General features: G+C 37.9%; 5 protein-coding genes across 10 annotated transcripts in view; 1 reads left to right on the forward strand and 4 right to left on the reverse strand.

Moving 5' to 3' along the window:
• Positions 1 to 11,651: 11,651 nt before the first annotated feature.
• On the reverse strand, positions 11,652 to 16,601 carry rab38a (RAB38a, member RAS oncogene family). Its single transcript, XM_087796096.1, has 3 exons — positions 16,396 to 16,601; positions 13,490 to 13,770; positions 11,652 to 11,836 (listed from the first exon to the last, which is right to left on the reverse strand). Exons 1-3 carry the CDS (start codon positions 16,595 to 16,597, stop codon positions 11,681 to 11,683), a joined length of 639 nt encoding a protein of 212 aa, XP_087652222.1. The 5' UTR covers positions 16,598 to 16,601; the 3' UTR covers positions 11,652 to 11,680.
• A 1,148-nt stretch (positions 16,602 to 17,749) lies between these two features.
• On the reverse strand, positions 17,750 to 22,442 carry ctsc (cathepsin C). Its single transcript, XM_087796091.1, has 8 exons — positions 22,232 to 22,442; positions 21,743 to 21,888; positions 20,628 to 20,782; positions 20,412 to 20,567; positions 20,218 to 20,336; positions 19,200 to 19,331; positions 18,871 to 19,103; positions 17,750 to 18,363 (listed from the first exon to the last, which is right to left on the reverse strand). The coding sequence occupies exons 1-8, from the start codon at positions 22,389 to 22,391 to the stop codon at positions 18,097 to 18,099; spliced, it is 1,368 nt and encodes a 455-aa protein (XP_087652217.1). The 5' UTR covers positions 22,392 to 22,442; the 3' UTR covers positions 17,750 to 18,096.
• A 10,525-nt stretch (positions 22,443 to 32,967) lies between these two features.
• On the reverse strand, positions 32,968 to 97,375 carry grm5b (glutamate receptor, metabotropic 5b). 3 transcript variants are annotated; one of them, XM_087796088.1, is made up of 18 exons: positions 97,275 to 97,375; positions 84,859 to 85,182; positions 82,847 to 83,317; positions 81,319 to 81,433; positions 71,473 to 71,547; positions 71,176 to 71,350; positions 45,586 to 45,821; positions 43,901 to 44,022; positions 43,381 to 43,505; positions 43,134 to 43,302; positions 42,846 to 42,972; positions 39,617 to 39,734; positions 39,359 to 39,545; positions 39,131 to 39,289; positions 37,839 to 37,964; positions 37,593 to 37,775; positions 37,118 to 37,284; positions 32,968 to 35,062 (listed from the first exon to the last, which is right to left on the reverse strand). In XM_087796088.1, exons 2-18 carry the CDS (start codon positions 85,009 to 85,011, stop codon positions 33,970 to 33,972), a joined length of 3,801 nt encoding a protein of 1,266 aa, XP_087652214.1. In that variant the 5' UTR covers positions 85,012 to 85,182; positions 97,275 to 97,375; the 3' UTR covers positions 32,968 to 33,969. The 3 variants fall into 3 exon arrangements, with proteins under 3 accessions (XP_087652214.1, XP_087652216.1, XP_087652215.1); XM_087796090.1 differs by lacking the exon at positions 97,275 to 97,375 and adding an exon at positions 92,757 to 92,820; XM_087796089.1 differs by lacking the exon at positions 97,275 to 97,375 and adding an exon at positions 92,421 to 92,478.
• Positions 97,376 to 106,217: 8,842 nt separating this feature from the next.
• On the forward strand, positions 106,218 to 110,281 carry tyr (tyrosinase). The gene is made up of 5 exons (XM_087795160.1): positions 106,218 to 107,042; positions 107,317 to 107,533; positions 108,606 to 108,753; positions 109,791 to 109,972; positions 110,037 to 110,281. The coding sequence occupies exons 1-5, from the start codon at positions 106,218 to 106,220 to the stop codon at positions 110,279 to 110,281; spliced, it is 1,617 nt and encodes a 538-aa protein (XP_087651286.1).
• A 28,977-nt stretch (positions 110,282 to 139,258) lies between these two features.
• Positions 139,259 to 144,179, reverse strand: part of LOC148075813 (arfaptin-2-like) — an 18,321-nt gene continuing 13,400 nt past the window's right edge. For 2 of the 4 annotated variants that reach the window (XM_087796094.1, XM_087796093.1), the window contains 3 exons: positions 143,260 to 143,417; positions 143,015 to 143,189; positions 139,260 to 140,120 (listed from right to left, as the gene is read on the reverse strand). In XM_087796094.1, the coding sequence (XP_087652220.1) occupies positions 139,965 to 140,120; positions 143,015 to 143,189; positions 143,260 to 143,417 (489 nt within the window). In that variant the 3' untranslated portion in view covers positions 139,260 to 139,964. Of the gene's footprint in view, positions 140,121 to 143,014; positions 143,190 to 143,259; positions 143,418 to 144,179 lie in introns of all 4 variants that reach the window. The other 2 variants (XR_015711870.1, XM_087796092.1) reach the window with 2 other exon arrangements.

Raw genomic sequence — 144,179 nt, forward strand, 5'->3', positions numbered from 1 at the left:
TTTACTGTTTTAATTTGCACAGGGAACCTCAGAATGCATTTAAAGACACAAACGATATACAATTGTGTATTCCAAAAATGAATTGAACTTTTGTCTTTGTTTCAAACGCTCTCAAACTAACTGTAATCAAATGTCCTTTAATCAATTATGTCTGTAATGGGGATATTATATTTATTATATGAACATGATGTATGTTGAAGTTAATGTGTCAAGAACACATTGTGTCATCATGTATTTGTCATCTCAACATGCTATATGTAATGTGTATATGTGTCATGTGATCAATTGTTTATGTCACGTGACCATTATGTGTATCATGTGATTATTATTGTCATGTGACCATGTTGTTTAGAGGTCAGTAGGTGGCGCCATCAGTTTAAAAATTATGTGATGTTTCATTAGAACAGTTGTTCAAAACAAAGGAAAATAGTGCAGAGACTGCCATCTAGTGGATAATGACACTGCTTCATGAAGCTTCATCCGACAATCACTACTTTGTGTGTCATGTGATTATATCACGTGAGCAATGTGTGTCATGTGATCATTTATGTCATGTGAGCCTTATGCGTGTCATGGGATCATGTATGTCATGTGATGATTTATGCCATGTTAGCTATATGCATATCATGTGATAATTTATGTGATGTGAAATATATGCATGTCATGTGATTATTTATGTCATGTGAAATATATGCATGTCATGTGATGGTTTATGCCATGTGAGCTATATGCATGTCATGTGATCATTTATGCCATATGAGCTATATGCATGTCATGTGATCATTTATGTCATGTGAAATATATGTATGTCATGTGATCATTTATGTCATGTGAAATATATGTATGTCATGTGATCATTTATGTCATGTGAAATATATGTATGTCATGTGATTATTTATGTCATGTGAAATATATGCATGTCATGTGATTATTTATGTCATGTGAAATATATGCATGTCATGTGATTATGTCATGTGAAATATATGCATGTCATGTGATTATGTATGTCATGTGAAATGAATGCATGTCATGTGATCATTTATGTCATGTGAAATATATGCATGTCATGTGATCATTTATGTCATGTGAAATATATGTATGTCATGTGATTATTTATGTCATGTGAAATATATGCATGTCATGTGATTATTTATGTCATGTGAAATATATGCATGTCATGTGATTATGTCATGTGAAATATATGCATGTCATGTGATTATGTATGTCATGTGAAATGAATGCATGTCATGTGATCATTTATGTCATGTGAAATATATGCATGTCATGTGATCATTTATGTCATGTGAAATATATGTATGTCATGTGATTATTTATGTCATGTGAAATATATGCATGTCATGTGATTATTTATGTCATGTGAAATATATGCATGTCATGTGATTATGTCATGTGAAATATATGCATGTCATGTGATTATGTATGTCATGTGAAATGAATGCATGTCATGTGATCATTTATGTCATGTGAAATATATGCATGGCATGTGATTATGTATGTCATGTGAAATTAATGCATGTCATGTGATCATTTATGTCATGTGAAATATATGCATGTCATGTGATCATGTATGTCATGTGAAATGAATACATGTCATGTGATCATTTATGTCATGTGAAATATATGCATATCATGTGATCATTTATGTCATGTGAAATGAATGCATGTCATGTGATCATTTATGTCATGTGAAATATATGCATGTCATGTGATTATGTATGCCATGTGAAATATATGCATGTCAAGTGATGATTTATGTAATGTGAGCTATATGCATGTCATGTGATCATTTATGTCATGTGAGCTATATGCATGTCATGTGATTATTTATGTCATGTGAAATATATGCATGCCATGTGATGATTTATGTCATGTGAGCTATATGCATTTCATCTGATCATTTATGTCATATGAAATAGATGCATGTCATGTGATCATTTATGTGATGTGAAATAGATGCATGTCATGTGATCATTTATGTGATGTGAAATAGATGCATGTCATGTGATCATTTATGCCATGTGAGCTATATGCATGTCATGGGATCATTTATGTCATGTGAGCTATATGCATGTCATGTGATCATTTATTTCATGTGGGCAGTATGTGTGTAATTTATTTTTTGTGTAGGGTTCAATTTATTATTACTAATTTACACAAGTTAGTTGAAAGAAAACTCACCAGACGTATTATATTGTCAAATAAAAAAACAGCAAGGACAAGGTCGTACAAACATTAAAATTCTGTCCCAGAGTTGAACACATCCACTTGAGTGGAGGAAGTTGGCACAGAGCAGAAGGACATTTATGACAAATGACACAGCCTTTTGTCTGCCAAAGCAAAGACAGAGTGCAAACAGTGTCACCGCAGACATGATGCAGAGCAACACCATGAAACAGAGACAAAAGCCGTCCTAGACACTTCAAATGTCTGCTGTCAGAGAAGCAACATTTAAATATTTGTCAAGATGGAAGCGGTGAAAGTCTGACTTCTACCTGGTTAGATGTGGTTAAGAACATATTTTATGTTGCAAAGAGAGAGAATGATTTAAAGTCAAATCCCTATGAAATACTCTTAAAGTCAAACCAAAACATCATTTCTACAGCCGAGGGAAATCCACTTTCATTCGCACACGTGATGTTTTTCCTCATAAGAGAAGGTTGAAAAACACCTTCAGGCACTGCAGGTCTTAAACCAACAATGGACTCATGAGTGACCACCAGGATTAAGGGGAACAGCAAGTGGACGCTTCACTGGGTGCTGTCCAAGGTTCTGATTTAAGCCACACATGAGGGGCTGAGAAGGTAATCCTCGCTGTCTATGGTCTGGAGATTCATTCATATTTATGATTTGAGCCCTTTTATTTCACTTCCTTAACCAAGGAGCGTGTGTTTTTTTTTACACGTTAAATGTTGTTTTTGATGGTGTTCACTGCTGGTTTTTGTATGTAGCATGTATATGTTGTAAACTTTTCCCAGTTTTTTTGTTTCATTGTTGTCGTTATCAGGATGAAATAGAAAATAACAGCTTGAAGCAATGTTCAGCTTTTTGCATGTAGCATGATCAACCTGTCGAATAACCCTGTGTTAGCTTAGCATTAGCTTAGCATTCAGAAGTGAATAAAAATTAAATTTGAGCTACACTGACTTAATGATTGTCCAAAAATGTTGCTTTAGCGTCTTATCTAACCTGTTGTAGCATGATGTCTACACACTGATGGCATCAAAGCAAGACAAGCCTCACATTATTGTCCAAAACTAGGTGGTATTGTCGTCAGGATCTTAACCAGACTGTGAGTTTTCTTTACTTTTTTCACTCAGGGAAAGAGTTTGCCTTAAATGCATCAACATAGATCCACAAATTAAAGCCTCAAGCTTAAAAAAAAAAAAAGAAGAGAAAACTAGACCACTAGACCTAAAATAAGAGTAGATGTCAAGTTTTTTTCGTTGTGTCAAAAAGTCAGGGATGTTGTTAAAAAGAAAAAGATGAACAGAATGAATTGCCTGTCAAAAAGAGAGAAAGTTTGGAAAATGAGTTTTCCCTGCAGATGTCAGAGATGTGATGGACGGATATGATTTCTACACTGGGATGAGGTTAAATAAAGGATACAGCATGAAGATTCTCCACTTTTTAAAAAAACACCCCCAGTTAACTTTTCTTTTTTATTTCAAACCTTCTAGCAGACTATTGTTTCAACTGACAAAAATGTGGGTGGTTTAGAACATGCTTCATTTCACTCCAATAAACAAATAACAAAACTTGTGTCTCCTTAGATCAATCATCAATTGTCCCTCCATCAAGAATGTACTCCAGCTGTACTCTACATCCCGGCTACAGTTGAGGCCAAAATGATTTTTAGACAAAACTCTTAAATTTCTCTAAAGAAATGACCACTTACAAAGTCTTTATATTGCATTTGTTTCCAAAATACCAAAGACAACATTTCCACTAAGTTTGATTAGAATATTTTATTGATGGACTAAATTGAACCAAGAAAGGGCAAAAATTAAACGTCGAAAATGATTAGCCCCCTGGCCATTATTAGTCCGTGGTCTACCATTTCTGAGCCACAACTTACAACAACTTCTTAGAGTAGATCTTTTCTAGGATGGCACAGGTCTCCTGAGGGATTTTGGCCCATTCTTCCATTGTAAATTGTTCCAGCTTTTTTGGCAATGATGCAAAATACAGCAATTCTAGACACTATGAAACTCTTGGAAATAGCGGTCTAACCTTCCTCTTTCTCTTGAGCCTCCACTATCTTCTTTCTGAGCACAAGACTGATTTCCTTTATGCTCATTGAAGTCATGTGATTTAAGAAATAAGTAATCAAAATGTCATAGTAGATCGGACACATCAGCTTGTCGTCTAGGAAACCAAAAGATAAGATTCTAAAATAAAATCCTCTGTCTGTGTGTGTCTATGTGTGTCTGTGTGTGTCAAAGACAAAAACAGAACAGCAGAAAAAAATAAAGAAAAGGATGATGATATTTTCTGACAGACGTTTAAGTCATCTGTCTCTCAACTGTTCTTCCTCCTGGTTTCACACGTCTGAGTGCATGAACTTGTGCTTCTCAAAAGAAAACTAGAGTCAGTTCTCCACCAACACGCCTGTGTTCATCACTAAGCAAGGAGTTATTTTCAAGTGGATCACAATGAATTCAGAGAAATATTCAGCGTCAACATTGTGGTACATTTTGTCTTTTATTGCAGCTCATGAACCAGGAAGTGATGTAAATTCCATCCCAGTCGCTACATTGAAGAGTCACGTTTTATTCTGCTGTTCAGTCCACGGCCATGAGTATATAAGTGTGAACAAACTGACTGAATTAGAATCTTAATCTCACAGGAAGCCATCTTGGTTAGCGTGATTCTTTTGAACTGTTTAATCTCTGTATTTGTCCACCACTGAATGTTTTCCTGCAAAACACCAAAATCAATTAACTATATGTGTCACTAAAAAATAGTATGCACTATTAAATTTAATAATTTTTCCATATTAGACAAATGTACACTGCCAGTTTATTTTAGAAGTATTTTACTGAAAATAAATAGAAACATTTCATTTGGGATTTTTAAAATATTTTTTCAAGGATTCATGCCTTAACTTTATCTGTTTGTTTTGTTTTTTTTAAACTGTTTTTTTTATTAATATTTTCCTTTATAATTTGTCATATTGTTTATGTATTTTGTAATAATTTTAAAAGAAAAGTAACACTACAAAAATTGAATTATCAAACACAAATATTAATTAAAACCCGAAACTAATGAAATGTTAAAAATTGTTGACAGTTTGCGTTTTCCTTTTCTATTATGAGAAATAAACTGCACATTTTAATTCCAGGATTAGACAATTCTACTGATGCAGAGGTTAAAAACTAAAGGTTCACCTCTTGACAGTATAAATAAAAAAAATTATGTCTTAGAAGATTTTTGAACTTCCCAGCCACCGTAGCTTTCTTCTGACTTTTATTTTAGCGTTTATTGATTGTTTTAAATTAAATTTAAATGAGAATTTTTTGTTTTATAATATTCATCTTTTTTTGCTTATCCAGCAGCTTCATAATTCAATAATTCAGCATGGAAACCCAGACTTTCCCATCCGCGGCTGTATCATCGAGCGCTTTCCGGGGGCCCCTGAGGTGTTCCCGGGGCCAGCTGAGAGACATAGTCACTCCAGAATCTCCTGGGTCTTCCTTGAGGTCACCTATCATGTTATAATACTATTTTATGAATTTAATTCTGGATGGTTGTGAGTTTTTTTCCTGGCTATCTTTTGTGCCACACAGACACACAAGTCAGACACACACACACACACACACAGCTGGTGTGTGCAGTGACATTCGCTCCACTTCTGCTCAAAGATTCCATCTGAGAATCAGATACAATTACAATCAATTACACAACGACCTTCTGTGTCTAGTTCACGACCTCGGCTCTACACCATTAGGAGCCTCGCACCGCAGCCCGTGCGTCTGATGAAAAGAAAACCAACTCGCCGGCAAACGATGCTGAAAATGTTATCTCGGACGGTGATAATTAGCGAGTGTCAATCACAGGCCGGAGAATAGAGGCCCGGCGGACTGTGAAAAAGGACGGACCTTTAATTAACCTCATTTACGAGGCTTGTTTGTGAGCCCCATTGTTTTCTGTACAAATGTCACCAAACGCGTCTCCATGGTGGCGTCTTTGTTGTCCACTCTTTTCTGAGCGGGTGCAAAGATAACGACAGAAATTCATTTCAATCATTTTAAAATCTGTATGTTTGAGAAAATATGTGCCTAGTCATCGCTTCATGCAAGACTTCTGCTCCCTGCCTTTTCTGCACAAACCTTTCAACATCAAATGTGACCCAGGAGAAGGTTTTTGTTTGTTTTTCCTGCTTGTCTCAGAAATAACTTCCTTAAAAGTATTTTTGAATGCATTCATTAGCTTGGTGTTTAACACAATTTTAATTGTTTAAAATATATTCATGAATAGAACAGAAATATAACAAAAACAAAACAATGTTTTCTTTATTTATGTATTAATCTTAGTTTGATAAGAAAATATCTCACAATAGTCCAGGTTACGTCCAGGGAAGGCTGCTGGTCCTGATAAGGTGTCTGCTCGACTGCTAAAGACCTGCGCTGCTGAACTAGCTGAGCCACTCCAGCATGTCTTCAACCTCAGTCTACGGCTGGGGAAAGTACCAACTCTGTGGAAGACTTCCTTTATCGTTCCAGTCCCTAAAAAGACCCGACCGAGTGTGCTGAACGATTACAGACCGGTGGCACTGACTTCGCAGCTGATGAAGACACTGGAGCGGCTGGTCCTCAAACATCTCAGGCCACAAGTCCAGCACGCGCAAGACCCCCTGCAGTTTGCCTACCAGCCAGCAGTTGGTGTGGAAGATGCCATCCTTCACCTCCTGCATCGGACCTACTCCCACTTGGATAAAGGAAGCGGTTCAGTGAGAATCCTGTTCCTGGACTTTTCTAGTGCCTTCAACACTATCCAACCCACTCTGCTGCAGGACAAACTGACTAAGATGCATGTGGACCCTGGTCTGGTCTCCTGGATTACGGACTATCTTATTGATCGACCACAGTATGTCAGGCTGAAGGACATCAAGTCTGACACTGTGGTGTGCAGTACAGGAGCACCTCAGGGGACAGTACTGGCCCCTCTCCTCTTCACCATCTACACTTCAGACTCCTGCTACAACTCAGAGCCGAGTCTCGTCCAGAAGTATGCTGACGACACTGCCATTGTTGGATGCATCAGGGACAACAGCGAAGACGAGTACAGGAGTCTGATACGTGACTTTGTGGACTGGAGTGTGAGGAACCACTTGCAGCTGAACACCTCAAAGACCAAGGAGCTGGTCTTGGACTTCGGGAGGTCCAGGACAAAGCCACATCCAGTGTCCATCAGAGGCGACGAGGTGGAGATAGTGGACAACTATAAGTACCTCGGTGTGTGGATGGACAGTAAACTGGACTGGTCCTGCAACACAGACCATGTATATAAGAAGGTTCAGAGTAGACTGTACTTTCTGAGGAGGCTTCGATCATTTAACATCTGCAAGAAGCTCCTCTGCATGTTCTACCAGTCTGTGGTGGCCAGTGTCATGTTCTATGCTGTGGTGTGTTGGGGTGGAAATGTGTCCAAGAGGAGTGTCAACAGGTTGGACAGGTTGATCAGGAGGGCTGGCTCTGTGGTTGGAATGAAGCTGGACTCACTAGTGACAGTTGCTGAGAGGAGATCATTGAACAAACTACTGTCCATCATGGATGATGACAGTCATCCTCTGAACACTGTCATCAGTGAGCAGAGAAGCAGAATGAGTGCACGAATGCTCCTTCCCAGGTGCAAAACAAATAGACTCAGGGACTCATTCATCCCTCGGGCTATTAAATTGTACAATTCTGAGTTCGGGGGCAGGAGTACAGTGAGAGTATCTGGATGTTCTGTTCCATGTTAGTCTTTGTATCCTTTGTCTTTGTTGTTTTTCTTTCCTTGACCTATGTTCTTTGTCTTTGTCTTTAGACTTAGATTGTGTCATCTTGTTCTTTCTCTTTATGTTCTTCTTCTTATTTTATTTTTTATGTATTATTTTTATTGTTTATGAAAAATTGCTGGCTATTGGTAAAAAACAATTTCCCGAAGGAGACCTCCTGAGGGATCAATAAAGTTTTACCTTACCTTACCTTACCTTAGTCGAGGCTTTATGAAAATGAATATATATGGAATATTCATTTAACCTAATTTACACACTGTTGGAAATTAATCCATTATTTATGATGTTGCAAATTAAAACACATGAACTATTATTATATCATTTTTAACGTATTCTTGTCATTAATTTTAGATGTGAATTAAGTGAGATGTGGAATATAAATCAAAAATTAATCATTAAATGACTTTAATCATCGAGTAAAGTCAAGTTTTGTTTTGATGACATAGAAAAATCGAGCATTTGGAGCCACATTAAAGATATTTTTAATGATTGAATTTAATAAAACAGGAACCGAACAAGCCGACTGTAATGGAAGGAATTCAAACTGAAGGATTTCCTGGACTAAACCACTGCAAAAATGGAAAATTATGTCAAAATACGATCTGGAGCTTGTAATCCATGCGTTTGTGTCTTATCGTTTCGACTATTGTAACAGTTTATTTTCGTGTCTTAACAAGAAGGAGCTGTCTCATCTGCAGTTAATACAAAACTCTGTTGCGAGAATTCTGATTCGCTCCAGTAGAAGAACTCACATTTCTCCGATCCTTAAAACTCTGCATTGGCTGCCAGTTTCTTTCAGGATCAACTTTAAAATTCTCGTTCTTACTTAAGACCTTTTTACGGAGCCCCTAAGGGGACATGGAAATAAAAATAAATATTGCGTGATCTTGCAATGACACAGGAAGTACGTCCTGGCCCAACAACCAAAGGATTAAAGACTGGGAGACAACATCAGTAGGGAAGATTAATTGAATTTCATCTCTACTCAGACATACAGGAACAACATCGAGTGGTCGAATCGCCGTAATTTAAATTAGAAAGTTCTCTCTAAACCGTGCAATAAATTCCCCAAACGCCGTTAAGAAGAAGGTAATAAACTTCCGGCTTTCAAATTAAGAGCATCAGCACAACTGTCTTCATTATCACAGTGATTCTCTGAAATACAATGTTTTAAATGCACCTTTGTTAATCTTTTAATCATTCATTCGTTAATTCATTTTTCCCACATCTATTGATTGATTAAAACAATCTAAGAATGTCACCCAATAAATAGAATTTCAATTTTATTTTTTAAATGTGTATTTATTTGGATTGTTTAAGCGCTTTGTGACCCTGGTCTAGAAAGGCGCTTTGTTTACTTACTAATGTCACGTGTGCAAAGTCAAGAGTGTTTAACAAAGACTTACTAATCACTGTCCAACTTTGTTCTCTTGGATTCCTGTGGAGTTCTTTCGTCAGCGAGCGTTGCTTCCTGTTGGGTCAGGAGACTCACAGCTGCCTCCACGTCAGTGGTCGCACTAATAACACACTGGTGTGTGTGGACTCGTCACAACAAGAGAGAGAAGGAGGAGAAGAAGAAGAAGAAAAAAGAAAGAAGGAGAGAGAGAGAAGGAGGGAGAGAGAAGACGACACACGTCACACATGGTCACATGACACCTCGTGTCTCACTCAGAGCTGAACTTCACTGTGAAACTAGATTTTCAACCCATTAGTGCGGTTGACCAGAAACACACGCCTCAGACATGTTTAACCAGAATGTTAACTTTAACGCGCCTCAAAGTGAAATGATCGATGGAGTCAATCTGCTACTGATTATGATGTATTTTAACAATTACATTGGTTTTTTTTATGATGTTATTAGACATCAGAATATTTAATGGTTACATTTAACAGTTCAAATGTGAAAACCTTGTTGTTTTTCCCAATCATTTAATTAAAAAAGTTATTTTATTCATAGGTTGAATTGTTTTGTTTGTTGGGAAGTATAATGTATTTTGTTTCTAAGATTAACAATTTCTTAATTAAAAATGTGATCTTTTTCACCTCTTTTATCTTTTAATTCACTTTTTGCATTGTGAACATTTTTTTTTTGTATTATACGAACACAATTAAAATTGAATCGTGCTAAAAAAATGATTGGATGTCTTAATTTAAATAATTCAGAAATAGATTTTTATGAATTCAATATCTTTTATTGAAATAATGTAGACATAGGTAATAATTTCAACATTTTTATATTTAATGAAAAGGTCTACGACTTGGAAAAAAAAAACTTTAAAAATCCATTGTTGGAAATAAAATATAGAACTGTATATGTAAAACAAATCCATTCATTTTGAGAATTTTGGAATTTAATAAAATTCAATAAAACAATTTTAAACTTTGGATATAGATAATATTGAATTCAATTCAAAACAACAACAAAATAAATGCAAAATTTAACCTTTTTATATTCTAATGGCACTGATATATTTGAAATATATTTGATAGTAATAACTCACTTTTTTAACGTTTTTTTTCAAGCAGGCTTGACGTGAAAATGACTTTGAATGTTAAGTTGAAAGACATGAGTTTAAATTGATTTATTTGTATACCTTAATTCAATATTAACCTGGGAAATCAACTAATGTAAAAAAAAAAAATGCAGAGACATGTGAAATTCAGTATTTATTGTTGTCAACAGATATATCTTTGTGGAACAAGATGTTCTTCACAGTGAGTAACATTTTTCAACACAATTTTTTTTAACATTACAAGTGAGTCATTGGTCCACTGGAGAGCTCTTAGTGTTAGATATTTATTTAGGAACATATTAATTCATCCAGATGTTTGATCACATTAGTTCAAGACTTAAAACACAGAACACAAAAATTCACCATGTCAGCGTTTTTTTCTTGTGTGACGTGGAGGGTGAGTGAGAACATGAAGTGCAGACAAACTTATCTGGAGACCGCAGAGTTAGTGTTGCAAATGTGTGGCCTCTCAGTCGTGTTCTGCATTTGGACCTGAACAGGCAGTGGAGTGTGTGGAGGTAGGTCAGACACACTCTACACAAACATTAAACGAACAGTGCAGCGTTCTATCACAACATACCGATGTATAAAAAAAGGCTCCTTCGGCGATAAAAGTAGCCGCAATCACAAGTTTGTCATTAATGACCAGTTATGAAGGAAAAGTTCTCAGAAAATATCTTGAAATAAATTCTTCTATATGTCCTCTTATTTGGGATTAAAATGTCTAACATTAACAATCTGCTCTTACACTTTCGTCCTGCAGGTCCCATACTGCACTGCAACAGTTGACGTTACATTTAAGTTAAAATTATAATAATTTACAACTATATGATGTGTTTATTTATTCATTTTTACTTTAATTTACACAGAACCCTGTCCTTTCAATGCATATAAAATACATTTGTTTTCATTCATTGTAGTCAAATCATTTCCTTAATAATACATGTTCTGTAAAAACACGATAAAAACCAAAAATATGAAAAACGATGATGAGAAACATTGTTTAATCAGATCAAAATATTGGAGTCAACTCTCATAAACGTAACGCTTGTTCCTGCTCGTGTTTCTTCGGAGACGGAAGTGAGCAGCGCTCGCTCTGAACTGGTGAGATACAAAAACCAACAACATGTGATCGTACACCGGCGTGTTACTGGGACTTGAAGCAGGACGAACATGTCCCGCCTTTATCCTTCTCTAGCTGTGGCGTGACGGTGTCGGCGTCCTGTGACTGCAGCATGTCGCTCTCGCTGGCGATGATGTGTTTGACCAGGCAGTTGGCGGCCTCGTCGATGTTGATGTTTTCCTGAAGAAAAATACGTTATTAATAAGATAATTCAATGAGTTTGAGGAGAAATATTACCAATGCTAATGCTAGCGAGTGCTAACTACAAACCTAGCTAAGTAAACTAGCTAAGTTAGCGTACACCCCAAAATCAAGTTACTCTATGTAAACTAAAAACTAGATAATATAATTGAATGTTATAATTTATCCATATGAGATGATAATCACGTTATAAAATACATATTTTCATGATAATGAAATAAAGAAACATGTCAGATGGAATTTAAAAAATATTTTTTCATATATTATTTTAAATGGATTTCTGACTTTGAGCATTACCTGTTTTGTTTTTTTAAATATATAGGTTTATAAATACTAATATTTTCTCATGCATTTTGTAATGATTTAAAAAGAACAGTATCATTTAAAAATGGATTTATCCAACGCAAATACTAATTAAAACCTGAACAAACAATAAAATGTTAAAAAAAAAAGAAGTTATTTACAGTTAAAATTTTCTTTTTGTATTATAAGAGATAAACTATACAAACAACTAATACCAGAATTAAACAATTCTGCTGATGATGTTAAAAAATGAATGGTACAGTATAAATAAATTAAATCTGTGAAGTCCCATCATGCACTGCAACAGTGCTTTCAAGACTGAGTATGTTTGAATCCTGTTTGTTGACAGGAAAATTAATCCTGGGCTACATGATGTAACAAATAGCAGGATTAAGAATTGAATTGTCGATGAGTTCATTCAAACCACCATAGCATGTTCATAAACTTAAAAAGGAGACAAACAGAAAAAATTGTGTCATTTAAACATCAGCTGTGTGTGTGACTCCATTATGTGTTACCACCCGGCTGTGAGATTCCTGTTCCGACTCAACAGCTATATCTGGACCGCGTGCTGGTGGGTTAGTGTGAAAGTGGGCCACTAACCTCCCTTTCATTTTTTTTGGCCCCAAATATGGATCGTTCCTGTCGCCATTAATACTGTTATTATCTCAGAAGTGACATCATTATAAGTAATGCTGGTCTGATAAAGCTTCATGAAGCAGTGTCATTATTTTCAGAGTCCAAAAGATGGCGGTCTCTGCACTGTTTTCCTTTGTTTTGAACAACTGTTCTAACTCAACATCACATAATTTAAACTTATGGCACCACCTACTGACCTCTCAACACCATGACACTGCTTCATGAAGCTTCATCAGCTCATCATCTAATAAAAAATACCTACTCTAATGTGTTATTACCTCTGTCTATGTTGTTTATATCATGCGAGCTACTCACAGAATGCTCCAGTCAAAATAATATACAGTAGCAACAACAGAAAAGCAAAACATATATTGATATATTTATACATATATTAAGAATTATTTAGTGTCAATAAAGTAACTATTCTAACAGATTATAATAAAAAAGTCAGATGTCAACAGGCAAAAATCTAATATCTGAAAATAATAATGTGAATGAGTGAACTGATGACGTCAGTAAATGACGGTAGATGATACACATCTACTTTTGTAAGATCATGGGATCTAGCTTTGATAGACTGGTATTATACATTGATGTATTGACCTGGTTTGTGTGCCTTGATTTACATGTGTCACGTATGTTACGATAATTTGAATTTTAGTTATGTTTGTGCATCATCACCATCCTCACCTTTGCCGACGTCTCGAACCAGCCCACAAATCCGTTGTCCTGGCAGAACTGCTCCATCTTTATTCCGTTATTGGTCAGGACGTCGCGGCCCTGGTCGCATTTGTTAGCCAGCAGCACGGTGGCTATATTTTCCCCGTTGGCAAGAGTCAGTTTGGAATCCAAGTCCTCCTTCCATTTGGTGACGGCCTCGAACGAAGCGGGCCTGGTGACGTCGAAGACGATGAAGGCGCCCATGGCTTCGCGGTAGTACACGCGGGTCATGTTGCCAAATCTCTCCTGACCTGAGCAACACACGGGAAGGAAAGGAAATCATTTTTTTTCTGCCTCAAAAGTCTCCATTCTTTATCCCCATGTGAGTGCCCGGTTATGCTTGTAAAAATTCCTGAGGGTGAAAAATTAATTTGATAAGCCGTGTTGGAATGTTGTAGACGCACCGATTTTCCCATCCGTGAATTCACAGAAGGGAATGCGACTCACAGCAACAAGGTTGCTGGTTTGCTTCCAGCTTGACTTTTTATTTCCATGCATGTTTGCCAGTCAAATAACGTACTCGAGTGGATTAAGAACTTGTCAGTAGGTGTGAGTCTGTGTCTGTGAGCCTGTGAAAGACTGGTGACCTTTTCAGGGTTTCCCCCAGCCTTCATCCCGAGGTAGCTGGGATAGACTCCAAAAACCCTGCAGTCCGATAGAGGAATCAGTGGTAAAAAAGGAATGAATTGACAGTTCATTTAGACTGTGGTTCTTCAAAGATTTCAACCAAATTACTTCATGGTTTCTGGTGAACTTATTCTGACTTCCGTTCCCCCGAAGGCCAATTTCATTTTGAACCACAGAGAATGGTTTTTGGCCCAGGAAAATGTAAGTAGGCTGATCTCCTAAATAACAGTAAAAAATAAACCAACTTGTGTTTCAGTGATGATCAGTGTTGATGTTATTTTATCTTGGTTTTATCCTGGTCTATTGACGCTCCTGAGCCAAAGACTGGATTGGTATTTTCAGAGCACGCCTGTGTAACAGACCCCATGACCCTCAGGCCAAAAATAGAAGGTCTTGAGTTGTTTATTTGCTTAAATGGCAGACACTGAAGGTGATTTATCGCAGGGATGTCAGGAGAAAAGCTTCATCCTATGTTTGACATGAATGCAAACAAACGTCTAGCTTTTTTAATTACTGTTATGAAAACACTACGTTAACCATGGAGTTGACAACAGAAAATGTTTTGGTGACAAGACTTGGATTTCCCTAATTCCTAATGGTTTAACATGATCATCCCACCGCTAACACCATTTGTCACAGAGAGAAAATGGAGATAACTGGCAAACCTTAACACCTGATGAGAACCTTGTGTCTTTATTATTTTATCCTGTCAAAATAAATATATTTACAACTTTATTGACACTACGCAGTCGCAGGAACAATGTTTGTGAAGACAAAGTCAAGTTAAAGAAAATTAACCAAATGCGCAGCTTTCTTTCACATAAGGTCTGCCTATTGAGTCGAAGCACTTAATGATGTAATTGGATCAGCAAGCTGTTAATGGAAACAGCTGACTTGGTGTTTGCAAGATGGATGGATTAAACTCATTTAAAGTTGTGAAGAAGTGAAGCAAGACCTTCATCACAGAGGGATGTGTTGATGCAACTAACACAGATGCACCTGGACCCTGGCCTGGTCTCCTAGATCTCGGGGCTACCTCACAGACCGACCAAGGAACCTCAGGCTGAAGGACATCACACTGTGGGGTGCAGTACAGGAGCACCTCAGGGGACAGTCCTGGCCCCTCTCCTCTTCATCGTATACACTTCAGACTTCTGCGGACACTGACATTGTTGGACGCATCAGGGACAACAGCAAGGACGAGTACAGGGGTCCGATACGTGACTTTGTGGACTGGAGTGAGAGGAACACTTCAAATACCAAGGAGAGGGTCTTTGACTTTGGGAGGTCCAGGACAAAGCCACGTCCAGTGTCCATCAGAGGCGACGAGGTGGAGATAGTTGACAACTATAAGTACCTCGGTGTGTGGCTGGTCCCGCAACACAGACCATGTATATAAGAAAGTTCAGAGTAGACTGTACTTTCTGAGGAGGCTCCAATCATTTCATATCTGAAGGAAACTCCTCTGCAAGTTCTATCAGTCTGTGGTGACAGGTGTCCTGTTTTATGCTGTGGTGTGTTGGGGTGTGAAAGTGTCCAAATACTATCAGTGGTGCATAGCTCGTGCCTCTGCTTTTCGTGTGAGTCCTCAGATTTATTTGTATTAGTTCCATTTTCCAAGAGGCATTAAATAAAAGAGTGAGCGCTTTTTGTATGATTCCGAGAAAAGTTCTTCAGCTGTTTGATTTTGGATTGTGAACTGGGAAAACGGGAGATTAAATTCAAATTAAAAATCCGATTGTGTTTTCCTAGAAACTGTAATAATGATGAATCAAGAGCATTCACACCTCAACGCCGTCATAAACTTGTAACTAATGTCAAGGGTGGAGGGGGTGGTGGGGGGCACAATAAGATCTTTCTGTAAACAACAGATCAGGCCTCAAATCTCCCTCACATGAGCTGCAGACACATGACTGCTTACAGGAGAAGGAGCACAGGAGGGGCGAGAGCAGCAGGTCTTCAAAAAAAACCTCAGCAGACACTCATGTGAGAAGATGATGTCGCCTTAAGCTCTGGAATTTCACTTATGCCCTCAAAACATACATTGATATTTGAATGATTTAGAAAAAAGAGTTTAAAGCAACTGAAATACATATGAGAATAAAGTTCTGACCTAAATATTAGCCACACAAACTCAACTTATAACAGGGTTTTTTTTCAATGAAAATAAAATAAAATCCGTTTGGACAGAAGTAACTTTTACTTAAGTGAGTGAATTTAAAATAAAAATCTTAAAAAAAAAAGTTTACCTGCGATGTCCCACAGTTGGAGTCGAACCGTCTCCTGGTCCCAGTTGAGCACCTTGAGAGCGAAGTCCACGCCGATGGTGGCTCGGTAGTTGGGGCTGAAGTTGTGATGGACATACCGCTTGATGATGCTGGTCTTGCCGACCCCGAGGTCTCCGATCACCAGAATCTTATAGAGATGCTCCTTCGTGTGGTTGTTCTGCATGACGGCCGAGCGCTGAGCACGAATTCACCGGCATGGAGGAGAGGAGGGAGGAGAGGAAGAAAAGGACGGAGGTCGCGAGGAGAAGTGAAGCCAGGGCTGGGATGGACTGGGAGGGACTGGAGCGCCTGGCCCACACACGCCTGGACCTTGTGACCGACTCTGTCTGCAGCGGAAAGACCTCCAACTGGATCAGAGTCCTCTGACGTTAAAACGCATTTTTTTTGTATTTCTTAGATAATTTATTATTAAACATTGACCTTTTTTGACACGTGACGCACGAGAGTTTATGAAACATCACTTCGTAGACAAAGAGTTTATTTAATAAACTTTTGATCTGATAAAGTTTATTTAACCACTGAATTTATTTATTTTTTAAACCAGAAAACCATTTAAATTGAGTTATAATACCTATCAGTTTATTCTTAATTAGATGTGGAAAAAGTATTACATATCAAATTAATTTGATGGCATCAAGTTAAGGTACCGCATAAAACAGTTAAGATTAGATTGACCTTGTTTAATCTCTCTAAAGATCTCCTTCAGGACATTAGGTTTCAAGTTCACAGCAGATGAGTTTCATAAAAAGTACAAAGTTAAAATAAAAACAAATTGCAAATATAGAGTATAGATGAGAGAAAAACTTCAAAAAATCTGCACTCCAGCTTCTCTGTTCAATAAAGATAGTTTTTGGAGGATGACTGTCATCTATGAAGGACAGTTGTCCAAAGAGTTCCTCTCAACCGTCAAGTGAGTACAGCTAAATGTCAACCACAGAGCCAGCCCTCCTGGTCAACCTGTGGACACATCCCCACCCAACACAAAAGAAACTGGCCACCACAGACTGTGGTAGATGACAGGTAGAACGTGCAGAGGAGTGTCCTTCAGTTAAATGATCAGAGCCTCCTCAGAAAGTACAGTCTACTCTGGACTTCCTTATACACATGGTCTGTGTTGCAGGACCAGTCCAGTTTACTGTCCAGCCACACAGAGGCATCAACTATCTGCACCTTGTCACCTGTGATGGACACAGGATTACCTTCAAATTAAATTTATTTTAGGTCAAAAACCCTTAAATTTAGAGGAATTTGTCATTGAGATTTAGAGGTGGTGAGTGAAAAAAAACAAAAAAAAACAGGATGTTCCACACAAACATGTCATTCAAGTGTTTATTCTTGACAAATCAGTGCATGTGATCACAGAACCATTGAGACAAGCAAAACAAGGTTGTAGAATATCCCTTTTCAGACTGCAGAGAAATATGGTTGAGATCAACTGAAACCACCCACATCTCATACAAATCTCCCAACATCCCTTAAAAATGACCGCCTGATTCCAGCAGCCGTGACATCTTTGGTGGAATAATAAAATATTATTTTCCAAAAAGTCAGTAAAGGTGCATGACTTTAAAGCAACAGAATTTGGCAAACATTTGTGTACCAGCCATGATCAGATTGTTATCCCTTTTCAACTGCAGATCAGTCTGCACTCAAAAGTTCAGCCTACAATTTAGGGATGGGCTGTGCTGCTACAGCGATGCTCTCAATGGAACACTCGTCGCTTCCACGGCGGATCCTGAAGAAGCCATCTTCTCCCCACGTGGCTCCCCAGCTGTTCTTGACGATCCAATACTTCTGTCCAGTCATGTGACAGCGTCCGTAGCCAACCAGCAGCACGGCGTGGTTTGTCAACTCGAATGGATTGAAGGGGTCCATGAGGCCAGTGTGGTGGTAGATGCCCTCTTTGTAGTGCATGAAGTCAGGGTAAACCTGCAAGCAAGAATATAGGTAAACGTTCCTGTTTGACACAAGCAGGTCACATTAGATGTGATGATGAACTCATTTAAATAAAAACAAAACAACCATTAGAGGAAAGATTTAAGACTTAATTTCCTCTACAAATGTTGCAGCGTTACTGGACACCAAGACTGATTCATACTCTACTCATTTCTACCAGTCAGACACTTCTATTACTTCCTCCTCCAGGCAGCCACATAATAGGAACTTAGACATGTCATGGATTTAAAGAAGTGTGCCGATATACTTTCTTTTAATATACTCAGACAAAAATGAGGTTCTAATAGTTGGTCAATAACATCTTAAATCCAACTAATTATCTAGCTTTTCATAATCTACTTCCTGCTGCTAGAACCAAGGCGTTTTCCTTGCCATGTATGAGGCTCACTTGCTGCGATTGGACAAATCTCTAATCTTAATTTAAACCCAAAAACAAGTCAAGAAATCCAAGCAAGTGTTTCAGAAATTATACGTTTGTACCTCGAAGGCGACCGCTATTGGACCATTCTTGACCAGTTCCAACATCATGGCCGTCTCGCTGCAGCCGCCATAAAAGCCTCCAACATAGTTGTACTCTGCTGTGTAGACGCGACCGCAGCTCTTAGGAACGCCACACGGAGAGTCCTCGGCCATGTATGGGAAACACGACTCGTCCACCACTCCAAAGTCCTGGATGTACTTTCCTATCAGGTACGGGAAGCCGCCGTCACAACCTGCGGAGAAAAAAAACCAAAAAAAAAAAACCAAGCAAAGCTGGTTTAATAACATTGACCACACAACCATAAGCTCAGCAGCATTCAGACGTTTACCTTGAGAATACTCCGAGCAGGAGACCACCTGTTGGGGGCTGAGGATTGGGGTTTCACTGTTGTTTGTGAGGATACGGATGCGAGACTCCAGCATTCCCATTGAAGCAAACGAGTAGCAACTTCCACATGAAGCTAGAAGACAGATAAAAAGGTTAGCCCTCAGTCAATAAGGAAAAATTGTGGGTTAAAGAACAAATGTAGATACACTGGAATAAATAATCTACTATGAAGTGAAATTATACTGAACCGAGCCTACAAGTATGCTTTACAAGATCTTGCCAAGATCATCGTCCATAAATGGACATGAACCAAGACATTGAAGAGTTTCACTTCCTGTCATGAAGCTTTCCTGTTGATTAGTCATGAACGAATAGAACTCTTGCTGTCATTTTAATTATATTCTTAACTACACAACTTTGTCTGGACGACCCACCCAGAGGGTCGTGTGACCACCAGACTGCTTTACAGTAGTGGGTCAGACTATATACGGTGCAGACTTTAACTTCACAGAAGATAAAAACGAGAAACTGGACAAAAAAATATTTAAAAAAAAATTGAAGTTAGAATAAAGTATAATTAATTAGTTCTTGTACTTTTATGTTCTCATCTTTATGAATAATTGGACGCCAAACCCGGCAAGTCATAGCGACAGTTTCCACCAATTTAAAAGGGCACCGACAGGTTTCACGTGTCAAAAGAAACAAGTTCAATTTATTCTGTGCAATTAAACAAGGCCCACAAATCCACCTGCCTCACATGGTCACTAGAGAATATGGCCTCGACAGCACAGCGGCTTAGATTGAAGTGACACACTCCAGACCTTTATACACAACACCTCTCAAGACACTCGAGTGGCGCACACACATAATTCCTCCACACAAAGTGGGGTCAAGGAAAAAAAAAAGCAGGAAGACATTTGTGAGGGTCTCAGCTAAACTGGACATGCAATAGTTCAACTTATTGGACTTTGGATTGAAGTCAACCTTTAACAAATGGACGCAAAGATGAAGGTGATTACCTTGGTTCCTGACGGGGCTAAGGAAGTTGACTCCACCAACATTCCTCCAGTCCCAGTGCTCAGGAAGAGAAGCAGCCATCTTTGCCAAGTCAGCCGTTACAGGAAATGTGCCAACACGTCTGGAGAAAAAAAAAAAAAAAAAAAGGTTCCAATAATTTGCATGTTGAGTTTTTAAATGTATAGAATATACTCACCTAGGGATGCGAGAAGCTGGTCCTCCAGCTCTGTAAAGCAGTTCTTGCAAAGTGTACTTCTCGTGCTCTGCGTAGGAAACAGCCTTCCAGAGGTTCTGAGCAGCGTTGATGGAGTCGATGATCTCCAGGTTTTGCTTGTAAGGCATCTTGAGCAACCTGGTGAGAAGACAACGTTAAGTCAACTTGTGGAACACTTAAGCGAACAAAACATTATACCTTCTGTTGTATAATGGTTTGAAATCAACCTGAGGTGGCGTTGGCTTCAACTTCTTTCCAGAGAAACAGGCCCAGTTGTTCCCCAGGACGTCATGGACCCACCCTGGCAGGGTCTGGTCACAGTAGCTGGTCACTTTAGAGCCTTCTTCTGTGTACTGAACCGGTGAGGGGAGAAAAAAAAAAAAAAATCCCATGCAAAACATTAATGTAGATTAAAATTGAGGCATGAAAATAAAGTTTAAAAGAAAAAAGAAAGTAGTCAGCAGTAGACAGAGGGTGACAAACTGTCATGAGTGGAACAAGTCATGAGACCGCAGAACCACACAGGAAACATGCATCCGACATGTGAAAAAGGAAATGGACACCATACATTGCAAACAGTGCAAATACAGAGTGTTATACCCTGAACGCAAGAGTAGTTGGTCTAAAATACAGGGAAGATAGTTTTATCAAATATGAAGAAAATAAATAAAATATAAGGACATTTAAAATGTTCTTATATTCTATTGCCAACTCACAGCTTAAGGAAAGTTAAACATAACTTTTTAAATACCATCTGAAATTAAATGGAAAACCAATTCAAGTTAACAAAACTGAATAAAAAGATAAAACAAATTACAGGGGACAATTTTACCCATTTATTTTGACATAAAGCTGACTTTTTAGTCCAACGAAACTTTTCAGATCCTCCATGTAGATTTAAACTAGGTTTCATCTCATTGCCTGTTACTGCTTTCAACCATGAAGAAAAATGTTTAATTCACACTTGCCACATGCTACCAACCAAACATCTAATGTATGTTTGTTTGGATTTTTGTGGTCAAGTGTCCATCTGTAAATTATTAGTATGCCATTATTATGTAGACATTCTAAGATTTGAACATTAAACCCGACATTCATATTTTAAGACTTAAAAAACATGATTTAATACACATCAATGCCAATTATAAGCATATTCTTAGATTGATTAATTGAATGCCCTTTGAGCATTTCTAAAGATCCACAGGGACCATGTAACTATACAGAACTCATTACCTTTTTTTAAATGACTTTAAGTACTCAAGGTTTTTGCTTTGGATACGTTTCAAGTTTTTCTTGTGGTAGATATACTTTACCTTGAAGAAGCCAAACCACTTGTAGCCATTGATAACAACTTCGAAGCCCTGGTTGTAGATGAGAGTGAAGAAGCCGTTGTTTCCCAGCTCATCTGTAGCCACGGACAGCTTGTCCAGGTGCACCATCACAGCACTGCCATCTGTGGCTGGAGAGAGAAACAAGAAGTTGGAGAAGGTGAAACTGAAATAAAAATCTAGCCCTCTGACAAAAACTCACTTTTAAATGTACCTTGATCAATGAAATAGTCTCATAAAACCTGTGATAACCTTTATATTTAACTGTTCATAATACTTCATATTTATAATTCACAAAGTTTAAAATAATGTGTTAAATAACTTTTTAAACACCTGGTTGTTGCGCTTAAGGCTTAAGATTCACTAGAAATAATAAGAAATCTCAACTTTAAAATACAAATGCTCTACAAATACTATACAATACTATGCACAAGAAAAACAAATGAAGGATTTTAAAAAAGAGTCCTTAGTTACCTTGACCTGAGCAGTTAATGCTCTTGTCTTGTCCGCCTTTAGACACCTGGAACATCCATGTCCCGAGCAGGTCCTCGTAGGAACAGTTGGCTGGAGTATCGGCGCAGGACCGCTCGGTCCAAACCAGGATCAGAACCACAGCGACGACCCACGATCTCATGTTGACCCGGGACGAGTTGTTTGTCTGCAGCGTGTTCTTGTTTTTCTATTTATGCTAACCTAACTTTTACAAAGACCCCCGCGCCAAGATGCTGCCGGTCGACCTGGGTACAGCGGCTTCAGACAATGAGCTAACCGACTAGCGAATTAGCCTCATCGTTTGAGGGAATACATTAATGATATAACGCATATTTATGAGGCTTTACTCTCAATACAATAGCGTATTTTATATTTTTATAGGTTGTCAAATAATAAACAAACCCGCTATTTACTCAATAAAAGCATATTTAATATTGGATTGTTTAGCGAGCATGAAGCGAAACCGGAAACACTAAATGTTGTCATCTTGCTGTAGTCACTCTTTGTTGGACTCACGTGACATTTGCAGCTGCGCGACAAGGTGTTTTTCAACAACGGTAATTTGTAATTTAAACAAAATAAAAAATCGTTGTAGTTTTTTAAATACACATACAACAGACGTTTTATATTAATAAAGTGAGAAAAAACTCACACTTAAAATATTTTTAATCTAAGGCTTTTAATGGTCAAAAGGTCAGGAAATGTCCCAGCGACTTAGGGCAAGAGGCATGGAACGCCCTGAACAGGATCATCCTATTAGACGTAATGTCAGACTGTCACTCACATGTACTCAGAGGTTGGAGTAAAAATAATAATAATAATAATAATAATAATAGAAAATACTTTTTGAATCAATAATAACAAAATTAAATTGTTTTATTTGCTCACATTATGACTTTGTTTTCCCCAATTTCCCATCAATTAACCTGGGAACGCCCTTTGATCGAGGGAGGAAATCTGAGTGCCAGGAGGAAGTTTGGCGAGCGTGGATCAGACGCAACAGATCCACAGAATTTGCGAGCAGCCAGAAGGTCAGTGAGTCAACATCAGTGTGTTCATGTGTCATGTCTGTGTTCAAGTGTGGTGGAGGACAGAAGTGTTGTCGTCATATTTGAACCACAGATTAAAACCAATGATCCACAGACGTGTCTTAGTTTAGAGGAGCATTTATGACTTGCTATTGATGCATATGTGTGCACATGTGTGTGTGTGTGTGAGAGAGAGAGTGTGTGTTCTGTGAGACAGAGATACTGTGTGGTGTGTGTATGTAGTTTGTGAAAGAGAGTGTGTGTTGTGTATGTGCATTAGTGTGTGTGAAGGAGATTGTGTTATTTTAGTGTATAAGAGAGTGCGTTGTGTGTGAATGTTGTTTCTGTTTGTATGATGAGTGTGTATTGTATGTATGTATGTAAGAGAGAGAGTGTGTGTGTGTGTGTGTGTGTGTGTGTGTGTGTTAGAGAGAGAGAGAGATAGAGAGAGAGAGAGAGAGAGAGAGAGAGAGAGAGAGAGACAGTGTGGTGTGTGTATGTAGTTTGTGAAAGACTGCGCTTTGTGTATGTGCATATGTGTGTGTTTGAGAAATAGATTGTGTTCTTTTAGTGTAAAAGAGAGTGTGTGTTGTGTCTGTTTGTATAATGAGTGTGTGTGTGTGAGAGTGAGAGAGATAGAGTGATAAAGTGTGTGTGATAAAGAGAGTGGTGTGTGTGAGAGATGGAGTGTGTGTTGTGTTAGTGTCAGAGAGAGGGAGTGTGTGTTGTGTTAGTGTCAGAGAGAGAGAGAGAGTGTGTGTTGTGTGTAAAAAAAAGTGTGTTTGTACGTGTTGTCTGTTTGTATAAGAGCTGTATGTGTGTGTGTGTCTGTTGTGTGATATTTGTGAGAGATAGTGTGTGTGCGTTTGAGAGCGTGTGTTGTGTGTTGTGTGTGATAAACTGAAAGCTTTAATCTTAATATTGATCTCACTTCCACTAGCAACACGCTGCATTCAGTGAGTGTGTATTTGAATAGTTCACCACATTCAGCTTGTAGACGTGAACACGTTCCTTAGGAAACCTCCAAGTGATAAAAAATTACTTATCAAACCATCGAGTGCGGAAAACATCAGTGTGTTCGAGCTCGTGAAGGTGACAAATCTAAAGACTTTCTTAAATATTGATTTAACATTTGACTTTGGCGAGAGAAAAATAAAGTGAAGTAAATAAATAATTGTTTTTATTTAATTTAAAGTACTGTTGTATTTTTGAAAAAGGAACTAGTGAATAAAAAAATGATAAATAAATGCATCTATAGATTGTGTTTTCTTTCCTTTCTTTGTCCCTTTTTAATCTTCTCACACGGAATTAGTTCTTCATCCACTCTGTCTTCAATCTGTATCCATTTGAAAAATGCTAATTAAGAGACGACGGATGACGATTATTCATAATAAAAGTTCTAACTGCACCGACCTGTCGAGTCACTTCTTTGTGAAAATTGAATTTCAGCGTGAAATGTGTAATTGTGATGTAACGTCAAACACAGAATGAAAATCGGGAACAACTTAATTATTCTATAATTAATTGCTCGACGCTTGATCATCCTGCCGGCGCTCGTCTGACAAGGGTTTTTTATTTTGGGTGATTAGACACAGCTCGGATGGGTGGAATATTATTTCCTGGGATCAGTTGTAAATCACGCTGTCGTCTCAACTGCCTGGTCTTTCGCTCTAGCTTGAAGAAACCAATTATTTTGTTTCAAAAATTCATTCTTAATATAGGAAAATGATGTCACAACATGCTTGTAATACATGTGTTTGTGTCTTCTTGTTTAGACTATTGTAACAGTTTATTTAAGTGTATAAACAAGAATGAGTTAGCAGCAGTTGATACAAAACTCTGCAGCAAGACTTCTGAGTCGCTCTAGTAGAAGAACTCACATTTCCCTGATGCTTAAAACTCTTCACTGGCTGCCAGTTTCTTTTAGGATCAATTTTAAATTTTTCTGGTTCTTACTTTCAGATCTATTCATGGTCAGGCTCCTCCTTACATCAGTGATCTGATCCAGCCTTACACCCCAGCTCGGGCTCTGGGGTCTGTGGATCAGAATCTGCTGATGGTTCCTCGCACACGGTTCAGGACCAGAGGAGAGAAATCCTTCCAGACTGTTGCTCCTAAGCTTTGGAACAATCTTCCTCTCCCTCTGTGTTTGATGATCTACTGACTCCTTCAAGAAACATCTTAAGACATTTTTATTTGTGCAGACTTTTCGATGATTTTCTGGGACTCCTGTGTTTGTGTTTTAATTATTTAATTAATTAATTTGATTTACTTTTCTGTTGCCTGTACATTGTTTTTGATTTGAATTGGACTTTCGGATTTTGCTCCAAACCTAATAGTTTCTAAATTCTTGAATTGGATACAAACCCCTTCCAAGGAGGGTACAATGAAGATGACATTTCAATGTGTTTAACTACCAGTGGAATATATAAAGTATATACATATATATTGAAGGATTCGTCAGCTTTCTTCTTTAAATTGACCTTGTTGGCATCAATGATATTTCAAATGTTAAATTGAAGATCAGATTATTGTTTGTAGGTCAGTAATATTGGGTTAAAAGGGGGTCTGACTGAGGTCTGCTCTCTCTGAGTGTTTAAAAAAAATAAACTGTTAATAAAGGGGCCTATATTCAGTTACATTAATGGTTCTGAATGTAGCAACATTTAAAAACAATTCAATTCAAAACACGTGTTTGCATGGATTTACTCCATTTACTCCTAGAGTCAAAAACAAACAGGGGTTGAATATGAACTAGAAGTGTGAAAATATATATCAATAAACTTTATATATATTCGAGATGAGTTTTCACAATACTGCCTTGGTATTCAACAGCAGTGTATTACATTTTTCCTTTATTTTAAGGATTGAATCATATTTTTCATAGTTCTCTAATGGTTTATAATTTTAAATAAAGTGTGTGTAAAACAAAATCATTCGATTTTTAAAAATAAATAAAATTAACGTCCAAATATTAACGGTGTTATTTAATTTTTGAGTTTCAATGAAACCTCATTACATTCTCTGCATCTTATAAAATGGAAAATCTTGCGAAATCCCGACGATGACTGAGGACAAGAGGATGCAGTCGTCATATTTAGAAACAAATGAAAGCAGTGACGACTTCATCAAGAGTCATGTGGTCTGTATATTTTGTAAAGTCAGGGTCAAATACTCGGGCAATGCTAAAAATATATGCTTGTTCCTACAGTATCGTAATATATCGTATCGTTACCCTTGTGTAGTGATACGTGTCGCCAGATTTTTGACAATACACACCCCTATTAAGAACTCTAAGTTGGATGTATGTGTGTATATGAATGGTTGTGTTTCCTGTGACAGATTGGTGACTTGTTCAGGGTGTCCCTCGCCTCTCATCAAACTAATGAAAGTTATTTAATCTTATCTGGACGTTTCATCCACAAAGAGACAACGAAGTGATGTCACTGTCTGGACCAGAATGTCGAAGGTTAAATGAACAGAATGTATTCGGTGACTCATTGCAGCGTGAGAGAGGAGGAAGTGAGTCGTTCTCCATCTATCTTTGTCGTGTTAGCTCGTGACTCATAAGAGGGTTTATCTTGGGCATGATAGAGCTGTAGATGGTTACCAGTAAAAGCATACGAAAGAAATGGAACGTTATATGACGAACATGGAGAAGTCGACAAGCGTTTTGTTTCAGCTCCATAATAAAGAATCAGCAAAAACACTCCTCCTGATCATTTAAGAGCTGAAAGTGGCTCTTTACAAGCACCTGCAGGTTCAAGGTGTCTAGGATTGTGTGAGTGACACAGAGAAAAACAGAATGATGTGTATTTTAATGAACAGTTATTCAAAGTTACATGTGCACAATCATGTTTGAAGCCTGGACACTTACAAAAAATACAGAATTAAAGGTGTTTATTCCACCGTGATGTCGGGTTGTACGTCGACACAAGATTCTGACTTGCAAACATCTTGTTTTCTCCCACAGACTTTCAGATCTCATCAAGTCTTGTTTCTGCATTTTGTCACTCCCTCGCTTCCGACGTAACGAGCGAACTGGGCCAGTGGCGGGAGAGTCATCGGACATCATCAGACTTTTTAATCAGTCAAACTTGGGCAAATCTAACGTTTTCTTTTTTTTTTTTGGTTTCGTTACAAGCAACCTGCCCACGCTGGGCTCGCTCCGCCACCGACCACAAATCAGCCCGGAGAGATGCTTCGTGAGCCAGTTTGGACGGAGCTCAGAAAGATTCATTAATGTGGTTATTAGCAAAAACTCAGTGCAGCCAAATGAGCTCTGATGTGAGCTGCCAAGTCAGAATCTGAAGTCAATGTCATTCTCCGGGTCCTCGGACGAGATACAAATTCTGTGCGGAAGTCGTGCTCGTCACAGAGGAAACGAGGAGCTGAAGTGACACCATAAGTTTGTTTTGAATGCATTGAACTCAATTGTACTCTCAAAAATGTCTGTGACAAACCTGCCCTTGAACCATGATTGCATTTATTTAATAAGAAAAAAGTTGTACATTTGGACATAAATAAATAATTGATCCAAACTGCAGATATTTACCATCTGAGATACTTGGATAGAAAGGAAATTGAAACCAAAAAACTTTGGGACAGACCTACTTTTCTTTCTCTCCAGCTGCTTCTCTTTCGTCTCCACCTGTGCCACCACGTCTTCACTCTCCTCTTCACCTCCCTCTCTCCATCACTTTGGACAACCTTAACTTTTCTGTCTTCACTTCCTCTCCTTTTTTTCCTCTCATTTCTCCTTCTTCTGAGTGTACTATCACTGCTCCAGTTGATTGTAAATAAGTTATATGAACGGGCGCGCGGTAGCATAGTGGTTAGCTTGTGTTGTTTTACTCCGGGTACTCCAGTTTCGTTCCATAATCCAAAAACATAAGAAGGTAAATTGAGAACTCTAATTATATCTTTGGAAAAGTACACTATTTGTTTTATTTTTTATTATTAAATTCTATTGGTACATCATTTAATTCTACATTGACTTAATGAAAAAATAAATATATTATTAATAACAATCCATGATACTCAAATTAATTTTAATGTGTGTTTAATCACAGGTTGAACAAATTAAGTTAAGGGCTAGAAAAGTAGAAAATCTGAATAGCTGTTCTCAAAATGGCAAATCACTCCATGTTTCTTTAAATGAGTCAAAACATATAATCTATTTTTTCTCACATCACATTACATTCAGCTTATTGTTGAACATCAGGAAACATAAAACCAGCAAAAGTGAATGTTCCGGAGAAAATAGAGCAGGCAAAGATTTTGATCATTAAATTACTTTTTGTCTTTATTCACCACAGATGAATGAAAAGAAATACCACTTGATGCCAAACATTGTTCAGATGGCACTGAGAGGAAGAGCTCTACATGAAAAAAAAAAACACATCTAGTTTGGATGTTGATCAGCACTTATGTAGAAGTTCGCTCGATGTTTCAACTATTGGAGTTGAAAAAACATATTTTTATGAGTCACATTATTATAACCACTTCATTTTCCATTTGCAAAGAAATCTGAGGCCGTCGCTCCAATTTAAACGAGACTATCAGGGATTGGGATGTAAACATTTCCTCAAGTTAACATTCGTCTATTTTCATCACAAAAATAGAAGCTTTAGTCAAAAGTATTCATTTCTATGATATCATTTCAGCAAACATCATCAGGCATGTTTTTAAAACATATCTTAATGTAAGACACTCAACACACAATCACCAGCGTATTTGTTTTGTTTATTCTATAACTGAGATCTCTCTAAAGCATGGATGAAAAGACAATTTATATATTTATTTTTACTTAACTTCGTCAGCTCGACGAACCTGAACAAATAAACACAAGCTTTAAATCATACTGTGACCAGCTGAAGGACAGTTACATACTTTTTTTTAAATATAAAAACTGGCACAACTGATACAAAAAATCTTACATCATTCACATTTATATTTATATATTTCCATGTTTATTTCTTTTGTTCACTCCCACTGTGCCATTATTTCCATCAAACAAATGAAGCGGCAAAACTTGAGGACTTAAAATTTAAATTATTTGTCATAAACCAGAAAATAAAGATGGGTACAACAAAATTCATATAGCATGTAAAAGAGTTTACACAGTAAACATTTTTTTGCTTCATTCAAACAAGCAGACAATTTCCAAAATGAAAATGAAATTTTCCTTTCAGCTAAAAAAATGCTTGAAATAGATAATTCTATTTTCACAAAATGATTGGCAGGCTGGTTGGTTGTTTTTCAACCTTGTGTCATGTCAATAATCAGCCAAAAAAAAACATTCACACGATGTCTTTAGCTCATTATAGTAGTATCCGGTAAACTGAACAATACTAGGGGCAAAAATGATGAACACAATCCAGATAATGCCCAAACAACAATTTTGGAAAACTGCAAGCAATAGCAATGTCCCTTTTAATTATCTATGTATATATTTTCCCTCCAAATTCCCATAAGTCACATTATCCAAGCTGTAGTTTAATGTTGCTTAAATCGAATTTTGAGTCAACTTTACATTGTGAAAGCTCTTACAGACACAACAACTTGGAGAGATAGATTTGGCCCCTGGGTTTGACACAATAGTGGATGTTTACAATGATATTTAACTCTCTCCTTTAACTCAAAACAGGTTCTACAGTTTACATCTGGATTATGGTTGATTGTTGACAAGTCCATGGTCAAGAGAAATGTAGTTTAACATTTTATGTTTTCATGACTGGGAAGGGAGTTGATCTATAGTATGACTTCTGTTCTGCTGCTACAATAAGACTGTCAGAGACGCGAACACATGATCATCAGATGAAGAGAGGAATGATCAACCACAACACACAAGGCCACAATTCTTCTACTTGCACCCACCAAACATTTCACTCGACAAGAAGCTGCATACATCTAACGTCACATGACTTCAATCTGCGACGATCTGGGAGCTGGTACAGGACAAGACAGTCCAAGATGTGAGCACTGATTCCGCCGCTTTTTGCAAAGGCAAGCGCAACTGTCGAGACGCACCCGGGGGGGCGGGCTGATAACATGCCAGCGAAGTGCTGAAGCAGCTCCACCGTTTCTCCCTCAGCAAATTAAAAAAACACTCCTCAAATTGATTAACCAGATCCTGCCGGAGCATCTGTGGAATTTAGATGGCGACGACTTAAACAACCAACATTTCGTTTCACGTTGAACTTACTGAAGCTACGGCTAAAGAAAAACTATACCTGTCCTGTTTCACCACTTAAGGAAATAATGGCACTGAACGTCCTGTTATCTACGGCACGGCACAGTTGTGTCATTAATGTGGACTAGAAACCACGACTTCTTCTAAAATATGTATCAACACACACGTCCTCCAGACGATGACAGAGTTTAGAAAACGCTCAGATGTGCACCATAGTATTGCTCTCACGATGGTAAAAGTGGATCCACCATATAGAAAATATTCAAAAGCAATAAAAACGCTTCTATTCTTAATATCAAGTCTTTATATGAAACCACATAATAACCCACAAACTAGTCAGCAAGTCCCTCCCCGACCCATTTGGCACATTTCATAATTTACATTGTTGAGTTACAATACATTTGAAGTGGAATAGTCACTCACACATTCATAGTTACACAGTTTCTAAAGTACACACTTGTACAGTTGATATATTTCAAAACTTGTTTTTTTTTCTTTAAACTTTCTTCATATGTAAATAAATAATTTCTAAAATCAAAACAGAACGGTCTTGGCATGCCCTTGTTATATACAGAATCCCTCAGAGTTTGTTCTTGCTGGCTACTGTTGAGCAGGGATGCCACACAAGTGGGGGCACTGTTACGGCAGAGAGGATGAGGACGAGAAGAAAATTAAATAAGGCAACATTCAGAAGCCAAACATTTTTTTTTTTAAATGTCCTATACATGTGCCATAAAGGCGCAGTCGGCATGAAGTTCTGGGCATCTCACCGGGTCTAAAGATTGTAACCACTTACTGGCCTACTCTGCAAGGCCGGCGTGGTTAGAGGCTGCTTCATCATAGATAAGACATTTTTTTTAATCTTGCTTTCTGTACCTTTAGTTCCTAAGTCTCTTTTAGGTGCTTTCAAACAAACCCTGGAATTGTTTTCTTTTTCAACCCAACAGTGGCACTTAGTTCACATCCACGTAGACACTACCACCAAACTTTACACTTGATATTAGCCACTAACGTTGGTTTGTTCGGGTCATATGTTTTTGAATCAATCTGTCAATGTATTGAACTTGTTTGCAATATGTTACTTGCAACTTGAGGCAGGGGGCCAAAAAGAAATTCCTCTCACCTGCACCCATGATTGCAAACAAAAGCTGGATATTATAAATGTTTTCTTTATACAATAAATTTCAATTCCACCAAAGTCCCTTCATAATGACTTTATATATCTTGTATTGGCTATTTTTTGGGAACAGTTTTACATTTACATTCATGCATTAAACATAAATATAGATTTAATTTTGTGCAAAGCAACCAGGAAGAACCAAGGAGTAAAAAGATTCAAGAGAAGATAGGGAAGTACAAATAAGTGCTAGGAAAGGAAGGTGTTCCGTTAAGAGCTTCTCGAAAATAGGCAGGTACGTTCTCCTTCTAACGCCACATGATAGGTCGTTCCACCACCATTGGAGAGCACTTGAGAAGAGCCCGGTTTGTCTGGTACGAGGTGTTGGGACCGCCAGACAACACTCATGCCAAGCAAAGTGGTCTCAATATGAGGTGTCTCCAGAGCACTTAAGTAGGAAGGAGCAGACCCGTTAAGTACAGTGTAGGCCTTTCATCAGTGATGAATCTAGTGGTAGTGAGTTTTTGTTGGTTTTAACTGCCAAATCGCTTTGGCTATTTCGAAGACTTGGTGCTAGTTTTCACAAAGCTAAGAACCGCTTTTAATACTACTTCTCTATGATCACCCATTTTTTGACGGGCCGGTATGCTCCTACTGTACTTTGTAACGCTTAAGTGTCCATGTAGAAATGTATGCTTACATAAGGAAGTAGGAAAGATGTCCATAGACTCTCAATATTGGTGATGTCCACCTACTGTACCAAATAGAAGACAGTCAGAGCCTACTGACCCTACGAAAGGTTGACCCAAATCAGTGTTCATGAGTGTTTTATAAAGCAGAATTATGACATCACTTTGAGAGTTGCATGACATTTTTTAATAAGTAAAGTATCTTGGGCTGTGTCCCAAATCGCGCACTTCTGCACTTAATATTTTGAGTGCACAATTGCGTCTCAATATGTCTCAGGGTATCAAAATGTAGTGCGCCACCCTTAACGGCCGCCATCTTAGTGACGTAGATAACGCTAAACGGAAGCTACATCACTGACGACGCATCTTCGGAGCAGATACCGGCGTAAATGTCTTGAGAAAACACTTATTTTACCACAAAATAACAATAATAACACAATGAAACACAACTTAAAAACTTGTTTCAATTGGCGAGTTGTGGGCGATACGCTTCCAGCGGTTGCAATCAATGTTAAAAAGTAGTAGAAGAAGAAGCTGTAGAGTTGTTTCCGGTAGGTGCGTAGCGACAGTGTTTGATTTGAGATGGTACTATCTGTAGAAAATTTGCGCTCCATGCAAGTGCGTACACTATGTAAATTTGTAGTATAAACCAGTGCACTTGGAGAAGTGCGTGATTTGGGATACTGACACTGCGTTGGCCATCATATTAGGACGCCTACTAGACCCTCGCCGGGGAGGTGTTCAGGGAATGTCCCACTGGGAGGAGATCATGGTGGAGACCCAGGACCAATGGGGAGACTACAGTATAGAAGTAGGTTTGTATCAAAGCACCCTCAGAGAACGCGTCCGTGTTGTATCAGACGATGGAATAAAGTTGTTTCCTTCTGGTAAGTTTAATGTCTGACTCGCATGAATGCTTCTTGGCTTGATTAAACAAAATGAACAAAACTGTACAAGAATCTTCTCTTCCTTCTTTCTCGTGTCATAAATAGAGAGGTATCACGGTTTGGTCCCAAATGCGTCAGTAATCAAATACATACATTCAACCATATTAAAAACAACATAATGGAAGATATAAAATGAAAGAGCTAAAGAAAGAGAAACTATTCTTCTCTCTGCTTTGTTGACAAAATGTACTTCTGTCAGACATATCTTGGTTCTACCGAGGAATTAATCCCTTTTTTTATTTTTTTTATTTACACAGTTTTTCCCTTGTGTGTGTGTTTGTATGTGTGTGTGTCGAATTGTCTCTCACTTTGTCTCAGAGCTGTTCTACCTCTCCATTAGCTCTACTGCTCCGCACCAACAGCAACACACTCTGAACACACATCTACAATCGCTAATTAGTTGCTAGCCATGTTATCTTAAGGCCATTGCCCACCTTTACACCTTCAAGGACAAATCCTAGGCTCCACAACACCAAATTCAGAGGCCATTCCTGCAGGTCTACTCTTACCTTCAGAGGGTGAACCTATGACATTACGACGTGAGCGAGATTTCCACCGCAAACATGTAAACACAATGACAGCCTTCCCGTTGCCGGCTTGGTGTCTTCGCCAACTTCTGTCCTTTGACCCGTCGTAGAAACGAATGGATCCTATTCTCCGCCCCCTTCTCGTAGCATCGCCTGAACTTTGGGAGTTTTTTTGCTTCTCCGCTCTCGTGTGTTCCTAAACTTCACGCCCGCGGCCTCACAGTGAGGAGGAGCTCTGACTGTAGTTTCTAAGGATCAGTCTGCTGTACCTCGGGGACGGAGGGGATGGTGGGGGGTGGGAGGGCACCGGCGGAAGACAGAGTTCTGTCTCGGAAACAGGGGAGCTGCTGCCGGATGCCAAAGAGTCACGGAAGGGTGACGGGGGTGTCAGAGCGATCAGCTCTTCCTCCAGATCCACCCGTCTCAGCGGGGACTCGAGACAGGTGACCCGGCCTCCTCCCATCGGGGAGAGAGACGTGGACGACTGCGGGTGAGGCGGGGGCAGCGGGTAAGGTGACTGGTGGTGGGCAGGAAAAGAGTGGATGGGGCAGCCGCCGCGACCCCCTAAACTTGACTCTGCGAGATTGTGAGGCTGAACATCTGCGTAGGTGGTGAGGGTCTGGTGGACCTGCAGGTCGTGCGGCAACAGGTAGGGGTCGGTGGGGTGCTGGGGGGGGGACGCGTGCTTGTGCGACGGGGAGTTCAGGAGCATCATGCTGTTGAGCTCCGTGATGTTGGCGGTGAAGCGGTTCACCACGCAGCTGATCTGGTCCATCAGGGAGTTCGGCGGCCCGCCAGGGGGGCGTCCATCCACGACTATCAGGCGACCGTCGCTCGTGGTCACGCCCGAGCTGCTGCTGGGGGGTCCGCTGCTGCTGCTGCTGCTGCTGCTGCTGCTCCCGCCACTGCAGGTGCTGCCCGGGTACTTTGGGGGTCCGCTCATCTGAGACTCCTCCGCAAACCCTGCCGCCAGTCTCTGACTCACCGTGCTGATAGGGGAGGGGGTCTGAGGCCTGTACGTGATGGAGTACTGCTCGTCCACCTCGGAGAGGTCGTACAGAGTCTTGTCGGCGCCGCCGTCCATGTGGGAGGGCAGAGAGGACATGGAGGGGAGAGAGGGCAGGGGCATGTGTGAAGGGAGGTCTGATCCCCCACTGTAGCGCTCCTCCGAGGTTTTGGAGAAGGGCTTGATCACAGCCGTCTGGTTGTTCTCCTTCTTCTTGATGTGGAAGGAGAGCCGCTGCCACAGGTGGCTCCCCCGGGAGCCGGTGCGCTCCGTCTGAGCCCACGACACCGACTTCCCGTTCGAGCTAAACACCAGAAAGAAAACACACAAATTGAATTAACTTCACTGGGAAAGAAGCAGCACACAAGGGATGTTCAACAAATAATGGGATCTAACAGGTTCTTATTCCCAGTGATTCTGCAGGTTAAACATATGTTCCATTAACTAATCAATAATCTTAATAAACATTTAAGTGTCCTCATGAGGAGAGTTATATGAGTGATCACAAATATTTCTAAAGGCTGACAATTTAATAATATAATAATGATAATGATAATTTGAATTCTGAGATTCTTTTAAAAATTCCTTTCAAATTAAACTCAATACACATATTTTTGTCATCTTGACCCTGAAAAGAATTATAAATATATAAAATGTGAACCTTTTCCAAGTAATTCTGTTTATGTTTTACACAGTATATATAATTACATTTGTGTAAACACTGAAATATTGGACACTCAAATAGAAATGTCAACACATATTTATAGTTTTCTGTCCTTTTTTGAAAATTGATAATAGTTTGATTACAGTCGAAAAATGATGTGTTTTCTAAGATTATGAGTTATAGATTTAATCGGTAGATACAACAATTATTACTGCTGTTAGTTGAAACTGTTACACATGAGACATCAGTCATTAAAAACTTTTAAAAGATAGCTGTCTTTGGTTTAGTTTCTTTCTTTTTTTTACTTGGTTTCGACCAGACTCTTGGTCTGGTCGTACAATAATAGCTTCTCCTCCCACTGTACTGACCACCAATCGGCAGCTTTCACAGAGAGACTGTTGATGGGGGGAGGAGAGGAATAAAAGAGACCAAAGGCAGAAACACCCATGGTGTCTTTTATGAGAACATTCAAATCTCTGATGAAACCTGCCGACAGATGTATTCAGTTTTCGCTTTTCATGACATGAAAGTGACTATGCGTCATTTGAAATGGTCACTGCAGATGAATAGTAAATGTTTCCGGAGTAAAAGTCTCTTTTCCACATCCATCCTTAACCCCCATTTTATCGCTCTGTGAGATCCCCTCTCTTTTGTACTTTCTTTTTCATAATGCTGCGACTACCTGATTTTCCCCTCAGATTATTTTCCCTTCCTTCATTCTCTTCTTCCCTTCTTTCCTCTTTGCTGCGTCTCCATTAGATAATTGTGTTCAGTTCATGTTAAGGTCAGAACAGTGAGCCTGCTCAGGATTCAATCTCTGAGAAAGCTCACACACACACACACACACACACACACACACACACACACACACACACACACACACACACACACACACACACACACACACACACACACACACCCACACACACACACACACACACACACACACACACAAACCCACACACATGAACACACATACATAAACTCACTCACACACACACACACACACACACACACACACACACATACATAAACTCACACACACGCACAAGCATTGCACAAAATCACACGCACGCACTTAAATTCATACAAAAAAGTACACACAAACACACACGCTCAGATGCAAGAACGCATATGGACACACACTAGGCCACACAGAAAGAGACACACGCACATAAAATGCGCAACACACACAGGCATGCATGCACAAAGACACACGTAAACACTCACAGTCGCGCACCATACATACATAACAAAGCTCACACGCATACAAACTTACACGCATATACACAAGCACACAGACACGCTAAACCACACACAGATAGGCACACAGACTCAAACAGACATACATACACACAGACATATAAAAACAAATTAATACACACACAAGCAAAACAAAACACACATGCGCACCAACTTGCAGTCAACATACAAAGACACACACAAGCACACATTCACACACCCACACACCAACACGTGCACACACAAAAAATAATATAGAAAAACTCACAGATACATATACACAAGAGCATACACAAACACTTACAGGCAAGCAACACACAAAAAACAAGCAAGCACACAAAATCAAAAAAGTATAACACACACACACAACAAACTCCACTTGGGACACTATCTAAAGAGTTACCTGGTGTAACCTGAGCAGTTGCAAGCGTGCACACGCAGACACACATTTACCTGAGGGTCTCTGCAGTGGAGCCTCTACGCTTCCACAGGTTCACCAGACTGGACGATCGACTGGCAGCAGAGGAAGATTTTCCATCACCCACATGCATGCGCACCACTGTGCTGGTGGTGAAGGCACTTCGCACGTTGCGTTCAGGCTTAGCCAAAATAATGTAAACCTGTTTGAGAGAGAAAAAAAAAGAAACTTTGTCTCTTTATGTTGTTTTTTTCTGACATCTCTCATGAGTAACTTTCAGGCAACTCTGCACTCATTATCGCACAACTGTGTCAGATGATTGACAGACACACAAGTTGGTGTGATTCCAGAGGAGTTTCAGCAGTAAACAGATTATCATCAGTTTCAATTTCTTCCAGGAACACGTTGAACGTGTTGCCGTCTTTTTGTCGCTGATATTTGGGCTGTATTTGTGTTACAGACGGCATCATTGTGGGTCTTCAGCGCGTGGATGTGTGACTGTGGTCTCACCTTGGGTACGAACATGCAGCAGAGCGCCACGGTGGCACTGAGGCTGACACTGAAGCACATGGTGATGATCTTGTAGTTGGAGCCGAAGTAGATGGGCACGAAGGCCAGCCAGATGATGCAGGTGGTGTACATGGTGAAGGCGATGTACTTCGCCTCGTTAAAATTAGCAGGAACGTTGCGAGTCTTTGAAAGAAAAGGAGCAAAGGATTTATTTCCACCGTTTCCTGGAAAGGACGCTTGATTTACCTTGAAGGCATAAAAGGTGCAGCTCAGGATGAGCAGGCCGTTGTACCCCAGCGGGGCCACCACGCCCAGGTTGGTGGTGTTGCAGATCAGGTTGACCTGGCGGATACTGGGGTAGTCGTTGATCACCTGTGGGACCACCCGAGAGAAAAGAACATGTTTTTAATAAACTACAAGGCCTTTTTTTAAAAGCTACAAGATGTGGAAATGCATTGTTTGTTTGCACATTTGTATCTGTATGGGGTTGCATTTGTCCAAAAAATATACAAATATATATATTACGGGAGATAAAAAACTCTTCTGTTATATTGCCTCACAGAGTAATATTACAGAGCATAGTAGAGTAATACCACCCATCCTCATGGAGCTATCGCACAGAGCATAATGGGGTAGTATTTCTTATCCTTGTAAAGTATTACTACAAAGCCTCGCAGAGTATTATTTTGAAGCCTCATGAAGTAATAGTAGAGAGACAGTGCAGTTGAACAACGGAGCCCTGTGGAGTAATACTACTGGGCCTTGCGGATTAACACTTTGGAGTCTTACTTAATATTACGGACATTTACGGAGTAACGTACATAGCCTAGCGGAGTAATACCACTAATATGGAGCCTTGCTGGGTGTTATTTTGGAGCCTCATGGAGTACCACTACACAGCCTAGCCGAATATTACTATGGAGCTTGGCGGAGTATTATTATGAAGCCTTGTAAAGTTATACTTCGGAGTATTATTATGTAGCCTTGCGTAGTACTACAACAGAGCCTACCAAAATAGTACTATGGAGCCTGGTGGAGTACTATTATGAAGCCTTGCGGAGTACTACTACAAAGACTTGCAGAGTAATACGCCGCAGCCTGGCAGAGTATTATTATGGAGCCTCACAGGGAAATACTACGGACCCTAGTTAAATAATACTACAGAGCTCTGAAGAGTATTATTGAGCCTCATGGAGTAATACTACGTAGCCTTGCAGAGTATTATTATGGAGCCTCTTGGAGTAATACTATGGAGCGTTGGGGAGTGTATTATTACAGAGCCTTGCGGAAGATTATCATGGAGCCTCTTGGAATATTATTGCCAGCCTTGTAGTGTAATACTAGGATTTTAAGGGATCAATATTCTAGAGTTAAAGGATTCATGGTGCACCTTTTACTCTGAAATCCAGTTTTATTCACCAGGCGGTATTTTCTCAAAGCCGCGACTGCATTCGGTGTAAGTCTGTGGTCATCTTCTGATGTCTTCCTCCAGTTATTTTCTCGCTTCAATAAAAGCTAAATGTGCTTCACACACTCACCGCGGGATTCTCCATGAGAAACAGAGCCACGATGATCCCCAACTGCAGCAGGATGAGCAGGAAGGCGATGATGAGCTGAGCGCAGGCGGACATGAAGCGAGGCTTCTTGGTGCAGATCTTCTTCTTGCTGCCGGCCAGGATCCGCGCGATGCGATTGGTCTACGATCACAGAGAAAAAAAAAAAAAAACTTAATATTTATATAAACAACTTGAATTTTTTGTTCATACTTTAGTGACGAGTGCGGAGTAGCTCATGGCCGGAGACAGGCCGATCCCGAGTCTCTGAAGGTAGCAGAGAGCGACGTGAGGTTTGGCGATGAGGCTGAACGTACACAAGTAGCCCAGACAGATCCCTGCTAGGATAATGTAGCAGAGCTCCCGACTGGAAGACTTCACCACGGGTGTGTCCCGGAACCTTAAGAGACCAGGATGAGTTGTGCAGGGAAACCCATGGAGTGTGTCATTTCTATATGAAGGTGTATCTACCTGATGAAAACCGCTGTGACGAAAAACGTAGCCATTAAACCAAGGCAGGCAAAAACCACAGCAGCGATGGGCTCGGGGTCTCCCCACCGCAGGTACTCCACAGGGATTGGATCACAGCCTGAGGGAAGTCGGAATATTTACTGTTATATATGCCTGTTGCTTCCAGTTTCAACAACACATCTTTGTTCCTGCTGATGTGTTCAAGACAGGATTGTGTAGTTATTTTCTCACACCTCAGTCCTCTTTTCTCTCCTGCATCGTTAGAGAGAGAAGAGCTCTTCAGAGCACTGGGCTTGTTGTATCAACCCACAACAAGAGGGGATTACAATTTTACTCATCAGCAAGTACACAACTGCAAGTTAGTGCTTTTAATGACTCGACATAAGAGGACGACAATAAGCACCATTTCCAATTGATTACTTGTGTTCGCAAGCTGCAGCTGTTTGATTGTGAATTAGAGAGACAAGTGTGTGTTCGTGTGTGTTTGAGGTTATGTAAAGTATATCTCTGTGTGTGTGTTCATATGTATGTTTGAGTTTATGTAAAGTATATCTGTGTGTGTGTGTGTGTGTGTGTGTGTGTTCATTTGTATGTTTGAGTTCATATAAGGTATATCTCTGTGTGTGTGCGCATACTGTGTTTGTGTTTGTGCATATGTGCATATGTTTGTGTGTTTGCACGCAAATGTGTGTGTTCTTATTTTCATATGTGTGTGTTTGCATGTGTATATGTGTGAATATGTGTATGTGTTTCCATGTGTGAATACGTTTGTGTGTGTGTGTGTGTGTGTGTGTGTGTTTGTCTGTGTACAAAAACAAACGGTCGTCGATGAAATAAAAAATACGGCTTTATAACACATCAACAATCATTTTCACATTTTTTTCATTTGAAACTCTCACTGAAGTCATGCTTGTTTTTTTTAGAAGTGACTCCTGTGTGGCTTCGGAACAGAAACATTTGTGAATCGATCAGTTAGTCGTCTTGCCCTCACTAACGGTCAAGAGCTCTGATTCAGCCAGAAATGGATGTTGTCCTCCGTGGAGCTCCACTTGCAAAGCGCAGACTACATTTGTCATTTAAAAACTCAATTAACCCACAGAACCTGCTGGAAATTGTGCGGGCTCCGACCCAGAGCAGCAGTTTGACGGCTCAGTGCGTATAAAGTTTCGAGGCAAACTACTTCAAACACACTCAAAGAGTGGATCTTCCCGACCAGTGAAGAGGCTCAAATCCCAAACCTAATCCTTCACTTCCCTTTCTCCATCCTGGCTTCTTCTGACAGACCCTCTATTCATCTCAATCCCTCTTTCCTTATTCTTTTTTATTATGATTTCTCAGTCTCTTTTATCCATTTTCTCACTGCTCTTTGCACCAAAACATTTAGCACTTTCAGCAGCCGTCTGGTCTCCCTCCCCCGATATGACTATTCACTCAAAACTAGCGCTGAATGCTCATTAGATGACTTTCCACACAGCAACAATGAAAATCAATCGTTTATGTCCGACTTTCCCACCGATAGCTACTGCTACCGTCTCTGGCCCGATGCGCATTTTGAATTTTCAGCAGCACCGCGTTCATGTTTTAATCATCACGCTTGCTGAGGAGCTGAATAATGAGCCCTGTGGAAGCACAACTAGACAATATTGGGCTGTGGTGAGCGCGGTGGAGGGAAACACACGCTCAATGCTGCTGAAATCTATTTGCATTGTAAGATGCTGTTGATGCAGAATAATTAAAACATAGGTGAGTGCGTTGGTAACAAATTGAGGCGATGAAAGCAAAGGGGGGGAGGAGGAGGAGGAGGTGGGGCGGAGAGAACAGATATTATCTCTCAGTCACGATATGATTGGGGATTTACAATAATGGGATCTTTAGGCTCGTGATAGCAGCACGGTCATTATCTAATTCTGCTGAGCCTCATTTCTTCACCGACCATGCACCGAAGAAGAGGTGAGGCTACGATAAAGGGACCTGCTAGGAGGCTTTAAAATGGTTATTGCATCCCAGAAAGTTTCTTCTCAGCCTACATTTCAAAAGTTTAACCGAAGACCTAAAGATGTTACCTTAGAGCAATGAGCCTGCACACGTAACATTATTCTTCTAGGGTAGAACCTTTTTGTCTGTGGATCTTTGACTTTGATTATTTATTCTGTTAATATTTAATATTAAAACTTTATTGACACTACACGGTCACAGAAAATTGTTTGTGAAGGTCAAGCTGGTTGGACTAGCTTCTACACAAGTTAGAAAATGGACCAATGAGCAACTTTTGTTTGTTACAAGCTCCGCCTATCGGTCAATGTTCTAACAGATTTCATTGTAGGAGTCTGCAGACAATTAATACAGCTGATTTGGTGTTTGGTAGATGGATGAATGAAACTAATTCAACTTAGAAGTGAAGCGAGAGCGTTATCTGTGGCAAAATAAGCAAATCACTTTTGGTGTGAGTCCAGGGTTACCCCTTAAACAACGCCAGACTTCTCTCTTCTAGTAAACCTCAATGTTGAACTTACATTTAACCATTCGCTAACTGTGGTTGGTTTGTATCCCTTTAAGAAGTTTGTAGAAAAGATTAGGGAAGCCAGACTTATAAAATAAGTAAGTAATTCTTATTGGTATGGCGATAAATAAACAGCTAAATAAAGAATAGAAAAAATTGAGGCGTGTCTAGTTTAAGGAAGCTAAAGGAGGCTAAAAATAGGCTAAAAAACGATAATTATACTGAATCCAGAACATTTATAATTCACTATAGTACCAATACTACAGCGCACTCTGCAGAAGGTGTGTGTATTCGCAGCAATCTGGCTATATGATAAGTATAAAAATACAGGAGCAACAGTGTGCTATATTGCGATCTACCAAACTGTAGGAACAACTATATATTTGTAGTATTGTCCGAGTACTTGACTCTGGAGTTACAGCTTTTACAGACCACATGACTGCACAACTGCTTTGATCAAGCTTTAAAAGGCTGCTATAGTCCACTGTGTCCTCTTGTCCTCAGTCGTTACTTGGATCTGAGGGGGGACGTAATGACTGTTGCCATATAGATGCTGAAAGTTTAATTGCAACACAAAAATTGTGAATAATTGCATGTTAAACATATAAAGAAAAGAAATAGATACAGTGCCTGGGCGGGAGGTAGACTCAACAATAATAATAAAATTAATAATTATATTATAAGAAGAGTTATTTTCCGCCAAAGACAACCAATAAAGCAAACACTAACCTGTGAGATCATCAGTTGGCCATGAACCTAACTCGCAGGCGCGACAGGTGTACTCGTCAAACACAAACTCGTTTTCTTTACACGGAGTGCAGGTCCAGCAGCAGCTCACCTCGCCTTTCCGGATCACCTGCAGGAGAGTCGTTAATATAAAAATCATGAACTGAAATGATGCCAGAATTAAGCATGATAAGGTTTATAAGAAAGTAAATATGCTGCTTATTTAGAGTAAAGATAATACATTTTTAATGCTCTTATCATCTTAAGTATGTCCTGATATGACGGCATCACCTTGATCTGTCCTTTAGCACACGGTTCACTGCACACAGATTTGATAAAAGCTTCTTTGTTGGGCCAGATTTCATCATCATCGATCTTCAGGCCTCTGTTGTCCCAGCTGCCAACGTTGATGTAGTCATAGTAGTCCTTCCCCATCTTCTTAAAGTTCATGATTTCATACCTGCACGTTTGAGAATAAAAACACGTTCCTGCCTCTTGCTTTTTTATTTCTTTAGGGCCAGTGTGTTCCATTGTTTACCTTCCAGGTGAGTCTCCATTTACGTCGAAAAGGATCCCCTCCCCCGAGACTCCAGTGAAGTTGGTTTTCATGAGGAAGTCCAGCAGAGTAGCGCCATCTATAGGTCGCATGGCATCACAAAGACCCTTTAAGAAAACAGACACATTGCGTCAGCAATAAAAAATAAGAACATGTTAAACTAAAATAATACTATAATATAAATCAAATATAAAATAAATATAACAAATATAATAAATATAATATAATATAATATAACAGTTTGTATGTTCTCCCTGTGTTGCATGGGTTACTCCAGGCACTCCGGTTTTCCTTCAGCCCCCCCCCACGACTCCCATAAGGGATTAAGTGGTAAAGAAAAATGAATAAATGATAAGAAAAAAATATATAAATAATGATAATATCCAACAATATGTAAACTTTATGAATAATGCAAATAAATATATCTATCCATCTAAATGAATAAATGCGGCTCAATGAATGTTGGTTGTCATACTAGGTCATAGGTGACAAACATGGCTACCTGGTATCCTGGGCACAGCGAGCGTTGCATGTTGTGAAGACCATATGCCATGGAGTAGATAGCGTTAATGACGAAGCCCATCTTGGTGTCCTGCGCGTACTGCTGTCGAAGTGACTCTCGCTCTGCAGAGGCGGCGCAGGAGTCGAAAGGTTGGAGAACATTTTCAAGGGGGAGAAGAGAAAGTGAAAGGTCAGAACACATGAATACAAATGACTCCTATTCATAGATGAAAGAGCTTTATTCTCATTTCTAATCAACTCACGCCTCCTCGTTTAATTTAATAATCCTGTTCTTTGTGTATTTCACACCCATCTTCCCCTGAAAACATCTTTCATGTCGTCCTCTCATTCATGTCCCTTTAGAGTGAAAATAGACGATGAAAAATATTGAACAAACTTTTACCTGAATTTTGTATGAACGTCTGTGTGGATGAGCTGTTTAAATGTTTAATGCAAGTGAAGACCAAAGGTACTTATTAACGTCTAGAACACTGCAGCAGGATAACATTAAGAATTCAGACCCGTGTGTGCAGTGAGTCAAGCAGACGCAGTGAGTTCATGACATTGTTGTTTTGTGTGCAAAATTGACAAGTCATCACTTTTTCTTTTCTTTTTTTATATACAAGTTGTAACAATTCTTTGTTTGGGGATTTGAGATGATCCTGTGTATATTTTCCTTTTTTAGACATTATTTAGTCATTAAAAGTGGAAAATATATATAAAGATATATTTTTTTAAACGTTAGAATTTAATATATGATATAACGATATAATACATGTTATATAAATACATATACACAAAATGGTCTTGCTTATTGTCTCCTTCATTCTTTACTTGAAACCAGGGTAACTATTTCAATCATAACAAGCACATTTTTTTGGTTTTAGGAAGAAGTTCTATAGCCATTATTTCTGGACTAAAAGCCGCTAGAGAACAAGAAAACACAAGAGCAAATAGAAGAAGTAATGTCTCAAGGCAGACGATCAGCGAAGAAGGACATACAGTAGAAATGCTGCACATTAGCTTAGCATCAATTAAGATGTTGGAGACTGCAGCGTAAAAAATGGACTAGAAGCAAAAAGACAAAAAATGCATTCAAAAGTAACAAAAATACTTAGTCCTATTAGTCCTTCAGTACTCCTAATATATGACTATTGGTATTATGTGTATCCTTCATACCGCTCGTTTTAGTTTGATCTGGAGCAGGTGCCTTAATGGAGCCAATGAGTGCAAAACATGTTTAGCCCTTTCAGTTGAAAAAAGCTATATTTTCAAGAGTACTTCGAATGTGTTTCCATTGTAACATAAATTGTGTTCATTTCTATGTGTGAGGGTAAGATTTTAAGGGGATTTTCCAAATGTAACCCTTGTCAAGCTGACCCAAATGCCTGACAACAAATGTGTTTGTGGAAATGATTTTGGGAAATGAACAGAAAATGAAATGAGTTGTTCACTAATGTCCCGCATCTCTATTTGGGTGTAAATATAACATGTAGTTAAACACGAGCTCGAGGACAAGATAAAACGATCTTGAATAACTTCACAGTGAAGACTTCATACATCGTCATGAGCCATTACACGAAACAAACTCATCCTCCACTAAAACAAAAACAGAGAAGTGGCTGACTCATCTTGAATAACAGTGTGTACTGTTGACATTTACACCCAAGAATAATGTGTACTCACTGCCACAGGTGCGGTTGTACTTCATGTTCTCCTGCGGGTAGCCCTTCAATCGGCAGTGGAAGCGATGCTGCCAGAACTCGATGAACCAGGGGTTCCTGTGGTTGTTCTCGGGACGGAGTTTAAGGTAGTAGTCATCGAACCATTTGACATCGGCGGATTGGAGTTTGATGGTGATTCCACCTGCGGCTTCTCTTACGTAGCCGTCCGTCACGTCGTAGCGGTCGGCCCATCCATCACTGTGGGAGCGAACCAACAACGGTTAGCTAGAAAACAATATCAACGGATGCTGCTCAGGACATGTCCACTCCTTTAGGAATGTCATTTTTGAAAGTTCCACTCCAGTAGTTTCCCATCTTTTGCGTATTACTTTCCCCTTTTTGGGGGAAATTGAATTTGAGAAGCAATTAATGTAAATTCCTGTCGGTATCTTTTGCTTTAGAGGAATTTCCACCGAGTAGAGCGGGCGGTTATCAGTGCACGAGTCGCATGTGAGTGTTTGCAGCGACTCCCAAAGTTTAATTAGCTGTGTGGAGGTTTGGACGAGGGCCAGCAGCCGCCACAGGACTTAATACCTTCATAATATAATCAACTTGATAATGTGTGCACTGTGAATTAAATGATGATGTGCAGAGATGAACGGAGCGTGTTTCTGAATCCCATTAGAGCGCTTCTGCTGGACTGTAAGAGAGAATCGAATGCTTTTCAACTTGTGTTTCAGTATTTAATTCAACTCAACTCTGTCTCTCTTGCACCTCTATTCTAAACTCTTTTTATTGAACTATTTACATTAGAAAATGTGCTTAAGCCCCGCCCACTGAAACCACTTGGTTTTTCTGGAGATGAAATCTCCTTTACCATAACCATACCCACTCTGCTGTGATTTGTCAAACATCAAGGTTTGGCACCACTTGTAATCAATCGTAATTTGTAATTTCCACCTTAAAGGGACTCGTTTTATTAAAAAAAGTGGGGTGTAATTACAGATGGCTGGAGGAGTGAAGACCATTATTATGTCATAATGGACTCTCTCTCATAACCTCTTGTTCACCAAGATTTCAGACTATAAAGTAATAAGTTCAAAACATGGTCATGGTGAGGGAGTTACTGCATCATTGAGAGAAAGACTTTAGACATTAGAAACATGTGAGTGAGGAGTGTTGGGTTTTGACATTAAATGCCTTTAAAAATAAACAAAAAAAGCAAGTAAAACGGCTCCTGAGACAAGATGGTTGTCTCCAAAAAAAGAAAAGACATGAAGAGGAAGATTAACAAAGGGCCCTGTTCGAGTATACTAGTTAGTCCCGACTTTGTCACAGAAGGCTAATCCGAAGATTGCAGGTCATTAATTGGGAAAGCATTAATTAAAAAGTTTGTTTTAGAGCAAAGAAGTTTAATAAAAGCAGGTTCAATGAATTCAGCACAACAACAACACAGCAATTAGAATCTGTGCCACGCATGAGGAAAACTGTTTATTTCAGCCTTTTTCACCGAACCAAAAATGCATTTTAATTTGTCTTTTTGCTTTATTAGTTAGAGTCTGTAAATGACAATTTGCTGACTTTTTCAATGTTTGGTCTGTTGGTCACAATATTAGTTTAAACTGAGCTGCTTGGCAGAGGTCTGTAGTTAAAGTGTAATGACATAGTAAGGGTTTAAAGCTTTTGTGGACAACATGACTGACAAAGAGATCGTTCAAGTGCTTCAATACCCACACCAGAGATTGTTCAGCACTCACTCCGCCTCCATTTTGTATTTACTTGTTGCGCCCATCACTCCAAACCTAACACATTTACTGGACCTTACAAACTATTGATCAGGACCAAACATACATTTATTTTATTTTTTGTTTTCCATGATGGTGGTGCACGTTAGTTAGATGCCTTCTTCAGCTCCAGGGTTGACAACAAATAACAGCATGATTATGAAATATTGTTATCCATCTAATTTGTCACTTGATATAGACTGTGTGTTTTTTTTGCTTCGACTAAATGTGTTTGAACTACAGATTCAGAGATAATTTAGCTATATAGTATCCTACAATACAAGTCAAAAATATTTTTTGCCTCAACAGAACAAAGCTGTTCAACTTGATGAAAAATGATGAGCGTTCCGGATGACTGAAGCAACATCAAGTGTTTATGTAAAATCACTGACAAACAGCACATTGTTGGCACAGACGTTTCAAAGGAGTCTGGTGACTGCGGCCCAGACACACAGCAGGACTGATATTGTCACCACACGACACACTCTGAGTGACGCACACGCACACACTCACACTCGTGCTGCTACAATATATCGCTACATTTTGCATTTTCGTGAAGATTTGGGGCTGCTGCTCACAGATGGCCTGGCGGTTGTTAGAGCGAGAGAAGAAAGGAGGAGACGGAATGAATGAGAAAAGTACTATTTCTCGCTGTACTGACGCCAATATGGCCTCCAGACGGACGAGGATACTCTTCATTTCCCTGAAATCTTCCATTAGAATCATTTCATTTGTTTGTCTCCTGGACTTTTTGCTCAACGTTCCGAGAGAAATATCTCGCTCTGCGATCTGAATGACTCCCCCGGAGTGTTTGTGTGCCTGTCAGTGTGTGTGCGTCAGTTCTTTTGAGCGCGGAGCAGAAGATGAAAAATCAAATTAAAAAGGAAAAAGTTCCCTTGTGATTTAAAACCAGTCAGTAAAGAGTTAAAAATATCTAATATTATAGATATTCCGATCCTGAGGTGACAATCAATCAGCATTGATCGATAGATTTCTTCTTCTTTTTCCACCCGAGCTGCCTCCTCTCCTCGTCCATCTCTTTGTCCTCCTAATTGAAAAGCCTCAGTGTTCCCATGAGTCCATTTCCACTTTTCATTCTTCTAATTTCACATGGTTGTAGGTCAATATGACATCTTCTCTGCTTTCATGGGTCTCTCTCCCAGCCCTGGATTCCTGAGCTCCATGTTTTCGTCTTGACTATTGGTTCGACACACTTTTTTGTATTTTGTAATTCTTCTAATTCATAACTGAATGTTTAATATCATTTTTAAAAAATGTGACTAAATATTAAAATGTCAAAATAAATAAATGGCTTCTTATTATATCTTCAAACATTTTTTTTAATTTGTACATTTATTCATGTATTTATACATTTAGCTTTTTGTAAATTTCCTTTTCTACTTTTTTTTTACAAATTAACTTCCATCCAAACTCTCTTTATTTTATTCTTCCCTCCTCTTTTCAGCAAAGACATAATTGGAGATCATCATTAGTATAGTTCTCTTTACTTTCTAAGTGTGTACATAATCTTCAGAAAACATTGTATCAAAACTTCTATTTTACCTTCTTAGTCAGAACAGATATACAAGACAAGGCGACATGACATTTTCTCTATAGGTCCATGGGATTCTTTTTTTCTCCTCGCAACACGATGAAAAGACATTTATAAGTAGACCTATAAGTTGCCATATACAGTCTTTGTGCACCTGTGTGGGAGGAAATGCTGCAGGAAGAGTCAGGGTCGTGTGTGGAAGTTGATGGTTGTATGAATCCACCTTCTTCCACACAAGAATGACTGTGATTGAAAGAACATGTTTTTAAAAAGGTGCAACACTCCAATATGTTTCTATAGTAGCTTGTGTAGCTTTCCTACTCATAGTCTTGTGTGGGAAAATCGTCAGAGATGTCATCTATTCAGGCTTACAAACAACAAAGTGAACTAAAATAAAAGGGCAAAATATAATCTCTTGACTTTAGTAAAAAACATGAATTTAAGCTCTATTGCAGATGTCCAAAACCTGTTGTTTTGCACGGTGAACCATATTTAAGTCGATATTATATTCACAAACCGACCTTCAGGGAATAACAATAAAAAATAAATGTTTTTTTTTAATAATTTTTACTAGTTTAAAGGTTGTTTTTTTTATAGTGAACTTGACTGAAAAGACATCTTGACATTTCAGAGAGTCACAGACTAAAGTTACCTCAGAGAAAGACAGAATAATGGTCAATAGAAAATTGTGCAGCCAGGTAACAAATGCATCATGTAATGGTACCGGTCCCTGAATCCCACTTAAGGGTACTTTCCATAATTTACTGACGGTCCAAGCAGCAACATCAGATCTGAACGGTAAGTTATGCATTCAAGGACAATTTAAAAAAATAAAAAAGAGACAATAAAAACGATGAAAAACCTATTTGCAGTGTAGATGAAGCCTCTGTTAGACTTGCAAGCCAGTAAAGTGTGTTTTCATATACGCCTCATCTTCTGTTCTTGACCATGAATATCTCGAGTGGACGTTGCTTCACACAGTGGTGTTAGATTGCCTCACAGCTGCTGACATGCTTGTTTTGGTGCAATTGCATCTCCTCTACTCAACAAAATGGACGCTGGTGGATCACAACGGTCATCACCGTGAGCTGAGGTCACACTACGCAAAAGTTCCGCACCTCATTCCAGCTTCCTCGATGGCAACTGTGACACAAACAAGGCGCCGAGACGCTGTGATGAAACATCCCATAAAAGAGCTGTCAGGTGTAAGTCTTTAGTTGATGAAATTGGACGTCCTCGACAACCATCACGTTTCATGTGATCGCTCGCTCGCCATCTTTTCATATCAAGGCCGTCGCCATGGTTTCCAGCCCACGCTCAACCTGCCGTCTGCACTTTTTGTCTCGTTAGTGCTCGCTGGAATTTAAGTGCACATGTACACACCAGCGTACTCCATTTTTTTTTTTATTCAACCTCAATTCAATTAACAGGAGCCTGCATGTCTGCCATTAGTGTGATTTGCATAACTGTGGAGTCAGCCGGAGTCGTGCTCCAGAAAAGCATGTTAAAATGACTTAAGTGGGAAAGTGCCTTCATGACCTCCCTCTTGCTTGAGACCCTGAGCTATGATGGGTTCATGAATTATCCACTTTTATTTACTGAAATATTCCTGAGATAAAATATTTGAACAACGTTAACTGTTCCTTAAGTCGAGTAATTAAAGTAACATTTAACAGTTCATTTCTTCTACTAAGGAATGCTATCTGGCTTAATGGAGTCCAGGCGAGCTGGTCAGAGTATAAATCTGTCATATTGTCGAAACACTAGCTCAAGGAAGGGTTGCTGGTTCATGGGTATTGTTGGGAGTAACATGTTATCAAGTAATGCATTACAGTAACCTCCTTTTGAGGTAACTTGTACTGTAACGAATTATGTTCCTTAGTAACTTCAGTCCACTGAATTTATATTTTTAACAAGATGCCTATGCATTTATACACGCTGATATATAGTTTGAACTTTAGTTTATTACTCCTTTAAAATAAAATAACAATAGATACAGGGATTAGTTGAACTGGTAGAAACTTTCGCTGCACCTCTTGGTCAAAGGTGAATGGTGCATTCAATGGCAATGTGATTTATATGGTGCCTTCAAGAACATATTACATTTTCAAAACTAACGCAAAACACAATATACTTTCTGTATAGACTTTTAAAAAATTGGCTACCTGTATCGCCCTCAAAAATGACAATAGGTGCAGCACTAATTTATTTATTTGTTTTTTGAATTGAATTTATTGTTATTATTTATTTATTTACTTTTTTCCTGGATGTATTTGATCACGGCATCCAAACTTACACTGGCCCATATACACTCTGCAAATTTGCCTTCATACCTCTTTTACAAAAAAATACTTACCTTATTAACTAGTTACTTAAAGTAACTGAGTTACTTATGAAATAACTAGTGACTGTAACTAAGTTACTATTTTAAAGTACTCAACACTGTTCATGGGCGCCTCCTGACAACAACCTTTAAACTACCCTTTCCGTTTATTTAATCACAGGTTCAGTGGTTGTGAATAAATAAAACCAAAACTTGTTTGATATTGACTTAATGAAGGTTTCATTAGTGGATTTAAAAACAGTTTACCTCAAACACTCGCTTTTTTTTCATCAGAATTGAAACAAGGTCAGTCTAAGTCCTTGATATCTGATACCTACTCGAGATATCTCAATATATTTTATCTTTTAAATAAAATTATATTTTTACTTGGACTGCATTTAAATGTCTTAATAAGTAAGTATTATATTTCAGAACATGTTGTAACGATAGTTCCTCATCAGTCAAGTCTTTCGGATACACTGTCGTAACAACCCAGTGGTCTTTGGATACAAAATAAAGGCTAAAGAATCACAAAGTGGGTGAATACCTCAGTAGAGCAGAGCTTTTAAACATAACTGTATAATTCACGGCATACAGCCAAATTCAAAGTACTTCCACAAGGAATGTGTTAGTTTACAGTAAAAACGAAGTTCCTTCACTAGAAATCTAACATGCAATGGCTTGGTGACCGCGATTTAATGGCTATACAACCAGATGAAGACCTCCCAACAAAACATGCAAAACAACACAATTTGCCACTACAGTAAGATGAAGATAAATAGATAGATGGATGGGTAGATAAACTTTATTGATCCCTCTGGAGATCTCCTTCAGGAAATTGTTTTTCCAGCACACATTTACACAGCAATATATAATTTTTTTTATAGTATATTGTAGCTGTTTGTTTTTTTACTTTGTTCCAATTAACTTAGATTTTTACCTTAAAAAACCCACCTAAGGTTTTGATTACTGGCCACTCATTTATCAGTTAACAACTTCACAACACAGTGTCATCATCTTTAGAGCTTAGTAGGTGGTGCTCTTAGTTAAACAATGGTGTGAGGATTGTCTTAGTTAGTGGTTCTGTTAGTGGTCCTTGGCTGATAAGGACACTGTTTCGTGGATACTCATCAACTGGTTCATAAAACCTCATCAACCGTTTCTTGGAACCTCATCAGCTGTTTCTTGAAACCTAATCCGCTGTTTTATGAAACTTAATCAGCTGTCTCATGATACAACATCAGTTGTTCTATGAAACCCCATCAATTGTGTCATGAAACCCCATTAACTGTTTCAAGAAATCTAATCAGCTGTTTCATGAAACCTCATCAGCCGTTTTATGAAACTTAATCAGCTGTCTCATGATACCTCATCAGTTGTTCCCTGAAACCAATTTAACTGTTACAAGATACCTAATCAGCTGTTAGATGAAACCTCATCTGCTGTTTAATGAAACCTAATCAGCTGTTAGATGAAACCTCATCAGCTGTTTAATGAAACATAATCAGCTGTTTCATGAAACCTCATCAGCTGTTTCATGAGACATCATTAGCTGTTTAATGAAACCTCATCAGCCGTTTCATGAAACCTCATCCGCTGTTTCATGAATCCTCATCAGCTGTTTCATGAAACCTCATCAGCTGTTTCATGGAACCTTATCAGCTGTTACATGAGACATCATTAAGCTGTCTAATGAAAACTCGATGGTTTCATGAAACCTCATGAGCTGTTTCATGAAACCAGATGAGCTGTTTCATGAAACCTCATCAGCTGTTTCATGAGACATCATCAGCTGTTTAATGAAACCTCATCAGCTGTTTCATGGAACCTTATCAGCTGTTTAATGAAACCTCATCAGCTGTTTAATGAAACATCATCAGCTGTTTAATGGAACCTTATCAGCTGTCTCATGAAAACTAAATGGTTTCATGAAACCTCACCAGCTGTTTCATGGAACCTTATCAGCTGTTTCATGAGACATCATTAGTTGTTTAATGACACCTCATCAGCTGTTTCCTGAAACCTCATCAGCTGTTTCATGGAACCTCATCAGCTGTTACATGAGACATCATTAAGCTGTCTAATGAAAACTCTATGGTTTCATGAAACCTCATCAGCTGTTTCATGAGACATCATCAGCTGTTTAATGAAACCTCATCAGCTGTTTCATGGAACCTTATCAGCTGTTTAATGAAACCTCATCAGCTGTTTAATGAAACATCATCAGCTGTTTAATGGAACCTTATCAGCTGTCTCATGAAAACTAAATGGTTTCATGAAACCTCACCAGCTGTTTCATGGAACCTTATCAGCTGTTTCATGAGACATCATTAGTTGTTTAATGACACCTCATCAGCTGTTTCCTGAAACCTCATCAGCTGTTTCATGGAACCTTATCAGCTGTTACATGAGACATCATTAAGCTGTCTAATGAAAACTCTATGGTTTCATGAAACCTCATCAGCTGTTTCATGAGACATCATCAGCTGTTTAATGAAACCTCATCAGCTGTTTCATGGAACCTTATCAGCTGTTTAATGACACCTCATCAGCTGTTTAATTAAACCTCATCAGCTATTTAATGGAACCTTATCAGCTGTCTCATGAAAACTAAATGGTTTCATGAAACCTCGTCAGCTGTTTCGCAAGACATCACCAGCTGTTTCCTAAAACCTAATCAGCTGTTCTATGAAACCTCACAAGTTGTTTCATGAAACCTCATCAATTGCTTCATGAATCCTCATCCACACACCACTAGACAACAGTTTCCCATTATGAAGTTGCATCCAGAGCAACAGAAACAGATCAAACATATTGTGTGGGGGAGTTGAACGATAATAATTCATGCCTTGAATCACAAATGGAGCTACTGAGGCTAATCAAGGACAGTCTTGTCAAATAATTCATGTAGGATTGCTGCCAACGAGGAAGAAGATTTGGGGATGCGCAGCCCGGGTCTGTGTCTGACATCATCAATGCTGATTGCTGTGACAACGTTGTCGGACATTTGTGTGGGCGAACCCAAACAACTTCAGTGATGTTTATTTGCTAAATATGGGGATCTCTCACCCGACGGCTCCACCCATAGGTCAGATGAGTGATTAATATTTGACTCCAATAACAACAAGACCCCAACCCCAACCCACCGGCCTCTCGCTGCTATGGAAACCTGGCAGCCATTCGGGAAGAGCATCTGCTGCTCACAACCAAACATACACCCACATGCACACACACACACAAGTTCTTCAGCAAGAAGCTGAAGCATTCATTAGTCGCAGTATGAGAGAGTTCATGCAGGAAGTTTCATTTACAGGCAAAGGAAGCGAACGTCACTCCAAATTGTTAGTTAGCATGCTAATTGCGTCATAATGAGGGATACAAGTCGATCCAAGATCCCACACACAGACAGATGTTCCACACACACACACACACACACACACACACACACACACACGACACAACCAGCAGACGAAAGCATAAAATCATTCTCACATCAACCGACATTCAGGAAGAATCACTCCAGTTTGAGGAAAACATACAAAGAGGTCTTTCTGAGGCACAGCTGTGAAGAGTCATAAAAGGAGATGGCGATAAAAGGAAGCCATCTCTGACGAGAGCGAAAAGACACACCAAAACAATGATGGGATTGGAAAGGTATAGAGTCGTTAAAGTCACCGATGAACATCAGAAAAAAGATGAAGTTTGTCTTTTATGGAATGGAATGGCTTATCGGTGGAGAGTTAATCCTGGGGGCCAAATGGGGCCCATTAATTGAATTTCTACATATTCAAGTAGAACAGAGGTCCCTAAACATTTTTCCTGTGAGGGCCACTTCACTCTGATAGGGGGCCGGGGTTCGTTTGTAACAGAAAAGAGCCTCACCAAATCACCTTTTCTGGGTTCTTACAGAAAAAGTGTCAGGAATTACAATTTGATGACCTAAAACACTGGTATCTTTCAAACCCGACCTTCTTGGACAGCAAAACAATGTGTGTAGGTTTAGAATATGATTTGTGTGTATCATTGTGTTTAGTGATGTCTTTTGCATCTTTAACAGTTTCCTCTACAAGTCCTCATTTAATACATCCAGGAACAAGTGATGGTCTGATGGAGTTTCATGAAGCAGTGTCATGTTGTTTAGAGGTCAGTAGGTGGCGCCATCAGTTTAATAAACCATATTTTTCATTAGAACGCATTTGTTTTCTTCTTCGTTGAGATGGTGTCTCCACTACTTGTCTCTCCTTTTCACAAATATGTCACTCTGTCTCTTCTAACCCTGGACTCACAACAAACATTGTCACATTTTTTTATGCCTGGATAACAGAACTAAAGCAAATCCACTAGAAAAGACGGGGGTGTTGTTTTTTTGAGATCCCCTAAAATAGGATTTGTTTCCACTTTATCTGTGTCACAAACATTCCAAATAACAAAACCACTAGATCAGCGATCACCAACGCAGTGCTCGCAGACATCCAAGGAGTCGCCCACAATGGGCCTGTTCAAATACATTTTTTTTTAGCCAATAACCACCTTCATTTTGACTTTGGGTTTTCTTCCTTCTTGCCCAGATAGTAGCTAGTTCAAGAATCAACGTGATTGTTGTATTAGAGGAATATCTTTCATTATCGATAATATTGTTAGTTATTAGTGTAACGCTCTAATTAAGAGAAATACCGTTTTTTTTCAATTTGTTTTTGTTTTTTAATATTCTTGCGGTAACAAGTTGAAAATTGTTTTTATTTTACACCAGCATCATTTAGTTTGTCAAAACAGTTGTCACATTTTGAAAACTCTAAACACAATTAGCACAGCGTCGGTCTTTTGTGGCTGAACCATTCACAGATTTCATGTCGTTTTCACACAATATGCAGTCAGTGAACACATTTCCACAATGCTTACATTTTCTAAACAGACAAGCTAAACCTCCCAACAAAACTATGGATTGTTTTTTCATTACTTATTATTTTGTTAATACACAACATCCCACCATAGCAAAGACAATATTCCAAACCTTAGATACTGTATAAAAACCTCTAAAGTATGGGTAAGCGTAATGCCAAAGACACTTCAAGGTAAAAGAGTGGTATATTTCTAAATAATTTAAATATGCATATGATGTCGACAGAAAAATGAAGTTATTGAAGCTAAACATCCATTATCCATGGTGAGGTCACGTAGGTCACAGACTTTTCTTTACTCAGAAACCAACTTGTCCGAGGGAGCACAGGGGGTTTCCTGGGTTTTGCCAAAATCTAATCCCAGTCCGACACAAAGAGAGGCGTCCTGCACTAGTGCCTCCTCGACCACCAAGACATTCAAATTGTGTGAATAATTCCCGGGAAGATCAGAGAGTCAAAGTTAAGGATCCTTTATAACTGGTCAAAAAATGTCCTAACACAACATCAGGAAGGTCAAGGTCAATCAAGAAGACTTCAGGAGGACAAAGGTATCGGCGTCTGGCTACACATCTTGTTTGGAAGAGGAGAGAAGGAGGAGGTCTTGATGATGTCAGGGGCCAAGATTGAACAAAAGAGACTGTAACCAAACGGTCGGTGCGTCTGATTCTCCGGGTTCAGCCTCATCTCCTTTTATAGCTTCTCACATAAAAGTGTCAGCTCTTAAATGCAGCACAGACATTGTTATATCACCTGCTGAGGTAATACGCCACCCATGTACGACTCCTCTGGCTCCCGGCTCCTCTTATTTCTTCTTTATCTTCATCGACACCTCAGCCTTTTGCTCCCTCACTCCCTGAGCTCCTTCATTTCTGCTTTTACTAGCCTCTGCACTTTCTTCTCCTCCTCCAGCCACAGCACTTTTTTATTTGATTGGCTCACAGAGACCCCAAACTTTTTTGTAAACAGTGAGAGAACAGTTATTAGTCAAACAAAATTATGAACAGTGTGACGTTTTTGTATGGAACACGATGACAGTGGGAAAAAACCCAATATAAAAATAAAATAGGAAGCATACAAAGGTTTGACCAAATAACCTTTTAAACACAGTAATACAAATCACAGTTAAACACACACTTATTTTATATTTAAACTGTCTTATGACATCATATCTCACACATCCATCATATATTCAAAATCAATTATAAAAACAATAAGTAGCGGTCCACTACAGCCGGGATCAGTTTGTAATAGGAAAAGTGTGATGATCGTAGAGGTGCCTAAACATTAATATGTATTGTTTTCCAGAAAGCCACACATAATGAAATAACTATTTTGGGGTCAGTAAATAAATAATAACACTATTAATTCAATTAATTAATTAATCTAATGACCCGCTCTAAGTAAGGTAACAACATTTTTTATTGATTTTTATTTAACTTCTAAAAAATAATTTACCCCCAAAAAATGTGTGCTCCTATATTTTGTCAAACACTTTATTTGGAAAATAAAATAAATCAAAACGGTTAAATCTGGTATTGTTCACGGGTCCGGGCCAAATGCGATATGGGAATAAGAAATAAATTGCCGATTCAAATAATATTTTATGCTTCAAAACATATTTTATAAAATGTAACTTTATATAATGTTTTTTTTAGTAATATGATCAATTAGGGGAAAAACTACTTCTAAACACCCAATCAGCTGTTTTAATTGACAACTGGCTGATCCAATGAAATATTAAGTCTCAATGGGCAAAGCTTATGAGAAAGAAAGAACCCCATTGGTTCATTTTCTAACATGTGGGGGTGCTGGACCAATCAGATGGGCTTTTACAAACATTGCTTTAAGTGACCATGTAGTGTTAAAGAAGTTGTAAATGCACTTATATGAACAAAAAGACGGACAAGAACAATGTGACTGACAGTCTCATCGCTCTCTGGACAGAAAACATCTTGTGCTAAGAGTCCGGGGTTAGTGTCAGACAAAGTCAGATGTCATCTGACTGGCTGCCCCGTTTGTCAATCAAGTGACAGTCCATTTCTTATCACAACATCAGGACGAAAGCCGAGGCGCTCATTGGATTATTCCAGGTGTCAATTCACTGCCCGAGACAAACATTTGAACGTCTTCTTTGTTCAGATGGAAACACGAAGCCATTAATGGAAGATCTTGTGTAACCTAATGATGGGGCCAGTCGCCTAGAAGCAGCAGTCAGGATGGCAGTAATTATACGGGTGGTAGCCGCACACACACACACACACACACACACACACACACACACCACAAGCCTGTCTGTCTGACAGCGGGGATTAGAGCGAAGAGGTGCAGCTAATGCCCAGTAACAAGACATCCTGCTTATCGCCCACGGAATCGTGTGTGTGTCAGAAGAAAGTAGCAGACGGATCTACACCAAATTAGCTGCATGTTATTTTGGACTTTAATGACTTTTCCTTGCATGTCGTCAGACCACAGGGCTTTGAGGAGAATCTCTCTCTGTTCCGAAATACTAGAATTCTTCACACAAATCTATAGATATTTACGTGGAATATCATGACTGGAAACAGAAGAGAATGTCAGAATATTGTTGATCGCCTTGTTCTGTATTTTGTGTAAATATATACAGTATGTAAAATACAAATGATTTTTCTTGTGTCAATGTTTGATATAATGTGATTTCTACTCTTATTATATATGCCTTTGAAAGAAACTGTATTAACTAAAAGTTGCCAACTGTCTTAAAATGGCAGGAAACCATTAAAAAGTTATTTCTAATTAAATATATATAAATCATGATAGAGAAAAGAAATGCATAAAAAAACGACATGAACAATAATAGATGATTTAAACCCACTTCTATTTTTAAGTGTTTTGGAGATTTTATTGAAAATAATTTAAACAAATTCATTCTAAATATGAAGCAAGTCACCCTAAATTACTTAACTGTTCCTTTGAATTTCAAAATGTGTGTAAATAAATGAGATCCTGGATGTGAGAGTGAGTATGAGAGGATAGATGCTAAATTTGTATACAATAATTCAATAAATAATACATTTACTTTTGTGTGTATCTTTGTTCCATCCATCATTTTTTCATCCATATTATTGCTTAAACGTATGTGATACAGTATTACTTTGTAAATAAAAATAGAAATATAATGCATAAATATATGATTAAAACATACAAGTAGATTTAAGATGATCATTTGAAGGTGAAATCATGATACATGAAGAAAAGGCATGAGAAGAAAGTGACAGTTAAAAGGCAGTTTATGTTCACACCTTCACATGTATTTCATGAATAACAGATCCGTGGCGGTAACGATCTGCCGTGTGCAGGTAGAAAAACGGTAGTTTTAATCTGCGTGAGTGTGAAAGAGTCTATTTTCTTTCACACTGAAGGGATGGGGATGCTTTAGCAGTCTCACTAATTATTTATAATTAAAAGACATTTTCATCTAGTGCGCTCTGTTCTTCTCTCTTCCATGACACCTCTCTCTCTTCTCGCTTGACTCCAGTGCAAAGTTTCAAAAGCTTCTTTAGGGTTCTAAGAAGCAACATGCTGCTTATTTTACACACACCGACGAGAACACACCCCGTGATTTAATCTCACCAGAGCGAAAAAATGAATTAGCATATTCTTCATGAAAGCCATGAAGTTGGCTGTAATAAATGGAGAAACATGTGACCATCGATCCATCATCTCTTAACTTTCACCCTCAATCTTTCTATTTCCATCATTTCCTCACTCTGTCTCCAGTGTTGCCATGGTAACAAGCTGTGCGGGGGCTGCGAAGCAGACCTCACGGAGCTCAGCGAAAGAGAGAACACGAGAGAGACGCAGAATAAATAGCTGACAGAGATCCATGTGTGGGTTTTTTTTTTTTTTTGGGAAGGAAATCCTCGACCATCCGAAGTCATTGAAAATTCATGGCTTGAGTTTCGTTGCCTGAGCGTTTTAAGAGATCGACGACAGGATTCAAATCTCACCACATGTTCAACTGACAAAAGAGAATTTTGTTGCTGACAATGACAATGGCTAACTTGACTAGCATCTAGGTTTGACTTGAAAAGTCCCTCATGTGTCTGTTTATTTCATCATTTTCAGCCTAAATCTGCCTGATTAAAAAGAAAATGTAGTTTTACCACTGTTGGTATGACTTGTCTAGTTGGGCATTTAACCATCATCTTCCACCCGACCACCTTCTCTCTTGGGTTTACATGAACTATGTGTCGTCTATACTGGTTCTCCATCTGTCTTGGTTGGATAAAATGGTGTTGAATGCTTTGGAAGTGAAACAGTTCCATCAAAATATAGAAGGGTTCAAATTGACATTTTAAATATAATTCTATTATTGAATTTGCTTTTGTTCTTTTAATGTTTTTTTGAATAATTTAATTCAATAATTAGAATATTGAATGGTTGCATTCAAAGTTTGAATATATAACATTATTATACTACATTTTCAAAAACAATACACAGAGTACAATATTCAAATTCCAATAATCCAGAAAATAAAAAGTTTAATTCAATATTTTTTTATTTATTGCCTTTTAAACTGCCACCAGACAATACCAATGGAGTATCGATTGAGTTAATTGAACTGTTAACCAATCATTTGAAGTTTTTCAATTGAATTTGAAAGATGAATAAATAATAGTTAAATTAAAAAAATTTTTTTTATTGAAATAGCAAAATATCAAACTTTATGTGTAAAAAAAACACGATAATATTCAACATTTGAGGTGTTGAATACATCCATTAAATATTATCTCTGATATACTTTCTGAGCATCTATGTTTCATGAGGACGTCCTTGAGGATTGTCTTACACACACATATAAAGCTCTATCTCAGAACCTTCAAACAAACCAGTATTATCCGTCCAGGTCAGAGTGCTAACTCATTCAAAAGTACTAAAGCTGTGGACGATTTACATCATCGTCAATAATGTGTGAGGTGATTAGATCGTCCGTCTTCGGCTGTAACTACGAGCGCCACAGAGCAGCTCATTTGACAGACGTACTCTTTATTGACGCCTCTTTTGTGTGTGAAGGTTTAAAACTCAACACCCAGTGGGCGTGTTTATTGTCATGCGTGGGAGCGGGCGAGGCAGAAGTGAAGTGGCTATTGGCAGAGATATAAATCTGCATCAAATCACTGGAATCGTATCGAGCACCTGGAAGATGATTGATGTTTATCTGCGAAATCTCACTCTCGTCTTTCTCACTGTCCTGGTGTTATTGATTTAAAGTCCAGCCTTGGGTTTGCACGGACGGTCCTTTGAAAATATCACGTTCAGATGCTTCGAAGATGTCACAAGACTATCAATTATGGTAGTGGATTGACTAGAATATGATACATATCACGTACATACAGGGGCAACAATACAATATATTGTGATACTGTAGAAACAAGGATATATTTGTAGTATTGTTTGAGTACACATCTCTATTGTTTCACAATTTACACACCACATGAACGTTTTCATTTGGTTTGAAACCAAATATGTTCGACACATTAGCTTTAAAGCTGCTGTAGTCGACTGTATCCTCTCGTCCTCAGTCATCTCCGTAATCTTGCAGGATTTCCTTATTCTTCTTTCTATCGGCCCTAAGTTTAATTGCAACATTAAAAAATAAAAAATTGAATATTCGTATTGTTTAATAATATATATATATATAAACAAAGTCAAAATTATTATATTTTAGAACTTTAGGAATAAAGAAATATTGAAAACACAAAATAACTTAAAATAGGATTTAAAAGCCACAAAAAATTCTTTGAACTTTTTCTTTTAATCGATACAGTGCTGCAACTAAAACCCAACTTTCATAACTAACTAGCTGCATCTCAAGAGGAAGACTTCAACATTTAAAACAAGCAAGTCCCTCAACAATGATTTTAAGTAATTACTTTATAAAGTTGTCCCGCATCTGAAATCTCGGCAAAAAAGCCATCTGTAATCAGGCCCCGCTTTGTTTATACAAGAAGTTCCATAGAGGTTTAGACTTCTGGGATTGATGACGCACTACGACAAACGCTGATGTTTGACCAATCACAGCAGAGGTGGGGACTTAATTTTCTAATGTAAATATTTAAATGAAAAGAGAGTTTTACTACTGATGAGTAAAATAGAGGTCCAAGATCTATCTAAGAAACGTACATCTATCGATATATTTTTTTACACCCTTCCATCAACATCTACAAGGAGCCTTACTTTAATTTCCTCCCTTAATGATCAAAAAACTTTGGCAAAATAGCAAATATTAACTAGACTCATATTTTATGTTAACAAGCACAAGAGTGAAAGTTTACTTCACAATCTTCTCATGTGTTGCTCTCTACTGTGTAACTCCTGCCTTTGTTTCTATTGGAGTGCTGTAAGCCGATGAGACTTTTCCCTGAGAGAGCAATAAGAGGATGAACATATACAGTACGTGTGCCTTATCTCTGCTTCTGTGAGTGTGTGTGAGTGTGTGTGAGGCCAGAACATCACATGATCAGCTCAAGTAAAAATTTGTGTACACTGACTGCATCAACGTGTTTGCACATGTCGGCTACAGACCAGTGTCCCTGTGACTGTCTTATTGAAGGAATAACTCAGAACGCTGTCAAGACCATCTGCCCTTCCTTCTTTTGTCCTTGAAGTTTCATATCCGTTTAGCCATTTCTGTCGCGCCGCAACCGCTGGCAGGCTTTATCATGGACGTGTCGCAGATAGACGGGACGTGGTGCAGTCGGCCCGCAGAACTATTGGAATATTGAGAGAAATAAGTCGACGTGCAAATGTTCGTTTGTAGTCAACTTCTGATGTCAGACCCAGCACCACGCCATTTCTGTTCTATTGATTATTACTCTCGGCAAAGCGTTTTATTTTGAAAAAATATTTTTCTTGGAGTAACATTAGTTTGTGCCTCTTGACGTTAAGAAGTTTACTCAAAAAATAAACTATTATATACTAGTGAACTAGTGAAAATGAGTGAAACACAAACAACAATAACATGATAATATCATTTATTTTTACCGTTTTTATCTAAAGGCCAGTCTGTGAATATAATGCCAACATTAAACAGGTCATAGGTTCAAGAAAGGTTGGGGATCCTTGTACTACACCACTGTGCACTCTATTCTATTTTAGTGTTTGAGTATTTAAGTCTTAAAATCCAGCTACAGTGAGTGACCTTGACAGAGTCCAACTTTGCTACAACACAACTCCACAAAAACACCAAACTGATAGATATTTGGATGTTCCGTTCTCAGCATTAAACCTGTAAGTGAAGCTGCAAAATGATTGTTTTACATCAACTGGACTTTCTTTTTGTTGTGCATAAATTGCTTTTGTAATTAAACTGACGCTTCTAAAATGTAAAGACACTCTCAATGATAAATCTAGGCAAATGTGGCTCAGTAGGTTACATGTTACAGCACTTGTTTAATCTGTTAAACGCTTCCGCAAAGGATTGTTCTAGGGGATGAAACTTTTTTTTTTTTTTAAACTTCACCGGAAATAACCTTGTTACACAAGCAAACATGTGGGATTACTAATCCCTTACATTCCCATGACACAGATAGAGTGCACATTACACTTAAAATTAGCACCTGACATTAATAAATGATCATGACATACATAATGGTCACATAAATAAAAAGGACATGTTTTAGGACAGCATTATGTAACAATATTATTATTATTATTAATAATAATAATAATATGTTTTATTAATATTGCACTTTATATTTGAACACAAATCTCAAAGTTCTACACAGTAGAACAAGATTAATTCATAAATAATTCATATTAACCTTTCTTTTTTTAAATCAAACAAACAAAATAACATTCAAATTGTTTGATTAAAGTTGAAATTGGTTGATTTTGGTTGAAAATAGTTTGATTAAAGTTGAAATTGATTTAATTTTGCTAAAAAATTGGTTGATTTTACTTTTTTAAAAATGGATTACGGTTAAAAATTGTTCGACTACAGTTCAGACTTTTTCAGGTTGTAATTTGTTTAACTGCAGTTTAAGGTAATTGGAGTAAAATCATTCCACTGTATGTGACTTAAGTATGCAAAACAAATATATGTATGCCTCGAAGGTGTACGATTGTTTTAAAGGTGAGATTAAAACAATCAAGATGTCATCACATTTCCACACACAATGAGGGGATGTAGACTTGAGGCAGCCAGGGGAATTGAATTCTATCTCTGGATTTTTAGCTGACTACGCCACATTAATTTTATTGATCGTAGGTGTACTTCCATCCTACTTTCTAGCATCAAGATCAGATCCTGAGATGTTTCATTGAATCAAAAAATGATACGTTTTTAATATTTTGAACTATAATGTTATGGCGAAGCACTTCAGAAGTAAACAAGGCCGGACATGCGTCATGAAGATCAACATCAAGACGTAAAACACAACTTTGATTTGTTTTTGACTCATGACACCGATTCAATTATATCAGAGATAATCCCGTGAGGAATGAATCCAACATCTGAGGTTTTTATAAGGTATAAACTGTGAAGAATGTCACACAAAACAGACCAGGCAGATGCCAAAGATGGATCACAACGACCCTGTTAAGATGATCTTTTGACCCTCTGAGATGTTCCCATGTGCAACACACACCTTCACACTGTGGAGTCTCTGAGGACACACACACTGAAGCTGAAGTGATTTAATTAACCTCTACTTTTGTTTAATCACACATCGTTCTCACTGATGCGATGAGCTAAAAACATACCACTGCAGCTCTGAGACTGGGACGGCACTGAAAAAGCGCATACCTCAGCCAAGGAGCAGAATTTCATGGTTGAAGGGCAGGGGTGTTAATCACACAAGGAGGCCAAAATCTTTTACTAAACTTGGTCGCAGGTAGAAAACATTTTTTTATATACAAAAGCCTTCTTCAGCACAATTAACTTTTTCTGACCTGGAAATCGAGCCAGGGACTCTGGTGAAGTAACTGCAGTATTTCTGAGTTTCTAAAATGGTGAAAAATTACAAACACAAAAGGTTATATTCCATCAAGTTTTCCCTTTTTTCTGAAGCAGCAGCACTAGTACTAGTAGTCAGTAGGTGGTGCCATCAATTTAAAAATAATGTGATGTTTTATTAGAACAGGTGTTCAAAATAAAGGAAAATAGTGCAGAGACCGCCATCTAGAGGACTCTGACAATAATGACACTGCTTCATGAAGCTTCATCAGACCCATAATAAATACATAAATAAATACAGTGTTAAAATAACATTAGCTTGCAGTTCATGTCAAAGAATTCATTAACATCCCTTCTATCTGTGAAAGCCAAATCACGCAGTTTGTATTTATGAATGCACTGAATTTTGTTCATTGAATCAAATAAATAAAACCACAGAGCCCAGTAAGAAATGAAGACATTGAGGAAAATAAAGAAAAAGATCACTCTGGGGCTCTCATGTCATCATCAGCCTCCTCTCCATCATCAGAGATTGACTTTTTTTTTTGCTGAAGTCTCAAGAGTTGTTATTACGAGCAATCCAAGTTGACACAGTCATAAAAGTGATGAATTCATTTGCATTATTCCTCCAATTAAATGACAAGCAAACGACAGGCTCTTGCTTCAATCAACATCAAATTAAAACCATGCAAGGGGAAAATTAAGACGCCGACACTTTGACTCCCAAATGGAGACTTTGAGAGTCAAAGAAATTAATAAGTGTCAACACAACACAAAGGATGAGTTTGAAAATTAGATGAATGAAAAATTCTTGTTAAAACATGCTAAGACTCTTGAGAAGTATCGCTGACTGCAGGTATCAATTTGGAAATAACATAAGTAACAATATATATTCAAAGATTGGTCGAAAGGGAAAAAATTGCTAAATCATCAAATAGGTAATTAAATACAGTATATAATAACAAGGCCCAGGGGGCAAATCCTGCCCACTGGGTCACTCTATGTGGCCCTCTGGATGGTTGAGCAGTTTGATGGAAAACATGAAACACAAATATTAATTATTTTGGACCTTTTGTGATTGAGTGAACATACTGTTCACATGGCACTTATAAATGAACAAATAATATATAAAATGTTGTTTGATTTCAGTTGAAAATTGTTTTACATTTTCTTAAATTTTGATTCCATTTGAAAATTGTTTGATTACAGATGAAAATTGTTTTTTTACGGATGAAAATGGTTTGATTACAGATGAAAATGGTTTGATATTATTTGAAAATTGTTTGATTACAGATGAAAATTGTTAGTTTACAGATGACAATGGTTTGATTCCATTTGAAAATTGTTTGATTACAGATGAAAATGGTTTGATATTATTTGAAAATTGTTTGATTACAGACGAAAATGGTTTCATTACAGATGAAAATTGTTAGTTTACAGATGAAAATGGTTGGATTCCATTTGAAAATTGTTTGATTACAGATGAACATTGGTTGATTCCAGATAACAATTGTGTGATTACGGTTGTACATTTTCTGGTTTGTAGTTTGAATGTATGTATATAAAGAAAAAAAGGGTTTGAGTCCAGGATCAAATGTTCAATCATCACATCACTGAGGCTGTGTGGCTATAAAAGACGTGCAGTAAAATACTGGTAGATCACATGTTAGTTCAACTTTATCCTGGATGTTTAACAAAACCATTTTCTGTTAACCAGCTGCCCTCAATTTTGTCACTCCTCTCCTCTTTTATCTCCATGCTCTCCCCGCATCCTAGCTCGCCTCCCCCCCCGCTCAACCACATCTTTCATCTCCTCTCAGAAGACGGAAATGTCCCTACTAGACAGAGCGGCCGCTTTGAGACAGATTTTGATGGAGTTTGACCTCTACATTTCTAATGGATCTCCATTTCAAACCACTGCAGGATGTGTGATAACGACACACTGTGGTGCTCCGTGTGTGTCCACACTTTCTTCTGTGACACATTTGACGTTTGTGAGCAGATGTTCTTAAGTATTCGCTGGTTGATAATAGAGGTCATGACTATTTGAATAAGATCGATAAAGTTGTGGTCAGGGTTAGCAGTAAAAGCAGTCACCCGACCTTCGCTACCTTAACAAGACTGCAAATATCATCTCACAACGCGAGCATTCCCTACATGACTGCCAAATTAAAATGCGAGGAGCTGCCCACGCATGCACGTATGAGCGCACGTAAACACATGAGCATGCTCCTCATTTCAACCCAGCTGGTATCCTCCAAATATGGCTGCAGATATCGCCATGGCAACAGCAGACAGAAGGGGTGCAGACTAGTGTGGGGTTTGATTTGGAGTCTTTTTTTTTTCAGACATTTGATTCAGAATATTTAGTTCATTCAAATGTTAATCCATTCTTCTAACATGCTGGGAGTTTCTGCTAGTGGGAAAAAAAATTAACATCAAGAATGATAAATAGTGGCTGTGAAAACACATTTGTATTTCACTGTCACAGGAATAAAGTGGAATGTTTATTCATGTCAAAAGAAACTTTAATAACAGTTAAATGTTCAGGACATTTAGAGAAAAATCCCCCAATCTATTCAAAATAATATTATTTTAACAATCAATGGTGTATGACAGACCTAAGCAAAGTGAGGCCCAAGGACCACATGTGGCCCTTTGACTATGTTTATGTGGCCCAAATGAGGTCAAATATGACATGAAAACAAATAAATGTATTTTTTCTAGTCTCTAAACACGATCTGGTTTTTGATTCAGGACTTTTGTCATTTGTGTATTTATTACTTCTCAAAAAAATGTAAGTGAACATAAAAAAGTGCTTCTATGTGATATTTTAAATTTTAACAAATTATATAAAACATGACACAATTAGAATTTTAGCATATTTAGCCTGATTTTATTAATTAATTTTATTCTTTCCTCTCCTTTTTTTGTTGATGGCCCTCACAACAGCTATTGTAAAAAAAATGTGGCCTTTTGAGGAAATTTAATCTGACACCCCTGGGGTATAATAACTCACTGCACATTAAAAGAACACATGTTTGTCTATTTGTACAGGAAACATTTTTCTTACTCCCTCCCAGAAGGTCAAAGCAGTGTCTGGTTCTGCTCGAGGTTTCTGTCTGTTAAAACAAAGGGTTTACTAGCTCATTGTGATTGGCTGGGACCTGTTTTTCTATTATTTAGTAAAGTGTTATTTAAACTATAAATTGTCTTGAGAAAACTCTGTTATGATTTTATACTTTAAATAATAATATGTTGACCAAACTGACTTGCAGGGGAAGCTAAATGCTAGCAGAGATGCGAACACAAATCCTGGCAAACATCTGCGCTCTCAACAAGAAAGCTGCTTTAACAAAAACATGCTGGACTCTTTCTTCCTGATCGATGGTCCACATCACTTTTATAGCAACTAATGCCTACTTCAGGACTTGCTGCATGATGTTTCTCATGTTTGGTTTCCATTGAGGTAATGTTGTATTTGCCATCATTTCCCGACCTTTCAACATGAACATTTATTTCTATTGAAAGAAAAGACGATAAGATTATTCGAATCTTTATGGTAGAGAAATTGCTTTTATGTCGAGAGCCTACTCCATCCAATCCCTCTCAAAAACATTCTCGCTGCTTCGTTCTCTCGTCTCTTGCTTCACAATGACCGCTGAAGGTCTTAGAAAATACAACTTACAAAGGCAGTGCAGATACCTGCAAGAATTCTGTATTGCCTCAAAGTTCTTCAACATTTTTCGTCTATTTGAATAGTCTAGTCTCATTAACTGCACTATTCATTTCTTGGCACGGACAAGGAACAAACATACGATGTAAAAACTAACAATTTGACTTTGTTTTATTTCTTTTATAAATATATATATATTTTTTAATTATACTGTTTTTTTATGTGTGTATTTATTGCCATGCAAATCTCAATATCCACAAATATTGAGATTTAAAATAAAAAAAAGGCTAAATAAAATGGAATACAATATATTTTTTTGCATATTTAGCTTGATTTAATTACTTATCCCTCATTTATTTTTGCTTAATGGCCCCTTACAACAGCCACGGTATAAAACGTGGCCCCTGAGGAAATGTAACTCCTCGCCTCTGGTCAAACTAATCATATATAATGTCAATTTTGGCTTCAACTAAGAACAGCTCCATCACAAGGAATATTAGGCTAGATTCTCACAGTCGGAATCAGAAGTGTTTTTATCCACCACCAGAAAATCAGCTCCGACTGAAGAAGTATGACTGATGGCCGAAGGAGAGAAAATAATGGGCTTATTAAAACTGCCAATAGAACGGCTGAATGTCAAAATCTGGGTCAAAGTGGAAAACATTTACGAGAGCGTGAGCGACGTCTGTAGCGTAATTGTTCCGGTGTTAGTCATCTGCTAATGACTATGAAGTAGCTTCTTTCTTCGGGAAGAAAACTGTGAACCATTTTCAGTTCACGCCTACAAAAGGCTTTTCAACTCGGAGGCTGAATAAAAAAGGCTAAATTTCTTATTATTAGCAGCCCGAGAGAAACTGAAGTCAACAAGAAGGCTGCTTCGCTTCAAGGTTGAGACACAGCAGCCTGTATGTTCTCCTTATGTTGCGAGGGTTTACATCGGTTACTCTGGTTTCCTCCCACAGTCCAAAAACATACAGAGGTTGATTGAAAACTCTAACTTGTCAAGCAGCTTCGATGGTTCGACCCCAATAAGGGATTCAACATAGAACAGAAATGAATTTACAACCAATATGACAGATTTACTCTTCTCTTTACCTGAGTTTTAATGATGGTGATGAAGATGCTGACGACGATGATGATGATAAAGATGAAGAAGATGATGATGATGATGATGATGTGGGCAGCATGACAACAAGCATCAAGGTGGCTGCAACAACAAAAACAGTGATTTGGTAACACAGGACCGACACTGTGGGAGGAGAAGAACTAAAATAATCGTGTTGGCAGACGTCATATGTATACAATTAGTCTAAGTAAATAGTTCTGTGATGATGAGTGTGTGATTGGGAGATGATGAATGACAAGTCGTCATTAATATCGGTGCCTTAAATCATTATCATTAAACACAAAAAGACAGAATTGTCTTAATGTAAGGAAATTACATTAATTTCGGATACAGTTATGTTAAAAAGTAAATGGTCAAATTAAGGGTGTTTATTGGCAATCATTTGGTGATAGATGCGTATCACGATATAAGGCCAAAGATACGATATACTGCAATATTGTAGAAACAAGGACATATTTTTAGAATTTTCCGATAACTTGATTCTGGCGTCGCAGAATTTACACGCACGACTCTCAAAACTTTTCAACATTAACCTTACAATCTGCTGGAGTCAACTGTATCCTCTAATCCTTAGTCATTGCTGGGATGTCGCAGGATTTAATCGTTTACACACTTTATTCACATATAATTTATAAAGAACTACAATAAAATAAAATGGATTCAAAGCCAAAGATAGATAAATGGACAAAATAAAATGTAATATAAAGAAAGAAATAAAACGTTGGATATTCATACGGTATTGTTAAAAAAAATATTGCAGTATTTGAGTGTATCTATATTTTCTTACACCCCTGGATACAATATTTAAATTCCAACTGTTTTGGGGAAAATTTCATCTGCCAGTTATTTCTGACTTTGTAAAGCACAGCATGCTCGCCAGGTTTCTTTAATTCCCTGCTGAAATGTCGAAAGAAACGTCTCCTTCAGCACCTGAGGACGTTTAAACAACAACACAGGAGAGAACAGGCAGCAGGACTGGACAAATAAAAGTACGTTGAAGGTGCTTTTGAGCCACCGGAGGAGTATTGTGTGCAAAGAAAGTGGATGTGGAATATTTTGGCTCACAGAAATAGCTGTGGGTTTATAATCATCAAAGGCTGCTATAAGAGGGTTATTTTAGAAGAGAGCAGTGAGACACAGCTTTGCTTCTCCATCTGCCCCCCAAATCTTCCAGTGACTACAATCCCTACACAGAAGAATATCTCTCCTGGCTTTACAACTTTTCCACGTACTCACACGCGCTTTGGGTTCTGAGAAAAATCCTATGGAATCTGTCACAGAGTCGCAGTCAAAGACAAAACAAAATTTTTCCTCTGACCTGCCGATGAGAAGGAACTCCCCGACAAGTCCCTGGCGCCTCATTGCCATGAGAATATTCCGAACGGTCATGCCTTCGCAGAAACACGCCACCACCCTGGCTTTGGGCAGGTGAGCCCTCAGTCTCTCCAGCAGTCGGTCGAAGCTCTGTTCACCGGCGTTGCTCCAGATTTTACCTGAGAAGAACATTGAAGATTAAGAAACATGTCATGACAATTTTATTTTTTATGGCACAAATGTGTTTGATTCAGTTCTTTATCTTGACTTTACTCTTATATTAGAAACAAAAGTGTTTTACCAGAGTGTGCGATACAGATTCCCTCCTTGCCAGCCATGTCTTTGAATGCCTCCATTCCACTTTCACCATAGTTGCCTAGGAAACCACAGGGTTAAATGGAAAATGTCAAAGAATTAGATTATTGAAAAAAAGGAAACATTAATAAATCATCATGATGAAGATGTTTGCGTATTTAAAATTATTCTATTTCGAAGCACCTCGTGACAATAAGCCGCTGCTTTTTTCTCACAAACTATACATTCTTAAATAATCTCTGGATTTTTACTGGATTAGCGACCCCTGGGAGGTGCAGTAGCAGGAAGCACAAGGGTGAGAGAGAAAAGTGGAAGCGAAAATGCGGTAAAAAAAAAGAGGTAATATACATACACCAGAACCTGTTGGCAGTTAAACAAGAAGAAAAAAAAAAACGGTTAGTTTGATTTTCTTTTGATAAGTTTATTGATGCAAACACAGATGGAGACGGCAGCGTAAAGATCAGACTCAATGCAAAAAGACGACAAAATCTTTCAGATGTATAAACACGAAAAATGAAATAAATTATTCTTCTCTATGTTGTAAATATATAACATGTTATAATTCTACTACACCTGAGGCTTATAGACAGGTGAGGCCTATATGTGAACACATTATTTATTTATTTAATTATTTGGAACGGCCAGTACTCAATGTTGAACGTGAGTGTTTGTAAAGTAGTTTAAATACATTTTCAGCATAAAAATAAATATAATTTCATGTCATTAAGTCCCTGCAAGAAATATTAGTCAAAGCTTTAAATAAACTAAGTACATGTTTCATTAAAAATCCTGGTTATGATTTCTAAACCGTTTCTCCTTCTAAGACACAGCAGCTCGTGCTCTAGTCAGATCGAGAATCTCCCACTGTGGCAACCATTTTCTTGCCAGAGAAAGTGGGTGACCTGGAATTTATGCTAATGACGCGCATCGAATGTGATAGGAATCCCCTTTTAAATGGCACCATTCTTCCATCTTTACCTAATTTGTGCTCCTTGGAAGCGTCACTATTTCTAATCCCAGTCAATCACAGAGACGCTTTCTATACAGTACATAAGAAATCTTCAGAGCATTTTGGTCGTCGGTGCCCTACGGAGGAAGCTCGGTGTACATTACTTGTAATGTCTGTATGGAACATCAGGATGTAACGTTGATGTGAACCGTGACATTAAAATGATCTAAGGGTGCGCAGCTGCTTTCTAGTCGTGGAGCCGAGACCTTAACTCTCCCGGGCATAGCCAAGAAAAGCAGTGACCAGTGAAATGATAGAAACTTGACCGCTCGTGTGTGTCGTCTTGATGAGCATGTGTGCCGTCCTGTAATAAATGTCCCACATGGAGAGAGACAGATGGTTCAGACAGTCTTAGGTAGACACACTCCAACACTCTCACCATCATCAAGATCGATAAAGCTTGTAACCTACTTCACTCCGGTCCCAGCTGGGATTTCTTTGCGAGACATCTCTCTCTCTCCCTCGCTCTTTGTTCTCCATCTCGGCTCTGCCGTTTCCATTTGTCTCCATCTCTCACCTCTCGCGTCCGAACCTCTCCTACACATTCGACTCACTTCATTCTAGCCTGTATTAAAAGCACTTACTCACAAATAAAAGTGTTCTCCTAAACCGACCAGGAAAAGAAAAAACTCTCCCACTCACACACTCATTCACTATTTGGAAGACCTCAGGCTATAACCGAGTACTAACCGAGTACATCAGTCTGTCCCGTTTCCCTCAACCACAAGTGAACTTTTTTTTTTACAGAAGAAAGTGCATATTTTAGGAGAGTGAAGCTCTAGGTCCAACTTAACCAGCAATGATTTTCATCTGTATCTTTTATTGATTCATCCATTTGTATTATTTGAGAGATGAAAGTATTATCGACGAAGCACATACTTCTCTCCATCCATCAAGAAGGAATTCAAGGAGTTGAGGATCATCATCATCACAAAGACAACTTCTTAATGTATCCAATGAGTATTCAGCTGGAATGATTTTCTTTCTGGACGTTTTTTTTTTTTTTTTAAGATCTAGTGGAACTCAACATGAATAACTAATGAAAATTGACATTGACCAGGTTATTCTTAAAAAATTCATTCAAACAGGAGGTGAAAGGGAATTCCATCAACTACATCAAAGGAGAACAAATGTGGAAAACTCAACTCACTGAAATGAAGACCATAAACATTGTGAAGGTTTTCAAATACATTTACTTGACACTAAAAGTTCAAGAATAATCCAGAGAAGTATAAATGACACAGATTAGTTAAACAATTTAGCTGAAGCATCAAATGAATAATAAAATGGATCAAATTAATCAAGTAACATTTGAAAACAATACATGCTGCCCATTAATGATCACATGACACACATAAATGATCAAATGACACACGTAAATGATCGCATGACAAACATGCATGACCCCATGACACACATACATGATCCCATGACACATATAAATTATCGCATGACACACATAATGAGCCCATGACACACATTTATGACCTCATGACACACATTAATGACCAGATGACACACATTTATGACCCCATGACACACATACATGACCCCATAACATACACAAATGATCACATGACACAAATACATGATCCCATGACACACATTAATGTCCACATGACACACATAATGAGCCCTTGAAACACATTTATGACCCCATGACAAACATACATGACCCCATGACACACAAAAATGATCACATTACACACATACATGATCACATGACACACATACTGTACATGACCCTATGACACACATTTATGATCCCATGACACACATAATGACCCCATGATACACATACATGATCACAAGACACACATTAAAGATTCCATGGCACACATAAATGATCACATGACAAACATACATGATCCCATGGCACACATCAATTATCACATGACACACATGTATGACCCCATGACACACATTTATGACCCCATGACACACATTCATGACTCCATGACACACATAAATGATCACATGACACACATACATGATCACATGACACACATACATGACCCCATGATACACATACATGATCACAAGACACATATTAATGATCGCATGACACACATAAATGATCACATGACAAACATACATGATCCCATGGCACACATAAATGATCACATGAAACACATAAATGATCACATGACACAGAATGTTCAAATGACCTTACTAAATAATGATTTGAAGAATTGTATAATAAGACATAGACAAAGTCAGAATTGTGTAATATTAATAACAAAAACGCGAAAATAACATGTATACAAGTATATAGAAAATAGTTTGCTTAGTGAAATTTTAAAAAGTTTGGATTAAAGGAGGAAATACTTTGACTTTAGTTTAAAATGTGGTTGATTACAATAAAAAAAATATGATTGTAGATGAAAATTCTACAATTCTATGCAAGTTATTTTTATAAAACAAAAATGTGTTTGACTCCAAGAATACCATTGTATTAAAACATCAAATTGATTAAGAATGATATAATGAGCGATATTAGATTGAGAAACAAATTTAACTACAATTTAAAAATAGGGTTAGGGTTAGTTTATTAAGTGTAAGACAATTTCTCATCTTAATCAGGACATTCTGGGAAATGTATTCTAAATGAAATGGCGAGAAAACCCAAATAAACTGACAAAATATACTACTTTTTTTGCATCAAAACTTTTGTATTTACTACTCCCAACATAACATGTTTAGTCAGTGAAAAAGAAGTAATGATGCCAGGTGACCTCTGCCAATGTTACATCGGTGTAGCATGTTCCTGACAAGTGGCTTCGGAGTCTACCCTTCCCCCTCCCTCCATCCATCCCTCCATCCATCCATCTCAATCACTATCCGCTCGTCACTCTAATCACAGGTCGAACACATGCTATTACATGTTGCCACACATTTTCCTCCGGCTAGTATTTTCCTGTTTTTCCGATCCACATCCTTCCTGTTAACACGTCACCATGGCAAGACAGCACACTTGTAAGTGAACCGACGGCTGCTCCGGCTCTCCCTCACAATATGTGACATCTTCACACGACCATAATAGAAATACAACTACTATGAAAAAGTGTTTGAGAGTTTTTTTTTTAATCAATGATGCTTGTGTATCGAGCTAAAGAACACATTTACCATCTGCTTTTATTTTTGTTTTTTCAGTCTGTCAACATCATTAGTCCTTCATTCAAGGATACACCTGCAGATGTGATGGATATAAATCCCATCATCACAGTCGATACCAATCTCACAAATGTCAGTTCACTGCCTCTCATTCATTTAGGCCTTTTTTTGCCAAGATCTCCACATGTATAAATGACTTAATGTACTATTCTGAAAGTGTTTGGATTGTATTTGCTAGTGATGATGATGCAATAAAACCAGATACAACCAATCCTGCTGATTCTTCTACCCAATTCCTGCTAAAACATAAATAGCAACCCCCAAAAGTTTAGTTTTACTAGAAGATATCGGAGAGGAGCTGAATGACTCTTGAGAACGCCATGGCCAAAACAGTTCAATTTTTTTCTCTTCTAAAAACTCCTCCCTCTTGACATGTTTGAGCCGAATGTCTTAAGCTTGATAGTTCCCATAATTAAATTACATTCCGTTTTCTCAATGTTTTCAAAATACTCAATTGGACCTCGCCTCAGCACCAACATACCTGAAGATTTATTTCATCTTATTGCCATCAACCCTTTTGACGACAAATGCATGAAAGATCCATCCCCTTCCAACAAAATGGTCCCATTTAGAGTTTACTCATTTTCACTAATTTACAGGGTTTTTTTGTGAGTAAATGTGAATAAAACAAGCGTCTTGAAGTGATTTTTTCTTTTTTGTAAATAAGAAATCACCGGCCCAGGGGGAGGAACTGATAAAAAGGTTTTTAGTACGTGTGATACGAGTAGGTATTGTCAAGGACCATAAGATCAATACGTGTCACAACTTTACCCTAAGATTTTAATTTTTGTGATATATTGCAACATTTTACCCAGTCAATGAAAAAATAAAATAATCTGACAATATTACTCAAAAATGTAACGAACAAATGAAGTCAAAGCTATTTGATAGTATATTTTTGACAGCTTGTTTTTTCTTTACATCTGCTTATATTGTGAGGCTGTTTTCTTGTTGTCAAAGTTACCCGTTCACTTTAACTGAACACTCTCACCAACTCTACCGGAAATGTCACTCTTTGTTGCCATTTGCAGTTGTGGACGTGCTCTGATGCTACTTTCTATTCCGTAAAAAACAGTAAAAGATATACAAAACGATATTGTTTAAGGGCGCAATGTATTGTGTTATATATTTCCATATATATATATATATATATATATATATATATTTGTCCCCCACTGTAATCAAAACCATGTCAAGGCTGGTATTTAACCTTCAATTTTAAAATTTCCTATCAGGGGTTCATTCCAACATCATCTCAGTCACAGCCGTTCTCTTCGTGTCTTAATTTACAACAAACGTTCACCCTTTTCATCCTCCTACCTTGTACCTTCATCTCCAATATTCTTTTTCAACACTGTCTAAATGACTGGTCTGTCCACACCACACAAGGGCTGCCCCCTTTGATCTATTCTTTCCTGGAAAATCAGTCTCTCCGTGTCTCCATTCATCATCCTACTGTCCTGTAAGGCTCCCCTTTCACTCCGCCTGATGCTCCTCTGTCACAGATCGACCGTCAGTTGTCCACACTTCCTGTGCACCGTTCCTCACCTACTGTCCATTACTCTGGATGATTGATCCCAAATGCTTGGACTCATCACTCACATGCTTCTGCATCTTCCCTCTCCTCCTGCCTCCCTCTCTTTCACTCGCACATATTCTGTCTTTCTTCGACTGACTCTCCTTCTCTCTCCCTTCACATGCGTTTTCTTTATACACTTATGTCATCAACAAACATCAACGTCCACCCGACCTCTTTCCTGATCTTGTTTGTCAGACTGTTTACAACCATTATCTAACAACCATTTTAACATGAAAAAACATTGGTTGTTGATGCTGCTGGTATCCGTCTTGGGTTGGAATGGGCCGTGGGCCTCCTCCAGCTAGTGAGAGGTGGTTGACACCCTGAGCAGGTCGCAATCTTTTTATTATTGATACTCTATCGATACATTTATTTTAAAAATTGACTTTAAAATATATATCCAATTATATTTTATTTTGATCATAGTTTTTTTGTTTGTTTTATATTTCAAAAAAGTGTGTAAAATTAAATAATATGATTTGATAATATTCTATTTACAATTAACATGCAAATATTCACAATGTTTGTTTATTTCTGTGTTGCAAATAAACGTCCGGTCACTAGATGGCGGCAATCATAACTGCCTCCACAGTTTACAATAACAATAAAATCCCACAGGATTCCGGAGGACAAGAGGATACAGTCGACTCCTGAAGCTTTTAAAGTTGATGTTTGGACATAATTTGGTTTCAAAACAAATTGAAGTAGTAACCACTTCATTATCGCCGGAGTAAAGTTCTCGGAAAATACTACGAATATATCCTTGTTCCTTTAGGGCACAATAAACCCACTTAATAGTTCAAGATCCTGCTGACAAGCAACATTGTGAGAGGAAGAATTAATGTTGATGGTTCTTGCCGAGCAATGCTCAGCGGGTTGTTTTTTAACACCGTTGAAAAGAGTCTACAGGCTCATTTGAAAGTAATCAATGATTCTCTGGTGTTTACCTCACTTAATGATCCTCTCTGATCTGGCCTGCACTTCACCTCCACTTTAAAATCAGCTGCAGTCGACCCCAGATCATTGCACCAGCAACACTTCTGCTTAGCAGCTGATTACACCATCAATAACTTGCTCTTCATAAATCCATTTTCGACTTGGATGTGTCCTTGCATTTGATGAAAAATCGGAGAAAACAAAGACCTTGTTTTCGGTCGAAAATACATTATCAGAGTGAACAAAGCGTGTTTGCTACAGTAAGAATAATGTTGAACTTTATAATCTATTACAACAAAATCTGGACTAATTTTATTTTAAATGAAATAAAGCTGATTCCCTCCATCCCTCCAATAAATGCATTCATAGTTCTGTTCTTTTTTGTTTTTTATAGTGATTCACCTTCAGGTTACCAATTGTATTTTCTTTTGACAGAGGTTGGTGTGACCAGCTGTAGGCTATTCCAAATTCAGCTCTAAAGTCGGAGGCGTCCAAGAACACACCAGAGATAAGTGACCTGGTGACGTCCATTTGTTATTCTCCTGCTTCCGATCCTTCAGGATTACTTGTCCTTTTATTCACTGAAAAACATTTCTGGATTTGCAAGCTCTTTTCTTTTGTAAGTTTCTCGTGTTTTTATTCCGATTTTATCTGCTCTTCCTGACATTGCCTGCAACTCTCTTCTGTTTCTGTTGGTTTCCGTTCGAGCTTTGGATTCATACCTATGGATAAACGATGCTTTAAAGTTTACAGTTTGAGTTATATTGTATGAATTATTATTTATAAAATAACTTTCTGAAGCAAACTCTTCCTCTTTATGCGTTTGGGACCATTGCTTCTAAACTTGTCAAAATACACACATTCATAACAGATATTTACATATCAAAGATAAAAAACAACTGCCCATTTATATTTTTAACTCGAGGAAATAGACCTAAAAACATTTTTATTTAACTTGATTTATATTACTTTTATATTGAAATAACATTAAATATGTTTTTTGCATTCAGTAATATCATGATTTATATCCATCCGGAATTTTCTTTTTAAATGTTAACACTTAATATGTTATAGCAATTACAGAAACACAGTTTTTTAAGGAGCATCACATGCAACAGATGACCTCACTCAAACATATACAGGAGCCAAAGTCTCAAGCTATTAAGTTCCCATTTATTAGCCCTCTTTGGTAGTAAGCTAAAATGTAAATAAAATTATTTTAACTGTAATGTGAGAACATTTTAACCCCTTTTGTTATCTCAAGGGTCAAGGTGACCAGAAGGCCCGAAAAACAAATGTGCTTGTAGTATACCTTGTGTTGTTACTTGGTCACCTTGACCCAGAGATAACTCGAGGGTTAAAAAGGACATACAAATATCACATCCATATTTTTAGAATAAGGATTAAGGATACTATTATGGCAAGAACACACTAAATGACTGAAAATAAATATGTTATAATTAAAAGAACGTGCATTTCTTTAGCCATCTGTTTTCATCATCTCTTTAAAAATACAGATACTAACAGGATTGTGTGCAAAAATGGAAAGATTATATCACATGTATTTTTGTAAATGTCTGAAAAGACTTCCTTCAGAAGAAAAGTGAAAATTAAATGCTTGACTAGGAACACAATAAAATGTTTTGCTCCATTAGTGGCCACATATACATTAAACCCAATGCTAATGAGCATATAGCATCAATAACTAGTGTGCAGATGCTGCATAGATTAAATGTCATTAGCACATTTCATACATCATTACTAGAGCTGGTCTAACACCTTCAGGCTCTGCCAGCAGACACACCACGGAGAGGCGAGCACTGACGTGTGCGTGGGCGTGTGTGTTCATCCCTTCTGATCGCAGACAAAGCTGTTCCCGAGCAGACACATGTACAAATACACTCTTATTGTCCTCGTTATCTGTGGCGTCCACACCGACCAGCCGCTGGACACTGCAGTGTCCTCCATCGTCTCACTGAACCAGAGCTCATCACAGCCGCTTTCCATCTTAAGAACACGTTGAAACGACTTTTTTAAAACCTCTTTACCTATACATGACCGCTTAGAGAATTTAAAATATAGAAAGAAGAAAAGCTCTCAGTACACAAAGAAGAATCCAACACTGATCAATTACTCATCCTGAACCACACAGCTATGATAGTAGCAGCTCCAAGAAAATTTTAACTTCTTACAAGCATTTTATTTGCAATTGTCATCAACAAAAATGATCATGTGACATAATGAACACATAGATAAAGACATCATTGTGTAACATTAAAATAGAAAAATATGAATAAGTTGCAGAAATAATAAAAACGGTTCTTCGCTCTAAAATATCTAAAATATATATAACTAAATATGTTTGATTTCAGTTGAGAATTGTTTGATTCCAGTTGAGAATTGTTGGATTTCAGTTGAAAATAGTTGGATTACTGTTGAAATTGAATGATTCCAGTTGAAATTTGTTCGTTTACTGTTGAAAATTGTTCAAATAATTGTTTGATACATTTTTTAATTGTTTAATTTCAGTAGAAAATTGTTTTTAATACAGTTGAAACTTACAGAAACTGATGTTAAAATGAGATTAAAACAAATAAACAGATCAAACAGTTTCCCAAAAACTTCCTGGATAGGTGTTGTTCATTTTTTAAATAGAATGCTTCCTCAGACTCTTTGCAAGTGTGAAATAAAATGCACAGAATAATCTCAGAAGAGATAAAGAGGTGTTTGTTTTTCTTTGATTATTGATGATCAATTCTACAATCGATTCTCACCTAGGTTGCAGAAAGTACCCACAATCCTTCACTCAAAGCAGAGTAACATCCGCTGACATGGCAGATTGTGAGCTGTGCGTCACATTGATGGCTATAAAATCAGAACACTGCAGTAACCATGAGAGTTCTACTAGATCTATTAGTTCAATATCCATTAAAGCAGTGAGACTTCCTCATTTATTCCGCCACTGATTCCAATCGGACAAATAAAGCCATTTCAGCCTCATTTACCCTCGGATAATCAAACATATCCTTAAAGATCAAAAGTTCTAAGTTGAACAGATTCTCACTCTCTGCTTCTAAACTCTGCTGAACATGTGATCTATGATCCAGATGATTGTCAGAAGCTCAAAACCTCACCTTCAGTGTGTATGGCAGACACGTAGCTCCAGTTGTACCTCTTGACAATATCAACCATGGCTCTGGCCTGCTGCGCGTCTGAAGGCACCACCCGCATGAAGTACTTGTAGAGGCTCTGAATGGTGAGAGAGCAAAGAATAAATGTTTGATTGATGAAGGAAGTTCTCTGAGCTGATAACTTTCATCGTGTGCCTTTGAAATATCACCAAACTTCTTAATATCTTTCACTTTGGCTCCATCTGTATTTACTTTATGTTTATCTGGGTGATAAACCATGAATACAATATTTACACGATGGATATTAAATGCCAGCAAAGATGATGCTTTAATACTGAGTGCAGAAACCATCCATTATGTTTATGATGTGGCACGTATAAGTCAAAATTATATTCTTACAATTGATTCATTTGTTTGGTTTTTATCACAAGTGCCAGACTGACTCTATAATCCTTGTAAAAAAAATTAATTAAGAGGAGAAAAGTAAAAACTTGACAAAATGTAAATCATGTTAATTAATCTATTTTATACTTTTAATTAAGGTTTTTGAGGATAATATGAACCATATTGGAGTTGTGATCTTAATGGAATGTTTAAGACAAGGGTTTCAAACGATGTGATTAATCACAATTAATTAATAACAGTCATAATCAATGTTTGTTTATTCAAATCGCATTAATCTAAGTTGAAAATGAACAGTTAAACAATATGTACTAGGCCTTTAAAAAAACATAAATTCATTAAAAAATGACATGTTTGAAGGAGTTGTTAAAAGAAGATAACAGTATAAATTTAAATATTGTGGTATCTTTTTTTTAATGACATTGTATCGATAATCAACGTAAAGATAATATGGGAAAAAAATAGCATCAAATGTATTTTTTGCTTGGCTTTCAATTTACATTACATTTTTATCATATTAAGTTATGATTTTTATAACAATAAAGTGTGTATACAATTAAAGTTATAGATATAGATATAGATATTCACAATTAAAATGCAAATATTTGCAGCATTTGAACATTTTTGTTTTAAAATTAAACTTCTGGCCGCTAGGAGGCAGCAGTCATTACGTCGGATAAAGAACAATACAAATCCTGCAAAACCCTGGCGATGACTGAGGACAAGAGGATACAGTCGACGCTAGCAGATCTGTAAATTCTGCGACAACAGAGTCAAGAACTCTGAGAAAACTATAAATATATATTTGTCCCTACAGTATGGCAGTACATTATCCATGTGCCCCTGTATCATGATACACAACACTGTGTTATTACCTAATAACAAGTTATAACACTTGATAAACTTAACCCTGCAAGAGTGTTAAGCGTTGAGTTATACTTCAGCACTAAGATGTTGGAGGAGAGAGAAGGGTTGGAGCACAAGGCAGAAGTAAGTGGACTCGAGAAGAGCACTTGTGCACATTTCTACTCGAGCACAAAAGATGGGATGTTCAGCCACACAAGAGTTTTTGTATCACAGGATTGATCTGCAGCATTATTGCAACAGGAAGCAAAGGTAAGCGTCTCACCTTGTCGCTGAGGTCCATACTGGTGGCAGAATAGGCAATCTGTGGTATGTTGAACAGCTGCAGCAGGTTCTGGACCTGAATGGCCACTGAACTTGATCCCGGCCCAATTAAACCCACGATGGGTTTCTTTCCCCGCATGGGAGTGGCAGACGGGTCAGAACACTTCATGGTCGGTGTGCCACCTCCTCCTCCTCCTCCGCCACCTCCTCCCCCGCCGCCTCCACCTCCCCAAGCCCCCCCTCCACCCCACTCCTCCGCCTCGTCGGACGACACCAGCGAGTCCCGGATGAACTCGATGCTCTGCTCCAGCGCCACGGCCGAGTGCCAGCAGGAGTCCCGAATCTCACATCCCAGGGAGATGTTGGGGAGGATGTAGGGGTCGGCGTTGATGCGGTCCAGCGTGTGCATCATGGCCTCCACTCGCTGGATGCCGTACTGCTCTCGCACGGCACCACATTTGCGCTCGTGCACCTGCGAGGGAGGAGGTTTTAAAATCAGGCTCAAGGGGTTCAGGTTGTGTCTGTGTTGCGTAACTGTTGGTCTTGTTTGTCTCTGTGAAGTAATTACACCTAACGAGCTGAGAAAGTGTAAATGTCAGCGAGCAGCGAGGACGCTGTTAAGGTTTGATATTCAAAGACCTTCACAGAAATGCCAATCTCAGGAAACCATTGGGATCTTTGGCTCTTTGTCGACACATGCCATCGTCAAAATATCGACACATATTAGACCTTGCTATGGAGGTACATTAGCAACACTAGAACATAGGATGGTGGACAAGTATTGTTCTGATTGTTTAAGCGCTTTGTGACCCTGGTCTGGAAAAGCGCTATACGAATAAAAATGACTTACTTACTTACTTACTTACTTACTTTAACATTTTTAATGTTTGTTTGTTTAATTGTTGATGGTATTAAGCATTTAATTATTTAGTTTTAATCATTTAATTGACTCTTTTCTCTATTGAAAGGTTGAATTGGTAAAAAATAAATGTAATTCTAAAAATATATTGAAAGGTTGATTAGTTTTCATTGAATAATTACGTTTCATATTTATGTATTCAAAGTTTAATTCATTTTTTTTAATATAAATTAATTTGATGATTTGTATATACATGGGGGGCTGGGGGCCCAGTTTTTCCGGGGCGTTAGGCAGGGGACACCCTAGAAAGGAGGCCAGAGGTTAGGGCAGACAAAGACAGACAACCATTCACACACACACTTGTACCTCCGGACAATTTTATTTTTTAAGTTCCCAATCAACCTCTGTATGATTTTGGACTGTGGGAGGAAACTGGAGCGCCCAGAGTAAACCCTCACAACACAGGGAGAACATGCAAACCCCACCTGAGCGAACTGGCAACCTTCTGGCTGTGAGGTGACCCGCTGACCACTGCACAACTGTGCCTCCTGAATTAGATATTATTTTTAAAGAATTGAATATAGGAAAATCGAACATTTTTAATTGAATATTATATTTAAATAATATTTTTTACACAGAGTTTCATATTATAACTCCAACATTTTTTAAGACTCAATATTTTTTCATTTGTTGACCTTTAAAATTCAACGTCAAAGTGTTTGTATAATAGTGCCACGAGACAGTATCTGATATGTGCCAGTGCTACTAAGGTCACATGACCGTATGCATGTCAAATGATTGGCTGACCGTCTGATCAAGTAGGTCTTTTGGTATTTTCTGGTGGCCCTATTATACCAACATGTATATTTACTTCAAAAGACTACAAATTTTTAAATATTTAATTTAGAAAATGTATTTTTTAATTATCAGAATATCAAGTTCAATTAATAAAAAGATTACAACTATTTAATATACAAATTATTAAATGTAATTATTCAATAAAAACGAATTAACCTTTCAATATAGAAATGATTGAATTCAATTATAAAAAAAAAGAAAAGAATACTAGAAAAAAACAACTACATTTCATAAAAAATTCAAAGTATGGACATTCAATATTGCGATGGCACTGATATAGCTTCATAAAAACAAACCTTGTCTGCCGGAGGTTGGTGATGCACTGAGAACAGCGCTCCAATGATGATGTCTCCAGGAATGTGGGCTACGACGCGTCGCTCATTGGACTGAGCGGCACGAGTTGGATCGAGGTCGACCCAGATGGATAGGAAGAACAGCGTCCAAAACATGGTCCTGGCCTGGTAGCAGAAGCCTTCGTTGAAGTTAATGTCTGGAAGAACTTCTTGTTTCCAGAAGACTTTTCCAGGCCATGGTCAGAGTGAGTCCGGTTTCTTGATTATTTAGGGGATAATTTCTTTCTTTGCTTCTACTGGGATCAGCTGATCGAAGACGCGACACAACTGCAGGAGACAAAAGAACAATTGACAGATATTACAGTTTGATCGCCCAGAATCATTTTAAGGTGTGTTCATACAGCCAAGGGCGGCCATATTGTTATGATACTGACAAGCAGACGCCACATAAACACATTTAAATGGACTTCACTTGTACAGACTCTTTTTTTCTTACAGGTTTTGGACCAAAACATCAGTTAATCATCAATTTCCTGAAAAGACCTCCGAGCTGACCAAAAATATGGCCTAGGGGCCAGAAGAGGCCCTTAAACTGCATTATAGTGGCCGGTGCCTGAATTTTGTTTTTTATTCATTTCTGCTTTCTCCTTTTTTCCATTGAAACAACATTTGAGATGATGTTTTTTTTAAAAAGTCTATGAAAACACATGACATACAACAAAATAAGCTTATTTTATAAGAGCTTTAAAAATTGCATTTGTTTCAATCCTATAGGTTTTTCCACGTCATTGTTGTTTAATTTGTTGTTGTATTATAATAATCAGGGTATCGTTTTTTTCTATTTTCTCTGGTAACTTGGCTTGATCAAAAATAATCTCTGGGTTGAGGGCCCCTCCCAACAGTCCCAGTAAATAATTGATGGCCCTTGAGTATACCCCCTTTTTGGCCGCTACTTCTGTTATAAACGTTTATACTAATAAATGTTGTATTTGTCAAGGAGTGGTAAAATATACAACTTTTTCAATGTCACAGGACAATGTCTCAAATGAACAAACCACAAAGTGTTGATGCAAATTTATGAATAATGAAAACATTTCTTCTGGTATGAGGGCCCCTGCTCTTTCTCACACCCTCGTGTGGCCAAACAAAAAGTTTGGACTGTTTGAGCTGAACAATCAGGTGTTCAAAGACAGAGAGAAAAAGTATACAAAAGTAGCTTTTCAACAGACATCTTATTATGTTGAAGCGCGGGTGAGATCAATAATTGCTCCCAACTCTAATCTGACTTGTCTTTGCCAATCTGGACATTTTAAATTAGATTTTCAGACACTTTAATATAAGGGTCTGGAACAGGTTTATCTATCTAGACTGCAGCGATGCAACATAAATGGGAAGAGTCCAAATTCATTTGGCTTTTTGGTTGCACACATGATTGCTGTTGTCAGCAGCCACCAGGGCCACTCAGGAAGACAAAAAGCAACAGAATGGAAAAGTGACGTGAGTTAAAAGGAGAATTTAAAGCAGAGGATGCAATCATGTAACCACGGGCGCTGGTGAAAAACTGGCAGAGGCAATTCTTGTGACAACAACTTAAATGTGCTGTGTCACCAGAGAAGAAGAATATGTTTAGTGTGACCATGCAAGTAATGTTACTGTAAGACCAGAATTAGATTGAGGTGACCAGATGCATTTCATGAGCTACTAAAATTAGTGATGGTCTGATGAAGAAGAAGAACATTTGGTCAAAACAAAGAAAAATAGTGCCGCCATCTACTGGACTCTGACAATAATGATACTGCGTCATAAAGCTTCATCAGACCATTACTACTAAAAATACATTGACATTTTTTTCAATAGAATATTTTTCATGACTGAGAGATGTTAAATCCCTCATGAACCCAACTTATATATTTTCTTATTCTCAATTTAAAATGATTTTCATTCTTAAAAAGTATTCCATTGATTATACACTTTTGTGTTTGAAACTATAATTATTCATAACACAGTTTTATTAAACCAAATATTCAAGGATTTTTTGTGTTGCAATTAAACTCCTGGCAGCTAAATGGCAGCAATCATTAAATGTTCCGCAGCTAAAAGAACTATGAAATCCTGTAAGATCCCAGGGATTACTGGGGACGAGAGGATACATTTGACTCTAGCAGCTCTTAAAAGGTGTAGTTACGATATATTTTGGTTTAAAAACCAATGGAAGCAGTCACAACTTTGTTGAGACTTGTGCGATCGGTAAATTCTGCAACACCAGAGTCAAGTACTTGCACAATACTACAAATATTTACTTGTTCCCACAGTATCGCAATGAATCGCAATACATCTTATCATTGCCCCTGTAACATGATCAAGTATCACAAAGCCAGATTCATACACACCCCTATTTAACAATTCAATTGTATTAGTTATCTCAAGTCACTTTATATTTTAAGTAAGACTATATTGAGGGAAAAGAAAAAACGGATCCCAGCGGATTGAGCATGAGTGAATCACAGCGTGACAGAAGCGAGGAAAAACTTCCTTTTAGAAGGCAGAAAATTCATGCACAACCAGACTCAGTATTGGGGGCCTCCTGCTGTGTCGGCTTGGGGGGTAGACAGATGGATGTAGAAAAGAGTAAGGGAGGATACAGTGAGAGAAAAAGAAGAGAATCTTGGCTTTTTTTAAGAAAAAAGAACTCCACTGAACAGATATGTAAAAATGTAACAAAGTATACCTATATTAAAAAGTACATACTGTAAGTGTCTTATGTGACTTGATGATTTCAAATGTGTCCAGCATTACAAGAGTTAAGAGTTTTCTCTGGGTCGCAGCGTAATCATTGGAAGTGTTGTCATGACAGCCATGGAGGAATATATCCTGAGGCTATAAATGAGTATCAGGGAGCGTTGTGTATTCTTTTGTCGAGTGTAGATACCTAGTTATTATAAATTATAGAGTGCAGCCATTTAATCGAGTGCAAACAGAGGTGATGTAACGGCAAATTATCCTCTTTTGAAAATTGCACCGCGAGTCCGAGTGAAAGATTGTAACAGGAGGCGTCTAATTAAAGGAAACACATCAAGCATTTTGTTAATCGGACGCACAATTGCATTAGTTTCCCGAGAGGATTCTGAACTTGCATTTCCTCTGCATCCCTGTGCTACCGTCCACTTAACCCTGACGACATGCGGAGCAACCACTGTGGCCCTCAGCCAGTTCAGAGAGGAACATGTGGCATCACCGCAGATGCAAAGGTGAATCAAGGTCGTGAGTGGGGGAAGGGGCCACACATGGATGAGGAAATAAATAGTAAAGGTGAGAAAGGTGAGAAAACCAAAACAAGAGTGTCAGGTAGTTGCAAGGCCAACACTTGGAACTAGTTTTATTGAATGTTATTAATGTTATGCTGTTGAGATGCAAACAGACAAGTAACAAACGTTCAATTGAAGTACATTAGTACCATCAGCATATGATGAATGATTAAACATTTATATTATTAAACTTTCATTTATTTACTTTATAATTTAAAAAACGTCTTGTTGTTTTAAGTGTGGTATTTATTTATTTTCTATTAATTTAATAATTTAGTTAAAAAAAGTGCTATTTTGTTTTACCCACATTGAGTTTTATATTCTTATTCCAAATATTCAAAAATATATTTTTCTAAATTAAATATTCTATCATTCGTACCCTTTAATATTATATTTAATATAGAATGGCACTATTGTACTTTTCTATATTGATTTTAAAAGTCTATGAATAAAAAATATATATTGAATTTAGTTAGATTATATAAATATTAGATTAAAAACGATTTCTTTATTTTAATTTAGTAATTTAAAAAAACAAATTCAATCCTTAACATAAAATTATTGAATACAATTGTTAAAAACAATGATATGCTTTATAAAAACAACATCATTTCACACTGATATACTTTCATTGTCCACTGAAACAACATCCATGTTACACAATCACGCCACTCTCCAAAAGAACACTAGCGTTCCATTTGCAATCCCTTCACACGGTCACACACACACCGATGCTCGGCGTCGCTCTACCTTCTACTCTCTCTGTTGCTGCAACTTCAGCTGAAAGCAAATCAAATGGCCAGAATCTAAACAAACATCTCAGTGCAGTTAGGATTCCTAACTGTGCACACGGGCATCGTAAACTAGTCCCAGTCAACTCAGGAGGCGACAGAACAATAAATTAGGAGCTGAAAAGACCCTCAGCTGAGAGCTCCGACTTAATCCTCTATGTTAAATAACGGGTTTGAATCAGCCGGCCTGATCTGGTAACAGCAGCTAAAACACATCATCAAACGCAAGGCCCTCGGCTCCAATGAAACCCATCAAGAACTATTTATGTGGCCCAGAAGAGAGTTGAATCACTGGAGTCTCAATTTTACCAGAGAAAAATGAATTATTTGACAATCCTAAAGAATAAATAATTTTGTCCCAGAATGATCAGACAAAAGCTTTACATTTAATTTAGAAAAAACGGAAATCCTTGTAATATAAGTTTTTAATTATTCTAAGAGAGGACAGACATGTCTACATCATTAGATGGGGTGTGAGAAAATATCGATAAACCGATATGTACCATTTTTTTTCTTCACAATACTGTATCAAAATTCAATAGCACATATCGTTGTTTTTTTCATTGATAGTTTGGCTTTCGAATCATATTTTATTTTTATTATAGTCCTTTCATGGTTTATATTTCAATATGGTTTGTGTAAAATAATTATTTCATTTTGTATATTAAGAAGAACATTTTCACAGTGTTTGTTGATTTTTGTTTTGCAATGAATTTCCCAGCCACTAGATGGCAGAAATCATAACATCTTCCACAGCTAAAGAAACAATGAAATCCTGCAAGACTTAGCACGACTCAAGCATATTTTCATGTTTCTCAGACAATACTACAAATATATCCTTCTTCCTACAGTATCGCCATATATCGCAATATATCTTATCTTATCGTTATCGTTGATCTGCATCGTTATATGTAATATATTCACCAGTTACTTGCCGACACACAGCCCTAAACATTAGCACTTGGAATAATCTCCTCACAAGTGAATGTGTGAATTATTCTGACAGTTCTCTACGGTTCAGCAGCAATATAACGACCACTCAGGTGTGTGAAACTCACCGCATAAACACGGCTAATTTTGCGTAGCAACAGCCGTTTGCTCACAATGTCAACATTCACCGAAGCAGTAGTTTTCCCGCATCTTCACTTGCTCCACTCAGGCTTCCTCTTTATCTTAACACACATCTCTCGGTCCCTTCACACCTCTTAAACTTTGATTGACGACCACTCCACTTCTGAAACCATTTGACACAAATAAAGACCCAAGGGAAGAAGCATGAATGAGCAGAAACTACAACAACAGCCATACATAGAATAAATATTATTATTTTTAGAGGTGATGACAACTTATCCTCGGATTAAAACCGGAATTTCTTTCTCAAACTAATTTGTATGATTTTACAGAAACTGTATATATTTGCACCTTAAAATACAAACTGTAATTTAGCTTTATTAAATTATAAAACAAAACGTAAATGTTCAATAGAAGACAACACATGTTTTAGTGGGAGGTTATGTTGCATTGAATGGCCCATTATTTATTCTTTATAATCATCACTAAACACAACCATTTAAATAATAGCGAAGCAATGGTGGGTGAAGGTTGTCGATTACGCGTCGAGTACATTCATTGTATTCAAGAGTCATGAACCTTGGAATATTAAATTGGCCGTTAAATGCAAACATGCAGCGAAACATACCCACACAAACATAAGGGGGCTTTCAATTATAGATTTATGATTGACATACATTTAAAGCCATCGAAGTGTTTAACAATCACAACGTATCATGTTAAATACACAAAGAACGGCTCATAAACGCTGCCCACTTGTCAATCATCAGGAGCCATTCATAATGTAAACAAGCTTAGAATGGCGTAGATTGATGATATGTTCGGGAATACAAGGAGATTCATTGTATGAATAAATAAAAAGTAAAGAAATGCACCTTTGATCACATATGATGAACATATAGTCAATTTAATGATACAAGAGCACAATGTTTTTTAATGTATTTAGGATTCAATTCCAAGGCCATTTACATCTTCCTTCAAACTGGAGAAAATAAAAAGACGACCCCAGATAAAGGATGGAAACATGTAGATGTGTTTATGTTTGTGACTGAAGGCCAAAGTACAAAATATAATAAAAACGGTTTAAAAAAAAATTTATATATGTAATTCCACAATGTACCATGTTGGCAATGTTTTCTTAGCTAAATTACCTTTTTATTCTGTCAATGTGTGAAAGAAACCTCTGACCACTCTGGTTTCCTCCTATGGTATAGGATAAACTATAGTAGGTGCAAGATGTGTGATGAAAAGTCTAGGCTGGACTGGAGACTGGTCCAAGGTGTCCTCTGCCTCTTGCCCTGATTAGCTGGGAAAATATACTTAATTACTTAATTATTATCATTGTATAGCTTGCTGGATATCAACAGTGGTCAATCAGCGCGTTTCATGTTTGATCACACGATGTAATAGCACTGTATTACCAGTTCAACTGCATTTGTGTTGTTTTCGTCACCACTTTACAACAATACTGGTGACGTAAACATGTCCTAGTTTATAAAGTATATTGACATATTTTCAGAAAGACAAAGTACACGTGCCCAACAAATCCTCTCCCACGTTTTCACTCGACCAAACTCCTTCGCAAATCATTTAAGGCAAGTGAAACATTCATTGTAATCCCTATAATATTACAAGTTATATATTTATATGCGAGTACCTTTTTTTAATTATCGATTAACCCATTGTTATTTTGTACTCGCTGATTTCCTGGTTGCTATTAATCTGACTCAAGTAGAGCCCGACCAGCCATTTTTACCGAAACTTCCGCTTATTTAATAAAAAAAAGGTTTTAAATATACTATAACTGCTATTAATTAGTTTTTTCTCTGCATATTTTGAGAGTCAAATTTTGCAACTTTACGAAAATGTATTGATTTTAAAATAACTACTCCACTATAACATTATGAATTTGGATTTACCAAAAAGGTAACACCTAATTTATTGATCAACTATTATTGATTGATCCCTATTGACTTAGGTTGACCAGAAACCAGTCTTAATAATTCAGAACTTTCTTAATAATTATCACAGGAATATTATACTTATATCACCGGACCGGTCTCATAAAAATACTGGTTTCACAGAAATTCATCTTTAGAGATACCTATATTTTTGAGCAGTGGGTTACATTTCGTGGACAGAACCAATTGTGAGAGACGTTTGGAGAAAGATGCTCAGAATTGAACGCGTTCTTCAATGACATTGAGTGTCTCCTCCTGCAGAATCTCATCTCTCACCTGGAAATGTAAATAACACATGTGTGTGACACGAGTGTGAATCTCAACTTGCTGCAGCGTCAAGGTGTGACTGAAGCACCGCGATGACCTTAAATCACTTCAGGATCTTTCAACAGGAGACAGATTGTTTACAGGTGAAAGCAGAAGAACGTGTTACTCACGGTGATCCTCAGAGGACACGCGCCGCGTCCTCATCGGAATCGAACACGGGGTTCAGTCGTCGCAAATGGACGCAAAACCATGACAGAGACACCGAGTGAAATGAGCTCGACAACAACATAGACGCTCTAAAAACGCAGAAAACGATCCTCCTGTGAGTGAAAAGCCCAGCTGTGGCTCCACTGGCTGCCCTCGAGCGAACCTTCGTCCTCTAACAGAAGCTCCATTGAGAAACCGCTCATGACAAGTCTCTCCACTGGCGCCACACTCTCTTCTTTCACTCTTTCACATGCGCCCCGTTTCTTCTCCTTCACCCGCCGAATTGTAGCAGCACTCACCGTGTACGCGCCCGTGTGTGAGGCTGCTGTCCGCGCACTCGCCTGGACGCGGACGCGGGCAAGTTAGGATGGCAGCCGAACCAGAGCAGGACGGTAGAGAGGAGTTCAATGTCAGAGCAGGAGGAAGAAGATCCTGAGCAAGAAGCTTCCTAAGGTTTCAAGTCACGCACACCTGAGCGTCTCTCCAAACACCCCTCTGTTCCACAACACAACCCCCTTCCTCACACACACACACGCACTCTCTTTCGCACACAGACACACACCTGAACACACACATACATGAACACTGACACACAATACCCACTCATACATATACACGCAAACGCACACACACACAAGCATACACACATTAACAAACTCATACCCACACACAAATGTATACACACACAGACACTCACACACGTACACACACAGACTCACACACGGACACACACTTACATACACACTCTCTTTTTCACACAGACACACACCTGAACACACACATTCATGAACACTGACACACAAAACCCACTCATACATATACACTAATACACAAAAACATATATGCAAACGCACAGACACACAAGCATACACACACTAACAAACACATACCCACACACAAATGTATACAGACACTCACACACGTACACACAGACTCACACACAGACACACACTTACCTACACACACTCTCTTTCTCACACAGACACACACCTGAACACACACATACATGAACCCTGACACACAAAACCCACTCATACATATACACGAATACACAAAAACATACATGCAAACGCACAGACACACAAGCATACACACACTAACAAACACATACCCACACACAAATGTATACAGACACTCACACACATACACACAGACTCACACACGGACACACACTTACCTACACACACTCTCTTTCTCACACAGACACACACCTGAACACACACATACATGAACACTGACACACAAAACCCACTCATACATATACACAAATACACAAAAACATACATGCAAACGCACAGACACACAAGCATACACACACTAACAAACACATACCCACACACAAATGTATACAGACACTCACACACGTACACACAGACTCACACACGGACACACACTTACCTACACACTCTCTTTTTCACACAGACACACACCTGAACACACACTAACAAACACATACCCACACACAAATGTATACACACTCACACACGTACACACACAGACTCACGCACGTACACACACTTACATACACACACTCTCTTTCTCACACAGACACACACCTGAACACACACATACATTAACACTGACACACAATACCCATTCATACATACTGTATACACAGATACACAAACAACATACATGCAAACGCACACACACACACTAGCATACAAAAACACATACACACATATAAATATACACATAACCACACACAAATATATATATACACACAGACACTCACAAACACACACACTCGGACACACACACTCTCTTTCTCACACAGACACACAACCGAAAACAAACATACATGAAAACTGACACACAAACCCATTCATACATATACACAGATACACAAAAAGCATACACGAAAAACGCACACACACACACTAGCATATAAAAACATATACACACATATACATATACACATACCCACACACAAATATATATACACACAGACACTCACAAACACACACACACACACACAGACATACACTGACAAACACTTTCATTCACGTGATCACAACCCACCTAGACACCGACACGCATACACACACATAGACACAGACTCACAAACATACAGACACACACTCACAATGCGCGCACTGAAACACAGATACACATAGACAAACATAAAAACACATTCATGTACACCATTTTACAACTTCTCTACTCTAATTCACTAGTAATTACAGAGGAAGTTCCGGGTTAGCATACATTAGCTAACGTTATGCTAAAAAGCCAAGCAAACCATCCACGATTATTATCTTTGAACACAATCTTCTCTGATAAATTATTATAGAAAAGGTCATAAAAAGCCAGTTTTTGAAAACAAATTAAGTCAACTTACTAATGGTGGGACGGACAACACGTTTGAGTAGACAAATGTCAAACAATTATTTAAAATGTTGTGTTAGCAATTGTTTGTTGGTGTCTTCACACGTCGACATTTGTCATAGCGACTCACGTCAATCTCAACGTCGGTGGGAAAAGTTATGCACATAATAAAATGACAAATGGCCTCATGTGACATCAAATGATGTAACATAATGGTGGGCAGTCTTAGAAAGCACAAATATTATGGCGGTTTTGGCGTCTATGCAGATAAAAAGCTGTTTCATCAGAGTAAACTATTAAAATGTACAGAGACTGATCAGATTAAAAACAAATGCAAAGCACAACCGCCATCACGCAAAATACATAAAAAATAAACACAATGTTTTAAAAGAAGCTCAAATGTTTGAGCTCGGCTAAAGTCTTCTAAGACAAACAGAAGTTGGCGAAATGGAGGTTGATATACCCAACAACATTTTCAAAACAATGTTTTCTGTATGCTTTTTTGTTTTGTTTTTCAAATAAGATCTGAGGAATATTTGATTTGCTAAATTTAAACAATTTCAACAAAAAAAATTCTACTTCCAAAGTCCAAGAATATCCACATAAATGAGTGAAATCCACTAGACTCCCACTCACTATTTTCTCCTGTTAGTGCTGGTTTGAAAGGCGAGACCACTGGATCTCAGAGTAGGTTCAGACCCCCGCTGAACAAAACCAGTCAAAGCTAAACTAGCAAAGAACCACTTAAGGTCAGGTGAGAAGTAAGACATTCACACTGAAGCTTCTTTAACAAGCGTAACTAAGGATGTGCATAAATATAGATAAACTTAAATACAGAGAGATTTATTTAACAAATGTATCAATATTCAACACCTTTTTTTATCGTAGTTCTCTTTTGCTGATTATTTCAAGGACGTGTGTATAAAATGAAAAACTATTTAATATTAATATCATTGTCATTATCATTATTATTATTATTATTATTAACGTGCATATATGTACTGCGTTTGTTCATTTTTGTGTTGCAATGAAACGTGCAGCCACTAGATGGCAGCAGTCGGCATGTCCTTCTCAGACAAAAGAAAAAATAAATTCTGCAAGTTCCCTGCCATGACTAAGGACGAGAGGATACAGTGACTCCAGCAGCTTTTAAAAACAGTTGTTTGGACATAGCTTGATTTCAAAACAGGTAAAAGCAGCTATGACTTTGTCAAGATTCACACTTAAAGTCAAGTAATCTACAAATATGCATTTTCCTACAGTATCAATATATCACAATATATTGTATTACTGCCCCTGTTTCATGATATGTATCGTATCTTGCCAATATACACTCCTAGGTCTAACAGAGGGAAACAATGAAAACTGTCTTAGTTCAAAATTAAAGATGGAATCTCAGTAATCCACTTCCTTTTCAGGACCTCAAAAGAGACCCACTAAGGTGACTTCCTTAGTAGACTTCCAGCTAAAAGGAATCAGAGATATGTATTTATGTTTTTTTATCCTCGTATGGAAGTAAATCCATGCAATCAGAGTATTGTATAGTGGAATTTCACAGTTTTTTCATGTTAAGGTAAAATTGGTATTTTCTTTTTTCATGGGTTTTTTAATAAAATTGAATGTAAAAATTATGAGTTTAAGTTTGTTATATTATAATTATAATAATTAAAATAATATTTTTTAATAATTTGTAGACTTTTAAATTCAATTTAAAAATGCCTTCAACATTTTTCTATAGAAAATAGTAAAGGCAATGAATAAAAATAATTTATATATTGCAACAATGATTGACACAATTTTTTTTAATAATTGTAAAAAAGATTGTAATATATTTTTAAAAATAATCACAGTTGCAATATAATAATTACTGAATTCAATTTTTTTTTAAACTAATTTAACATTTGAAAAAACTCAAAAGTTTTGGATTTTAAATTCAACTATTAAATATTCTAATTTCACTCATACTTCCCACCTTTAAATACTACTAATAGTTCAAATAGTATGTAGCTTTTAGTTAGGTAAACCCTTTTTAATCAACTAAGTGTTAACATTTATTTTATAAATAAATAAAGTTTATAAAAATGACAAGGAAGTTTAGATCAAAACCAAAAAATAAAAACTATAAGACACAACGATTTAACCAATCAAATTGTATTTACTCTTATATCCGTATAAACCGGTTTCATGCCACACATTTGTAACACCCTCTGTTCAGTGACGTTCACATCATCTTAAGAACAGCATCGATCAGCCACAGGAGAGGCTCCGGTCTGCCCCGGGATCTGAGAGACGGCAGCGGAAAACCGTTAACCTCAACAAAAGCGACTCTCTTCCCCCGCGTCACTCGCGCCGACAACACTATTGTCGTGCACGACTTGATCCTGAATCGGTTAAACTTGTCATCTCAAAAAGAGAAACACAATGGCGGGGGAATGACACACGAGGTTCCGTGACGACATCCACATGAGGCGTAAGAAAAGTTCACATACCTCTGCACGCCGGAGAGATTTGGAGAAACACAGCATCCCTCACACGTCCATCAGAGCATCATGCTCGCGGTGGTTAATCTACTTTTTCACTATGGCAACAAATGAACCCCCCTCTCCTCTCCTCTCCTCCCTCTCTCTCTCTCTCTCTCTCTCTCTCGCCGAGCGCTCCAATAAGAGCGCTTGTTTCGCGTCACAGGTCACCCACCAGTTCTCGCTCGTCTCTCTTGATATCACACCTACCTCCACGATACCATCTGGAGATGGGTGGTGATAGAGAGAGCAAGCCTGCAAGGAAGAGGGAGTGCTAGAGAGAGAGAGAGAGACAGGGAGAGGGTAATATACGGGATAGAAGTGGGATTTCAGAGCTTGACAAGGCTTGGATTAATTTGCCAGCCAAATGCATTTGGGATTAGTCGACCATTAAAAGAGCATAGACACACACGGAGGGACACACATGCACACACGAGGACAGCTTCACACACCATGATGTCAGGCTGGACGCAGCTTTAGATGATGGAGCGATAGCCTCACTCACCCTGACCTCCATTGCTTTCATCTCTGCTGGTTGGGATCAGAGAAGACACAATACTGTTGACAACTTTTGTTGTTGTACTCTTGTAAACTGTCATTTATTATTGGTTTGATCAGATCGTATTCTTATATTATCCTGTTTTTAAGTATATAGATGAAGAAAATATTTGAAGATATTCTGTGTCCACCATTTCCCTTGCACTTTGTTCTTTTGTTTGAACTTTGTTCCTGTTCTTTTTTTTTTAATGAAACTTGCAGCAACGAACTGTAAACCCAATTTCCCCGAAGGAGATCTCCAGAGGGATTAATAAAGTCTATCTATCCATCTGGACTGAACAAAATATGGACGTACAGTATCTGTATAGAATAATATCAGTGCCAATTTTTTTGAACAATATTTTATTGATATGTTTTTGTTTTATAAATGATTTAATAGTTGTTGTATTTTTTAAATAATGAAATTCACTAATTAGTATATTGATAGATTTCATTTTTTATTTATTAATTTCATTAAATTATTCCTATATTAAAGTGTTCTATTTGTTTAGGTGTTTCTTTTAATTTAAAAATTGAATATTTTTTTAAAGAGTACATTGTTTTACATAGTTTGCTATTATAATTCCAGCAAAAAAACGTTCTTAATTCAATATTTTTGATTAATTGCACTATTATGACAAAATTCATATTGATCGAATCATGGAAATGTATTTATTAGATTTGAAACTTTATGTGTAGAAAAAAATGCATTTACTTAAAAATATTCAATTGCGTAAATTCACTCACTAAACAAAAAGTATGTATGTTATATAATTTAATATAATTATTATATAATTACCAATTTAAAACAAAAACATTTCAATAAAACTAATTGTACACTTAAACTTTTGAATTCAACCATTCAATATTGTAATGGCACTGACACACCTCCATATATCTCTGACGTCACCTGTCCGTCACTGAATAACAATTCTTAAGCCAATCCATGGACCATCTTGGAAAGTTTATAGTTGGTCGATCAAACCACTGTCCATTTATCTCTTGTCAGTTAACACTTTTTTCACATACCAGGATGTAGAACCTTTTGTGTTCCCCGACGTATCTCCACAAGAGACTCTAACCATCAATTAAAGATTATAAATGCATTTGGTCGAAGTTATTTAGCTTTCTACAATGTTTACCAGATTTTACTAGAATTCTAAGATTGACATCTGGATCTACCTCTCTTTTTGAAGGATCATTCACTCTGTCCAGAGAGCTTTCTTCCTCATCAATGTGCGAGCAAAGTTCTGGAGCAGTACTGACCTCTGCTGTCTGATCATTCTCTTTTAAATACTACTCTTCATGATACCAATGAGAATTTAAATGCTGAAAAAACACCTTATTGTATGGATCAAAGCTGGGGTCGCAAATTGCTTTTGCACGGCAGACCAGTTTAATGCTTGCAAAATATATAGTTTCACTCATTTCCAATATTAACCTGTTTTTTTTTACGTGTCAAGATTCAAAGGCTAGTGTTACTTCAGTTTTAAAAAAACACCTTTCAGACAGTAATAATCAATGGAATGTAATCCTATTTTTCTTTCTGTGCATCTCGATAATAAATGTTTCATGGACCAGCAGAGGTCCCCGGACGGGTTAGAAACCTATGGATTAAATGAAAATCACAATATGGGTGGGGGTGGGTACTGAAACTACATTTCAGAACATCCCTGTTTTAGTTGTGTAACAGATGTGTAGTATTCAACTGTACACATATGTAGTGATGCTAATATAGCATCATTATACTGGTGGTCTAATGAAACTATATACACTAAGTATACGAAATTTGTTTCTAAAATTAAAAGTCTGGATACAACACAAGTGTCTAACATCAAAGAAGTTGCTGGTTCATTTCCATCTAGAGGCAACATGCTGTGCAGTGTTTGTACAGGGAATCAACAGTAGAAAGAGAACAAATGAGCTCCAGTGGTCACAAATGAAGTCCTAAGTGAGTTTCCGAATGATTTTCTTCTTTTTCTTAACGTATATTATGGACCTCGTTGATCTTCTGGTACTTATTCGGAATGAATCTGATCAATATTCCTGCAGACACGCTGTCAATGTTCCAGATAATGCCAGGCGCTGATCATTGAGTGATGGCCTCATGAACACAAATTGGGTAGAGAAGTGGTGCCGTCACGCATCGACAGCCCCAGAGTGGATCAAGATAAACGACGCACTATAACAGTATTGATTCGTCATTCGGAAAAAAAGAGGCTACATTTCTCCTTTGTCTGGACCTGATGTGAGGACGATTGGAATAATTGTGTTTCACCAGTGACTGTCTGAAACATACAGATGCTCAAGACTGATCTGGATGCTGTCACTTCTCATCGTGTCTTTTTTGTTTTTCTAAATATATCTGTTGAGACCAGACGAGACACCAGAATGATCCGGGGCGACATTTCCATGACAACTCCTTCGCCGTGGAAATCAACAGTTTTCGGCTGATGTGACTCCGTCTTGTTGCCGAAACATTGGAATAGATTTCCGTCAGCGCGAGGATTGATCAAAACTCCTGATCCGGTTGTTGACATCCACGGAGTTAAGCCGTGCGTGGGCGTCCTATAGCAACAGTTGCCTCTCTCCAGCATCATCCATGAGTCCGTCACATACGTGCGTGTGTGTTGCATTGTTGTGTACATCTATAGTGTGGAGAATCTTGCTTCAACACACTCCTCCGCACATCACAAGCACAACAGAGTCGGTGTCACAGTCGGCAAATCAATTATTCAACGGCATTTCATATTAACGGTAGATCCCATGGTTGCCATAGACACATTGCAGATTTTTTGGCTTGTCACAGTTTCTGACAGTCCGACTCTAAGTAGGGCAGGAAAGTGAAAGGCAGGAAAATGACTCCAGTTACATAACATTCGCTTGAACATGTTTATTTTCTATGTGTGAATACTTTTTCTTTTTACACCTGAAAGGATCACATGGCGCTAAAAAATGATCCGATGAAATACATTATTATCACATTAGACATAGGTCATGTCAGCACAACGTAACATCACTAATAAATAAACAAAATAGTGTGAATAAAATACAAACAAAGTCTTTTTTCTCTCTTTTCAGTCTCTAAAAGATATTGTTCGATTAAAGTTGAAAATGGTTTGATTACAGTTGACATTTTTTTGATTACAGTTAAAAATTGTTTGAATACAGTCGAAAATTGTTTGATTACAATTGAAAAGAGTTTAATTAAAGTTGACAGTTGTTCGATTACAGCCGAAAATTGTTCAATTACGGTTGAAAATAGTTTGATTACAGTTGAAAATTGTTTGAATACAGTTGAAAATTGTTCGATTACAGCTCAAAATCTTTCAATTACAGTTGAAAATTGTTCGGTTACAGTTGAAAATTGTTCGATAACAGTTGAAAATTGTTTGAATACAGTTGAAAATTGTTCGATAACAGTTGAAAATTGTTTGATTACAGTTGAAAATTGTTTGAATACAGTTGAAAATTGTTCGATTACAGTTGAAAATTGTTTGATTACAGTTGAAAATTGTTTGATTACAGTGGAAAATTGTTCAATAACAGTTGAAAATTGTTTGATTACAGTTGAAAATTGTTCGATTACAGTTGAAAATTGTTAAATTACAGCTGAAAATTGTTTGATTACAGTTGAAAATTGTTAAATTACAGTTGAAAATTGTTCGATAACAGTTGAAAATTGTTTGAATACAGTTGAAAATTGTTCGATTACAGTTGAAAATTGTTAAATTACAGCTGAAAATTGTTTGATTACAGTTGAAAATTGTTCAATTACAGTTGAAAATTGTTTGATTACAATTGAAAATTGTTTGATTACAGTTGAAAATTGTTTGATTACAGTTGAAAATTGTTTGATTACAGTTGAAAATTGTTTAATTTTAGTTGAAAATTGTTCAATTACAATTGAAAATTGTTTGATTACAGTTGAAAATTGTTCAATTACAGTTGAAAATTGTTCAATTACAATTGAAAATTGTTTGATTACAGTTGAAAATTGTTTGATTGCAGTTGAAAATTGTTCAATTACAATTGAAAATTGTTTGATTACAGTTGAAAATTGTTTGATTGCAGTTGAAAATTGTTCAATTACAATTGAAAATTGTTCAATTACAATTGAAAATTGTTTGATTACAGTTGAAAATTGTTTGATTGCAGTTGAAAATTGTTCAATTACAATTGAAAATTGTTTGATTACAGTTGAAAATTGTTTGATTGCAGTTGAAAATTGTTCAATTACAATTGAAAATTGTTTGATTACAGTTGAAAATTGTTTGATTGCAGTTGAAAATTGTTCGATTACAGCTGAAAATTGTTCAATTACAGTTGAAAATTGTTTAATTATAGTTGAAAATTGTTCGATTACAGCTGGAAATTGTTCAATTACAGTTGAACATTGTTGGAATACAGTTGAAAATTGTTTGAATACAGTTGAAAATTGTTAGATTACAAAGTACGTAAGTAAGTAAGTAAGTAAGTAATATTTATTTATATAGCGCTTTTCCAGAGCTAATCAATGCAGCGTGTATAGGAGCATAGCTGAGTGTGTGTGAAATCAATTAAAGAAACCGGGTCTTCCAGATTTTCAGTCTGGGCGGAAAAGGGAATTATGTCTTTTAAAGATTTATTTTAAGATGGCTTATTCCGCACCTTCGCAGATTTGTCTAATGAGATGCAGCTTCCTTCCTCTCACCTCTTTCCTTACTTTCAGTTAAGACAAGAACAAGATTATGAGCTGGATCATTTTTGGAAAATCAATCCTGGACAAAATATGAAACTTGAAACACATATCGAACACATAGAATGACTCATAAGAGACTTGACTGCTGAAGTGCATTGTGGGAATTGTATCACCTTTATGGGTGTGAACTAGAGAACGGCAAAGAAAGAGCTTGTGACTCATGAATCAATAGACGTATGGAGGGATGGACAGACAGGGTAAAAATGCGTATCATGATGGATGGATGGAGAGACTGACCGGTAAAAGGAGTGATGTAGGGAAAGAAACAAGGAAAGGAGGCAGCAAAATCATAAGGTTAAACGTGGAGTGGTGGATAAAATGTGGATGCAGACCCATAGTCAGCGACTTCTGCTGCTCTCTTGGTCATTTCAAGCGAGAAGTCTCTGTTGCCATGTTAACTGTCAGCTCCGCTTGACGAGCTGTCATCGTGTCTTTGACTTCCTGGATGATTGACACCTCCACGCCAGCTGTGCCTCTCTGCGTACCTCATTATGTATTCAAGGACGTCTTTTCTTCGTCCACGTCAATAAAAATGATGTTCAATTATGGAATCATTTAGGATGAGTTTTTATAGAAGGAAAGTGAGGTCTGTGGGCCAGATGTGGCCGCTTTCCTGTAATGGTCCGGTCCACATGATGTCATCATGAGAATACTCATGAATAAATGTTTCATACTATTTTATGTTATCACAGAATTAGTTTTCATTTAGATTTTTTTGTTGTTGCTGAAAATGATTTCATTTTATTCACTTTTTCCTCATATTTGTTCAATGTTTACCTTAGAAATTTAAATTTTTTTTTAAATTTGATTTTCTTGTAAAATGTACTTTTTCCGTTTAAAACAAATTACTCATGTTTATAATTGACATTGACTATATACATATATTCAATTCAAACAATAACGTTTCTTTTAAGATTTTGTTCATTAAGATTCTATATTATAAATAAAAGTAACATCTATAAAGAACGGTCACGTGTTGACAGCATGAAGAACCTGCAGGCGCCTGATGTTCAGTCTCCACACATTTGAGAAGTCAATTCATCTTCATGACCCTGTAAACAAAACGCAGAAACAAGTTATTGTGGACCTTTGGTGGCTGTATCAGTGACATCATCATGATGGACGAACAGTGTAGCAATAAATACAGTCACATGACAGGAGGGACGCCTCGTTAGCTGTGCACTCACAAACACACACTCACTCACAAAAACACACACACACTCACAAACACACACTCACTCACAAAAACACACACACACACTCACAAACACACACTCAGTCACAAAAACACACACACACTCACTCACAAAAACACACACACTCACAAACACACACTCACTCACAAAAACACTCACAAACACACACTCACTCACAAAAACACAAACACAAAAAATATACACTTGAGAAATTAAATCACACCAACACAAAAACAAATACACACTTAAAAACCAAAACTCCTAAAATCCCAAATCCAGACACTTACAAACACACACGCACATAAACACTCAAAAACCCACACACTCCTAAGAGCACTCATACGAACACAAGCAAAAACCCACAATCACGCAAAAAATACAGACCCACAAGTACACTTACAGAAACCCATGCACAGTCACAAAAAACCTGTGCACACTTACGCACACACACTCACAAAAGCACACTCATACACTTACTTACACTCATACACTCATACACTTACACTTAGTTTGCACACACAAACACACTCATACAATCACTAACTCAGACGCACTCATAAACCTACACACCCACAGAAATACACGCAGACTCATAAACACACTAAGATAAACAGACACAAACACACACACAATAACAAACACGCACACTAACACAAGCACACATACTCACAACGACACACACAAAGGCACGACAAAACCTACTCACAAAAATACACTCAAACACACACTAAATCACATCCTCATAGACACACACTAACTCAAACACATTCACAAACACACTTACACAAGCACACGCCCTAAACTGTACTTTAACGCAGCTGACAGCGCCCTCTTGTGTTTCACAGTGACGGGGATCAGGATCAGGCGTCATTTAAACTTCCAGACCTTCTCTCATGTGACTCTCTAACCACATCCAGGGGGTGAGATATGCTGGCAGGAAAAGGTGAAATTCCTGTGTGTGTGTGTGTGGAGAGAGGGGGAGAAAAGACCCCGCGGACAGCTCCGTCCTGTGATGTGCGTCCATGTGCGCTCCTGCAGCGGGATAAGCTGCATCTCGTGCCCGCCTGCATGAGCATGTGATCGGCCTGTGATCCGCGGATGGCGCGGATGACTTTCTCAGAGCAACTGTACAATGAAACTTTCTTTCTGTTCTCCTTCTCTCATTGAGATAATTGTGTGTAAGTAAAGCAAAAAAAATAAGAATTTAACTTAATAAACTCACCGAAAAAGGCCATTAATACATATAGTACATTTGTAATTTGTAACATGTAATAAAATAATACATTACACTTTAATTAACCATCCTATTACAAAATCTGGAATGATATGAAAAACTTGTTTTTTAGGTCTGTTTTAATAGATGGCGTCTTTCAAAGTAACAAATAAAATGATCATCAGTTAAGTAACTTGGTGACTTGCCTAAAACTTTGAGTGACCTTTTATTTCAAGTTGTATAAGTAGGTTTTCCTTGATTTTCTGGAACTCTTGTTGTGTTATCAGTTTTATCTTGACCTTTAAAGTATATTCTTTATTGAATATTGTTTTGATTGTTTAAGCGCTTTGTGACCCTGGTCTGGAAAAGCGTAAATGTAAATAAAAATTACTTACTAACTTACTAACTTATATATATATACATTTCAACAAGTTGAAAGAGTTTCACTTCAATTCAGAGTAAATAATTATCTAATGTTAGTGGAAATAAAATATTAATCATTGACGAAAATTCTGTAAAATTAAAAGAAGGACTTTGGGAAATTGAAATTGTTTTCCTTTTCTTCCCTTCACCCACAAAAACACAAGATCACACTTACATTCCTGACTGGTCCAGGCAGAGGGAGGGGGGAACACACACACACACACACACACAAAGCCTCGTCAAAAATACTTTTACAGATTACACAACTAAGCGATAACATTCGATTAACTATTTTTTTTTAGTATTTTCCCCAAAAATACGATTCATGAAATTAAAGGTTAAGTGTTTATAGATCTTAAATGTCCCCTGTGTGGAAAGAATAAAGGAATTTTATTATCTCAGCCTCACAAAGACACAAGACAAGCTCACACACACACTTGCTTGCCTGAGGTGCAGTGAGGCGGAGATCAGCTGGTCTCGGGAATAAATGAAAGGGGAATCAGGAATATTATCCTGAGCATGTGATGAGTGAGTGAACATGCTTAATTTTGTGTGTGTGTGTGTGTGGGGGGGTGTGAGGTCACAATGCATTCACAGACTCGTTCAAAGGACTGCCTCCTAAGAGTCTAATGAGTAGAACAGTTGAGGAGACTTGTTGCTGGCAGAGGCAGCGGAGGAAGAAGGGTTCACGAGAGACAGAGGAGTGAGTTCAGGTAAGATACCACAGAAGATCCTCGTCTAGCTGTATCTCTGTCCTCTTTCTGATTCTGGTTGCTTGTCCACCTCTCACCAGGACCGGCACCATGAGGCAACTTTGCGTGTTAATGATCTTGCAGCTTCTAGGGACTAGTTTAGGCCAGTTCCCTCGCCCTTGTGCCAACTCCGAGGGTCTTCGGACAAAAGAGTGTTGCCCCGCGTGGGACGGCGATGGGTCGGCTTGTGGTGCTCTGTCGGGTCGTGGGTTCTGCACCGAGGTGGAGATCCGGGACGAGCCATACGGCCCACAGTACCCTCACCGGGGCATCGACGACAGAGAGCAGTGGCCCCTAGCGTTCTTCAACAGGACGTGTCGATGTGCCGGGAACTACGGCGGCTTTAACTGTGGAGAATGTAGGTTTGGGTACTCGGGCGGGAACTGTGCCGAATACCGGGAATCAGTGCGGAGGAACGTCCTGACACTGTCACCAGCCGAGCAACAAAAGTTTATCTCCTACCTCAACCTGGCCAAGAACACGGTGAGCCGGGACTATGTCATCTCCACGGCCACTCGAGCGGAGATGGGAGAAAATGGTGAGAACCCAATGTTCTCTGACATCAACACCTACGATCTGTTCGTCTGGATGCACTACTACGTATCCAGGGACGCCTTCCTGGGAGGCGGAGGGAACGTTTGGACGGATATCGACTTTGCCCATGAGTCTGCGGCGTTCCTGCCCTGGCACAGAGTCTACCTTCTTCACTGGGAGAATGAGATCCGGAAGCTGACGGGAGACTTCAACTTCACCATCCCTTACTGGGATTGGAGGAATGCCGAGAGTTGTGAGGTGTGCACTGACCGTCTGATGGGGGCCAGGAGCCCGCTCAGCCCGAACCTCATCAGCCCTGCATCAGTCTTCTCCTCATGGAAGGTAAGAACTTTGTCTGGTGTCATGGCTCAGCAATATTTGGAAGTGAAAGTCGTACTTTGTCGGTGGTTTGGTCACAAAAGAAGTCATCATTTTGTCACCTCCTGACACTGGTATTGACTTATGTTATGGGTTAAATTCCAGTGTAAGGATATACCCAAAGAAATTATTTGCAGGGATTTATTGAGTTATGTCTATCTATCAATCTAAATACTTTTAGTCAAAAACTGTGGCCCCTCTGTCTCTTTACCACACAAACAATCCGTTTTGTACACAGGTGATCTGCACCCAGCCAGAGGAATACAACAGTCGAGAGGCTTTGTGCAACGCCACCAGCGAGGGCCCACTGTTGCGTAACCCTGGCACTCATGATACCAACCGGGTTCAGCGTCTCCCCACGACAGCAGACGTGGATTTCACCGTCAACCTACAACAGTATGAGACCGGAGCCATGGACCGGTCCTCCAACATGAGCTTCAGAAACGTGCTTGAAGGTTTGAACTTTGTTTTTTTTTTCTGTGAACAAATCAAGAAAGAAAATGTTTCCAACAATGAGCTAAAAAACATCTATTTAAAGATGGAAATGTCATCCTTCATGACTCATGAGAGACAGTCGTTCACAGAAATATAAAATTGTTATGGTTTGTCTAGAACAGGGGGTTCAAACCTGTGGCCCACAGGCCATTTGTGGCTCGTGACATGACATTCTCCGGCTCTTCATTTATTGTTTTTATGAGTGAAGGCAGATTAAGACTCAACGTCAACATCAGATGGTAAAAGAATGAAGATCATTACATGAAATTTTATCATTTATATCGATTATATAGTTACGATGGAACCGATTCATGACACAAATTGAGAGTGAAACAACAGATAAATCCAATAAACATTCACCAATATAAATGTATCAAAGACATTCAGGAATAACTGCTGAAAGAACCTCCTGTCTGCAGCCCAGTCTCCATAACAATTGACATCTGTTGGCCCCCCGGTCAGTTGAGTCTGAAACCCCCTGGTCAGTCAGAATGGCCAATGTCAGGCCCAAGGGTCATTTCTAGGGTCCTTCAGTGGATTTAATGTGGGCAAGAAAATTGTAAAAATAAAACTATTTAATTAAATCAGAATAAAACCTTTAAAAAAAAGGTATTTTTGTCAAGATCATCCAAAAACTAAAAAAGGGCTAGATGCTAACTGTCGATGCTAATTTATAAATTCTGAAAAACATTCTCTAAATGAATACTAGTGTGCCTTTTATATTTTAAACTTCTGCATGAGGTTCCATCTATATAACCGCGGTTCTAAGAACATGGCTCTGCCTTGTCAGGTAACCCATAGCGACAGCCTGTGGAGGGAGTTGCACGCATGAAGTAGAATTTTCAGTCTAATGTCCCGGTTCAGATTTGGACGCTACTCGTTCCCAACTCATCAAATGTGGATCTAAAGATATTTCTGCTAAATGTTAACATATTGACATAAATGTATATTTTTCGCGCTTGCTGTGTAAAAGCTTGAAATGATTTTATTCATTCTGGACAATTGATTCCATCAATCTTTTCGTCGGTGCAGGTTTCGCCAGCCCAGAGACGGGGATGGCGATAAGTGGCCAGAGCACCATGCATAACGCCCTGCACGTCTTCATGAACGGCACCATGTCATCCGTGCAGGGTTCTGCCAACGACCCCATATTCCTGCTGCACCACGCCTTTATAGACAGGTAGAGACACACAACAAAGCTCTACAAGCTACACATCAGTTGGTGTACGGCGTAAATCTGAGGATCCACTAGCAGCTCGAGGCAGGCAATCATAGAGGGTCGTGACCAGCTGCAGGGGAAGTCCGATAAAGAAAACATTGAAACAGAAACAGGCTGTAACAACTGCTCACAGGAAAGGTCAGGCGTGTCCGGCGATCATCGACCAACATGTGAGCGGTTCGATCGGACGGACGGAAGTGTGGCTGCTGGTCCGGAGAGACGAGCGAGTAACGAACGGCTATACTAAGAAAAGTCATTGATCGAATGCAGGTCGAATGTTTGTCTCTCCACTGGAACACGACTCCTACCTTCACCGAGTTAAATCAGTATTATGGGATGTGAACAAGACGAACGAGGGTTCAGTCGACAAATATCTGAGGTTTTTATCAATAAACTTGTTGAACATGACGTTCTAAGATTTTATCTAATGGACTAGAAATAAAACAGAGTCTCGAAAAGATCCCAAACATTAAAGTGAAAGGATTTTTATTTTAAGAACGTTTTAATTTTTTATCATTTTTTTTATTTTTGCACATTTTTCATTAACTTAATATTTTTCCTTTATATGTTTGTTTTGTTTTGTTTTTTTCACATCATGGCACATATTTCACATGTTTCCTCCCTCAGTAAAAGTAAAAAAGTTTCCACTTTATGTACTTTTAAAACAAATTTTGTTTCATTAAATTTCATAATATACTTTTTTCTATTGTATTTCAATTTGTTTCTTTCATTTGTTTTATTGTGGCTCATCTATTCCAAAATTCCACATGCAGTTTTCTTTGGTGACATTTTCCTAACTCCATTAACATTTTCTTACTTTATTTAAAAAGCTAATATTTCTGTGTTTTGTTAAGATGTTTCCTTGGATTTATTTGTTCTCAAAAAGTAAACGATTGCTTTTCCAGCTTTTTTGTGTGGCCCCAAGGGGAAATGAATGGCCCCAAACCTTCATAAGATGTTGATATTGATCTAATTGTTGTCTTTCTTCTTCTCAAAAGCATCTTTGAGCGTTGGCTGAGGCTACACGCACCTCCTCGCTCCATCTATCCTCTTGCCAACGCACCGATCGGCCACAACGACGGCTACTACATGGTCCCGTTCATGCCTCTGTTCCGAAATGGAGATTATTTCCTGTCCAACAAAGACCTTGGCTACGAGTACGCCTATCTTCTGGAGCCTGGTGAGTGAAAGAAGTCACTCCAATGTTGTCTATTAAAAACACTGAGTTGTGGTGGTGTGTGCAGGTCAAAGATTTGTGCAGGAGTTCCTCACACCTTACCTGGAGACGGCGCAGCAGATCTGGCAGTGGCTGCTGGCCGCCGGGCTCCTAGGGGCCGTGGTCGCCGCCATCACGGCTGTGGTTGCCGTGGCCGCGAGAAGGAAGTGGAAGAGAAACCAACGCAGGAAGCGATTGTCCAGTTACGGAGAGCGACAGCCGCTTCTTCACAGCAGCTCGGAGGAAGGATCCTCGTACCAAACTACTCTGTAACACCACCTGGCTTTGGACACAGAATTCACTTTTTCCTGGAACTGGAAAACTAAACACAGAATCTTCTTTATCTTCAGAAGAAATCACACTAAAACCTTCTTACCTTCATAACTTTTTGACTAAATATGGAAGAATATCAGTGCCATCAAAGATTTGAGTCGTTGAATATACATTTCAAATAGTTCAATAAGATTGTATTGAAACGTTTTTAGTTTAGAATCAAACATTTTTATTATTTAATTCAACACATTCTATGTATTAAGGGTTGAAATCATATTTAAATAAAAATAATTACATTTAAATAATCGAATTTTGAAAATTGAATTATTGTTATACTAATATTTCTAAAATGCTACAATTAAAAATATTTAATTTAGAATTTGGATTTTTTTTTAAATTGTATTTAGTAGTGATGGTCTGTTGAAGCTTCATGAAGCAGTGTCATTATTTTCAGAGCCCACTAGATGGCGGTCTCTGCACGATTTTCATTTGTTTTGAACAACTTTTGTAATGAAACATCACGTCATTTTTAAACTGATGGCGCCACCTACTGACCTCTAAACAACATGTATATACAACGCTTTGTTTTAGAAAGATTTTGAAAATGAACACAATTCAATTGTTTAAAATGGAAACCTAACCTCAATATTGTAATTATTTACTGACATTATTCAATAAAAAAATTATGAAATAAATTATTTTTAAAAATCTAATTCAACGCTTAAAATACTAAAACCCCTAACAAACAAAACATTTCAATACAAAAATTCAACATTTAAACGTTTTAATTCAAGCCTTCAATATTCTGATGACACTGATAGTTTCATATCTAAAATTGAATGTCAGTTTAAATAAATAGAAAATAAAAACTACGACCTCTTCAGCTGCAGCTACATTCATTCTATTTATTTTGAATATTTTAGCCCCACGCTAACACTTAAAGTCAAAGTATGCTATGTACCATTTTGATTGGGAAAGGTGAAAATAAATCTTTATGAGAATGCTAAGATGTTGCCTAATTATTTTGCCAGAGAAAGCATCAATCATTGAGTACACAACAAATAACTTGTAAAGACACGAGAACTGTTGGACCATTAGTAGTTTATAGCACTTCTGTCACTCATTCTTGTGGCCGTGTTCACACTTTTAAAGCTGTTACTGAACGATAGCAACATTCCAAATCCAACACTCGACCTCGATCGATATCTAGTCTAAAGTCAAAGTAATAACCCGTCGGTGCTGCTGCTGTGAGTCTTGTAAACACCACATGGATAAATCTGCTCTGACATTTCAGTTCCAGTCACCTGGATGATGGATTTCTTCTCAGTAATGCTGAAATTGAACGGTTTTGTTGTGCCATAAAAAAGAAGTCCGTGTTGTCCTTGACTTGCCACGGATTACTTCCATGAATGATGCTCGCTAAATGACGGGCCAGAGTGACACCTGCTGCTGTGAGAGTCGAGTCAGAACACGAGGGGGTGGAATCTTAACTGGTGTAGAACACGTGTGACGGTAATGAAGCGTGAGAGAGAGAGATCAAGGCCACACGGAGACAGGAAACTGAGACCACCTCGACCTTTATGATTGTTCATATAGAAGTGAGAAGGTTCACATTTACGTGAATTATTTATCTCTCTTTTAGGTAATGTGTGAAATGAAGTGTTAAATAAAACACACACACACACACACACACACACTCACGCACGCACTGAATTTCAATCTTTTCTAAGTGGATGTAACGGAAATAAAAGATAATTGAATCCCTAAATCACGCAAAATCACAAAAAACAGTGTTCTTTTTTTTCTGATGTCAATATTGAAAAGAAAAATAAGCGCAGACCTCAGTCATAAATTATGCTCATTCACCAACATATTTAATGTTTTATACAATATATTTTTACTGTTTTTTATTTTTCCAATTCTATACATTATTTTTATCATACTTGATCACAAGAAATCAATAATTAGTGATATTGAAAATGAGCACATGACAAAATCAGTATTCAGTCATATTTTTTAGCATTTGAAATACTGTGAGTAGTAAAATACTTCGTGGGACAGCAGGGCGGCAGTAGTGTAACAGGAACTTCAATGCACAGCACATATAAGAGCATTAGTGATGGTCTGATGAAGCTTCATGAAGCAGTGTCGTGTTGTTTAGAGGTCAATAGGTGGCGCCAAAAGTTATATAGGACGTTTCGTTAGAACAGTTGTTCAAAACAAAGATAAATCGTGCAGAGACCGGCATCTAGTGGACTCTGAAAATAATGACACTGCTTCATGAAGTTTCATCAGATCATTCCTAAAAAACAGAAGCTAAAGATCTTGTACCATTATGAATGACAAGGGATGCCAAGCCTACAAACTTTCAGTGGATCCAGATGGTAATCCAGAACTAGCCCTTCATCATCTTTCCCTCGTTTTTAATTTTTCTTTGAAATTTTTAAAATCTGTTTTTGACTTATTTCATGAGCAGAAAGACAGATAAACAGTGACAACAGCATAATCTCTTTGATAGGTGTAATGTATTCTTTATTTTAAATTAATTATATGAATGAAATGAATATTTTTTCATGTTTAAATGAACAACTATTATCTGATGAACGCGTTGTCTTCATTGTCCATGATGCTTATCCCAGGTGAAGAATATATTGTGACAATTGTTCTCTTCACATATGTCATGTCAAGTGTTCATAACACAACCAAGAGATCTTCTGCAGAAATATGTGCATTTTTATTCTATTACTCTTTGTGCGTCGATGACGTCACACAAAAACTCGCTGTGTTGGGAAGTGACAAGTTATTGTGTTACTGTTTTCCAAGAATTTGCATTAAAGTATTTCTAGTGAGTATGCGCGATGTGTTTAGTCATGAAGTCGTATTTCTAAGTAAACTTTGTTTTATAGATGAGTTGTACAAATAATACACATCCTGGTTAGCTTAGCTTAGTTTATTTCCAGTTTTTTAAATATGAAACATTATCCGCGATGATATTTGTTTATGCAATTCTGATTTGAGCCAGTAGATGGAGACACATTAAATGTTTTTACATTAGCTAGAAAATACATGTTGACCACCAGTGTTTGTTTTAATTTTTTTAATCTAAGTTAAGTTTAAATCTTTATAGATTCATTTTGGGGTCAGATACCGTTTCTATAATAGTCTCTTTTTTTTTAAATGAATCCATAAATCTAATATTAGAACATATTATCATGAGGTCTCCTCCCACGTCGGCATCATCATGACAAACACCACAATAGGAGAACTGTGTTTATTAGACTCCATCATCCTGGCAAACACATCTGGGAAGGCGAGTATCAGGCATATCCTTGTGTATATATCATTGATGGTGACGTAAATGAATCAGGAGTAGGTTCACGACATGGAAGCCTCTGTTGACACGTGTGTGTCAGGTAGACAGTTACATGGAAGGAAACATCCAGCAGACTTGGATGAGAACTTGAAACAAACACAAGTGTGTTATGATTAAGGCTCACCACAGATGTGGTGCAGGATCTGCTGATGAATGTTATCATACCTGTAAACATCTGGAGGAATAGTTGAAGCTGCATTCCAACTCTAAAAATGGCCGAATGTACCTACATATACATATAAATACTTGCACATGTGAAGTGAGCGTCTACAGCTAGAATGAGAAGAAGCAACAGCTGCTTGTGCATCACCTTTACCTGCAAGACAGTAATGAGGAAAACAGTTCAGAATGATGGGTCAATGGACAAAACAATTTAAAGTCACAGGTTGCAACCATGATCACATTTTGTTGAAAATTTAAAGTACATTTATTTTCCTTTACTTTTAAATGATGACTATTTTTTTTCTTTCTTCAACTCATTTTTGAACCTTTAACCTATTGTTCTCTTCCAGAAACTACTTGTATTACACTGTTATTACCTTGTTCTCTTCCAGAAACTACCTGTACTACACTATTATGACCTTGTTCTCTACCAGAAACTACTTGTATTACACTGTTCTTACCTTGCTCTCTTCCAGAAACTACTTGTTTTACAATGTTGTTACCTTGCTCTCTTGGAGAAGCTTCCTGTATTACACTGTTCTTACCTCGTTGTCTTCCAGAAACTACCTGTATTACACTGTTCTTAACTTGTTCTCTTCCAGAAACTACTTGTATTACAGTGTTCTTACCTTGTTCTCTTCCAGAAACTACTTGTATTACAGTGTTCTTACCTTGTTCTCTTCCAGAAACTACCTGTACCTTAGGTGGTGAGAAAAGAACTAAGCCAAAAGAACAAGATCACACGTTCACGCGGGTGAAACAATCTCATTAATTAGATTAAAAGTTTAAACCTTTATAGATTCATTTTGGGGTCAGATACCGTTTCTATAATAGACTTTTTTTTTTAAATAAATCCATATATTTCATATGGTAACATATTTTCACAAGGTCTCCTCCCATGTCGGCATCATCATGACAAACACCACAATAGGAGAACTGTGTTTATTAGACTCCATCATCCTGGCAAACACATCTGGGAAGGCGAGTATCAGGCATATCCTTGTGTATATATCATTGATGGTGACGTAAATGAATCAGGAGTAGGTTCACGACATGGAAGCCTCTGTTGACACGTGTGTGTCAGGTAGACAGTTACATGGAAGGAAACATCCAGCAGACTTGGATGAGAACTTGAAACAAACACAAGTGTGTTATGATTAAGGCTCACCACAGATGTGGTGCAGGATCTGCTGATAAATGTTATCATACCTGTAAACATCTGGAGGAATAGTTGAAGCTGCATTTCAACTCTAAAAATGGCCGAATGTACCTACATATACATATAAATACTTGTGACTTGCACATGTGAAGTGAGCGTCTACAGCTAGAATGAGAAGAAGCAACAGCTGCTTGTGCATCACCTTTACCTGCAAGACAGTAATGAGGAAAACAGTTTAGAATGATGGGTCAATGGACAAAACAATTTAAAGTCACAGGTTGCAACCATGATCACATTTTGTTGAAAATTTAAAGTCCATTTATTTTCCTTTACTTTTAAATGATGACTATTTTTTTTCTTTCTTCAACTAATTTTTGAACCTTTAACCTATTGTTCTCTTCCAGAAACTACCTGTACTACACTGTTATTACCTTGTTCTCTTCCAGAAACTACCTGTACTACACTATTATGACCTTGTTCTCTACCAGAAACTACTTGTATTACACTGTTCTTACCTTGCTCTCTTCCAGAAACTACTTGTTTTACAATGTTGTTACCTTGCTCTCTCTGAGAAGCTTCCTGTATCAATCTCATTAATTATTTACTTTTTTTTATTGCACTACCTTGATCGGGTCACGTAAGGTTGGAGTTGGAGACACTGACAAACAAACACTCACACAGACACATAATCTTAGAATATATACAGTTAAAACAGCATTTTTACTTTTGTGAGGAAAACAAAAGGTCATTTACTCCCCGTCGGGGAATCGAACCCCAGTCTCCCGCGTCGGCCTTTCGCTAAAAATCCCTAAAGTTTTCCCATTCATTTTCAATGGTAGTGAATTGGTATGAGTTGGTAGTGAGAATCAATACGATTTTCGGCCACAGGGTGCCGATCTGGCGCTATTGGACGTGCGTGTTTTAAATGTGAATAGAGCATCTTTTCCCATTTAGATTTTAGACATTTGAAAGGTTGTTTTTACGCCTCCCTGGTGCTGCTTGTCCAGCTCCTTTTGTCATTGGAATTGAGACTCCTTTTTGTATTGTAAAATTGTAAATTGTGTCATTTTAAACGTGTTCTTTTCGAGCCTGCCCGGAGATGTTTACCTGCCGTATTTTGTGTGTAGAATGAATGAAAAGTAATTTTGTATTTGCGTCAGTGGTCTCACATCACCCATTTTAACAACAATAAATGGAAAAATGGCAAACCTCTGTGAATAATTACTATGTATTTTTAAAGATGAAGGTGTTATGTATCATACGAATTAATTCGGAAACATTTTAGTGTTTGTTTTGTTTTATCATGTGTTGAATGTTGTAGTCATTTAAATACTGTGTAAAGACAGGTGAACCTTAAACAGGAAGTCAATACAATTGTGAAAACCTCTGTAAATAAATACTATGTATTATTGAAGATGAAGGTTTTATCCATCATATGAATAAATGTGGAAACATTATACTGTACTGTATTCTTCTTTTTTTTAATCATGTTTTGAACGTCGTGGTCATTTAAATACATTGTAAAGACATGTGGACTTTAAACCGTAATAAAATAAAACATTTGCAAACCTCTGTAAATAATAACTGTAAATGATTAAAGATGAAGGTTTTATCTATCATATGGATACATTTAGAAATATTTTACTTTTGGTTTTCCGGTCTGGCGCTATTTTACGCGCGTATTTTGAAATTGAATAGAGCGTCGTTTACTATTTAGATTTTATCCATTTGAAAGTTGTTGTTTTTACGCCTCCCTGGCGTTGTTTGTCCAGCTTCTTTTGTTATTGGAATTGAGACTCCTTTTTTATTCAAATTGTGTCATTTTGAAACGTATTGTTTTCGATCACTAGGTGCGCCTGTCCGGAGATGTTTATTTGAAGTCATTTTGCATTTGCGTCATTTTAAGGCGCATTTTCTTGCTTAAATACAGCCTCTTTTTTGATTCCAACATCAGTCTGAATAAGACAGAGGAGCCTGCGTGTCCACTTCTAAAAAGTAATCCCGTTTTTCGTCGCTACGAAACCTACTTCGGTAAGTAAATTATTAATGAATACCTGTTGTAACTTCATTTCAAGTTTGATCTATATATATAGATCGATATATATATATAGACATGTGTGTATATATATATAGATCGATATATATATATATACAGTATATATATTGATCTACCTATCTATATCTATAGATCTGTCTGTCAGTCTGTATAAACACACCTTTAAAGGGAATTTGGATGACATTCTTAAAATGTTTACTGTTTTGGATGCTTAGGGTTTTTTAGTTAGTCCACCTTGTCTTTGTGTATATGTATGTCTATGCCACTGCCTGTCTTGGCCAGGACACTCTTGTAAAATAGATTTTTATCTCTTTATTACTTTTTTTCCTGGTTAAATAAAGTTAAAAATTAAATTAAAAACACATCTACTATTAAAATTTCTCACGCGTTCTTATGCGTTACTTACATCCTTATTTAAATATTTTATCAGTCACTTTAGCATGCTGTGAGTCTTTGGTATGTGTGAAAAAAACGTTACATTCATTTACATTTTTCTCTTTTAAGGTAAAATGTCGAGAAAGATGGCACCGACAGGACGGCAGCCTTAACAGCAGCTCCGAGTGCTTTTTTGGGTTATTTCATTTTTTCCGAGGATTGCCTCCGTCTTTTCAAACTTTTCTTTTCATCGCACTGTCTCTTTAAGACTCGCGGACAGTTTTCTACAAGAATTGGAAACTTTCAGTGAAAAAGGAAAGTTTTTCATCGCTTTTTCTGGTGCGCAACGGGCGTCCTGCGCGCGTAATGGCCATTGTCTACAGTCGGGATCAGCTGCTGGCGCTCCGTTTCTCTGCGGTGCGGCCGGAGGAGCGACCCATCATCCCCCGGGATATTAAGAAGAGGAGCCGGGGATGCCGAGCCGGAGTTAAAGTTCAGGCTGAAAAACAAAATAAAAGGAAGTGGTTAGAGGGCGCAACTGCCGTTTCTGGGGAGTACGTTTATTGTCCTGCGAAGGTCCTTTTATAAAGACCACAGAATGACTGAAGAGATGCAGTGGGAAGCATTTAAAAAATCTCCCTTTTATTTAATGGAAAAGGAGATATGGGGATGGGAAAGGACTAAAAAGTGAACTTATTCTTTTTTGTTGTTGGTTGTTTTTTTGAAGCCTTAATAAAAAAGATATAATGTCACAAATCAAATGAATGAGTATTTTCTTATTTTAATGAATGAATACTTTACACTCTCAATACATAGGAAAATAGTGTTGATCATTGATGCATTATTAAATTATTGAATTAAATGCTCCAGAATCCTGAAATAAAAAAGAATCAATCCTCTTTTAAAAACCTTTCACAATGGGATTAATTTAATTGGAAAGAAAAATATAAAAAGAAAAATGTGTGGTTTTATGCTTTTCAGAGGCATAAGGCGACGTAAAATATTACTTTTAATACTTAATACTTAACAACGTGATTAATTTAACTAGAAAGAAAAAAAATGTGTGCATCAGCCAGGAATCAAACCGGGGTCCAAGCTAAGACATGGCTTCAAACACTATCTTGTGCAGCACTGTTTTAATGTCAATTTTGAAAAAACAAAGCGCAGCTCATTTGGACAAAAATTCAAACTGGTTATTGCGCCTGATGAAAAAGTTCCAGGGTTGAGTCAGTACTTTGGTGACTTATGCTAGTCTGTCAAACTGAGTGAAAATGAATTGTAAATTAATATTTTTCATGTTTAAATGAACAACTATTATCTGATGAACGCGTTGTCTTCATTGTCCATGATGCTTATCCCAGGTGAAGAATATATTGTGACAATTGTTCTCTTCACATATGTCATGTCAAGTGTTCATAACACAACCAAGAGATCTTCTGCAGAAATATGTGCATTTTTATTCCATTACTCTTTGTGCTTCGATGACGTCACACAAAAACTCGCTGTGTTGGGAAGTGACAAGTTATTGTGTTACTGTTTTCCACGAATTTGCATTAAAGTATTTCTAGTGAGTATGCGCGATGTGTTTAGTCATGAAGTCGTATTTCTAAGTAAACTTTGTTTTATAGATGAGTTGTACAAATAATACACATCCTGGTTAGCTTAGCTTAGTTTATTTCCAGTTTTTTAAATATGAAACATTATCCGCGATGATATTTGTTTATGCAATTCTGATTTGAGCCAGTAGATGGAGACACATTAAATGTGTTTACATTAGCTAGAATACATGTTGACCACCAGTGTTTGTTTTATTTTTTTTAATCTAAGTTAAGTTTAAACCTTTATAGATTCATTTTGGGGTCAGATACCGTTTCTATAATAGTCTCTTTTTTTTTAAATGAATCCATATATCTAATATTAGAACATATTATCATGAGGTCTCCTCCCACGTCGGCATCATCATGACAAACACCACAATAGGAGAACTGCGTTTATTAGACTCCATCATCCTGGCAAACACATCTGGGAAGGCGAGTATCAGGCATATCCTTGTGTATATATCATTGATGGTGACGTAAATGAATCAGGAGTAGGTTCACAACAGGGAAGCCTCTGTTGACACGTGTGTGTCAGGTAGACAGTTACATGGAAGGAAACATCCAGCAGACTTGGATGAGAACTTGAAACAAACACAAGTGTGTTATGATTAAGGCTCACCACAGATGTGGTGCAGGATCTGCTGATAAATGTTATCATACCTGTAAACATCTGGAGGAATAGTTGAAGCTGCATTTCAACTCTAAAAATGGCCGAATGTACCTACATATACATATAAATACTTGCACATGTGAAGTGAGCGTCTACAGCTAGAATGAGAAGGAGCAACAGCTGCTTGTGCATCACCTTTACCTGCAAGACAGTAATGAGGAAAACAGTTCAGAATGATGGGTCAATGGACAAAACAATTTAAAGTCACAGGTTGCAACCATGATCACATTTTGTTGAAAATTTAAAGTCCATTTATTTTCCTTTACTTTTAAATGATGACTATTTTTTTTCTTTCTTCAACTCATTTTTGAACCTTTAACCTATTGTTCTCTTCCAGAAACGACTTGTATTACACTGTTATTACCTTGTTCTCTTCCAGAAACTACCTGTACTACACTATTATGACCTTGTTCTCTACCAGAAACTACTTGTATTACACTGTTCTTACCTTGCTCTCTTCCAGAAACTACTTGTTTTACAATGTTGTTACCTTGCTCTCTCTGAGAAGCTTCCTGTATTACACTGTTCTTACCTCGTTGTCTTCCAGAAACTACCTGTATTACACTGTTCTTAACTTGTTCTCTTCCAGAAACTACTTGTATTACAGTGTTCTTACCTTGTTCTCTTCCAGAAACTACCTGTGCTACAATATTATTACCTTGTTCTCTTCCAGAAACTACCTGTACCTTAGGTGGTGAGAAAAGAACTAAGCCAAAAGAACAAGATCACATGTTCACGCGGGTGAAACAATCTCATTAATTATTTAATTAATACCTGCCGTATTTTGTGTGTAGAATGAATGAAAAGTAATTTTGTATTTGCGTCAGTGGTCTCACATCACCCATTTTAACAACAATAAATGGAAAAATGGCAAACCTCTGTGAATAATTACTATGTATTTTTAAAGATGAAGGTGTTATGTATCATACGAATTAATTCGGAAACATTTTAGTGTTTGTTTTGTTTTATCATGTGTTGAACGTTGTAGTCATTTAAATACTGTGTAAAGACAGGTGAACCTTAAACAGGAAGTCAATACAATTGTGAAAACCTCTGTAAATAAATACTATGTATTATTGAAGATGAAGGTTTTATCCATCATATGAATAAATGTGGAAACATTATACTGTACTGTATTCTTCTTTTTTTTAATCATGTTTTGAACGTCGTGGTCATTTAAATACATTGTAAAGACATGTGGACTTTAAACCGTAATAAAATAAAACATTTGCAAACCTCTGTAAATAATAACTGTAAATGATTAAAGATGAAGGTTTTATCTATCATATGGATACATTTAGAAATATTTTACTTTTGGTTTTCCGGTCTGGCGCTATTTTACGCGCGTATTTTGAAATTGAATAGAGCGTCGTTTACTATTTAGATTTTAGCCATTTGAAAGTTGTTGTTTTTACGCCTCCCTGGCGCTGTTTGTCCAGCTTCTTTTGTCATTGGAATTGAGACTCCTTTTTTATTCAAATTGTGTCATTTTGAAACGTATTGTTTTCGATCACTAGGTGCGCCTGTCCGGAGATGTTTATTTGAAGTCATTTTGCATTTGCGTCATTTTAAGGCGCATTTTCTTGCTTAAATACAGCCTCTTTTTTGATTCCAACATCAGTCTGAATAAGACAGAGGAGCCTGCGTGTCCACTTCTAAAAAGTAATCCCGTTTTTCGTCGCTACGAAACCTACTTCGGTAAGTAAATTATTAATGAATACCTGTTGTAACTTCATTTCAAGTTTGATCTATATATATAGATCGATATATATATATATAGACATGTGTGTATATATATATAGATCGATATATATATATACAGTATATATATTGATCTATCGATCTATATCTATAGATCTGTCTGTCAGTCTGTATAAACACACCTTTAAAGGGAATTTGGATGACATTCTTAAAATGTTTACTGTTTTGGATGCTTAGGGTTTTTTAGTTAGTCCACCTTGTCTTTGTGTATATGTATGTCTATGCCACTGCCTGTCTTGGCCAGGACACTCTTGTAAAATAGATTTTTATCTCTTTATTACTTTTTTTCCTGGTTAAATAAAGTTAAAAATTAAATTAAAAACACATCTACTATTAAAATTTCTCACGCGTTCTTATGCGTTACTTACATCCTTATTTATATTTAATTTGTTTAAATATTTTATCAGTCACTTTAGCATGCTGTGAGTCTTTGGTATGTGTGAAAAAAACGTTACATTCATTTACATTTTTCTCTTTTAAGGTAAAATGTCGAGAAAGATGGCACCGACAGGACGGCAGCCTTAACAGCAGCTCCGAGTGCTTTTTTGGGTTATTTCATTTTTTCCGAGGATTGCCTCCGTCTTTTCAAACTTTTCTTTTCATCGCACTGTCTCTTTAAGACTCGCGGACAGTTTTCTACAAGAATTGGAAACTTTCAGTGAAAAAGGAAAGTTTTTCATCGCTTTTTCTGGTGCGCAACGGGCGTCCTGCGCGCGTAATGGCCATTGTCTACAGTCGGGATCAGCTGCTGGCGCTCCGTTTCTCTGCGGTGCGGCCGGAGGAGCGACCCATCATCCCCCGGGATATTAAGAAGAGGAGCCGGGGATGCCGAGCCGGAGTTAAAGTTCAGGCTGAAAAACAAAATAAAAGGAAGTGGTTAGAGGGCGCAACTGCCGTTTCTGGGGAGTACGTTTATTGTCCTGCGAAGGTCCTTTTATAAAGACCACAGAATGACTGAAGAGATGCAGTGGGAAGCATTTAAAAAATCTCCCTTTTATTTAATGGAAAAGGAGATATGGGGATGGGAAAGGACTAAAAAGTGAACTTATTCTTTTTTGTTGTTGGTTGTTTTTTTGAAGCCTTAATAAAAAAGATATAATGTCACAAATCAAATGAATGAGTATTTTCTTATTTTAATGAATGAATACTTTACACTCTCAATACATAGGAAAATAGTGTTGATCATTGATGCATTATTAAATTATTGAATTAAATGCTCCAGAATCCTGAAATAAAAAAGAATCAATCCTCTTTTAAAAACCTTTCACAATGGGATTAATTTAATTGGAAAGAAAAATATAAAAAGAAAAATGTGTGGTTTTATGCTTTTCAGAGGCATAAGGCGACGTAAAATATTACTTTTAATACTTAATACTTAACAACGTGATTAATTTAACTAGAAAGAAAAAAATGTGTGCATCGGCCAGGAATCGAACCGGGGTCCAAGCTAAGACAGGGCTTCAAACACTATCTTGTGCAGCACTGTTTTAATGTAAATTTTGAAAAAACAAAGCGCAGCTCATTTGGACAAAAATTCAAACTGGTTATTGCGCCTGATGAAAAAGTTCCAGAGTTGAGTCAGTACTTTGGTGACTTATGCTAGTCTGTCAAACTGAGTGAAAATGAATTGTAAATGAATATTTTTCATGTTTAAATGAACAACTATTATCTGATGAACGCGTTGTCTTCATTGTCCATGATGCTCTCTTGGAGAAGCTTCCTGTATTACACTGTTCTTACCTCGTTGTCTTCCAGAAACGACTTGTTTTACACGGTTCTTGCCTTGTTTTCTTCCAGAAACTACCTGTATTACACTGTTCTTACCTTGTTCTCTTCCAGAAACTACCTGTATTACACTGTTCTTAACTTGTTCTCTTCCAGAAACTACTTGTATTACACTGTTATTACCTTGTTCTCTTCCAGAAACTACCTGTACTACACTATTATGACCTTGTTCTCTACCAGAAACTACTTGTATTACACTGTGCTTACCTTGCTCTCTTCCAGAAACTACTTGTTTTACAATGTTGTTACCTTGCTCTCTCTGAGAAGCTTCCTGTATTACACTGTTCTTACCTCGTTGTCTTCCAGAAACGACTTGTTTTACACGGTTCTTGCCTTGTTTTCTTCCAGAAACTACCTGTATTACACTGTTCTTAACTTGTTCTCTTCCAGAAAATACTTGTAATACAGTGTTCTTACCTTGTTCTCTTCCAGAAACTACCTGTACTACAATATTATTAACTTGTTCTCTTCCAGAAACTACCTGTACCTTAGGTGGTGAGAAAAGAACTAAGCCAAAAGAACAAGATCACACGTTCACGCGGGTGAAACAATCTCATTAATTATTTCCTTTTTTTTATTGCACTACCTTGATCGGGTCACGTAAGGTTGGAGTTGGAGACTCGGACAAACAAACACTCACACAGACACATAATCTTAGAATATATACAGTTAAAACAGCAGTTTTACTTTTGTGAGGAAAACAAAAGGTCATTTACTCCCCGTCGGGGAATCGAACCCCGATCTCCCGCGTCGGCCTTTCGCTAAAAATCCCTAAAGTTTTCCTATTCATTTTCAATGGTAGTGAATTGGTATGAGTTGGTAGTGAGAATCAATACGATTTTCGGCCACAGGGTGCCGATCTGGCGCTATTGGACGCGCGTGTTTAAATTAAATGCCCCAGATTCCTGAAATAAAAAAATAATCAATCCTCTTTTAAAAACCTTTCACAATGGGATTCATTTAACTGGAAAGAAAAATATGAAAAGAAAGAAATGTGTGGTTTTATGCTTTTCACATTAAACAGTTGAGCCCTCAGAGGCATAAGGCGACGTAAAATATTACTTTTAATACTTAATACTTAACAACGTGATTAATTTAACTAGAAAGAAAAAAAATGTGTGCATCGGCCAGGAATCAAACCGGGGTCCAAGCTAAGACATGGCTTCAAACACTATCTTGTGCAGCACTGTTTTAATGTCAATTTTGAAAAAACAAAGCGCAGCTCATTTGGACAAAAATTCAAACTGGTTATTGCGCCTGATGAAAAAGTTCCAGGGTTGAGTCAGTACTTTGGTGACTTATGCTAGTCTGTCAAACTGAGTGAAAATGAATTGTAAATTAATATTTTTCATGTTTAAATGAACAACTATTATCTGATGAACGCGTTGTCTTCATTGTCCATGATGCTTATCCCAGGTGAAGAATATATTGTAAGTAAGTAAGTAAGTAATATATATTTATATAGCGCTTTTCGAGACCAGGGTCACAATTGTTCTCTTCACATATGTCATGTCAATAACACAACCAAGAGATCTTCTGCAGAAATATGTGCATTTTTATTCCATTACTCTTTGTGCGTCGATGACGTCACACAAAAACTCGCTGTGTTGGGAAGTGACAAGTTATTGTGTTACTGTTTTCCACGAATTTGCATTAAAGTATTTCTAGTGAGTATGCGCGATGTGTTTAGTCATGAAGTCGTATTTCTAAGTAAACTTTGTTTTATAGATGAGTTGTACAAATAATACACATCCTGGTTAGCTTAGCTTAGTTTATTTCCAGTTTTTTAAATATGAAACATTATCCGCGATGATATTTCTTTATGCAATTCTGATTTGAGCCAGTAGATGGAGACACATTAAATGTGTTTACATTAGCTAGAAAATACATGTTGACCACCAGTGTTTGTTTTAATTGTTTTTATCTAAGTTAAGTTTAAATCTTTATAGATTCATTTGGGGTCAGATACCGTTTCTATAATAGTCTTTTTTTTTTTTTTTTAAATGAATCCATATATCTAATATTAGAACATATTTTCATGAGGTCTCCGCCCACGTCGGGTGTACCTACATATACATATAAATACTTGCACATGTGAAGTGAGCGTCTACAGCTAGAATGAGAAGAAGCAACAGCTGCTTGTGCATCACCTTTACCTGCAAGACAGTAATGAGGAAAACAGTTCAGAATGATGGGTCACTGGAGAAACAATTTAAAGTCACAGGTTGCAACCATGATCACAATTTGTTGAAAATTTAAAGTCCATTTATTTTCCTTTACTTTTAAATGATGACTACTGGTTTCTCATTTCTCAAACTCATTTTTGAACCTTTAATCTATTGTTCTTTTCCAGAAACTACTTGTATTACACTATTATTACCTTGTTCTCTTCCAGAAACTAATGGTAATACACTGTTCTTACCTCGTTCTCTTGTACTGTTCATACCTTGTTCTCTTCCAGAAACTACTTGTATTAGTTTAGGTTAGGTAGAACTTTATTGATTGAAAATGTTTTTTTCCAATTGTTTTTTATTTACACTGTTCTTATCTAGTTCTCTTCCAGAAACGACTTGTATTGTACTGTTCTTACCTTGTTCTTTTCCAGAAACTACTTGTATTACACTGTTATTACGTTGTTCTCTTCCAGAAACTATTGGTATTACACTGTTCTTACCTCGTTCTCTTGCAGAAACTACTTGTATTACACTGTTATTACCTTGTTCTCTTCCAGAAACTACTTGTATTACAATGTTGTTACCTTGTTCTCTTCGAGTAGCTTCCTGTATTACACTGTTCTTACCTTGTTGTCTTCCAGAAACTACCTGTATTACACTGTTCTTACCTTGTTCTCTTCCAGAAACTACCTGTACTACAATATTATTACCCTGTTCTCTTCCAGAAACGACTTGTATTACAGTGTTCTTACCTTGTTCTCTTCCAGAAACTACCTGTACTACATTATTATTACCTTGTTCTCTTCCAGAAACTACTTCTATTACAGTGTTCTTACCTTGTTCTCTTCCAGAAACTACCTGTACTACAATATTATTACCTTGTTCTCTTCCAGAAAGTTGGATTGGAGACACGGACAAACAAACACTCACACAGACACATAATCTTAGAATATATACAGTAAAAATAGCAGTTTTACTTTTGTGAGGAAAACATAAGATCATTTACTGGGAGTCTGGGAATCGAACCCCGGTCTCCCGCGTCGGCCGCCGCGGATAGTTTCGCTAAAAATCCCTAAAGTTTTCCCATTCATTTTCAATGGTAGTGAATTGGTATGAGTTGGTAGTGAGAATCAATACGATTTTCGGCCACAGGGTGCCGATCTGGCGCTATTGGACGCGCGTGTTTTAAATGTGAATAGAGCATCGTTTCCCATTTAGATTTTAGACATTTGAAAGGTTGTTTTTACGCCTCACTGGTGCTGTTTGTCCAGCTCCTTTTGTCATTGGAATTGAGACTCCTTTTTGTATTGTAAAATTGTAAATTGCGTCATTTTTAAACATGTTCTTTTCGAGCCTGCCCGGAGATGTTCATTCATTTTATTTTGGACTGGATGAAGACATAGGTACTTAATATGTTGAACTTGTGATTTGAAAGGGTTTGGGATAATGACCAAGCTAAGACAGGGCTTCAAACACTATCTTGTGCAGCACTGTTTTAATGTCAATTTTGAAAAAACAAAGCTCAGCTCATTTGGACAAAACTCTGGTTATTGCGCCTGATGAAAAATTTCCAGGGTTGAGTCAGTACTTTGGTGACTTATGCTAGTCTGTCAAACTGAGCCTGAGAAACCTGGTTGTTGTAATTGACAAAGACATGTCACTAGTTTAACATTGCAGAAAACTGACCAGAAACTGTTTCCTTAAACTGTGAAAACAAATCTCTAGAAATTATCGTTTAGACTATTGTTTTACACAATATAATTTCCCTCTTTTTTATTTTTCCAATTCAATACCATATTTTTAAACATCATAATAGATCACAAGAAATAAATAATTAGTAACGTCAGGATTACTTTTATTACACTGTTCTTACCCTGTTCTCTCCCATAAACTACCTATATTACACTGTTCTTACCTTGTTATCTTCCAAAACATACTTGTATTACACTGTTCTTACCTTGTTCTCTTCCAGAAACTACCTGTATTACACTGATTTTACCTTGTTCTCTTCTATAAACTACTTGTATTACAATGTTCTTACCTCGTTCTCTTGTAGAAACTACCTGTATTACACTGTTCTTAACTTGTTCTCTTCCAGAAACTACCTGTATTACACTATTATTACCTTGTTCTCTTCCAGAAACTACCTGTATTACACTGTTCTTAACTTGTTCTCTTCCAGAAACTACCTGTATTACACTGTGCTTACCCTGTTCTCTTTCAGAAACTACTTGTATTACACTGTTCTTACCTTGTTCTCTGTTCTCTTCCAGAAACTACCTATATTACACTGTTCTTAACTTGTTCTCTTCTTGAAACAACCTGTATTACACTGTTCTTACCTCGTTCTCTTCCAGGAACTACCTGTATTACACTGTTGTTACCTTGTTCTCTTCCAGAAACTACTTGTATTACACTGTTCTTACCTCGTTCTCTTCCAGAAACTACCTGTATTACACTGTTCTTATCGGGTTCTCTTCCAGAAACTACCTCTTTTACACTGTTCTTACCTTGTTCTCTTCCAGAAACTACCTGTAATACACTATTCTTACCTTGTTCTCTTCAAGAAACTACCTGTATTGCACTGTTTGTACCTTGTTCTCTTCCAGAAACTACTTGTATTACACTGTTCTTACCATGTTCTCTTCCAGAAACTACCTGTATTACACTGTTCTTACCTTTTTCTCTTCCAGAAACTACATGTAAAACACTGTTCTTACCTTGTTCTCTTCCAGAAACTACCTGCATTACACAGTTGTTACCTTGTTCTCTCCCAGAAACTAGCTGTATTACACTGTTCTTACCTTGTTCTCTTTCAGAAACTACCTGTATTACACTGTTCTTACCTTGTTCTCTCCCAGAAACTATCTCTATTACACTGTTCTAACCTTGTTCTCTTCCAGGAACTACCTCTATTACACTGTTCTTACCTTGTTTTCTGCCAGAAACTACTTGTATTACACCGTTATTACCCTGTTCTCTCCCAGAAACTACTTCTATTACACTGTTTTTACCTTGTTCTCTTCCAGAAACTACCAGTATGACACTGTTCTTACCTTGTTCTTTTCCAGAAACTACCTGTATCAAACTGGTCTTACCCTGTTCTCTTCCAGAAACTACTTGTATTACAATGTTCTTACCTCGTTCTCTTGCAGAAACTACCTGTATTACACTGTTCTTACCTTGTTCTCTTCCACAAACTACCTGTATTACACTGTTCTTACCTTGTTCTCTTCCAGAAACTACCTGTATTACACTGGTCTTACCTTGTTCTCTTCCAGAAAATACTTGTATTACAATGTTCTTACCTCGTTCTCTTGCAGAAACTACCTGTATTACACTGTTCTTACCTTGTTCTCTTCCAGAAACTACCTGTATTATACTGTTCTTACCTTGTTCTCTTCCAGAAACTACTTGTATTACAATGTTCTTACCTCGTTCTCTTGCAGAAACTACCTGTAGTACACTGTTCTTACCTTGTTTTCTTCCACAAACTACCTGTATTACACTGTTATTACCTTGTTCTCTTCCAGAAACTACTTGTATTACACTGTTCTTACCTTGTTCTCTTCCAGAAACTACCTGTATTACACTGTTCTTACCTTGTTCTCTTCCAGAAACTACCTGTATTTCACTGTTCTTACCTTGTTCTCTTCCAGAAACTACTTGTATTACAATGTTCTTACCTTGTTCTCTACCACAAACTACCTGTATTACACTGTTCTTACCTTGTTTTCTTCCACAAACTACCTGTATTACACTGTGCTTACCTTGTTCTCTTCCACAAACTACCTGTATTACACTGTTCTTACCTTGTTTTCTTCCACAAACTACCTGTATTACAATGTTCTTACCTTGTTCTCTACCACAAACTACCTGTATTACACTGTTCTTACCTTGTTTTCTTCCACAAACTACCTGTATTACACTGTTCTTACCTTGTTCTCTTCCAGAAACTACCTGTATTACACTATTATTACCTTGTTCTCTCCCATAAACTACCTGTATTACACTGTTCTTACCTTGTTTTCTTCCACAAACTACCTGTATTACACTGTTCTTACCTTGTTCTCTACCACAAATTACCTGTATTACACTGTTCTTACCTTGTTTTCTTCCACAAACTACCTGTATTACACTGTTCTTACCTTGTTCTCTACCAGAAACTTGAGCTTGATGGTGCGTTACTGCGCAGGCGCTCGTATTTGTCTCTGTGGATGTGGTACTCTTATACGAGCCCTGGTGGCTGCGTCGAGCGGCCCAAAGTTCTCATCTATTGTTACAAAACAAAAACCTGCCTTGCATTTTCATAGTGCTTGATGGTCAACAGAGTGTCTTCCATTGTATTGTTGACCACACTGGACACAAAGAAGCTGATGGCACCCAGCAGGGACTCTCTGTTCTTGCACAGCAGCTTTTGGGTTTCTGTGTTGTAACCAAACTCATCCTGCAGAGAGAACAATCCTATCAAACATCTGTGACCTTAGGTGATATGTTACAAGATAGAAACATAAGAGGCATGCAAGTCTTTGTACAGTCTAAATATAAATTGAAACATATGTATAAAAGGAAAAAAGAAAAAAATATATAAAAGACGTTAAAAAGAATGAGATGAACATGTACATGTGTGCTTGCATGTGTGTGTCATGTATGATGCAGGTTGAAGAGTCTGATGGCATGGGGGAGGAATGATCTCCTCAGTCTTTCTGTGGAGCATGACATTGACAGCAGTCTGTCACTGAAGCTGCTCCTCTGTCTGTGAATGGTGCTGTGTAGTGGTTGTTGTGGATTGTCTGTGATGGACAGGAGCCTGTTGAGTGTGCGTCGCTCAGCTATGGATGTCAGACTGTCCAGTTCTGTGCCCCCAACAGAGCCTGCCTTCCTTATTAGTTTGTCGAGGCGTGAAGCGTCCTTCTTCTTTAGACTGCCCCCCAGCACACCATTGAGTACAGGAGGGCACTCGCTACCACAGACTGGTAGAAGGTCTGTAGCAGCTTCCTGCAGACATTGAAGGATGCCAGCCTTCTAAGGTAGTACAAACGACTCGAATTCAACGAAGGTGGTGAGAAGAGAGCTAAGCCAAAAGAACAAGATCGCATGTTCACGCGGGTGAAACAATCTCATTAATTATTTACTTTTTTTTATTGCACTACCTTGATCGGGTCACGTAAGGTTGGTGTTGGAGACACGGACAAACAAACACTCACACAGACACATAATCTTAGAATATATACAGTTAAAACAGCAGTTTTGCTTTTGTGAGGAAAACAAAAGGTTGTTTACTCCCCGTCTCCTGTGTTTGTCTTATGTGTCTTGATCTTTTAAAGTATATATTTTAACCGTGTATTGTTTTTGATTGTTAAAATGCTTTGTGACCCTGGTCTAGAAAGGACCTTTACAAGTAACCATTACTTGCCATACTTTACCATTACATTACGTGACAACTCAGAGCACAGATCAGAAGGCAGAACTGCAGTCTTTCACACTTTTCTGCCCTTCTCCTACAACAGCCACCTGCCTTTAACCACATAGAGAGGGTGAATCTGCCAGGCTTAATAAAACCAAGAAAAAATGTCAGTAGAAGAGTTGTTAAAGAAAATCTAATCCAAATAAATCTAATTCAAATAAATACTTGCACTACTATTGTAGAGGACAGGAGGATTAAGTGTGGATTGTTGAATATCCAATCCCTGTCCTCAAAAGCTGCACTAATTAATGAACTTATATCAGATAAAACCATTGACTTATTCTGCTTAACCGAAAACTGGCTGTCTATAGATGATTACGTATCTTTAAATGAATCAACACCACCCAGCCACACTAACTTTAACGCCCCTCGACGCTCTGGTCGAGGAGGTGGAGTCGCAGCCAACATCAACTCATGTCTGTCAACCTTTACTAGAGCACAATGTGATTTAAATTCTTTTGAAAGTATTATACTTGGGATATCTAATACAACCTTGAGATCAGGTCAGTCACTTCTCTTTGTTGGAGTCTATCGTCCCCCTGGACCTTATTCTGAATTCTTGTCTGAGTTCCCGGAGTTCCTGACCAGTTTGGTGCTTAAATCAGATAAAGTGATTATAGTTGGTGACTTTAACATCCATGTTGATATGGTCCATGATAGCTTAGCTAACAGGTTTCACTGTATCCTGGAGTCATTTGGTTTCTCTCAGTATGTACTTGAACCGACTCACTGTTTTAAGCACACTAGCTTTACATAATGGACTTGCTCCTGCTACTAGCACCACTGTAAAGAATCTGGGTGTATGCTGTTTAAGCACACATTACATCTTGTCCTAGCGTACGGACTTGAAATTAAGAAGCATCAGAATTCAGTTCTTTCAGACCATCAATTAATAACCTTTGATTTCATTTTAAATGACCCAAGTCTACAGAGCAGGAGCACTCTCAAAAGATGTCTGTCTGAAAGTGCCGTAACCAAGTTTATGGAAACAATTCCCTCAGTGCTCAGTAAAATGCCTAGCCTCAGTGTGTCAAGAAACTCTACCCATAGTCACCTTGACATTGATAACTTTGTGGGCAGTTTTACAGACTTGTTGCATAACACGCTTGACTTAATTGCACAACTAACTCAAAAGACTGTTAACAAAAGTAGTCGTGCTCCCTGGTATACTCAGGAAACACTTAAATTAAAACAGGATTCTAGACAATTTGAGAAGAAATGGCGTTCATCAAAACATAAAAAATAATGAATTCTACCTGGAGTGGCAGGATAAGTTAAAAATATACAAGTCATCTCTTCAGAAAGCCAGAGCTAGCTATTACTCATCACTTATAGAAGCAAATAAGAATAACCCCAAGTGCTAATTCAGCACTGTAGCCAGGCTGACACAGAGCCATCAGTCCATTGAGCAGTTCATCCCTCCTCATCTCAGTAGCAGTGACTTCATGAACTTTTTTTATGAAAAAATTGTAACTATCAGAGGAAAGATTCAAGACCTGCTAGATTCTTCTAATACTGTATCTTTTTTATCCTTTTTAACAGTGAGTCCTCGACAGCTGTCCCGGGTTGTTTCCTCCTCAAAGTCCAAAACATGTCTTCTCGATCCTATTCCCACATGGCTACTTAAAGAACTGTTCCCCTGATGGCTGCAACACATGGTGCCAGCTCTGCCATCAGGAGTAATAAGGGTAAAGTGTCTTGCTCAGGGACACAACGACCCAAGCTTGTCTGGAGCTGGGACTGCAACCTTTTGGACTGCAGGCAACCACTCTACCATCTGAGCTATGATGCCACCTTATTATAAGCCTATCTCTAATCTTGTCTTAATTTCAAAAATTCTGGAGAAAGTGGTAACAAGTCAGCTCTGTGATTATCTCCATGACAATGATCAATTTGAGGTGTTTCAGTCTGGTTTTAGGGAACACCACAGCACAGAGACCGCCCAGATAAAAGTTAGTAACGACCTGCTGATGGCCTCTGATCAGGGCCATGTTTCAATTCTTGTTCTTCTAGATCTCAGTGCTGCATTTGACACTGTCGACCACCAAATCCTTCTACAGTGGCTAGAAAACCATATAGGCATACGTGGAACTGCTCTTAACTGGTTTAAATCTTACCTGTCGGATAGAACGCACTATGTACATGTCAACCACCTCTCATCAACACACACTAAGGTCAGCTATGGTGTCCCACAAGGTTCTGTTCTTGGTCCAATACTATTCACAATCTTTATGCTCCCACTAGGGGACTTGATCAGAAGAGACTCTATAAACTTTCACTGTTATGCTGATGACACCCAACTCTACTTGTCAATGAAGCCAGATGAAAGAAATCAGCTAACACAAATACAGTCCTGTATTACAGATATCAAGTCCTAGATGAACAAAAACTTCCTCGGAAAAAAATGAGGTTTTACTTGTTGGTCCCGAACATCTCAGACAATCATTAACTAATGATCTAGCTTTACATAATGGACTTGCTCCTGCTTCTAGCACCACTGTAAAGAATCTGGGTGTATGCTTTGATGAGGACTTGCTGAGAAGCTCATCCATGCTTTTGTAACTCTCTTCTGTCAGGATGTTCTAAGAAGTCTCTCAGAACTCTTCAGCTCATTCAGAACTCTGCAGCTCGTGTCCTGACTAAGACGAAGAGGTCACGAACACATTTCCCCTGTGCTGTCTTCCCTACATTGGCTTCCTGTAGAATTTAGAATACAATTTAAAAGCCTTTTCCTAACCTATAAAGCCGTACATGGTCTAGCACCAACATACATTAAAGATCTAATCCAAACTTACCAACCCTCTAGGACCTTACGATCCTTAAACTCCGATCTATTAGTTTTACCACTAATCTCTAAATGTAGATTTGGAGCCAGGGCCTTCAGTTTTCAAGCCCCTCTGCTGTGGAACCGACTACCGGCTTCAGTCCAGAGGGCAGACACCGTCTCTATATTTAAAAACAATCTTAAAACCTTGCTTTTCGATAAAGCCTATAACTAACCTGTTTATCTTAGCTGCTATAGGCTGAGAATGCTGGAGGAGTTTTAGACACCAAGCTCTGTATATCATTCTTTTCTGCATTACATTCATCACTTGTGCAGTTCAAACCCACACCTTTTTATTTCTCTCCCGGAGCCCCAGGGCTCCACCTCCAGAGCTGCTGCTGATCCAGGATCTTCACCACGTCATCAGATCCCGAGTTCTCTCCAGCACCTCCATGGACTCTCCTACACTCTCCTTTTTTCTCACTATATCCTCCCTCACTCTTCTCCTTATCCATCTGTCTATACCCCCATCTTTCCTCCCAGCCGGTCAAAGCAGGAGGCCGTCAACAATGAGTCAGGTTCCGCTCGAGGTTTCTGCCTTCTAAAAGGACATTTTCCTTGCCGTAGCTCACTGCACAGTGTTTCGCTACTTGCTCATTGTTGAATTGATGGGATCTGTTTTTCCTATAGTCTTACTTCAACTGTATAGTGTCTTGAGATAACTTTGTTATGATAAGACACTTTAAATAACATTTAATTTAATTTAATTTAATTTAATTTAATTTAATTTAATTTAATTTAATTTAATTTAATTTAATTTAATTTAATTACTTACTTACATTGACCCCCATATTTAATCTTTTACACAATATAATTTCCCTCTTTTTTATTTTTCCAATTCAATTCCTTATTTTTAAACATTATAATTGATCACAAGAAATCAATAATTAGTAATGTCGAAATTTATCACATGACAAAATTAGTATCCAGTCATCTTTTTTCTGCCTCGTTTTTACTTTTTTTTTTATAAAATCTGTTTTTGAGCCATTTCATGAGCAGAAAGTCAGATAAACTGTGACAAAAGCATAATCTCTTTATTAGGGTTAGTTTATTCTTTACTTGATATAAATTAATATTTCTCATGTTTAAATGAACAAACACTTCCGCTTCCGGTGAGCCTTTGATCGGCTGCTTGAACGTAAGCTCCTGCAATAATTGCCGTTTTAACGACTACTTGTCCGGATATTATGCTCATATCTCATCGACTCGGACTCTGTGGAATATCGTTTGATCTCTCGGGTACCGGGCAATTTCCACAAGCGATCGAGTCGGTCTGGAGTTCAGGTCAGGATGAGACGAGCAGTCGCGATCGCTCGGAACAACTCTGACGTCATCGGACGTCATCGATGTTTGATCGACATTCCTCTAGCTGCAGAGCTTGACGACACATCAGCGCTGCCGTCTGTCCAGACCTCAACGAAAGGTGGTAAGATTTTTTCATTTCCTCTCTTTAATTCGGCTTTTACAACCGAGTTGAACTTCAGTGACAGCTGGTACCCACGTGACCGCTGTTCGCTTCAAAAGATCCCGCTCTGCGCGCCTGTCAGTGACGCGGCGTCGTCAGTGACGTCATCGGTGCTGAATGTGGGACTTCTTAATGTTCGCTCCATTACTAATAAATCCTTTATTCTTAATGATCTTTTCACAAGAGTTAATTTGGATTTATTATGTCTTTCTGAGACTTGGCAGAGAGAGGAAGAGTTTATTCATCTGAACGAACTCTGTCCAGTAGGGAGCGCTGTCCTGCGGAAGCCTCGCCTCTCTGGTCGTGGAGGAGGTCTTGCTACTGTTTTTAGGGAGAGTTTTTCTTGCAAAGTGATTCAGACACAGGAATTCACTTCTTTTGAATCTCAGATGATCTTGGTTGGTTCTACAAGACCTTTCTATTGTGTGTCAATCTACCGTCCGCCTGGTCCTGCGGCGATGTTCTTGAAAGACTTTAGTGACTTCTTATCTTCCATTATTCAAATGGAATCTGTCCTTATTCTTGGAGACTTTAATCTTCATGTTGATGACGTCACATCATGTTCTGCTAAAGAACTTTTAACTTTAACAGAAGCCTTTAATTTTGAGCAACATGTTTCTGAACCCACTCATCAAAAAGGCCACATTTTAGACTTAGTTTTTACTCTTGGCCTGGACATTTGTAATGTATCTGTACATGATGTCCATCTGAGTGATCATTCTCTTGTCTTGTTTAACCTGGACTTCATCCCTGAACCTAAGCCTTTGAAAGTTAGGTCTCAGAGGCGTGTCATCTCAGCCGATACTGCAGACAGTTTTTCTGCTATGTTTGACCGTCTTTCCTTTGATGACTGCCCAGACGTGGACAGTTTGATTCACTGTTTCACTGATCATTGTGTTGAAATACTGGATCAAGTGGCACCTGTTAAATCGAACTTGAAAATTCAGAAAAAACGGTGCCCTTGGACAAATGAAGATCTCCTGAGTCTGAAGAGACTTTGTCGAAAGACTGAACTTCTCTGGAAGTCCACTAAACTTGAGGTGCATAGACTTCACCTCAGGGATCTGATGACTTCTTACAATGAGATGGTAGAAACTGCTAGATCTGATTACATCAGAAAACTGGTAGCAGCAAATAGGAAAAACCCCAAAGTTTTGTTTGACACGATTAATTCTCTCGTGTCTCCTGCTCCTCAAATCACACCTGTCTTCTGTGAAGCTGACAGCAATGCATTGTTGAGATTTTTCATTGACAAAATTAAATTGATCAAAGAGAAAATCTCTCCCCCTTTGTTTGGAACCCCTACTGTCTCTGAGCCCCTCTCCTCCTCTTGGTCCTCCTTCACTGCTGTATCTTTGGGTGATATTTTGGCACTAGTGAACAAGATGAAACCCTCCTCTTGCTCAGATGATGTCCTTCCTTGTAGGCTTTTTATCAAAGTATTTGATGTAATTGGCCCCTGGGTTACCAATATGGTGAACCACAGGGGGTTTTCCCAATTCATTTAAACATGCCATTGTGGAGCCTCTGCTCAAAAAACCAGGCTTAGACCCAACTGACCTCAGTAATTTCAGGCCTATTTCTAAGCTCTCTTTCTTGTCCAACATCTTGGAGAAGGTGGTGTCTGAGCAGCTGTCTTTGTTCCTGGATCAGAGCGACATCCATGAGAAGTTTCAGTCTGGCTTCCGTAAACATCACTCTACGGAGACAGCTTTATTGAAAGTGTCCAGTGACATCATGATGTCGGCTGACTCTGGTAAATTCACTGTTCTGGTTCTCTTGGATCTGTCCTCAGCCTTTGACACAGTTGATCACCAGATCCTGCTGAGAAGACTGAGGGATGAAGTGGGACTGTCTGGGTCTGTGTTAGAATGGTTCTCATCTTACCTTTCTGGGCGCAGTTTTAGTGTATCTGCCAATCAAATGAGGTCTGAATCGGCAGATCTGTTGTGTGGAGTCCCTCAAGGTTCTGTTCTGGGTCCTTTATTGTTTTTGCTGTACTTGATTCCCCTCGGTAAAATCATTCAGAGATTTCCAGATGTTTCTTATCACATTTTTGCTGATGACATCCAGCTCTACTGCTCTTTTGATCCAACTGAGCCCCAGAGGCTGAACAGCTTAGTCAATTGTTTGCTAGAAATCAAACAATGGCTGAGTGAAAACACTTTACAGCTAAATGTGGACAAAACTGAAACTCTGGTGATTGCTCCTGATGATAAGGTTCCAGGGTTGAGTCAGTACTTGGGTGACTTAGGTCAGTCTGTCAAACTGAGCCTGAGAAACCTGGGTGTTGTATTTGATAAAGACATGTCTCTTGTTCGACACTGCAGAAAACTGACCAGAAACTGTTTCCTTCAACTGAGAAAAATAAACTCTAAACTTAGGAAAATGTTGTCGGAACATGATCTGGAGCTTGTAATCCATGCGTTTGTTTCTTCTCGTCTGGACTATTGTAACAGTTTGTTTTCATGTCTTAACAAGAAGGAGCTGTCTCGTCTGCAGTTGATTCAGAACTCTGCAGCGAGAATTCTGACTCGCTCAAGTAGGAGAACTCACATTTCTCCGATCCTTAAAACTCTTCACTGGCTGCCAGTTTCTTTCAGGATCAACTTTAAAATTCTGGTTCTTACTTTCAGAGCTATTCATGGTCAGGCTCCTCCTTACATCACTGATCTGATCCAGCCTTACACCCCAGCTCGGGCTCTGAGGTCTGTGGATCAGAATCTACTTATGGTTCCACTCACACGGCTCAGGACCAGAGGAGAGAAATCTTTTCAGGCTGTTGCTCCTAAGCTTTGGAACGATCTTCCTCTCTCTTTGCGCAAACATCTTAAGACGTTTCTATTTGTTCAGGCTTTTCCTTGAATTTCTGGAACTCCTGTGTTGTTCTCAGTATTATCTTGATCTTTAAAGTATGTATTTTTTTGAGTATTGTTTTGATTGTTTAAGAAGTTGTGACCCTGGTCTCGAAAAGCGCTATATAAATAAATATTACTATTACTATTACTATTATCTGATGAACGCGTTGTCTTCATTGTCCATGATGCTTATCCCAGGTGAAGTATATATTGTGACAATTGTTCTCTTCACATATGTCATGTCAAGTGTTCATAACACAACAAGGAGATGTTCTTCAGAAATATGTGCATTTTTATTCTATTACAAGTGGCGTGTTAATGACGTCACACAAAAAACATTTGAAAAGATATTGTGTTACTGTTTCCCATGAATTAGCATCTAAGTATTTCTAGTGAGTATGTGCGACGTGTTTAGTCATGAAGTCAAATTTCTAAATAAACATTTAAATTGTAAGCAAAGCATGATGCTTTTTCAGTTAGTTAGGGGCGTTATGGCTCAGATGGTAGAGTGGTTGCCTGCAGTCCGAAAGGTTGCCGGTTCAATCCCAGCTCCAGACAAACTTGTGTCATTATGCCCCTTGATGGCGTGTGTGCAGCCTACTCTATGTAGTATGTGTGAATGGCTCTCAAAGCGCTTTGTGACCCTGGTCCAGAAAGGCGTAAATAAATTGACATTATTAGTTGCAGCGCGACAACACAGTGAATAAACACTACCTTTGCACTTATTTATGTGGTCTGTCGATTATGTGTTTTAATATACTAGGTAAACCATTGTGTTGTTTATCGTCGCCAAACAAAGTGTAAACGCTAACCGGAAGTGACGTTTAAAAAAAAACGTGTTTGGTTTTATAGGTAGGTAGCAAATAATAAACATCCTGGTTAGCTCACATACCTAAAGAGAAATTTAGACTCGTGACACAAACCTCCATGATCGTCGATTCAACACTTTATTTCTTATTTTTTTAAATATGAAACATTATCTGCGTTGATATTTGTTTATGCAATTCTTGTTTGAGCTAGTAGATGGTGACAAATTAATGGTGTTTCCAATATGATTTTTTTTTTTTAAAGCTAGCAAAGCAAAAGGGAATTTTCAAAATCTTTAGAGATTCAAATTATTTTGGGGTCTGAAATCGTCTCTCCAATGGTCTTTTTTAAAATAAATCCATATATTTCATATGGTAACATATTTTCACAAGGTCTCCTCCCATGTCGGCATCATCATGACAAACACCACAATAGGAGAACTGTGTTTATTAGACTCCATCATCCTGGCAAACACATCTGGGAAGGCGAGTATCAGGCATATCCTTGTGTATATATCATTGATGGTGACGTAAATGAATCAGGAGTAGGTTCACGACATGGAAGCCTCTGTTGACACGTGTGTGTCAGGTAGACAGTTACATGGAAGGAAACATCCAGCAGACTTGGATGAGAACTTGAAACAAACACAAGTGTGTTATGATTAAGGCTCACCACAGATGTGGTGCAGGATCTGCTGATAAATGTTATCATACCTGTAAACATCTGGAGGAATAGTTGAAGCTGCATTCCAACTCTAAAAATGGCCGACTGTACCTACATATACATATAAATACTTGCACATGTGAAGTGAGCATCTACAGCTAGAATGAGAAACACAAAAATACTCATGCACTTTATCTCACTAACTTCCTACCAGGTAGAATTCCTCCTGAGTGATACAAAATGTGAGGCTTTATATATATATTATAATACAGCATTTAAAAACCAATAACTAAATGACACATGTGCAAAACTGCAGCTGGGTAATATCACAAATTATACCGTATAAACATGAGCTTCTACACATGTGATGACTGTGCTACCAACAAAAAGGTGAGACTCCTGGGTACAGATGAAGTGTTGGTTCCATAATATAAAAATGTAATTATTCTTGTTTACATATGTATCCTTCTGCTGATGCTCTTCATGCTACTGCTCCTCCAGCCAGGACGGTTTGTCTGAACCTGGAGGCTTCAACTTTACGTTGAATTGTATCAGAGTTTGTTCCAACTGCTGCTGGTTTCCGGCGAAATAAGCCGAGATGGCGTTGTGGAAGAGCAGCAGCTGCTTGTGCATCACCTTTACCTGCAAGACAGTAATGAGGGAAACAGTTCACCATGATGGGTCATGGAGATACAATTTGTAGTCACAGGTTGCAACCATGATCACCTTTTGTTGAAAATGTAAAGTGCATTTATTTTCCTTTAGTTTTAAAGGATGACCATTTTATTTTTTTATTCAACTCATTTTTGAAGCTATAACCTCTTTTTTCAGATGTTTGTCAAAGTTAATTTTTTCATCTCTGGTACACTTTTTTCACAACCGTCTTTCGCGTTATGAACTTAACAAAACAAAAAATAATAATTAACAGCTTATTTCCCCAAGAGTTTTTCAGAAAATACAAATTTACTTGTTGTTCCCCATGTTCAGTTTTTTTTCCGTCTACGATAAATGTTTTTGTCGACTCTCTACACTCTATTTTCGAGTAATGATTATGGCCAATGTTTCTTTTAACTCACAAAAAAAAATACATTTTTTGTAATCAATAAACTCACAACTTCAACATGTAACCTCAAGGCTTACATTAATTTAGTTTTTGAACAACGTCTCTCCCTAGTGAGTCTATCCACACAACAACACAGTTGATGAATAAATGCAGATATATAAACAAACAAGACAAGTCAAATGATTGTTGACATGAGGATCAAAGTAGTGTGTATGTTAAAGGAGGATTCACTACTTCCTTATGGAATCAGTCTTATTCCTTAAAATGCTACTTGTATTACAGTGTTCTTAACTTGTTCTCTTCCAGAAACTACCTGTATTACAGTGTTCTTACCTTGTTCTCTTCCAGAAACTACCTCTACTACACTGTTCTTACCTTATTCTTTTCCAGTAACTACCTGTATTACACTGTTCTTAACTTGTTCTCTTCCAGAAACGACTTGTATTACACTGTTATTACTTTGTTCTCTTCCAGGAACTACCTCTATTACACTATTATTACCTTGTTCTCTACCAGAAACTACCTGTATTACACTGTTCTTACCTTGTTCTCTTCCAGGAACTACCTCTATTACACTATTATTACCTCGTTCTCTTCCAGAAACTACCTGTATTACACTGTTCTTACCTTGTTCTCTTCCAGGAACTACCTCTATTACACTGTTCTTACCTTATTTTCTTCCAGAAACTACTTGTATTACACTGTTCTTACCCTCTTCTCTCCCAGAAACTACCTGTATTACTTTGTTCTTACCTTGTTCTCTTCCAGAAACTACCTCTACTACACTGTTCTTACCTTGTTCTTTTCCAGAAACTACCTGTATTACACTGATCTTACCTTGTTCTCTTCCAGAAACGACCTGTATTACACTGTTCTTACCTTGTTCTCTTCCAGAAATGACCTGTATTACACTGTTCTTACCTTGTTCTCTTCCAAAAACTACCTGTATTACAGTGTTCTTAACTTGTTCTCTTCTAGAAACTACTTGCATTACTATGTTCTTACCCTGTTCTCGTCCAGAAACTACTTGTATTACACTGTTCTTACCTTGTTCTCTTCCAAAAACTACTTGTATTTCACTGTTCTTAACTTGTTCTCTTCCAGAAACGGACTGTATTACACTGTCTTACCTGGTTCTCTTCAAGAAACTACCTCCATTACACTGTTCGTACCTTGTTCTCTCCCAGTAACAATCTCTATTACACTGTTCGTACCTTGTTCTCTTCCAGAAACTACCTGTATTACACTATTATTACCTTGTTCTCTCCCATAAACTACCTTTATTACACTGTTCTTACCTTGTTCTCTTCCAGAAACTACCTGTATTACACTGTTCTTACCTTGTTCTCTTCCAGAAACTTCTTGTATTACACTGTTCTTACCTTGTTCTCTTCCAGAAACTACCTGCATTAGACTGTCCTTACCTTGTTCTCTCACAGAAACAACCTCTATTACACTGTTCTTACCTTATTTTCTTCCAGAAACTACTTGTATTACACTGTTCTTACCCTCTTCTCTCCCAGAAACTACCTGTATTACTTTGTTCTTACCTTGTTCTCTTCCAGAAACTACCTCTACTAAACTGTTCTTACCTTGTTCTTTTCCAGAAACTACCTGTATTACACTGATCTTACCTTGTTCTCTTCCAGAAACGACCTGTATTACACTGTTCTTACCTTGTTCTCTTCCAGAAATGACCTGTATTACACTGTTCTTACCTTGTTCTCTTCCAAAAACTACCTGTATTACAGTGTTCTTAACTTGTTCTCTTCTAGAAACTACTTGCATTACTCTGTTCTTACCCTGTTCTCGTCCAGAAACGACTTGTATTACACTGTTCTTACCTTGTTCTCTTCCAAAAACTACTTGTATTACACTGTTCTTAACTTGTTCTCTTCCAGAAACGGACTGTATTACACTGTCTTACCTGGTTCTCTTCAAGAAACTACCTCCATTACACTGTTCGTACCTTGTTCTCTCCCAGTAACAATCTCTATTACACTGTTCGTACCTTGTTCTCTTCCAGAAACTACCTGTATTACACTATTATTACCTTGTTCTCTTCCAGAAACTACTTGTATTACACTGTTCTTACCTTGTTCTCTTCCAGAAACTTCTTGTATTACACTGTTCTTACCTTGTTCTCTTCCAGAAACTACCTGCATTAGACTGTTCTTACCTTGTTCTCTCACAGAAACAACCTGTATTACACTGTTCTTAACTTGTTCTCTTCTAGAAACTACTTGTATTACACTGTTATTACCTTGTTCTCTTCCAGAAACTACCTGCATTACTCTGTTCTTACCTTGTTCTCTTCCAGAAACTTCTTGTATTACACTGTTCTTACCTTGTTCTCTTCCAGAAACTACCTGCATTAGACTGTTCTTACCTTGTTCTCTCACAGAAACAACCTGTATTACACTGTTCTTAACTTTTTCTCTTCTAGAAACTACTTGTATTACACTATTTTTACCTTGTTCTCTTCCAGAAACTTGAGCTTGATAGTGACGTCACTACGAAGACGCTCATATTTGTCTCTGTGGATGTGGTACTCTTGCTGGGCCGCCTCGATACGAGCCGTGGCGGCTGCGTCGCGAGGCCCCAAACTCAGCTCCTCCAGGTCAGAGCGGTAGGCGTCGAATTCCAGCCTGCAAGAAACAAGGAGAAGTTTTAGCAACAATTGATTTATTTCATCTGTTGTTACAAGAAAAAACCTGCCTTGCATTTTCATAGTGCTTGATGGTCAACAGAGTGTCTTCCATTGTCTTGTTGACCAGAGTGTCCACACTGGACACAAAGAAGCTGATGGCGCCCAGCAGGGACTCTCCGTTCTTGCACAGCAGCTTTTGGGTTTCTGCGTTGTAACCAAACTCATCCTGCAGAGAGAACAATCCTATAAAACATCTGCGATCTTAGGTGGTGAGAAAAGAACTAAGCCAAAAGATCAAGATCACACGTTCACGCGGGTGAAACAATCTCATTAATTATTTACTTTTTTTTATTGTACTCCCTTTATCGGGTCACGTAAGGTTGGAGTTGGAGCCACGGACAAACAAACACTCACAAAGACACATAATCTTAAAATATACACAGTAAAAACAGCAGTATTACTTTTGTGAGGAAAATAAAAAGGTATTTACTCCCCGTCGGGGAATCGAACCCCGGTCTTCCGCGTGACAGGCGGAGATACTGTCCACTATACTAACGAGGAGACACTTTCAGAACAAGAGTAAGAAGAGGAGAAGCATGTGGGGCGGGGAGGTGAGAAGGTGCAGGTCTAAAGAAGGTCCTTGGCCAGACTCCATAGTCCCGCAAGATATATGGAAATCATTTTGATTATCTAGAATGATCATTAAGATCATGTTAACAATATTGTCCTTCTGTATCATTATAGAAAAAAATTAACATGAATCAGACACAGTGGTAATATATGTGAACAGAACAACTCAATTCAAGACATTAACGTAAGAGAATGAGTTCATGGAGCAGGAGGTGATGAGATGCGTTCAATGTCATGATAATGTTCGCTGGTTGCATGTGAAAGGTCCAGATTACCATGTCTAGACTGCATTGATCTGCTTCATTCACATGATAATATAGGTGTGAAGTTTTCGATAAAAGTGTAGTTTCATCCACGC

Source organism: Callionymus lyra, chromosome 7 (genome assembly GCF_982586985.1).
Source record: "Callionymus lyra chromosome 7, fCalLyr1.hap1.1, whole genome shotgun sequence".
Lineage (NCBI taxonomy): Eukaryota > Metazoa > Chordata > Actinopteri > Syngnathiformes > Callionymidae > Callionymus > Callionymus lyra.

Coding starts and splice junctions, on each gene's coding strand:
- rab38a (XM_087796096.1), bottom strand. CDS start 16,597: ATGCAGAACAACCACACGAAGGAGCATCTCTATAAGATTCTGGTGATC. Junction 13,771..16,395: donor CCAACTGTGGGACATCGCAG/GTAAACTTTTTT, acceptor TGTGTTGCTCAG/GTCAGGAGAGATTTGGCAAC. Junction 11,837..13,489: donor GGTTCGAGACGTCGGCAAAG/GTGAGGATGGTG, acceptor ATTTTTCTTCAG/GAAAACATCAACATCGACGA.
- ctsc (XM_087796091.1), bottom strand. CDS start 22,391: ATGAGATCGTGGGTCGTCGCTGTGGTTCTGATCCTGGTTTGGACCGAG. Junction 20,783..21,742: donor AGTGGTTTGGCTTCTTCAAG/GTAAAGTATATC, acceptor TCACCGGTTCAG/TACACAGAAGAAGGCTCTAA. Junction 18,364..18,870: donor CAATAGCGGTCGCCTTCGAG/GTACAAACGTAT, acceptor TCTTGCTTGCAG/GTTTACCCTGACTTCATGCA.
- grm5b (XM_087796088.1), bottom strand. CDS start 85,011: ATGTTTTGGACGCTGTTCTTCCTATCCATCTGGGTCGACCTCGATCCA. Junction 37,965..39,130: donor TTCTCATGGAGAATCCCGCG/GTGAGTGTGTGA, acceptor GTGGTCCCACAG/GTGATCAACGACTACCCCAG. Junction 35,063..37,117: donor TCCACTGCAGAGACCCTCAG/GTAAATGTGTGT, acceptor TCTGGTGTTTAG/CTCGAACGGGAAGTCGGTGT.
- tyr (XM_087795160.1), top strand. CDS start 106,218: ATGAGGCAACTTTGCGTGTTAATGATCTTGCAGCTTCTAGGGACTAGT. Junction 107,043..107,316: donor CAGTCTTCTCCTCATGGAAG/GTAAGAACTTTG, acceptor TTTTGTACACAG/GTGATCTGCACCCAGCCAGA. Junction 108,754..109,790: donor CACCACGCCTTTATAGACAG/GTAGAGACACAC, acceptor TCTTCTCAAAAG/CATCTTTGAGCGTTGGCTGA.